The 144179-nt window shown below is 35.8% G+C and overlaps 7 protein-coding genes across 11 annotated transcripts; 3 read left to right on the top strand and 4 right to left on the bottom strand.

Moving 5' to 3' along the window:
* Positions 1 to 34880: 34880 nt before the first annotated feature.
* On the bottom strand, positions 34881 to 36337 carry LOC113392246 (large ribosomal subunit protein eL33). Its single transcript, XM_026628568.2, has 4 exons — positions 36249 to 36337; positions 35801 to 36024; positions 35249 to 35479; positions 34881 to 34945 (listed from the first exon to the last, which is right to left on the bottom strand). Exons 2-4 carry the CDS (start codon positions 36020 to 36022, stop codon positions 34922 to 34924), a joined length of 477 nt encoding a protein of 158 aa, XP_026484353.1. The 5' UTR covers positions 36023 to 36024; positions 36249 to 36337; the 3' UTR covers positions 34881 to 34921.
* Positions 36338 to 36711: 374 nt separating this feature from the next.
* On the top strand, positions 36712 to 41381 carry LOC113392245 (dnaJ homolog subfamily C member 3). Its single transcript, XM_026628566.2, has 11 exons — positions 36712 to 36923; positions 37018 to 37128; positions 37457 to 37551; positions 37705 to 37809; positions 38449 to 38649; positions 38730 to 38855; positions 38938 to 39162; positions 39237 to 39354; positions 39491 to 39623; positions 39711 to 39840; positions 39910 to 41381. Exons 1-11 carry the CDS (start codon positions 36842 to 36844, stop codon positions 40042 to 40044), a joined length of 1461 nt encoding a protein of 486 aa, XP_026484351.1. The 5' UTR covers positions 36712 to 36841; the 3' UTR covers positions 40045 to 41381.
* A 277-nt stretch (positions 41382 to 41658) lies between these two features.
* Positions 41659 to 46094, bottom strand: LOC113392247 (uncharacterized). The gene is made up of 6 exons (XM_064220902.1): positions 45984 to 46094; positions 43708 to 43876; positions 43271 to 43629; positions 42719 to 42893; positions 42326 to 42508; positions 41659 to 42217 (listed from the first exon to the last, which is right to left on the bottom strand). The coding sequence occupies exons 2-6, from the start codon at positions 43874 to 43876 to the stop codon at positions 41871 to 41873; spliced, it is 1233 nt and encodes a 410-aa protein (XP_064076972.1). The 5' UTR covers positions 45984 to 46094; the 3' UTR covers positions 41659 to 41870.
* Positions 46095 to 49423: 3329 nt separating this feature from the next.
* On the bottom strand, positions 49424 to 64991 carry Cad96cb (Cadherin 96Cb). The gene is made up of 14 exons (XM_026628565.2): positions 64690 to 64991; positions 59828 to 59955; positions 54550 to 54603; positions 52669 to 52758; positions 52301 to 52500; positions 52021 to 52218; positions 51404 to 51631; positions 51036 to 51224; positions 50778 to 50969; positions 50554 to 50700; positions 50285 to 50469; positions 50087 to 50207; positions 49861 to 50015; positions 49424 to 49657 (listed from the first exon to the last, which is right to left on the bottom strand). Exons 2-14 carry the CDS (start codon positions 59886 to 59888, stop codon positions 49492 to 49494), a joined length of 1986 nt encoding a protein of 661 aa, XP_026484350.2. The 5' UTR covers positions 59889 to 59955; positions 64690 to 64991; the 3' UTR covers positions 49424 to 49491.
* A 1796-nt stretch (positions 64992 to 66787) lies between these two features.
* LOC113392734 (zinc finger protein 239-like) lies at positions 66788 to 70465 on the top strand. The gene is made up of 6 exons (XM_026629282.2): positions 66788 to 67530; positions 67800 to 67934; positions 68478 to 68722; positions 69105 to 69224; positions 69347 to 69447; positions 69540 to 70465. The coding sequence occupies exons 1-6, from the start codon at positions 66962 to 66964 to the stop codon at positions 70095 to 70097; spliced, it is 1728 nt and encodes a 575-aa protein (XP_026485067.2). The 5' UTR covers positions 66788 to 66961; the 3' UTR covers positions 70098 to 70465.
* A 5106-nt stretch (positions 70466 to 75571) lies between these two features.
* On the top strand, positions 75572 to 76842 carry LOC113392501 (thialysine N-epsilon-acetyltransferase-like). The gene is made up of 4 exons (XM_026628968.2): positions 75572 to 75893; positions 75966 to 76017; positions 76103 to 76320; positions 76533 to 76842. The coding sequence occupies exons 1-4, from the start codon at positions 75810 to 75812 to the stop codon at positions 76707 to 76709; spliced, it is 531 nt and encodes a 176-aa protein (XP_026484753.2). The 5' UTR covers positions 75572 to 75809; the 3' UTR covers positions 76710 to 76842.
* Positions 76843 to 77250: 408 nt separating this feature from the next.
* LOC113392499 (GATA-binding factor A-like) lies at positions 77251 to 127476 on the bottom strand. Of its 5 annotated transcripts, none has more exons than XM_026628961.2 (8): positions 127324 to 127476; positions 88277 to 88512; positions 84194 to 84319; positions 82312 to 82481; positions 80669 to 80802; positions 79651 to 79775; positions 78742 to 79079; positions 77251 to 77850 (listed from the first exon to the last, which is right to left on the bottom strand). In XM_026628961.2, the coding sequence occupies exons 2-8, from the start codon at positions 88431 to 88433 to the stop codon at positions 77758 to 77760; spliced, it is 1143 nt and encodes a 380-aa protein (XP_026484746.1). In that variant the 5' UTR covers positions 88434 to 88512; positions 127324 to 127476; the 3' UTR covers positions 77251 to 77757. The 5 variants fall into 5 exon arrangements, with proteins under 5 accessions (XP_026484746.1, XP_026484748.1, XP_026484747.1 ...); XM_026628963.2 differs by lacking the exon at positions 82312 to 82481 and adding an exon at positions 82175 to 82266; XM_026628962.2 differs by having other exon boundaries at positions 84194 to 84316.
* Between the last annotated feature and the right edge of the window lie 16703 nt (positions 127477 to 144179).

Raw genomic sequence — 144179 nt, 5'->3', positions numbered from 1 at the left:
GAATCAGTGACTCCGTATATACTTCAGATAAATACATGCAAAATGCATTAAAATCAAATGTCAGGTGATTTAAAAATAATATCAATTTTCACCCATCGAGCCTTAAACTAAATATGTATGTAAGCCATTCTTAAAAGATTGTGTGATTTTATAAAAAAAAAGTAAAGTAAAAAAATTTTCAAAACCTCGTATTCGTAAAGTCGGTTACAGATCGTAAACTCGTAACTAAACACAGTGTTACTTATCTGCAGTTCAATCTTCATAAATATACGAGCGTGCAATTTTCTCGTTATAGGAACTATTATGTATTTATTACTCGCGTAGTAAATAATAATTACGATGAACACCTTCAGCGTGTATAATAAACTTTGTTCGAGATTATTTCGATAGTCGCAATCGCTTACGTTATTAAATTATTGGATGTGCGCGATCGCCTTTATTTCACTACGCGAACAAACACAAACAATGCTAACAGCAACGTCCCGTTTATGTCCCTCCTACCACCTCTGGTCATCATCTCGATTCATTCATTAACCGTCTCTCGTAAGCCTTATTATCTATACTAGACTATGTATGTGATACGAAGGTCTGGCCAGTGTTTGTCAATTGTATGCACGATGTAAATATATTTAATTTAATTAGATAATAGATATATTATTATTTGATTCTTTATGGGATTGTATATTGTTTAAACGTGCGAAATTGTAAAGTTGTAGTCTTGGTACCCAGCTAGACACGCTTGCCCAATGTGGGGCCACTGGATGTTTTGTGACAATGTTAATCTTTCATGTTAATAAATGTATATTTATTTTTAAATAATTTTTTTTAATACGAATAATCAGTTGTTGCGAGGAATTCAATTTATTCAATCAGCAGTAGTCCAAAGTTTGGAAGTGGGCGATGTTTGCATTCCTGTGCTTGAATAAGAACGTACAGCGGTGACTTTAAGTACGTTTTCACATTCACAAAAATAAACCGTATTGCTGTTTTTATGCTTGATCTGATTGGAATGGGTCTCCAATGAATGAAATGAATGAATGAAAACTTTCTCAAGAGCAGAAAGGATTAAGACCAATAGGAAATGTATAGGCTGCTAGTAACTACTTACTGTTTACTGCCACTACAAACTATCACCAAAGAATGTGTGTCTTATGCGTTAATCTATTAGCAATTTGTTATGTGTCTGCACACAAAAAATAGATAGATGACAAGGAGCAGCCTATAAGGTGAAATCAAATTATCATTGTATGTAAATTATGTTTTTTTTTTTTATCAAATACTTAACATCTAATTTTCATATTGCAGTCTATATTTTTTTGCACTAATTATTATAGTACTACTCTTAGTGAACGAAGAATTTAAGCAAAGCAAGTACAGAACTTGATATCGTAACATTAAAATGAAAATGAATTTACCAATGTGACAAAAATGAACACACAACTAGAGAAAAAAAATTACAAAAAGAACTCAAGGGTGAAATTGCATGTCCGCGTGCAGTTTCAATACAAAATACTATAAAATAAAATCTGATCTAAAATAATAAATAATAGTATATAAAATATTTAAATACATCTCGTATTAGAGGAAAATTGCATCTACTGTTCTTGTATAATCAAAACATAATATTTCATAGCTGTGGAAAGAACCATTTAAGAGTTTGAGTCCGGCTATATGTTCATTATTCAAGGTCCCTTATCTCAGGAGATAATAACATTTGTTTGGCGCGTGATAGCCGTGATGACTGAATGGTTGGAAGATGTGCATCTTAATTCATTTCATGTGCTTAATTTGTGTTTATAATTCATCATGAAAAAATCATGAGAAAACCTGCATGTGTCAAATATGATTGAAATGCTCCCACATGTGTATCCACCAACCTGCATCGCACCTTCAAAGCTCTTACTCCAAGACCATTGCCGAGCTATGGGACATGTGCAATTTACATTACTTACGTTATCTTTTGACAATTTTGCACGTCATCTCGATATGCGAACACATTCAGCCAAGTGACGACACATGGTTGTTTATGAGTAAAAACAAAACCAGTAATTTGAGGCCAAGCAAGTGGTAGCGACGCCTACCCTTTGTTTCTCACGCATAAATTATGTAAATCATACATTATTCAAGCAATGTTTTTTTTAATAAACTAATTAAAACCAAATGACAGTCGAAACAAAGGACACGACGCGCTTATCATGGGATCGAATCTAAGCCAATAATAACATTAACGGTATTTTTATCCACTAAATAAATAAATAAATAAAATGTACAAATTTATCACACCGTAACGTAAATTACTGCCCAGCTGCGGAATATTTACATGTCAATTTTCTTTTACAATAACCAAGACATACTAGATGGGTTCAATAAACTCAGTATAAAAGTATAAGCGATAGATAAGCCGTATTCACATAAGAACGAGCGCTATCAACTTGGAAAATGAGAGACGACTTTCGAGATTGTCATAAAATGTATTCTGCAAGTCCACGTGAACAAAAACTCTAAATATAAAGCACATTACTGATAGCCAGTTCAACGTCAGTATCGTGGTTGGCTTAATGCTGGAATTACAAATACTTATTGATAGTCAAAGTATGAACTATATGATAGTTTGGATATATACAGATGGATATAAAATATCCAGATTTGTGAATAAATCAGAGGGTATTTCAAAGTTACTGTTTTTAAGTTTATCGTTAGCGATTATAGCAGTAGTGTATGAAACGCCGTTGAAATGTTCGTTAAGTTTTATTTTCGGTATGATGTCATCGATAAACTCACCAATCGTATAGGAACTTGGGAATATTTTATACACAAATGTGTCTTTACGATATATATAAATGTAAGAAACAACTCAAAACTCGTCGAGTAACAGACGTAAATGAACTGTCGGTATGTAGACTAAAATTTAATATGAATTTCATACTAAGAATATTTACCTATAAAAGTACGGGTTCGGGCAAAAAAACACGCACCGTTTTCGAGATAGCTATTAGAATTAATACTTATACAAAAGTCATTAAACCTAAAACTCATCAAACAAGAAAACTGGATAATTCTCCTGTCAACTGCGTTTAATGTTAGCTAATATTTTATCTTGAGACGTATAAATAAACAACATTTACTTACCATTTAATCTCAACTTGACCCGACGCGTCGTCGATTTCAGCGATCGTGAAGCGTGCTAGCTCCACGGCGACCTCGCGCGCACTGAAACCCTGAAGCTTTTAGCTTTTAACTTACAATTTTCAGTCGTTCAGTGGGGAATGTTCAATAACTGATTGAATAGAGCTCTGTTGGTAATCATGATGCGATCACAAGCATCGATGAAAGTATTATGTAATCATGAAAATACTATGCTTTTTTGTGAGCTATTAAATACCTCTTCAAAATGTATAATGGTCACTTTAATAAAACTTTATTTTTTCTTAAATAATAATGTATCTACAAACGTATTGTTCGTGCTTTTTGTGTATCTTTCTTGTGATTAAAATTGAAGTTAATTTTGCCTACAATCTACATGTTTTAATTTCAGCTTCATAATCTAATCTTTGGGATGATTGATGACTTTACAAATTTTAATTGGATATTTCTTCATTGACCTAGAACGTTGTGAAACAGCTTTCTTACTTGGCAGGGTGTTATTGGTTTTTACAGAATTTTGAACACCGCATTCCAGACAAGTTTGGATAGTATCATCGTAAGTGCCAAATATTGGTTGTAACTTATATAATTTTGATAGAAAAAGCAATTGTAAAATCATGAAATCAATTGTAAAAAATGAATCCTAGTTTTCGACTCCGAAAATTTAACACATCCTTCATCGTATTTGTTTTTTAAATTCCGCAGATATAATAAATTAAAATATTATATCGAAAATGCATTAAAAAACAAAACTTAGTAAGTGGTATTTATTTTATTTTATTTGGTTCTTCAACAATGTGTACACTGATTATAATAATATAATATAACAAAGTAAAATTATATTCTAAGTGTCACAATTACTTAAAGAAGAACACAGCATGCACAAACAGAAAACAACATCACACAACATCTTAACCTAATTTGAAAACTATTTAAACAAATGTTAATTAAAAGGAAACAAAAGTAAAAAAAAAAACTATGTAATAGACATCATTTTTGCTGCCCAGTACGATCTTTTTCATGGATGCAATGGACGTAACATTTAGATCGACACTGTTTTGATATTCATCATAAGCATTGTACATTTGTGAAAGTGGGCTATGTAGTTTAAGATTTGTGCGATGCTTTGCTTTATTAAACAAGTGTAAATTATTTGACCTAGGTAATCTGGTGGGAACATTAAAAGTAAGTTTTTGTAATAGGTCCGAATTAATAATAGACCCAGTAACGATTCTACTTAGAAATATTAAGTGAAACAGACTTCTACGTTTCGACAATGGAGAGAGTTTGAAAAATTCAATACGTTCATCGTAAGATTTTAGTACTTTGTTAAGCTTGCAACTAAAAGTTAAATGTCTAATGATTTTTTTCTGGATGGATTCAAGTCTATCGATATGATTCTTGTATTTAGGAGACCAAACTACACTACAGTACTCTAAATTACTTCTCACCAATGCATTGTATATAACAATTTTTGTAACAGCTTGCTTGAAGTTCTTAGATTCTCTTATTAAAAATCCTAGTATTATTGATACCTTGAGGACTAAGATTTCGATATGTTTGTCGAATTTAAGTTTTTGGTCAAAATGTATACCCAAATCCCGAATAATTTCTATCTCTTTAAGTACTTCCCCGTTTATATTATATACTGTCATATAACATAACATAATCAGCCTGTAAATTTCCCACTGCTGGGCTAAGGCCTCCTCTCCCGTTGAGGAGAAGGTATGGAGCATATTCCACCACGCTGCTCCAATGCGGGTTGGTGGAATACACATGTGGCAGAATTTCGTTGAAATTAGACACATGCAGGTTTCCTCACGATGTTTTCCTTCACCGCCGAGCACGAGATGAATTATAAACACAAATTAAGCACATGAAAATTCAGTGGTGCCTGCCTGGGTTTGAACCCGAAATCATCGGTTAAGATGCACGCGTTCTAACCACTGGGCCATCTCGGCTCTCCATACTGTCGGTTTTTTATATTAGTTTTTTGTGAATTTAATATGATTATATTTTGCTACATTTAAAGCCATATTGTTTTTTAGCTTTTAAACCATTAGTTGGTTAGTATTGATTTCCAAGCAGAATATTATAATAACAAATATATTGGTACAGACTTTTTTATTCTGTTATTTGAATAGAAGATAAAAATAATTACTTTGTTTCTTGCTGGTACCTCTCAGTAAAAAAGTGGTTTCAAAGCGTTGGTAACATTATATAATCCTATAACATGACGATTTAAACGTACATAAGAGCCTCCTTGAAAATATTAATTACATTTTGATTTAACTTTGATATCGATTTTATAAAAAATTAAATCCCGTTTATACATTTTATAATTTGAATTTAATGTTGTTTTATGAACTTATTTTCCAATTGTATCTTCCGCGTAGTAGTAAATACCTTTGCACATTTTACAAATCAACAGAAATATTTAATAAAAATACTTACCTTGTCATAAATGTTCTGTATTATTTATATGTAGACTGCACAAATGCAAGCAGTTTCCTTCTCTGACATTTTTTCCATAAATTATTAGAATTAAAGATAAAATAATATGAAAATTTATAACTTTTATCTTAATTTAGAGCAAAGAGCAAGTATAATTCATACGAATTAATAAAAATATAAACTTATTAGATTCGTAACTCGAACAATCTTTACAAACTTTGCATAAACAGTCTATCCTTTGTGAAATATTTCTAAATATTCATATTGTTTTTAAGAATACTTTCTTTGATTTAATTTACATTAAATCATAATATTCCGTATATTATGGAGCTGCAATAGCTCAATGGTTAAAGCACAAACAACAACATATTACGGATACAGGTTCATTTATTTACAATTTATTTCGTACTCTTTTAAGTAAAATATATCAAAAAAATCTACAAGTATCGCTTAGAAATTACAGACTGTTACTCACTAGTTTTTTATTTCGGAATTACTTATTTTACCGACACTTTAAAATTAAGTCATTCTTTGGCGAAAATCAGTTACATTCTATTATTTATTAGGCCACATGGATGCGTTTCGAGTATCTTGAAACATTCTACCAAACCAGGAAATGTACTCGAATTCCGAAATTAAAGGTTAGCTTATTTATTCCTACACCATATACCTGTCTATTTATTTCTTATTTTTACATATATGTCGTAGACAATGGTGAAAACATTTCTCAATCTCACACATTTGCTTGTGAAAATTGATTCTGACTCTATATGATCTTGTCGGTCTTACCCCTGGAGTGCGAATTGGGTGCTGCACATTACCCCCCTAACGCTGCAGATTACTGAGTTGCAAAATTGTTGATAAACAACCAAACTTGAAGATTGGTCTTTAGAAATATCACAATTGTTTAATTATCTAAGTTCCCTTTATCGCAAAAAAATTTGAATTTCGAATTAAGAAATTATCCAGTCCCATAATTTTTAAAAGAAAATTATCAATACTCTAAGAAAACGTAAGTGATTCATATGATTTGTACGACTTTTCTTGACTGTAGCTTTAAAATATTGTTTCTTTGACGAAGGTTCTACAATTACATTAAATATTTGAAACAACAAACACACATGAATTCAAAAGAATTTGTTGGTAAATTTTAAAATAAGTAAAAATACTCCAGAATATACGAAGTGTATATTCTGATCGAGCAATTTTATTTCACAATTTAAATGTAAACGATATGAATCGTCAAATAACGTCGGGATGAAATAATGACGTATTTTTATAATATTTTTTTCATAAAATACAGAGAAAAACTTTCGCTGGAAATTGCTTCTCGCTGTCCTTTTATTTTAAAGAGCTCGCCTTGGAGATTTATTTTTAGCAAAAAATAATAATTATGTTAAACACATGCAAAAAGTAAAGACTTTTCAGAAAGTAGCAAAATAAAGTTAAATTTCTATTTGCAAGCGTGAAGCGAAAAAACTTCATGTAGGGTAAGTCTCAATTCTACGACAAATTTGTGTCATAACGATTATGAAAATGTATATATTTTTGGAAAGGGAATGTGAGTTAGCCGAAAATATACATACTTGGGCTATAATCTTTAATTGCGTGATGAGAATCTATAAATTTTATACTAAAGACCCAACCACTCTTAGTTACATAAAAGGGAGAACTTTATAAAGAAATAGAAAAACACAGTGACATCATGCTATAAAAGGCAGAATCATAAATCTTAGGAGGCTTTCACTCAATAGCGTAATATATTGGATTACAGGGAATACACTAAATTAGGTCGCTGCGAGGTCACCTAGATGTCCCTCGACAGCGGAACGCAACTGTCGCCGTGTTCAAGCATAGTGCTCATTTTTACACAAAGAAATAATATTCACCAGAGTTCGCCCACTACCTCAACCGCCGTCTCTTATTGAGGTAGTAGGTAGTAGGTAACCGTCGTTACTTCTGATTTTCCATATCGCAAGTGCTTTAGCTACTTACACTGGGATCAGAGTAATGTATGTGATGTTGTCCAATATTTATTTATTTATTTATTTTATCTTCTTCTCTTCCCTTATGAAGTATATCCAAAATTTCACTATGTTCGGTTGATATGTTAAGAAGTAATATTTTAATTAGAATATTAAATCTTACGAAATGTTAACACGTTGTATGTTGATAACCATCTATCTTTAAAGTCTGTGTAACTTTTGTGTTACTCGTATTGTCTTTGAGGAAGACAAATTACCCTTTTATGGTGAGTGGTTACCTTTTTCCTGAGACAGCGAGATGCATTAACCATTTCTTACGGCGTCATTGCGTTACCAACCTTGAAATTCAATCACTAGTAATATGGTTTTGTGGTACGAGGAAGTGGGTGGGCTTACTTCACGGGTGGTACCCATCCGGAAGGGTAAACATAAAGTGCAGTGACTTCACGCGAATAAGATGTTTCTAATCAAAGGAATTCGCTCCAGTTAAGTTAAAATAGATTTAGAACATTTTCCACCACTCTACTTTTTATTTATTTTTTGATAATTACACTTACGGCTAAACCTTAATAATGGTCTAGTTTAAATGTTGGATCTTTTACGTGTAAGGAATAAACACTATGGCTCCCGCCCGTTCTTCTTCCTGTTTCTATACGGTATACCGTTTTTAATAATATTATTTAAACATTGTTTTAATTAAAAATGTTATCATTGTCCTTTAAATATTCTCTAATCCCGTGAAATTATTTTATTGTATCTATTCTATCGGCCCAACGGTGTCTCGCGACACTTTTCGTTATACTTTTTATATTTTGTTTTATAATTATTTTTTTTTATTTTAGGAGCCAAGAATGCCCAATGGTTAGAGGATCTGATACTTTAATCCAACATCGTGGCTTCCAATCAGGGCAAGCATTACTGAATTTGCATGTCCTTAATTTATATTAATAACTCGTCTCGTGCTCAGCAGTGAAAGCAAACATCGTGAGAATCTCAAAATCTGGTACGTGTGTATCCCCCGTTCCAAAGCGTGGTGGTATCTCGTTCTCTCTTCGAACAGAGAGCAGATCTTCGTCCTTCCTTTATTTTCATTCATTGCAAAATGTCAAGAACTGATTGAATAAGTTATTCAATTATTACTTTCCTTTGAACTTTGTATGCAACGTGCATAAATAAAATTTGTTTTTCGTTCCATCAGAGTTAGTCTGATATTGAATGTACACGACAAAGTTCCATAAACTACAAATATACAACTGAGAAAATACATTAGTAAAGCACATTTATATTTCAAACTTTGCGACGAAAGACATCGATCAAGCAACGGTTACGCGACATCTTCCTTCGTTCTATAATGCTTGCACTTATCTCAATAAAATCAATCAGTATAACATTGCGAATTGCGATACATTTTCTTGGATATTTAAAAGAGCAAAGCCGTCCTGTCTCTTCGTTATTTGTTTTAATCAGACTTGAATAAAGTTTTGTTACGTAATATATTTATTTATTATTTAACTCGTTTCATAACAACGTTTTAATGATACTTCTTTTGCAATAATTATTTTAGACTTCGTTCATAATTCTTATTGTGTTTTGTTACGCTGTTATTAAAATATATTCCGTAAGCTACAAAAGGTATTATACTGTGTATTCATATCTACATAGTTACATATATAGTATTTAGTATTCCTATGTTGTTATACAGTGTTTGTTATTAGTCGCCTTTGTGATACATCCTATTTTAATACTATAATAAATCCTGACTAATTATTTCGGTTGCCGTGGCTAAATTTAATCAAAACAGAAGTACAACATGTTATTTACGCGTGTTCAAAATGTATAAGTATAATTTAGATTGTAATTTATTTTATCATAAATGTAGGTACGTCGTTTAAAGTTTTGTAATTTAAGTTAATCTTACAAACGAAAATCATGAGTCATGAGTCTACGACGTGTCTACGATAAGGTACTTTTGAACTGAGCGCACGTTGATTTATTCGTTACTAAAAAGTCATTTTCACATTTAATAATAATATGAATATTCGTACTATTTTAAGAATATACAATGAATTTTAAGAATTTTTAAGCAATCGGTCTGATACTATGAAATATTGAATTCTGATTAAATTAGAACTTTTACTTTATAATAGCTTAAAGCTTTACCAAAGATATCGTAACGTTTGCATTGGAGATATACATTTGCAATCGTATTTAATAGTGATATATAATATCCAATATTATGTATTTTATACGGTCAAATATATAGATTCTTTCATTCTCAAATATTTCAAAACGCGTAGGAAAACAGAGTGAGGTACTTATTTAAATAAAATATGAATGTTCTCTTATTATCGTGGTAAGAATGTGAAATTGAGTGACGTATATTCATTTCGATCAATAAATGAAATGCATTCCCTTTACAAGCCCAACTGACCACGGTCGTAATGTTCGTGACGTTTACATTGACGTCAGTACATACAATAAGCGCATATTGACAGGTTTCTGGCAACTAATTGTGACCGATATCTCGGCATACAATATTCTCTTATGTTATATACTTGTATCGATGTTAGCGCAGTGAGTCCGCCCGATTGCACGGCACCGACCAACCAGTGTTTCTACCGCCAAACTGTAGTACTTTTTATTTGTATATCATTTTAAACGGATAATTGGACAGTGTGCTTACAGTTACAAATTAGATAATTAGATTATATTTATTTCATATATTGTCAATAGACAAAGTATTACTAACACTACTCATCAGATCATTTGTTCGTAAAACAACAATTTTATGTTTGTATTTATTATTAATCCACTTAAAGCAAATCGGGAAAGTAAAAAAACTTAAACGATAGGTACCTCGTCGGTAAAAAACTTAAACAATAAACACGCGTCGACTGCTGTGTTACAATGCTCAATCAACACAATAATCAAGGGATTTTAAATCGAATCATTACTTGTGATGAAAAGTGGATACGGTACGATAATCGGAAGCGCTCGTCGCAATGGCTGAACACTGGAGACCCAGCCAAATCATGCCCTAAACGAAAATTGACTCAGAAATAGTTACTTGTGAGTGTTTGCTGGACGAGCGCCGGTGTCGTTCACTACAGCTTTCTAAAATCTGGCCAAACGATTACGGCAGATATCTACCGTCAGCAACTGCAAACCATGAAGGAAAGGAGAACTAGCTGCTAAACAACCGAGACTGGTCAATCGCTCTAGGCCACTGCTGCTTCACGACAACAACAATTGTAATGTCTACGACATTCACCGTACTCCCGGACCTTGCTCCAACAGATCACCATTTTTTCCGGAATTTGCACAACTTCTTACAAGGAAAAAAATTCAACTTCAAACCGCCTTCAAAGAGTTTATTGATTCTCGCCCCCATAGTTTTTTTAGTAAAGGATCAATGAACTCCCTATGAGGTGGCAAAAGTGCTTAGATAATAACGGTGTCTACTTTGATTGATTAAAAATATTTTACAAAAAACAAAATACTTTGTATCCCTCCCGTACAAAAAACGCCAATTTAATATGTACGGACCTAATATTTATAGTTATGTTAGAATATTAAATTTATATTTTATATGCGGTATATTATTTATTCGCAATTCAAAATAATGTACCTCTTCCACATTTTAAAGCGACAATGTTTTATAAAATGGGAATTCCTAAAATTAAAATATAGTGAATGATTGTATCGCCATCTATTGACCGAGTGCTGTGACAACGACAATATGGGCCTTGGACTTAAGTTTGGGGCACTTTTCTACTGATACTGGGTAAGAAACATTTTGAGAAAAATACAATAAGTTGATTTTCACTAAAATGATTACATTGTGTGATCTCATTGTTTTTACTAATAAAATCTATTTACTTCAAGTATTTCACTTAAAATTAAATCAGTAAAAGATATTTTTGTTAAATTACCTTTTTACGTAGTGGTTTAAATGTAGGTTTGGTTGAAACTATGTAACAGGTAATGATCTCGCATGTATTTCGCTTTATTCGCGTTACAACTGATATAATGAAACTCATCAAGTAAATAGCTTGAATATGCAGATTACTTAGGGATTGAAGTACTCCCAGGGCACAGATAAACAATAATAAAATATCTAAGTTCAAAGTCGACTCGGAGGGACACGAGCACCACTTTGTACACCAATGATTAATTCATTATATATTAACTTAAGGAATTAATAATTAAAAGCATGAAATAAATAGATACATTGTTATTATTAATATTTAATTATTAATAATTATAGATAGTATTTTCGGGTCTTAATATCTTCGAAGTATTAAAGTACATGAATAACTTAAAGAAATAATTTTTAAATTAATTTAAAAGATCATTTTTCATAGTTGTATCTTAAATAATTATTTACAATTACTTTACAAAGACCTGTATTTCCATTTGCAATTAATGTTTTAAAAACTATTTTAGCTAATCATTGTAAACTAAAGGGTGGATGGTGGAACAGAACTCTACCACCAAGGAATATATTTACAGAACTGACATAGTTAAAAATCTATTCCATCAGAAACAGTCTAGCCACAACTTTTGAAACTAAAATAAGTCTATAAAACGGAAATCGATATGTTACAATATTTTTGGCATAGTATAACAAAATGCTGGCTTCTTCAATAGAGTCAAAAACAGAAGTTACGGATGTAGATACGTTACTAAAATACTAATAAATAATACCGAATAAATAATGCATCACGATGTTTAATATCGATAAACTTGAATGTAGTATTTATGATAACACACAAGCTTAAAAATGTCAGAAATTGAGCGGCGGTAGGAATAAGCGCTCTTAATAATTGTGACTTGACTTTTGATTTGTTTCATAATCTGAGTATTCATAAGAAGTGTCACGTAATTTTCATAGTAAAAAAACATGTTAAACTTATGTTAGACGATGGATATTTCGGTGTAATTGATACCATTTTTAAGAATAACTCTAGCATTCAGAGCTCCCGTGAAACTGTCTTTTAAAACCCTTTAGACATCAGCTTGGCTTATGCGAGATCAAAAAAGTTGGACAAATAACTATATATTTTCGTGATTACCGGAGTATAATGTCGCATGGTATAGTCTTTAAACTAGAGATTACCATTGAGATGTTTTAGCGGAGTACTCTCAATAACGACACAAAAATTAACTAACACATTTATTTAAGTTTAATAGTCATAAAATGTCGATTCAAAGTACTTATTTGAATGATATACTTCATTCGATTAATTTCATTTTGATAATAGGGTAAGATTTATTTATGTACACTATTTATGTTGTTTTACTACATACATAGGTACCATTAAAATGTATTACAATAATAGTGCTGCGCCACCCACATCCGTGCGACACGCCTCTGATACGACACGTGTGTCGTGACACTAAATGACTGTTGTTTTATAAACTAAGTACATAGGTTTCATGTACATTAACTTGTTCAGAACTTATTTCAATATTCAAATATATTATGAAGGAACAATTTACTCTATAGTATTATTATAAAATATGCATGTGACAATGTTTTTTCCCTTACCTCATCACGACTAAACCACTAAACGTACGGTAAAACTTATAAAGCTATATATATAAATAAATAAATAATAAGTATTGGACAACATCACATACATTACTCTGATCCCATGTAAGTAGCTAAAGCACTTGTGTTATGGAAAATCAGAAGTAACGACGGTATCACATACACCCAGACCCAAGACAACATAGAAAACTAATGAACTTTTTCTACGTCGACTCGGCCGGGAATCGAACCCGGGACATCGGAGTGGCGTTCCCATGAAAACCGGTGTACACACTACTCGATCACGGAGGTCGTCATCGAGTCATATATATATGATAGAAAACCACGATTGTAAATCTAAAATAATACACTATATGGTAACACTAACAAATATTCGGAAGGCGAACTGAGTTTTTTCTTAGGACAAACAATGTTTCTATTCCTAACTGCTTTACTTTATCCATAACATATATTTACTATCAATGTCTGCGCCTCAGAAAACTAGTATGAGTAATAGTTATAACAACCATCCTTCTAACTCACAAATATATCATTTTTAAGATCCATACCGGATTCGAATCCTTCAAAACCAAGAAGATATTTAAACACTATTTTCGTAAATTGTATACTTTTAATATTCAGAAATGTAATAGAACCCCATATTATATTATACTCCAATGTTTCTTATAAATCTCACCCTTGATAATGTATTCATGCTCCTATCTTCGAGAAAAACAAATATGTTAATATTACGAAATATGTTACATTCATAATAGAGTTGTTTTGATTCAATACTTTCTTGACGATTTAATCGAAAGTATGTCGCACACGCTACATCAATTTTATAAGGAATTAGAGACGTGATTTCATAAAACATTTTATATCTTACGCAATGAAAGGAAAATCCGTTCTTAGTATTTATTTCTTATATGTTACGAACAAAGATCTGTGTAGTGAGCTATTGGGTATTTCGATACATTTATTTCATTAAAAATGATAAACAATAATGTCGCAAGCATCAAGGTTATTTGAACAATTTGTCTCTTACTATTGCGAGATGTCGGTGAATTAGGTATATTTTATAAAAATAAAATAAAAAATCAGTTTAGGAAGACTTATCACACAACAATACATACCAAAAGCCATTTTAAACAGCCGGTATTATCTCCATATGGAACAAGTGACTGTTAGTTACGAATAACCTTTGGCTAGTTTTTCTCAACTATTTTCACATGGTTACGACTTCAGCACTCCGGCTGACTCGGCTCAAACGATCTACGAAACGATCAGTTTAATAGGAGTTGTAAAACCGTGGAATTCTTTAGATGTAGTAATGAATTTATCGTTAACAATTTCAGTGTATGGATAACGCCTTCGCTTGCGCAGTGTAATAAAATTACTGCTCCATTCTCTTAGACACTAAAACGGAAATATAATTAAATGGTTTTATACCAGGGCTCCTATCGAATACTAACATTACACGGCACTGCTTCACCCGTAGCAAGAGAAATATAAATATGTATATATGCACTCAGTGCGCGAAAGATTGATGACTATCTGATGGTTAAAAACAATGTATTTTTTTTAATTGAAAGGGTACAGCTGCTCTACTGAAAACCATCACAACTCAACACTCTTTTTGATTGCATCTCTTACCTTAACAAAACGCAAGTTCCTATTAAATTGAAGTCTTTATCTATCTTCTATGTATATATAAAATAACAAGTCCTGACTGACTGATTCATCATCGCCGAGCGTAAACTATTAAAGTTAGGGCCTTGAAATTTGGTGACTGGGATCGTTTTATTGAGTAGACACCCACTAAGAAAGGAATTTTGGAAATTCAACCCCTAAGGGGTTGAAATGGGGGTTGAACGGTTGTATAGAAGTTCGTCATTTTGTAAGTTCGAAAAATGAAACTTCATTTTTGAGATAATGGTGAAATAAGGCTTGAAAAATTTTATGGAAGTCCGTCATTTTTTAAGTTAGAAACATGAAACTTTATTTTTAGGATAATGGTTGAAAATGTGTAGATACGTATTTAAGCGTTTCTGCATATTCTACCTCTGCGGGGTGAAATAAGGGTTGAAAATTTGTATGGAAGTCCGTCATTTTTAAGTGAGAATCATGAATCTTTATTATTGGGCTACTAATTAAAAATGATGAGACATGTATTTAAGCGTTTCTGCATATTCTACCCTTCTATATAGATATTTCTTCTGTAGGTTAGTCTGGAAATCAGTCATTTTTGTAGTTATAAGCATTAATCTTTATTTTTGGGTTACTGATGAGAAATGAGTAGATATGTATTTAAGAGTTTCTGGATATTCTACCCTTAAGGGTTGTTACAGGTGTTGAAATTTTTTGTATAGGTTAGTCTGGAAATCAGTCATTTTTGAAGTTACAAGCATTAAATTTTTTTGTTGAGATACTGATGAGAAATAAGTAGATATGTATTTAAGCGTTTCTGGATATTCTAACCCTAAGGTTTGAAATAGTGGTTGAAATTTCATATATAGATTAGTCTTGAAGCCCGTCATTTTTTATTTTAGAAGATTGGCGCGCCAATAATTTTACTGAGGAATTTAAGACCTCAAAAATTATGCCAGATTAATAGTAAGGGTTCTCTATCGTAATGTCATAGGTTACAGTTATCACTGGATGTACTAAAAGGGAAAAAGTGGATATTCCACGAATATCTTTGATACCATCAGAATACCTAATAATATGAAGTATTTAAGCAAAGAATGGACATTATGGCATAAGACCCTCGAGAACGCCAGATGTTTCACATGTAAATAACAGCCTATAACTTAACTCTCCCTATCAGGACAAAGGTTTGGAGCCTACACCGAATCACGTATCGATAATGCAAAGAACGGCTAATATATCTCTCAGTTGTAATATTTTCGAAGCATAAATAACTAACTTTATCAAATCAAGTAATTGATTCAATCATCTTTATTTAGAGTAGTAATTTAAATATGTTTACCTCACGCTCCCCCCCTTAGCACGTAGGCGCTTACCTAAATATTCTGAAGGGATGAGTTTAGCATTTAACCTCTTAAACACGGTCTGCTTTTACTTTTGAATAGAATGTTATGAACAATCTTGAAACGGAATCCTAAATGTAACAATTTATCAATGTATCCTCAAATAACTCTGCGCCCGCCGATCGACCTGAAAGTGGCTCGTTCGTATGACCCTTTTCGGTATTTTTATATCAATTTCTAACGTAAGGTTTACGCTTAAATGAAGAGGAAAATTGGTATTTTTGTAATTCACATAAACCCACGCGCCACTAACGTTTAAAAATATATACTTAAAAATACAAAAAAATAAACATAAAACAATTCGGCGGAGTTTATCGATTTAATACACACAAGCGATGGTGGCCTAGGAGAGGACCTGGACCTGAGGACCTGTTATTTTACACACAAAAACAGTCGAACTAAGTATGTTTCAGGTTTATTATTTATACAAAAACATGTTGAGTGTGTTTGCATTAAGTAGCGACTGGCTTTCTGAAGAGGCGTTCAAGTTTTGGCTTTAATAAATGCACTAGCCTGCTTGACTGCGTCATACTCGGATAAGAAAATTTCATTCGCAAAACATATCATCATAAGGTTCATAGCTCATTAAACAGGTGAATTGCTAACGTATGCTGCGAAGATTCGCTTCAAATGATGAAAGACCGAACAGGAAGGAATGATCCAGGAAGTTGATAAATTGCTTTGAAGATTACGCCGACATTAGACATTAGCGCAAACACTTCATACAGGTCTATGCACCATTTACGTACAACGACAAAATGGACACGCGTGAACTTTGAAGATGAGCTCTCCAAAAGTTGATTGGTTCTGTGTTTATGTCACGTCTAAGTTTTTTCACATGAACGAAATAAACAAACAAACGATATATGTATTATGCATTAGGTTTAATTTATTTACACAATAAAAAAATATATGGAACTTTTCCATTGATATACACACACTTCAATAATATATACTTGACTATGTAAGAGTAAGTACTTAATTTGTGAACCGGCAGAATGCTTATTGCGAAAAGATGGTAACTTACATTTAAATTTAATCCTTCAACATGACTTGAATATGTTTTTTTTATGATAATGGAGGCGAACGTGCAAATTGGCCACCTGGCAAGTGGTTACCACCGCCCGTAGAGATTGGCCCTGTAAGAAATATTAACCATTCCTTACATTGCCTATGCGCCACCAACCTTGGGAACTAAGATGTTATGTCCCTTATGCTTGTAATTACAGTGGCTCTCCCCTTACCCTTTCAACTCGACCACCAACTGAATATTTTGATATTGATTTAAAAATGTTATTTTTCGTCAAGAAATGAATGATGATATAGACTCCACAAGTAATTGTATGTAACGCATAATTTGATTACCTACTTTACTTTAGCTAATGTATGACGCATTAGAATGGCAGATTTCTATGAAACTATTGCTTGATGTCATGGAATGTGTCCCCTGACAATAATTTAGCAAAAGACTGGTTAAGATTTCACAAGAATCAATCACGGTAAGTACCGCCCACACATCTCGTAAACCACCACCACCACCGCGAAACAGTACATTATAGGACGTATTCTAGCTTTGAAACAAAGTGAGCCAATTTAAAAAGATTCTAAAGGGACGTGACATCTTAGGTGTGAGGCAATACTAGTATTTTTACAGTGCCGACGGCGACGTCCCTGAGCAGTACAACCTGCACATAACTCATTTGAACAACGGGCTTCTGATTTTAAATTGAAAATAAGACCGACATATTTATTATACTATTTATTTGAATTTTCGTTTTTAAAAACATGAAACACAGCTTGTTTATATGAAATGTGTATTGCGTAACACAGTTTGTCGCCTGAGGGGAGGTAGTGCCGCATCGTAACGACCACACACCGTGTGATTGATCATTTACCCGCACGAAGCTATATGAATAAATATAAACAAGCACTTTGTATAATACTAAAACACAAATAATCGTAGAAAATGACATATTTTTTAAAAAGATTTCTGGTCAAGCGCATCTCAATCCAGGGTGCAAAGATGCAAAAAACCCGTACGCGGGGGACCTCGCGGAATTGGGCCATAGAAATTGTATTTGGAGAAACACTGCTTGCACCCGGGTGGTTATTTGCTTAAGACGCAGCTTTCTCTAGACGCTTTGAGAATAAAATTTTACGAAGAAATGAATTGCTCATTTTTTTTATTTTAGTTTTATTCCATTTCTTTATATGTTAATACAAAGCAGAATAGTTTGTTTGGCACAATAAAAAGGGCTCTTGCCATTATAGACGTTCCTGATCTTACTGAGCCCCGTGGAGTTAGTCGTGATGATGGTAAGAGACCTGATGGATTGGCTCCCTGGAAAGAGGAGGTCCTTACGTATGTGAGGGACGCTACATGCGTTGACACGCTGGTCCCGTCTCATATCCGAGAAACAAGCCGGTGTCGCTACGGAAAAATCTGAAGCAAAAAATGATGCAAATATTCGTCTTATGTCAAATTATTTTTTTGTTCCATTTGCTGTTAAAACACTTGGAGTAAACACCCTTGAACTAGTAGTTCAAAAAGCTTCATTAAAATTATAACACCTCGCCTTATTCTCTCCACTGGTGACAGGAGGGCTGGTTCGTTTTTTGCCCAGATGATAGGAATTGCGATTCAACGGGGAAATGCTGCTAGCATTCTTGCCGCCATTAAACGCGGTCAAGATTTATACAGTACCTAGAATTTTTTAATTAATATTTGTATCTATTTAAGGACTTAATGTTAATTTGAAAGAATAAAGTTTGTTTGATAATTTGAAAGGGGTAACATTAAAACCAAATTTAAAAAAAAAATTGTGCCATTTTATTGAGAAAGACATATTAGCTGAAAATCATCAGACAATTAAGCGGATAAAACCACTTATAGTAGTTATTTATTTTTGTTACGTAAAAATATGACGAAGCATATTATACAACATTTTGAAAAGTACATAGATTACTTATTACGTAAAAATATAAACACAAACAAAACAAACTCAAGAAAAACTGAAGATTTATAACATTTTTTGTTTGGAATTAGACATTTAAAACCATTTGAAAGTTATGAACCCATTTTTCCACTTATACTCGTAATTTTATAAATTTGAATAACTATGTGTTTATATGAAAAGAGGGCTCTTTCTTTCTTTCTTTCTTTCCGGAACGTTGGTAGAGTTTAAACCATTGACAAATGGAAAATACTTTATTATAAAGTTTACTTGGGTAAAATACATTTGATTTGAACTAGCTTTCTGTCCCAACATTGCGCGGCTACAATAAGATGTGTGCTATGTGGTTTCTGAAAATTATATAATAAACAGAAATAGTTTTAGTTTTAGACAAATCATACCAGATACCATTGTACGCAGATGTTTTATATAGTATTTGTATTATTATTTTTTTTTAATATTTAAAAACGATTGAACTTCTTACCAGTAAACGATGAAGACCGTTGAAAAGAATCGCTATATTCAATATTAACCTCTGTCAGATAGATGTGAACTTATGTGGTCCTTTATTATATCTTCCTAGTTAGTTTACATATTTTAGTTTGAAATATTAATATGTGTGACATTTTTTTTGTATTACTGAACTGAACTACTACTACTAAACCTAAAAATTGGTTTCAGTATATAGCAAACAACGGATGCCGACGATTTTTTATTGTACATTATAAAAATCAGTCATGGCATAACTCAAAATCAATTAACGTTCTTGAAAAAATATTTTCAGCGCACTGTTCTAGAACTAAATGCAGAACCTTTCAAGTCCCCGAGACATTATCTTCGAGCACGTTATGAACATTATTAACTTGTCGTAAAGTATCGTAAACATTATTATCTTAACAGTCATTCGTTAAATCAATGTAACAACATAATTTTGTTATTCCGAATAAATTATATGGAAAATACCAGAGAATTGTCTGAATACAGTGGAACTCGAAATAATAGCTTCAGCTTTGTGAATAAAACTAAAGGGACTCGTTAATGCAAACCACTCGTGGAGTATTAGACCATCTCGAATTCTTTGCTTAAATCTCTCGCGAAAACGAGCAAAGGTTGTTTTTGTGTGCGTCGTGGATGTGGTTTGTTAACCTTCACATTTATACTAATCAATGCTGTCTGTCAATCTCTACTTCTATATACATGTGAAATCTTTTTTTCTCTGTGCATCAATCACTTGAAAACTACTGAATGTAGCGCTATGAGACTGACCAATTAAAATCAAAATATTCTTTTTTCAATAAGGCTCACAAAAACACTTTTGAATCATCATGTTACAGTATTGAATCAAATTTAAAGCTACCACCGGTTCGAAAAATTGATTCTACCGAGAAAAATGAACAAGAATAGTTTCTTGTAGTAGTTACTCTTTTCCACCATTTTAACTACAGAGTATGTCGGTAAAGAGAAATTATTTTTTTATATATCCTGCCTAGAAGTCAATAAATACTAAGTCCACGCTTTTTTATCTTTAATATGACCTTGTATTGATACATCGTCAATGCACCACCAACCTTGGGAACTAAGATGTCATGTCCCTGGTGCCAGAAGTTAAACGGGCTCATTCATTCTTCAAACCGGAACACAACAATGCTTAACAACGCAAGCTGGTGATAAACAAAAGTAGTTTCAATATCAAATCATACATGACGATAATATTTTATTGTATGTGTGTACATTAAAGTACAGCATTTAAATTAGACAGGAAAGTTTGGTTTTCCATGCAACGTAAATCAAGATACAAGCGTTACACAACACAACCTTGTAGTTCATCATGTCGTTTTTAAATTCGCGTGTATTTTTGTTTTCGTGTGTGAATGAAGATATGAAGCTACTAAATGGTTAGGTTATGAATCGTATCGTGATTAAATCTCGTTCATAGTCAAGAGTTATAAGCCTTTCAATCAATAGTTTCCTGTATAAATGTGTAGTCATGGGAAAAATATTTAGCGTTTTTTAATACTATTATACAAAGATGATACGATTGCTTTGCGTATATTAATGGTTAATAATAGACGGTAGCGCCGAGGCCGAGTTTATTTTCCTTGTCTCTGGTTCCAACCTTTTTATAGACGGGTGATATACATTAGTGCTCCGGAGTCGCTGATGGCAAACCCATCCCGAATAAAACATAGGCTAGACGACTATATATTTGGTGGAAACTATTAATTTCATTATATTATATTTTATCCTGTTAAATTATCAATCGGAATATCCATAAAAAAATACTTTTGTAAGTACTTTTGGATCTCCTCTTGAGTTTATTTTACTGTGCAGATTTCAAAAAAACATCATTTTAAATAAATTTTCATTTAAAGTAAATATAGTTGTAAAGGCAATCGCTATGACATACTAAAACTAAAGATGAAATCGGAATATTAAAATGAATAATACGACCGCGCCCGCGAGATGCATCGCTCGCATGTTCCTACGCATATAGGAATGGCAAGAACAGAAGCAGGGTCCAGACAGTTCGGCCTCGCTGCTATTTTTAGTAACAACATCCTTCATCGAGTAATCAACTGAGAGGAACTAAAATGCTGCACAGAATACACAGTTATAACTCACGAACCAAATTTAAGAAAGAGCGAAATGACATTCTATTAAGGTACCACTTATTCATGAATTATATTACACGTCTACACAACAAATATGTTCCGCTTTTAAATTTTACATATATCTTAAAACATTTCTTATTTTGCAAGGTTTACACATGATTTCGACAGTCACATAAAAGAATACCCAAGAGCTGATACCTAGTTACTGACTACTTCGCAAGCGAATCACGCTTACATATTGTATCTTGGCTACATGGAGAAATCACACTACCACTACAGGGACACACTGCAATACCCATTACAAGGGAACTGATGTTTTATTTAAACTTTTAGCAGACTTTACATTTTTAACAGAATGAATACCGTCTGTTTTTAGTCTAGAAGTAGCAATATAAGTGAATTAAACAAAAATATTTGGGTAGGGGTGGGCAAATGAGCCACCTGATGGTTAATGGTCACCACCGCTCACAGACAAGGCTGTAAAAAAAATAAACTATTCCTTACATCACCAATGCCATCACAATACTGAGTACTGCTGTTGGCAGTACAATATCTAATGAGTAGGTGGTACATACGCAGACGTGCTTGCACAAAGCCACAAAGAAAGTGATTTCTTCATTTTTACAAATATCTTCGCAAACCTTATGTTATATAACGCATTTTCGTAAAACAAAACAACAAACAAGATGTTTACACAACTAAACACTATTTGTTACTTGTCACTGTTTCACGAAACGGAAAGTCAAATTTATTGACCAAAGTTAAGACAGAAGAAAGAAACAACAGCACTGATATAGTTGTGTTGTGTTCCGGTTTGAAGGTTGGGAACGCCCTTGTCCTGTTACCTTAGTTGGTTACCAACTACAGGACGACGAGACGTTAAGGTAGTTAATTATTAATAAAAATTAAGCAGATTGAAACTTCTAAGTTATCGTTAAGATTTATGTGTTCATGCGACTGCGCTTCGCGGCCTCTGTCTTAGGTGTATCTCCTAAATATTCGTAATTGCAAAATAGTTAAACTTTGAATTTTCAAATATTGTTGCACTGAAATATTGTTAACGTTAGTACATTTTAGCGGCATTCCTTATATTGCGTTATAATCGGAGATACGCAAATGTGCCGTGTTTCCTGTGAGCTTACTGCGTATTGCGTTCGAGATTTCTAGAAATAGTTTAAAATTACTGTGTATGTAATTTATTTCTATATACGTGTGTGTACGTACTGTACGTCGATTGAAGAATTCATTTAAATAAACGATATCAGGTTTTTTTAATGTGACTTAAATTAATTGTTGACCTGTAATTTGTTATGTATTGAATATAATTTAATGTTTCCTTTATTATTAAAAAGATTGAAATTAATTTTAATTTAAATAAACGGTACTAGCGGTAAGAAATGTTCTCTGGTCGTTACGCAATACTTGTAACATTAATTTACAATTTTTATCTCTGGCTGTTAGTTTTGTACACCTCAGTGGTAATATTAAACATTAAATAAATGGTGTCTGTATTTCGTTCTATTCATGTACTCGTATGAAAACGAATGGACGTCAATATTATATAACTGTCACGAAATAAGTATCCACGCTAAATTCCTAGCATTACCTGTCCAGTGACTTTCCAAATTGTACATCACGTGTCTGCTGTTGATGACTTCTGGTGATGTCATGTGATTTATAAATATTTTACCTTCAAAATAGGATTATTGGAATGAATGAATCTTTGAATGAATCTCTCGGGTTGATGTAAGGATCCAAATCTGGTAAATAAAGTATATTTATATAATGAAAACGTAAACTTCGACTGGTTTAACGTCCTACGACTGCGAAAAGACCTAATCCTCTTAAGGAGAATGTGTGAAAGCAGTGTTCTGGCTATCTCCTCTCCCACCCTAAAAACGGATTTTTAAGAGACTTAATACTTGACCATCGGCCTTGAGCCTCCCAACGCCTGGGTTTTTTTACACTGCCTGCTGGATTGATGAGACGAGGGTGACGCTTCATTCTTTACGCTGCTTTAGTATATGCTGATAAGGTACTTATGTGACAGATTGTAGTCTGATAGACAGCACATTCTTTTGTTACGAGGTTCACCGCCGCCACGAATTATAAATATAAATTAAGCACTTGAAAACTCAGTTCTTACTTGTATTTCATACCACGATCTTCCTTTAAGATCCACGGGTACTTCCGCGTTCGTACAAACTATATAGTAAGTTTTCTTTGAGTTTTGAGACAATATGGAACGAATTTAATACTTGCATTCTGTCTCGAATTCATACGGGTAAAATTCATAAAATCTTAAGGGTGCGCATTTGCGTCGCGAAAGGGGTAACTATGCTAAATTTTAAGACAATCGGACTTATAAGTTCAAAAATCTTATGATGTGTGTGTTTGTGATACAAGATTTTAACAAATCGAAAGAAAAAAGAACTTTTAAACTCTCAAGACCTCCTGGCATTTCGAAGATAACAGAAGCAACGTCATCGACTCTATATGGTATTAGGAAATAACTATTACACAACAAGAAGGAAATTGTAATGAAGACATAAAAGTCTTCAATTAATCCAAACGAATTACAAACACGATATTTTACGGCTGATATCTTTATAAATGATGCTGCAGCGTTACTAAGTACCGACAGTCACGAAAGTGCAGTTTTACGTAATTAAACTCCTATGGTTGGACCACACCTGCGACATGCCAAGGATTTTTTATTTGCATAGCATTAAATTATAACATTAGCTTATAAACTTGTTCCTCCCGAGATTCCGTGTTGAATATCCAGGTCAGGCCAATCAAAATTTATTGAGTTTTTAGTGAATACATTTTCAGTAGTCACCTAGAGCTTGGGAATTGGCGGTCAAGTCTTAAACCCGCCCCTAGACAAAGGCGCTGTGAGAAATATTAACCATTCCTTACATCGCTTATATGCCACCAACCTTGGGAACTAAGATGTTATGTCCACTGTGCCTGTAGTTACACTAACTCACTCAAACTCAAACCGGAACACGATCGAATCGAAATTTCTTATATTTAACATCATATAAGTCACGGGCAATGAAATTAATTCGGTTAATATTAATAGTAACCTTATGGTTACCTAGCAATTTCGTAAATGTGATAAAAACTGTGAAATTCATCACTTGTACCTATCGTTATTTTTTTTATATAGTAAGACAAGCAGATGAGTGCAGAGAGACAAGATATCTGCTACTGAATTGAGTTGCAAGATATCACCCATACATACTTACATTGTAAGTTAAATAAAAGCTTGTAAAATAATTAAGTATTGATTATATTTATGCTATATTACGAAAAGAATGACACAAATCCTGCCATCAGTTCCTGTACGCGTAATATAATCTAGTCTAGTTTTGTAAAACAAATATTACATAGTCTCGAGGTTTGAAAAAACAATGGACTGCGTATGAAATATATATCTATCAATAATTTAACAGTTTACTACAAAATAATTCACCAATTCCAATGTAGCTTCTCTCCCACCATCTCATTATCTAAATACTAACGTTCCTAGAAATATTTTCGATTCTAATTATAGAGGGAACATTGTATAAACATATTCCGTTGTACATATTACATATTTACATAAACAATTACCAGAACACAATCGTTATGTTAAATAATAAAAGCGCTTTTAATGATTTCCCTTGAGGGTACAAATCGCCAAAAAGGTCGTGTAATTCGTGTATTATGAAATTGAATTTTAAATATTATGCATATTGATGAGTGTATTGTAACTCGAAACCAAAGAGAAAATATATTAAAACACGATATACGTTACTACGTTTTATACTTACTTTATTATATATGTATATACTTTACTAATAAGTACAGTATAATCTAATCCAATCGGTACAGAAAGCATACAGAAAGTACTTATTCACTTTCGTAACTAACGGGGAACACGACGAGAGTTATCAGACGCAGGACCAACGGCTACACCTAGTTTTCTAACATTAAGCCACTGAAGGTTTTGAGAATATATTGCTTGTGATAACGGAGCATAATTCAGTTTTTAACATGTTTTTTAAACAAAGGTGAAATGGTCTCAAAAGCCCGCGATCGCGTTCGGCCAATCTTTCTTTTAATTGCTTTTCAAAAACAGTTTAAATGTTTTTATGACAGAGAAAAATATTAACTGGGATTCTTGAGGTTTTATAAAAGCTGTTTTAGAGAATCGTTAATACACGATTGAAGAATATTTTACGATAAAAAAAAAACCAAACATCATCAGATTTTCCGACTATGACCATGTTTTATGTTTTGGAATAAGAATAATTAAATAAAAAGTAGTTAGTGTGTTAGCGATTAACTTGCTTACTTAAGTAACAAATATTACAAACATGAAACTTACAATAATATGCGCTCAAATTTAGCTATTCCAGAGGTCAGGAGATATGCCAGTCAGTTGTCCACGACGATTTGTCAACGACGGACCTCGCCTTAACATGAAAAAATTTAAATCTTTTTTCTGACAATATCAACATTCCATTTTTTTGTTTATTATGTCAAGTCTAGTAATCATTTGAGAATAAACATTATGCATTCATGTTGAAAGTATTTATTACATAATGTTCTGCGTATTAACGTTTCTGCGATACTCACCCGTGCATCTGACGTGACGTGTACGATACAAATAATAATCGTAATCGCCGGAGCCAAGCAGCGTGTAAACGATAATACCATACATTTAGAGCTAGTAAACTAAATTATGGTAAATTAAAGTAACTGTTTTATTGAGTTACGTAACAAATAATTAATACTTTTTTTATTAAAATTATGTACCTGATTGTGAGTGGCACATTACTGACCATAGGAATTGGCAATGTAAGAAATATTAACCATCCCTGATATAGCTGATAGGACTCCAACCTTGGGAACTAAGATGTTCCATCGCTTGGGTTAGTTGGACTAGAGTGACACTATATACATACATATATAAGGTATTACACTAGCCGTTCAAAATGGCTACTATACTAAGTATTGCCATTTTGTGTTAGAATATGTGATGAGTCAGATTTACCAAGTAAACAGTAAAACCTGCTGCGGGTGGCACGGGGATTTACTGCTGAACATTTTTACATTAGCAGCCTGTAAATTTCCCACTGCTGGGCTAAGGCCTCCTCTCCCTTTGAGGAGAAGGTTTGGAGCATATTCCACCACACGCCACCACGCTGCTCCAAAGCGGATTGGTGGAATATACATGTGTCAGAATTTCATTGAAATTAGATCCTCACGATGTTTTCCTTCACCACCGAGCACGAAATGAATTATAAACACAAATTAAGCACATGAAAATTCAGTGGTGACCTCAATACTGCTGAACAATTTGTGGATATTGCGCTCTAAACTTGACATTAAATGAGCTTAATGACATTATATTAATTGAGGTATCTGGGATACCTGTATAAGTAAATCAGAATTCACCTCGTGACATATTGGTTATAAAGCTAAGCGATCTTACTGCAATGCATCTCACACCACAAGTCAAGTGTCTCGTGCACTCATTCAAATATCTTGTAACATCTCTCAAACGTTATTATATATCGTTCTTCAATATACAAACTCTGATGAGGGCTGAATTATTCTCGGGAGGTTCCTTTACTACCGGCTCAATACCCGTTTTGAATTGATTTTATATATAAGTATAAACCCGCAGATTGCGCTATTAATAATTACAATATATTTTTGTTTGTCTCTTGGCCGTAATACATTCTCGTTTCAAATCACAACAATTCTAAAGACGTTTGTCTTCTAAAACTTATAAGGCAATACAAAACATTTGTAATAAATAAAAAAGTCGAGTTTTGCATATTTTTTAATATCCGTTAAGGTAAAAACCGTTTCTTCTGGAATTTTAATGTTTAAATAGAATTTTACCTAAACTTTTTATATACCTTAGAATAATAAAATAATATTTAGTCTCTCCTTTAAAATGTTATGATTAACAGATTTAATTGCCAGAGTGTCACTGATTTGGACATTATTTTGTTTGTTTTTGTTACATATCGTTAGCGAGTGACAGGTCACTCAGGTCGATGCTGAATATGCTCGTGCCCGTCAGGCGTCACGCGTCGGACAAACGTGACAGACGATGCGAATATTTTAATTTTATAGCAATTATACCCATCGTAGTAACAAGTGGCGTTTTTCATTAAAATAATATTCAACGAGGTAATTAAACTGGCCAGTATAAACCAGTCTTACGTTTCAATTCATTCTAATTTCAAAATAAACATAATTCAAATAGGCTAATGTTAGAATTAACTCTTCCTCAATTGAAATACTTCGGCAACTAATTACATACACAATCAAATACTAAATTTTATCTATAAAACTCGGACATTTTATATTCATGTGTATAATTTTTTTTGTTTAATAATTGTAAATTCCAAACCTTCTCTTCATTAAAAGAGGAGGTATTAGCCTGCTACTAAGACATTTTCAGTGAGTCATACTGATTTTTTATATACTTATGTCTATTTTATTTACTTGAATACTTTTAGAACATCTCACTAAGACATGGGTATACCAACAGCGAAAAACGACATACACCCCGTAAACCGTTTTTCGGAATAATCGTCAAGGAAAATTAAAATGTATGTTAACTTATATCAATATGGAAAATCCTCCTCTTCTAAAAAAATATATGTAAATAAATATTTAAAACAAAACCTTCGGAATTTGTTGTTATTTGATTTTTTCTCTAAGCTCTCTACCTCATTATTTTTATTTACTTTGGAATATTACGCAAAACAACAACAAAAAGGTAACCCTATGCTTATTTTAAATAAATATTGAATATTTTTTAAAGATTTTATTACGTAGTTGATCTGCGCTTATATAGATAACATATCAAAACTTAGCAGGGTCCGTATTCAAATGGCCGATGCAGTAGTTAAACAATAATCATGAATCATATGTGATATACTAATATAAGAAAGATATTAAAATTATACAAATACTTAAATTGATACAAAACAATGCATCGATAAATTCAATAACTCGCATTCGTAAAATCATGCGAAACTACTAAATCATAGACGTCGCGCGTCGGTCGGACTCGTAAGAGCACCGTGATCAGTCTATCGGTGCGTTGCGTAGCGGACGTCATGCATACTTAATAAGTGCTCTGGATGGTTCCGTCGGTGGGAAAGTTTATAAATAGAGCGGAACTGGGCTGCAGAAGTTGTTGTGTAAATAATACTAATTGCCTGAAGGTGAACTAATTACCTGACATGGGCATTTTAAGGACACTACACTGAATGACAAAGTACTCCTAAGGTCTTGCCTTAGTCTATATATTAAAATGCGTTGCTGGCTCTTACATTTGTTTTAAAGCAATTCTCCGTTACAACTCGTGCACCTTATACGTTGATATATTTTTTTTCTCAAATGAAATACCTAATCAACTATATTTTCATGTGATAAATGCGAAAGCAACTCTCTCTTAAACTTAATTCGATGTAAGTTATGTAGCAAGCTTGAACCCCAATAGCATAAGCTACTATTTTATGCCATAACAATGACGGTCAACCTCTAAAACGCGAACGAAGCCACAAGTAACAACTATACGTACTAGTTCAATATAATTTAAAACCTAGAATATAAGTCCTTAGAATGAACCTGAATTCAAATGCTATACAAGCGAATACCGAGCATCTCTTCTCAACCCTCTTTAATTTTTTTGCAAATATTTATTGCTAAACTAAACTAATCCTTCGCGCGTGTCACAATGCCTTCTCAGAGGATTATGAGAGTGACGGAATAGAGTCCATCGCAAAGAGTGCATCTGTGTTGACGCACACATTGGTTCACTATAATATCTCATGATTGGGTTGTCTAACATCGTAAAGCGTTTTTTCATTTCAATGAATTGATAATCATATTAATGTATGGACAGTCAGTCCCGCTTGGAATTTATTAACATATCTCGAGTAGACTTTTTAACCCATCGGTATGCCCTATCACTGGTTCCGGTTAGTACATAGGCACTCATTTATTGCGTGGTGTAACTTCAGTAGAAAAAATAATTAAACATATTTAATAACAGTCTGAAAATAAGTCTAACAGTTACTAGCTATGAGCTGAGATGACAGAGTAGTTAGGACAAACTAACGCAATCTTCGGTATAGAATTACATATTCTTTAGCGAAGATTGCGTTGGGTTAATTGAGTTCGAGCTAGGAACCCGAGCAAGAACCGTGGAATACTTATGTGATTAATTCGTGTTTACGATGCATCTCGTGGTTCCTAGTAAAATGAAACATCTTGAAGAAACATGCGCGGTTCACAATCTGCCACACGTCTACCCACCAACCCCCATTCGAACAGCGAGATGGCTCAGCTCAAACGTGCACCTCACCTCAAGGTTGAGGTTTTGACAGGTTGACTGACAATATTATAAATAATCGTGTGTTAAGGTACACAAATTTCGTAATTCATATAAAACAATAAGATAACCAACATTGTTTTTGTTATAATATGAATAATACTTACCCTGCAAAACACCCCCGGCGAGCTCAGAGAACTGTCCGTGCATAAAAGGTATGAATAAATAGTGATCGATAACCAGTAAATAGATATCGGTGTCACGGTGACTCCCCGTCGTGCCACACTCCCGGTGTTGTGTATAAGCCTGACATCACCCACAGCTACGGAAATTATATAAAATCAAAACAACCCATTTTAACTTATTGAATATGAAATCATATCACTACCAATTACTGAAGGTTAGCGTATAAAGAGTTACAAAAGAAATTAATTTGACTAATAATAAATACATTCAAACATTTATTTTTATATTAAACTATTGTAATAATCTTAATATTACTATCAGTATTTAAAACGGGATATTTACCATGTTTTTTATTTTTATTTGGCGGATCTCGATATTTCGACATTATCTACGAATGTCTTGTTCACGAGACTGACGTTTGCGGGTAGATGTTGATGGCATTAGAAGTGACACTTCTAATGCATAAAAAACATGGTAAATATCCCGTTTTAAATACTGATAGTAATAAAAATAACCATGCTAATTTAAAATCTTAATATTGTATAAATAATATATTATTTAAAATATCAATAGGCAAAAAGCGAGTTATTTTACATAATTACACATATTTTATAACAAGTAATATCAGAGTATAGCGGACGGATTTCTGAACGAATCAGGAACGACTGCCGGCCCGTTACCGTAAACGGCAACGGGACCATGGAGACGGAGAGGCGAGTCGGTACGCGTTCGAAACGGAATGCGTCCGCTCTTGCGCCGATAATTTTTAAATGATCTCAATTGTTTAATAATTTTATTGATTGTTTACAAAAAGTAAAGTGTATTTTCTTAAGACCGATATTATTATTTACACGTCTGCTATAAGAGTATAATTTAAAAACTGCTCCTCGAGTTAGCCTATAAGTGTGTACACAATGTTATTTCATCATAAAATGTCTTTGTAATGTAATCATCAGAAAATGGCTTCCTAATAAAACAAATAAATTTTATTATATTTACTATTTCGAAACCGATAACGGTAATGTCATAATATGACATTACCATTATTATTTATTTCATAATGAAATATATCTTATCGGATTACATGCATATATAATAATATTAACATATTATAATATTGAAAATTATACGATGCGTAAAACAATAGACCGCCAATTGACACATTTAAGGAATGGAATTATTTATAAGTATATAGACATTTTATTGCCAATATCAGTATTGCTCATGTTAAGCGGGCGTATATTCAAATTATTGTACACAAATTCAACAGGTTTTTAATTGAACAAATCAATTTTCCAACCAGTAAGAAAAAGCAAGATGGCGCACCATGCGCCGTCAAGTATTTTATTTTTAAGCTAATTGACAATACAAACGAATGCCGTAGGTGAAGCATCAATGTATCGAACCGTGAACATTAACTAGACGTGACTTAGACAAAATACCACAATCGAAAAAGTACAGTAGACACAATGAGAATACAATTTATAAAATGGTTACCTTGAGAGCACGTTACACTCAACGTGTATGTGGTGCAGATAGGAAGATTCCCCTATTAAACAATTTATAACAATTTTCCTCATATGCAAAACACGTTACCCATGACTTCATAGGTTTGTGACGTTTATTGTTAAAAAAATCAAGCAGATTTTTTTATTTAACCAAATTATTTTCATAGCTTCTAACAAGCGTCGTAGCCATGAGCGATCAAATATTCCATTTATTTTATTTAAAAATCACAACTAAATAAGTAAGTAAAATTGTTGCATACCAAAAACAAAATAACATAGGAACTCACACCCAGAACTCAATAAAGTCAGTAATTACTAAACCTAAATTCATGGCACCCTGATAAATAAAAAACAAATTAACTTGTCAAAAAAATATCTAAGTTTAAGTTACTAATATATATTATGATATTTTTTTTATATTTACGAAATAATAAGTAACTCCTACTAACTTTCGCGTCGCCGTGGTTCTATTATCTTATAAAATTAAAGTCCCTTATTGTAAATTGAGTTTTTAACAAAAATTATAATAATCAATAAAACCTACATAGGTTACCTATCCAAACATACATACAACCATAGTTCAACTGTTCAGCGTAACCTGTAATATATATATATTCATTTTTTGTCTTAAAAAGTACTTAGTTTGGTAAATTATTTACAAAACTTCATAATATGTCAATATTCTAATATTTCTGATTAGCCTAAAGGTTGACTAGTAGAAAATGTGTTCTGGTATTGTGATATAGTTATCCACCATATACGTCGTTGACGATTGAACGTTAAAGATAAACCTCACACCCCTGTGAACTGTAACTGTAACACGGTAACACCGCATTCATAAAAGTTACTACTAATACTCGCTAATTAAAACAAAAAATACTAGTAAAACATTAATTTCACAGATCATAATAATTATAATTTGAAGAAGTAACAAAAAATGTAAAGAACTTAAAAATTAAACGAAATTAAAAAAATATAGGTATATTATTTAAGAATAAACTATCTAGGGTTATTCGTTAGATAATAATTTGATGACGATGTATAAATCTGAGACAATTTAATTTAAAAGATTTATCGGTTCTATGTCGGTCTCTTTTCAGATATATGGTATATATAGTCTATTTAGTAACCGACTTCACTAAGCAACCCCTGGTACAACTAAATTTAATTTAATGAAAAAAACAATATACTTGTAACGCATTTACACATACATGTTCGTGATTCGCCTCGTAAAAAATTAGGATTTCAAAAGTACATTAAATAACCATAAAAAGCCTACGCCTTACTGAGTTGAAAATTAAAATTGTAGTAAATATTAGTGCTATTTTATTTTTTCAGGCGCTACGGATTCTTTACTACAGGCTGATATTATTAAGGAAAGATCATTTTTATTTTGGATCTTCGTAAAAACGATTAGTACCGGGAAATGGAAATTAGTGCAAATATTGATGACAGTATTATGTTGATTTTATTTATTTCTAATATTATGTCAAAATAGTCGTAAGGGAAAACCTATGAATAGGTCCGCAAACTTTTCAAGTATGGTAACGAAACCATGCCAGCTATGCAATAGCCTATTCCAAACGAAGTAGGAATAAACATAAAAAATGCTTAGAATTAGGTACGTATTTTATGCGATTTGCTTATAACTCAGCCATATTGTGCACTACTAAGAGTTTATGATTAATATAATATCTTTATTTATAATACAATACTGTTACACTTAACTACCTATGTATATCATATTTAATTTAATTCCATAATTCCTATAAGTTTCGTCGACCTTCGAAACGCCATTTTTTCGCAAATCCATAGAGAATATCATAGAATAATCAAGATCTCATCTTCATCATCATCTCAACCAATAATGCCATGAAGGACCGAATTATTATTGCTTTGAATCGAAAAAACGGCAACTATTTTATTGTTAAACAAGAGTTTGTTCACGGAAACATATTTTTATACCGTTGTTAATATTATTTATGAAGATCAACTCAGTTTTTCTTTAATTTAATAAGGTAAAAAAACATCAAAGTAATCCAAAACTTTCAGTCAGTCAAGTGTGAAACCTGACCAAAAAGTCTAAATTGCGAATAAAATTCACTTCAACTCAATCTTTATTATTTTTATAAATTTCTATTAAATACATAACTGTAATTCCCCCTTTTGTTAGCTCTTAACAGCGTCGTTTAATTATAATTAATGAAAAACTAAGACTATTCATAAATACCTATAATTTTGTCGATATTTTTTATTCGATTGAATGTGCGTGATAAGTCATGCACTTTTGAGGTGTGAGGTGTACATTATTTACTAACCAGCTGCTAGCAAGGTAATCGGGAACTAAGAAAAATGAAACAAAACACCTGATCTCATATGCGTAATATTATAGACTATAGTATTCAGATTCTGATCTGGATATTAGTGTTATATAAGAAAGCGTGACTAATATTTGTTGACTTCAGGCAGGTTTAATCGTATTGAACTAACCTAACTTTGTATTTTATATTTCAAATGTTGGAAATGAGCAACAACTTATTTTCTTGTCGGTTCTTCAGTAAAATCTAAATTCTGAACCGCAAGTGGTGCGTTAATACAATTCTGTGAAGATTGCCTACTTGAATAAAGTATATTTTGATTTTTAGTGAAACACGCAGATGAGAAATCATCAATCTACAATACATATAACAAAAATAAATTATTGTCATTGGCATGAGATCAACTAATTTGGATTTATACTACTGTGGAGTTTAATAATACTTTATTAAACTCCAGCCTGTTTTTTTTTTAAGTTGTAGTTCTGTGTGATAAATACTTGTACGAAAAAAAAATTAATTGAAACTCCTCTTGAAAAACCTCCAGCCAGCAACTTCTAAGCAATTAAATTTAGACTCAGTAGAACTAATCTAGTACTAATTATGTAGCAGTACATTGTTTTGCAACATAAGGTTTCCATTAGTGAAAGGACATAGAAAAATTTTGCCATTAAATTGAGAAATTCCTTGTAGCTGAACATGTCAAATCTCAAAATATCATTACAATATTTTTATTCAAATTTAAATTAAATGGCTAATTATAAAATAAAAATACATAGCTTTTGGGTTTTGTTTTATTGACTTATATTACAAAGGAGTTCTTAAATCCTCGATGGATACAACATCTGAAACAATAAAGGTGTGTTTAAATACAATAGATTAGTAAATAAATTTGAAAATATAAAGTATAAAAATCAGTATGAAATATTATCCACATAAATTTCAGGTTTCAAATGTCTAGGCATCATTTTCTCACATTAATGAACTTAGAATGTTGTAAAATCTTTCGTTTATGATCATGGCCACTCAAAGTATGGTACATACTGCGAAACTCTTTAATAAAGTGTATTGTTATTATGGTTATAATTTTAATTGTATATTTAAGAAAATATTAACAAACAAGATACACATTTAAAACATCTACTTACCACTCGTATCCTGTGTCCCATAGCCTGAGCGGGGAGATTAGACTTGAACCTAGCTCGCACAATGCCAGAATTACCATGTGGGCGGGTAACCTTGCCCCAGATCGCACGAAGCTTGGTCTTCTTGCCACGGGGACCTCCGGGAATTGGGGTCCTTTTCTTGGCTCTGTACACAAATACGCACTTCTTGCCAGCATAGAAAATCGCATCGTCACGACCACGAGCACCTTCAACCTGTAAATTGTTTTTACTGATTTAGTGACATATTATAACATCTGATTAAATAATATAATGACAAGTTAATATCAGTAAATTTTTCATCCACATGATTGTTCAGGTTTCAAATGTCAAAAGCATCATTTAATTATGTTGTTTCAAACATTATTTTATTGTCATAACATATTATCACTCCATAAGAGCTTTTTCATAACATTATGAACACTCATCTATCATATTCGTTCATATTAGGCTATTATAATACTTCCTCTACGTTAGCAAAGTAAAATATGAAGTACAACAAACATAACCTCAAACAAAATATATGTATTGACCAACCTTCAACAGAGCAGTGTTTTCATGTTGGTTTCGGAGACCACGTCTGTATCCTGTAAAGACTGCCTTGGCGTACAGTCTACCGTGACGGGGCTTTGAAGACACTTTACGCACAGCCTTTGGGGGTTCTGCAGGTGCAGCAGGGGCTGCCTTAGCAACTTTCTCTTTAGGAGCCTTAGTTTTAGGCGCCTTTGCCTTAGGCGCAGTCGACGGCGCGTCAGCCATTCCTTAAAATCACCGATTTAAATTAGAAACTATTCATTTACAGGTTATGTTGACATCTCCGATAGTGAGTAAGACATATAATCTAAATGTATCTTTACGAATATAACCGATCCATCACTTTAATGTAATATAAATTAATAATAAATAAGTTTAGCATATAAATTTACATTTATTTTAAAGGATTAATTTCATTTTATTTAAAAAAACATAAATTTATAAAACTAACCGGACACTATTTTATTAGTCGAAATGAAAGAAAGACTGTGTTGCCATAAAACTCACTGCAAGTTACCAAATTACCACGATTCCCCCATATTCAAATTGAAATATTTTTTTTTATTTTATGTTTTAAGAAATTAGTATTATACATTATTTCATAGGAAAAATAATATTCAATCTTCACACGATAAATTCACTTAAATTTGTTAGAACTGTTAATTTAAAGAACATTATTACTATAATATATTTTAGAAGCATAAAATGGCAATACTTATTTTGGTTTGGTAACGTTTTGTTATTAAAAGTGATTTGAAGTCATTTATATAGAAATGATTTAAAAGGGTACCTAAATACATTTAATTGTGAATCATAATTCTACATATTTGATAAAAAATTATAAACTGACAGATGATGTTTTAATCAAAAGTTGTAATATCTGTGATGTGTGTCTTTCAAAATTATCTGATTTGGTCCAATCAGAACAGACCACGAAAAGAGACGAAGGAGAGATGGATTGTGGCTCTGTCAAATAATTAGTTTATATGGAAACCTTTAGTGCTTTAATTAATAATTAGTTCTGCTATTATAAAAATAATTGTAATGATGGACTATTTATCAAATATTAATTGGAACAAAGTCACGCCATGCCTAGTGTTGTTAGTTTTAGAAGTTTTATTAGATTGTAAGTGGCAGGTTGAGTTTTGTAACTCGTTCGGTATTTCCATTATTTATTTTGTTTCTGAGTGAAGAGTTGTTGTTGAGTGTTTTTTTGATAGTTTCAGAGTGCACGTCACAAGCTGAAGTTAACAAGCACTTGGAGCTGGGCCGCGATTTCCTCGCTCGCGGTCAGCTGTCTGATGCACTTACACATTATCACGCCGCTGTTGGTGAGTTATCAGACCTTATTCAGAATCATATGTACACTCATCTTAGTAACGTCAAATCCTAATTATAAGATAATAGTTATTTATTAATACTTTTCAACACCACAAACCGCATCGCACCAAACTATCGAAATTTTATTTATATCCGTGGAGAACTAAAATATTCTAAATCACTGTCATGATTATTGGCAAACGACGTGCAATATACGAGTTACTGAATATGAAGTACTTGTTATGTGTCAATTTCATCACCACATAATATTTTTATTTTTTTTGTCATGCTTACCCGTTTTAAGAGTTTATTAATAAATATTATAAAATTATTTTGCAGAGGGCGATCCACATAACTACCTCACATATTTTAAACGAGGCACTGTCTATTATGCACTCGGCAAAGCAAAATTTGCCTTACAGGACTTTACAAAAGTAAGTTTTATTGCTACTAATATTTAAAAGTCTACTTGTTATCAATATATATCTACAATTACAGAGGACTTGTGCATCATAAATAAGACTGTTTTGCTCAAATGTTAGCAGGAATACTGTAAACATAATCAGTTTTAATTATTGTTTTTGTAGGTCCTGGAAATTAAAGCTGACTTCACAGCTGCCAGACTCCATAGAGCCAATGTCTACCTCAAGCTAGCACAGTACCGAGAGGCCAAAGAGGACTATTTACAAGTTGTAAGTAAAAAACATTTTTAAGTTTAAAGATATTAATTTTAATATAAAATGATATGTTCCATATTATTTTTATAATGTAATTTATCTTTATTCTGATAATGTGATTTAATTATCAAGTAAAAGTTATAACTCTAAACATAATGTAATATCTAGCTTGTACTTGGAAAGTCATGCAAGTGTGATGAAATAATTTTTGTTATTAACAGAAATTGTATGAATATTTTATTTTCGTGTAGTAGATAAGGCTTAAGTAGTGATAAGTGGCTGCTGTTTTACATTTTATTGCAATAATCAAAATAATATATTATCTGTGAAGTCGGACAACATGTACAATGTGTCATATCTTAATTAGCTCTTTGTTTTTATTAAAATTTGTATGACAAATTAAATGTAGACAAAGTGATCTCAACTTTCTCATCGACAAAGTCCTCTTAAACCTTCAATTTTTAAATTAATTTATTGCCAATTGATGTTTATAAATGCTCAGCAAAACAACCTGCCATCGAATGACAGGCAAATTTCATAACCATCTGTCTGTTCATATACATATGTGTCAGTATTTAAAGTATCTCAGTATAGCCATCCGGCTGGTTTTAATCGATAACTGCAAATATATAAAGGAACCTTCTATATCATCAGACATACAGTGACCCGTACAACGTGGAGGCGGCGGAAGCCCTGCAGCGCGTGGACGAGCTGGCGGACGAGCTGCGGCTGGCGGAGGCGTACTGGCGCGGCCGCGACCACCGCGCCGCCGCCGAGCTGGCCACGCACCTGCTGGACGTGTCGCCCTGGTCCGCGCAGCTGCGGCAGCTGCGCGCCGAGTGCTACATCGCGCTGGTGAGGGCTGCGCCGACTCGGATACGATACCTGTGTCCCGTCTCTCGTGCTTAAGGTTTTACTCGCTTTCTTATTTTCAGAACGATTTATTCTCGGCGGTTTCCGACATACGCTCGGTGAACCGTCTGCAGCAGGACTCGACGGACGGCTACTTCCGTCTCGCCTCGCTGCTCTACCAGCTCGGGCACGTCAGCGACGCTCTCAAGGTGGAGTATACGTTTCCGCGCGTTCGGTGGACGTGATGATAGATTTTCCTCGAAACTCCAGCTAATGAAAATTTTTACACAGGAAATAAGGGAATGTCTGAAGCTGGACCCCGAACACAAGTCGTGCTTCCCGTTCTACAAGAAGCTAAAGAAAGTGGACAAACTGCTGCTCGACTGCGAGGAGAGAAGTCAGTCGCGCGACTTCCTCGGCTGCGTCGACAGCGCCAACAAGGTCCTGCGCATAGAGGACCAGGTCACGCTCGTCGTGTTCGAGGCGAGGCGCTGGCTCTGCAGCTGCTACGCCAAGGTGAGTGGCCGCCCCGCCCCGCCCGGCCCGCCCCGGCCCGGCCCGGCCCGGCTCAGCCAGCGCGCGTGTTGCAGGAGGAGGCGCACTCGGAGGCGCTGTCGGCGTGCGCGAGCGCGCTGGAGCTGCGGCGCGACGCGCGCGTGCTGTGCGACCGCGGGGACGCGCTGCTCGGCCTCGACATGTTCGACGACGGTACGCCCTGCGCTCTCTTTTGTTCTTAAATAGCGATTCGTTTATTGACTATGGGCCTTCACTAGTCAGTGGTGCTGGTGAGACTCGGGGTTATCCTATGAAATGTATTATTTACTATTCCATGTTGATCTTGCAGCTATCCAGTCGTTTAAGGAGGCTCTGGAGCTGGAGGAGGGTCTGCAGCGGGCCAAGGATGGGATCAGTAGAGCTCAGAAACTACAGAAGCAGTCCGAGCAGAGAGATTACTACAAGATTTTAGGTGTCAAGAGGTAAGAAATATAGCTAAATAGTCACCCGGTCGGAAGCTCAATCAACCCATCACAAAAAGTAACTCAGAAAACGATAACATCGATCAGGACGGCGACGAAGCAGGAGATAGTCAAGGCGTACCGCAAGGCGGCTCAGAAGTGGCACCCGGACAACTTCCAGGGCGACGAGAAGAAGCTCGCAGAGAAGAAGTTCATCGACGTGGCCGCAGCCAAGGAGGTACCGTCGCCGCTGGCAGCCGGCAGAGGTGAGTGTGGCGGTGCCGGCGCTAACGGTGCGCGTGCGCAGGTGCTGACGGACGCGGACAAGCGCGCGCAGTTCGACGCGGGCGCCGACCCGCTGGACCCCGAGCGCGCCGCGCCCTCGCCCTTCGCGCACTTCCAGCACGGCTCGCCCTTCCAGTTCAAGTTCCACTTCAACTGACCTCATCCTCCGGCTCGGCCCGCAGCTCCGGATGCGGTAATCTTCCCGACGTTTATTTGAGTACAAAGCCTACTTGCGCGTACTTATTTTTCCTCGCTTCGTAGACGTCTTTCTTTAATTTCTTAGTATGCTAAAAATTTTATTGTCGTCGATTGAAAACATGCATAATAGATGACGGGAGGACAGGTGTACGATGAAATATAAGATATATGCTAGAAATGATTTATTTTTCTCACAGATTTTGCCAGTTACGATCGCTTAAAACTAGTCTTAAGTTATTCAGAGAAACAAAGAATGTCAGATATTATTTATTAGTTTTAAATAGAATATATTAATGACAAAATTCGACTGATAGGAAATAAATCACTTGTCATTCGAATGATGTCTCACAAAAACTCCCACATATGTATGTAATATTAATGTTAACAGAACGTTAGCAATACATATAGATTTATCTCATTCTTACGTTATCGTGTTGTGACTACAGTTATGTTGAGGTGTGTTTCCACTGAAGTAATTTTTACATAAAATTGTTCGTGATTCTTAAAAATGACTCGCACCAGTTTTGGAATCAAACCGAACAAGTGTACGCGTATTCCTTTTACGTTTACCGCCTGAAACGTAAACACGATCCGTGTGCTTAATTCAACTGCAACTTTCCTTATGTGGAGACTCAGCTTTACGTTATAATTCCGTTTATTTTATACATGACCTCATGTTTATTTATTTATTTCAGAATTATCATGTTAATATCTGCTAGTAGCCGTGCCTTTAATATATTATCGAATCATTAAAATTCTCATTATTGTGTGAAATAATTTATTTATTATTATTTAAATTTTATACTAAATGGCGTTTTTAGATGTTATCGTGCATTTTGATAAATAATTGTACAAAATAAGATTATGAAAACATTCAAAACGACCGAATTATTTTCCACCATCGTTTTTGATGAAAAATATACGTCGAAATATGCTCGTTTTGAAGGTCTTCTTGAATTGTGTAAAAGTTACGTCGATACGAACGCACTCGTCCTTCCAAAGCACGAGTCGGTGTCGGGCGTGTCGGGCGCGGGCGGGGCGACACGACGGCGTTTGCAAACGATACGAACTTACGTTTAGATAGTTTCGTACGCGGTTCTCTACTTTAAGGCCACTTCGTATGTATATTGTAAATATTACAGGGCGTTCATTCGGGCCGTTTTCTTTTTATCTTAAAGTAGAGAATTTTGTACAGGATTTCGGTCCGACTGTTTATAAATATTTGTTTTAAATAAGTTATTTTGTTGTGATTTAAACCAACATTGTAAATATTTTAGAATTAAAAGATTTATGATATTTATTGTTTTTTATTACGCTATCGAAACCCAAATACTGTTTTCATGAATAAATATAAAGATACGTGTCTTCTTCTACAAGGTAGGTAAAGAAATCAATCGATATATTTTTTATCTTTAAAGATGGTTTTAAATTCAAAAACATTACGTTTTTGCTAATTTCTGCTTAATTGTTGTCTTAATATTTTGGTTTTATTTTGGGCTCGCTGGATATTTCGTAATTTTTTTTTTATTTGTTTTCCGATGATACCAGTTCTAAGTTCTGGGCACTTTGTATTTCATAACTAGGTATTTGTATTCAATTTAATGTTACATCAAAAATTATAATCGAATCAAATTTAATTACGACTGAGACTAGAACATAGCGTAAGCGGTAAAGCTTCTCACTAACACGCGGAATCCGCAGATCCGAATACTGCGCCGCAAACACAAATAGTCATAAGTGCATTAATTTAGAAGGTAATGTACTAGGTGTTCTTTGAACACTACGTCACGTGCTCGGCGCCGAGGTCGAGTTGGTCGCGGGCGCGGGCGAGGCGGGCGCGGGGGCCGCGGGGGCCGCGGGGGCGGGGCCCGCGTCGCGCGTGCTCGGCGCCGGCGCGTCGGGCAGGCGCTCGCACACGTAGCGCAGCTCGTCGGCGCAGTCGCGGCCGCGGTACACGTGCGCGCGGCGCGCCGCGTCCCACACCAGCGCCAGGCAGCGCCCGGCGCCCGGCACCGACACGCCGGTCTGATCGCCGCCGACGCCGTTGTCGTCTTCGAGCGTCAACGGGCGCGCCGAGTGCGACCAGATCCACAGAAGGCCCGGGTTGAGACCGCCCGTCCAGTAGTCCGAGCCTGGGGCGAGACGCACGATCGATCAAAAACTCATTTCAGAACATGTAGCCCGAGCGTCTGTTTGAATCCCAAAAATCGAAAAGTAGCCACGGGTCGGTCGCCTCGTACCCTTTTGCCCGTCGGCGGAGAGCAGGTGGGCGAGCAGCGCGCGGCGCTGGCCGGCGGCGAGCAGCTCGACGAGCGCGGCGCGCATGGCGCGGCAGTCCTGCGCGGCGCGCTTCCAGTCGCGCGGCGCGCGGCGCACGCTGTAGCACGCGGCGCCCGCGCGCGCGAACGGCGCCGGGCACGGCTCTGCGCCGGACGGACCCGTTACTCATTTATTTAGATTAGATTATAGAGTTACTGTTTGATCTCGGCGACGACGAGCTATTTAAGACATCTTTAAACAGATTATATAAGGTGTGAACTTGTAGCCCAAACGGCAGAGTCTGATGAATGGAGTATTTTTTATACAGTTGAAAAACAGGAAGCGATCTAGTGAACAGTGGTATGAACGCTGACCGTGATCGACGCCGGGCGTCGGCTGGACCAGCAGGTGCTGCAGGCCGTCCTCCACGGCGCGCAGCCTCTTCTCCATGAGGTCGGCGCGGTACACGAGCTTCTCGATGGCGCTGAGCAGGAACAGGTCGGTCTCCGACACGTGCTTGCGCGGCGGCTCGTCCACGCGGTCCAGCGCCTGCGGGCGGCACTTCTCTCAGTATTCTGGCGCGGCACTCGGGGCGCACGTCTAATGCGCTGCCGACCGAGTATCCATAGTTCGCGGCGATTTCGTCCGTCACATCGGACGTTAGTTCAAACTAAAACTATTAAAACCATTGCTCCTAGGCGTTTTACAGAATATTCTGTTTCTTAAATTTGTGTAATCACGCAATGAAACGTGTTACCTACTGCGAGTACTCGTATCTTCTGTACCTACTCGCTATAGGTACATATCATAAAAAGCATAAGCTAAACGCGAGCGCGGTCAGTTCGGTCTGACACGAGCATCGCCATAATCTTACGCTACATACAAAATAAACTGTAACGGATTAAATAACACACTAGTCCACTCACGGGCGGCGCGGGCTTGGCGGGCGGCCGGTTGACGATCTTGCCGGCGCCGGGCGGCGCGTTGGCCCACTCGGCGTAGTGCGGCGCCTTGCCGGGGGGCTTGGGGACTTTGCTGTGGGGCATCGGCCCCTGGTTGGATGCGTGACTGGAGGTCAGAGGGATGTGGCCCTGGGGCGGGGACTGATTCGGCGGCATGTAGCCCTGATTCGAGGAATATTGTCCCTGATTCGGGGGTCCGTGACCATAGTTTGAGGACGTATGCGGGTGGGGTGAGTGGATAGGTGGTGGTGGTGACAGATAAGGTGCGTCGATACGCTCGGTCACGTAATATCCTTTTGAAGATGGGAGCGCCATAATTCGACCTAAAATGTATTTATACACAGTAACACAATTTATCCTTTAAAATATATAATGAAAATATATACTACAAGAAAGCGTACCGTGTCTATCGGAATGCGCGGACGTGACCCAGTCCTCTAGTGCCTGACTCCATGGTCCGAAGCCTATCGCCCCACATGTGTCCGATGCCCCTGCGTCGTGTGACAACGTGGAGTTCTCAGCATTCACCCTGGCCGTCAGCAGTGCTATAGCAATAAGTACACGTTCCATCTGAAATTGATCGAACAACTTATTAATATGCATGTATGTCTGTTTTAAATCGTTTCAATAGCAGAAATCCAAAATGAGCTACCGAAATATTGAAAATCGCTAACCGTTATCCATTGTGACCTACAATGTAATATAATGCATCCGGGCATGTGAAGACATCGAGGTACTAATCATTTCATCACATTTCGCTTTATTTACTATTTTCAAATATAAACTTCGGCATTGCAACTGTAAGAATTATATTATGTATAATAAGATTGTTAATAAATTTAAGAAATTGAGACGAAATGCGTTCGTTGGTGTTTTGTCTATATATATATTTATAGGCGTGTTTATTTTTCTGTGAAACGATTGTTTACAAGAATTTATTTTGCCGAACATCAATAGGAATATATTGATTCATGAATATTCATTAATATGTAATCCGCTCATATCAATAATTTTAAGTAAAAAAAATTGAGTACCGAGAATGAGATCCGTAGCCAACATTTAATGATACTTAGGTATATCGTGACGTTGAGCGATATTATGCGTGTTTAAGTACATAACATTGTAATTATGTTAGCTCCAAATGTGTGTACTAATTATATCTGGTAGTTCCTTGACCATTAGTGGCATAACCCGAACGTACTTGGGCCACTTCTAAAGTCGCTCGACCGTCACTTGTTTCATAATGAGTGAATCATTCCAGGCACGTCGCATCTGACATAATACGGATTTTACTGTTGTGTAAAGTTTTAACCATTGACAATAATAACCACGACTACGTCATAGGCATCGTTAGATATCAACCCATTTTTTATAGAATTGGCGCGCGCGAGGTAATGGGGCAAGTGGGGTAAGTGATAAAACATACACATCTGTTATAAAGTAGATGTTTGTAGAAAGTATGTTTCGTCTTTCGTTTGCCCTTTGCATGATAAAAGTATTTGACACTTTGACGACCGGTGCCTGCCTGTGGCCATTAATTGATATACTTAACATAAATTCTATTCACCCCAGGTTGGAGATAGCCAACCCATCTCAATCTGGGTAAGTTAAATCTAGGTAAGATAAGGTTCGCCACGTATTATAAAGTATGTTTAGTTTGTATTTATAATCAAAAGTAGCAGTCGTTACAGATTTGCGGCAAAAATGGTCATGATCATCAACTTTAGGCCGAGAATTTCTTGACAGACAGTTTTAATTTAAACACCTTTTTCAAGTGACGAATTTAAGTTTTAGTTCAGTATGGTTCAGTTAAACCGTAAAGCTACATTAAAGTTTAGGTAGGTTAATTAAAGTTAATATTGGTAGATTTAAACATTTTTTTAATTAGAGTGTGAGTATGTGCAAATATATGCAATCGGTTTTATTTACTTTTTGCAGCATAGTATTTAATAACATAATAATAATAATTATTATTTGAGTATGTATTACTTATAAACGACATACATTATTTTGTTAAGTCTATGCGGGCCTTCACAGAACTCATTATACTTTCATGCATTTTTGTTATTTTCCTCAAATTTAGATCTATATGAAATATTAAAATTCGAAAATATTAAATGTAGACATAACATTATGTACCCATGCCCATCAAGATCCAAGAAAGATGTGTGTGCGAGCACATGTCGGGGTCGCGAGGGTCAGGGGCTCAGGGCTCGTCATCACCGCGTTTGCGTAAGAGCGGAGAAAGTGGTCGCAGCGCGCCGCGATAATAAACAAGAACACGATTTCTATATCCGCTCACTAACAGGAATTAGGTGGCAGGATTTACTTAAGCATGTAGTCTGGACGTTCAAGTACATAAATAATAATAATAATAACAATTTGATACAGTAAAATTATTGAAGTATGAGAAATAAATATGAGATGTTGTTACCCAGTTAGTGTTTGTTTAATAATACTCTAAAAGTTACTATATGAAAGAAACAACATAATCTATTTGAAATCGCTTGTAATAAAAGTTTACTCTGTTTTTATTTACGCGCGACTAAACGTTTCCTAGAAAAATATATTTTCTAAAACAACAGAAATATTATTTACTATCCGAAACACTAAATATAATTGTCACTTTCTAAAATATAACCAAGTTTTGAAAGATTTTATATTTAAATTTACTCACTCTGCAGCATCAGCGAGAAATTATAACCACATAAAATTATTTCGTAGATCGTATTCACTTTTACCGCGCAGACAAGCACACGTCAAACGTCGCGTGCTCACAGATGCTGACTGGCGGACTGGCGGTGGCGTCTGGTACGACACACGGTCACACGGACACAGCCACACAGAGAAGCTCTTCCCACTCGGAAGTGATATACGTGCAAACCATTTTTGTTACATTACTAAAATTGACTTGTACATACCATAATTAACTATAAACAATTGTGTGTATTTAAATTGTCAAAAAATGACTCCAAAACTTATTTTTGTGTTCCGGTTTTAGGAGAAAAGAACCAGTGTAATTAGGGTATTTTAGCCTATTCCGAAGACAATATATACGACAATTTTCCATCGAAATCTTGGATGATATTTTTTTTAATTGACATATTTCATTTAAATTAGTGCAAAAGTTTTATATGTAAGTGCATTTATAATACATAGAAACACTCATGATATTATTACATGATACTATATATACTTATTCGTACTTTAAAGGATATTTTATTAAAATTTTCAAATTTCAATTGATTAACATATACGAAACAGCTAAAAACCGTAGCGGGTGGTTTGTGGCGCGCCGTGGCCGCTGCACAAGGGAAATAGCATTTTAGTTTCCAAGGTTATTAAAATTTCCCCGGATAGACTCTTTCGAGTTTATTTTCAGATAAAGCGACACGATTTATACATTCAATCAAAGTTCTAATACTGGCGCTAATATGACGGAGAATCCAAAGGCGCCAAATGACATTTTTTTATGACATTTTACTTTAACGCCTATTTAATCATATCTTAATCAATTTCATATGTAACAGGCTCATTCATCTCCTCGCATTGTGGCCGCAATGACACGGCACGAATAATAATATATATCGTATGAAGTGAATGTTGAAGCACACGAGTAACTTTCGCAAGTCGGAGAAAGCGTTGGAATTTAATAAAACCCATTTCAATCAACAGAAGTTTATTAACGATCATTACTCAATTCGTAATTAATATATCAATCGAAATAACATATTATTAAATAATTCAAAAATATACAAGTAACATTTACAAAATCTTTCAAGTATTACACAATTAAATATTTATGAAAAAAATATTGGACCATAAAGATTTAATAGAGGTACTGACGACAAACGTTCAAACTTAAAATACTTGATATAAATTTATTTACAATGATGCTGATTTTGCTGTACGAAATTTTTAAGCTTTTTTCATAATCCTGAAAATATATTTTTGCCAGAACAGCAATAAAAGACAATATTTGTGTAGGATATATCACATCAAAAAATGTAGGCGGCTAGTACAAAAATGTAAACGGGTCACTACAACACAAAAGTCGAATGTATGAATACAATATCAGAAAATGGAATGCGATGACATCAAGCAATAAAAGCGAATACAACATCAGAAGTGAATGAAAATTCTCGGTGGTGTGTTAATTAATAATTTGTTAAAATCGTTACGTCGCACATGACACTGGCGAAATAATCTGTGCTCACTTAACACAAATAGAACACACAAAAAAATAATTAGGATCGCAGCGCTTTTGACGTAATATCGAAAATACTTTGTATCGCTTTTGTTACTTCACTATAACATTCTATTCCATCGGCCTGTTTATTGAACTACGAATAATTAATAAATATGAGTAACATATGGAGACATATGGTCGCTTTTTGCGTAGACCCTTTCTGGGCTCGATATCACACATTACCAATCCGCGCATATTAAAAAAAAAAGGAATACATACATGGCTTATAAATAATACGAGTAGCAGTGTGCATCGCGTACCACACTATCAGCATCATTATTTTAACTCTAAAACTTTGTTTTTAATAAATAAATAAAGCACATATTTAATATAAACGGTATTTGTCCCTTACAATATTATTGAGACAGTTATAATACTCTTGGTCCACTAATTATCATTTCGTTTATTTTACAGCTATTTATCACTCTAGGCTGGTATAAAACTTACCTAAGACATTATAAAAAACATTTTGTATTATTTGTATCTACCTATATGTACATGCATTACTATTATTGCTGCGTCATTAACTAATCTAGATACGGTTAGCAAATTTAGGATTTGTCCAAAGAATATTAAAATGATACAAAGCGCAATATATCGCCAGTCTCTGACGAATAGAGGAAAACAAAATCTGACAAATTATAAAATTTAAGATTGAGATTGATTGAGTCTGAGATTCTTTAAAGGCATTTGACTCTGGCTAACAAGCTACACTATGATAAGCTATCATATTCTATCAAATTTAATAATTCTCCATCTCATATCCATATTATTATTCTGATATTGGCAAGTATAGTTAAAGTGAGATTGATTTTACTAACTTATATTGTTAAATTCTGGATTCGTTGCCGGTGTTCCACAAGGCTCTCTCGTAGATCACTTTATTTTTAATATGTGTATTGTACAAAAGTACCTATAAGCAGAACGCAAAGGAACCAATTTGAACATTAATGACTATATACAAACTAAATCTTTACATTTTATGTACATTGAAACGAAAGTACTATGGTAAGAAAAAGCTTGCTCGGAAGTCGTATACTACTCACTTTTAACACATCTTTTGATGTACATACATTCATCTCTCACATCAAATATGAGAGCAATCAAAGGTTTAATAACGAGGAAGTCACTAACGAGGACGGCAGTGGGGGTTCGCGGATCAGATCAGAAGTAAACGGTGAGATTCATGTGTTCGGCCATCGCGGAGTTCGTCGTCTCCGTCACCTCGCGACGGTCCTCGGCCGCCTGGGAAATACGAGAGGTAACAGGGATACATTTCGTTTTTTTTTTATGTTATAGGGGGCAAACGAGCAGGAGGCTCACCTGATGGAAAGTGATTACCACCGCCCATAGACATCTGTAACACCGGGGGGGTTGCAGGTGCGTTGCCGGCCTTTATGTATGTTACCCGCTTGTTTATATGAAGTCGCTCGGCGGTGCTCACCTGCGCGCCGTCGTCCCAGCTGAGGTGCTTGACGCGCGCGGGGATGGTGGCGCTCGGCCACGCCACGCCCGAGCGCCCCGCGCCGCCCTGCAGGTGGTCGCTGAGCGCGCCGGCGCCCGCCGCGCCGCCCGCCGCGCCCCCCGCCGCCCCGCGCGCCGCCCGCAGCGAGCCGTCTGGAACGACACGCAACCTGAGTCGAGCCCGTGTGCTACGGTAGGCTCCGAGCCAGCCGCGCTCGTGACGGGTGACTCGCTTCCATTTTTAAATTAACTCTACGAGTGTATTGCTGCGGCGTCGAGATGTTTAGTGTGATGAGCTCCTCGGCGCGCTACTGGCGTAGCTTATAAGTGACGCGTCACATGAAATTTATACTGACTGGTAAATTATTTATTCATGTAGTCGGATGTCGGTGACGCATCAGTTTTGCACACTTCTTCGACGTGTAATACGTTGTCTTCGCTCTCACCCGATGATGACATCACGACCCTCGTCTCACTCACCGGCGGGCAGCTCCAGGCTGGTGCTGGAGGCGGCCAGGATGCTGCTGGCGCCGGCCGACACGCTCTGCAGGGATCCGCCGCTGGCCACGCTGAGCGCGGCGGGCTTCTCCGGCGTCGACGATTTCACCGTACTCGTATCCTTAACCTGTCTTCTGCGCCTGTTTTATTTTATTAGTCCTCATAAAAAACCGTCACAGTCACCACGAGAAACGTCACGGCCGATGCACGATTCATTACTATTCGAGTCGTAAATGTACACAACACGGACGATACGCCTATGCCTACTTATGCTTATGCTCATAGAGCGTATAGAATAACAGAGCCGTTGGGATCGGCGGGCCGTGCACGGCGCGGTACGCACTTGAGCCGGCAGAGGTAGGCCAGCAGCGCCAGCAGCAGCAGCGCCAGCAGCGCCAGCGCGCACGCGAAGGCGGCGAACAGCGGGGACGCGTGCGCGCGCCACACGTGCGCGCCCAGCAGCGACTCCGGCACGCGCACCACCACCGGCACCGACGTCTGCGCAGAGCGGCCCGTTAGTGGCTTGTGCGTAGGGTGCGCGCCTGTGCGTGCGTGCGTGCGTGCGTCACCTGTCGCGGCGGCGAGCCCGAGTCCTGCGCCGTGGCGACGACGTGCAGCGTCGTGGAGTTGAGCGTCGCCAGCGCCCCCTCGCGCAAGAACAGGTCGCCCGACGGACTCACCTCCAGCGCCCTGGAACATCATATATAATCGTGTTTTTTATAGGTGAAAAGCGGAAAGAAACACGTTAAAGTATCCTAGAGACTCACTCGGCGCCGGGCCCGGCGAGCGTGAGGCGCACGGCGTCGCCGCGGTCGCCGTCGTGCACGAGCAGGCGGCCCAGCGCGCGCCCCGCGCCGGCGCCGCGCGCCTCGAACTCGTACTGCGCGTGCCGGAAGCGCGGCTCCCACTCGTTCACGTTCTGCACGCTGATCTCCACGGACGCCGTGTCGTTCTGCAACCGAGCACCACGAGCGGTCAGGCGCCTGGCGACCGCACTCGCCGCGCTCCCCGCACTCCCCGCGAGGGGGATACGCACCGTCTCGCCGTCCGTGACCATGACCTGGTAGCGGTACGAGTCCTCGACCTCGTAGTCGAGCGGCTTCCGCAGGAGCACCTCCCCGGCGCCGTTGATCGCGAACTTCTCCAGGAAGCTGCGCTCGGACACGTAGAACTGTAGGGGGACCTAGAACGAGGGCGAAAGTCAGGTCGGGCGCGCCGGCGCTGGCGGGGCCGGTCGGCGCCGGGCGGAGCGGCACTCGCCTGGTCGGCGGCGCGCGTGGACAGCGCGGCGAGCACGGTGCCGGGCGGCGCGTCCTCGGGCACGCTGACGCTGAAGGCGCGGCGCGAGAAGCGCACGCCCCCCGCGCGCCCCGCGCCCGCGCCGCCCGCCGCCTCGGGCCGCAGCGACACCGTGGCCAGCGCGTACCGGTCCGAGTTGTCCACCTGCGTCGCCTGCGGACGTGCGAGCGTTAGAGACGTCTCCCTCGCCGTAGGCGGCGTTGCGCGGGAGCGGCAGACCTTGATGACGACGGTGACGGCGGTGGTGGTCCGCAGCAGGGCGGCGGTGGCGGCCAGCGCTCCGCTGTCGCGGTCCAGCGTGACCAGGTCGGCGCCCTCCCCGCTGACGCTGTAGTAGACGGGCGCGTTGATGCCGGTGTCCTGGTCCGCGGCCGATATCGGCCCGGGGGACGTCTCTAGTATCGTACCCTGGATTGCGGACATGTTATTTCGTTAAACGTTTTCGGTACTCGAGGTACAAGGCCGGTTTTTCGTGACAAAATGATAGTTACCGGTCACGTCGGCTATTTGAGTCGAATTTAAACACGTAACATGACGTCAACTCTTGAACAAAATACTCGGGAAGGTAAAAGCGAGGGGCGAGTCACCTCCTGCGCGTGGCGCGGCACGGCGGCCACGTAGTGCTCGGCGCCGAACTTGGGGTTGTGGTCGTCGGCGTCGAGCAGCTCGACGCTGAGCGTGGTGTCGTTGTGTCGGGGGGGGGAGCCGCCGTCCTGCGCGCGCAGGCGCACCGTGAAGTTGCGCAGCGTCTCGTAGTCCAGCGGCCGCTTCACCACTATCGTGCTGTCCAGCTCGCTGAGGAAGCCGACGTACTCCTGGAAACGTATCCCGTGCTCGAGAGCGATTACCTCTATTCTTTAAAATTACAATGCGAGCTTAGTCCGCCGAGGTGCTGAGACACCCGTCCGAACGAAACAAATGGCAGACTAATATTATTATATATTCAGACTCATCTCTGCGACTGAGTCATTTCTACGTTGAGAGGTCACTAAACGGTCACTGTAATATATATATATATATATATATATATGTATTTAAATTTTTTTAGACATTCGTTATATTTTAGAAAACAATCACGAACCAGTACTGATTACTCTTTATATAAATAAACGACTTGAGTAATAATGACCGCGAGAACGAGTCTCCCTTTGGAATGAACTTCTCGCTTCCGTTACGAGCCCCGATTAGAGCGCAAGGGACTCACGCTGGCCGGGCCGGGCAGCACGGAGTAGCGCACGGCGGCGTGCGGGCCGGGCGCGTCGGGGTCGGCGGCGGGCGCGGCCAGCACGCGCGCGCCCACGGCCGCCGCCTCCGACACGCGCGCGCGGAACGGCGCGCCGCGCCACGCCGGCGCGTTGTCGTTCACGTCCCACACGCGCACCGACACCGGGACCACGAAACTCTGTCGGGGACATTTCCGTATTCGATCGATTAAATCAGTGTAATTAGCACAAAAGGCAATCGCTACGAAGCGCCCGACCGACCGGATCTGCCGTGTGCCGCCTGTCGCAGCGCACGTTGACGTAGACGCTGGACGGTCCGAGCCGCTCCTCGCGGTCCAAGACCCGAAGCAGCGTAAGATTTTTGGTGCCGGGTGCCAGAGCTATAGGCGGGTTCTTCTCCTGTATTCGCAGCGAGATATCCCCGTTTAAATCGTTCGGATCTCCATTTACACTTAGTGTCCCTTGAATTTCACATAAAAAAGTCGTTAATTACGTGATTAGATGTACATAAATAATATTCATTCGCACTACTAATATAATAAACCAATAACTCCACGCGTAAATGGATATTAAAAAGATGAATACATAAACAGGTTTCACAATGACGTTAGTAATGTTTAATGATTCACCTATAACGCTGCCGACGGGTGTATCCTCGCTTATGAAGAAGCTTTCGACTGCTCCACCGTTCATCAGATAGCAACGACTATCTTGGATAGCTGTAAACATTTCATTATATTAAACATATAACAGAATTTATTACAATGCAAGTTCTGCAAGAGTAGTTTTGCCAGACGGACTCTGAATTAGATTAGACCATTTCGCAATACTTTTCTAGACATCCTGGCAAAACTATTCGAGAGGCGATCCATAAATGTAAAGTGAAAATTTATTGTCCCTAACAATAACTAAACTTCATGACAATAAGCAACTAAACTACGATAATTTACAAGTTTGAATTAAAAACAAAAAAGAAATATAAATGTATATTAATAGTGATATGGCCGAGTCACGATACGAATCAAATTAATTGCGATACGAATGGGCCTCGACCGTGCAAATGTAATTGGAGCGAAAGCATGTCATGGTCTGGCGTCTACTTGACTCCCAGGAAGTCTCCCTAGACTTCTTTAGATTTACCAAATATTTCCTTCTAGCTATTAGCCAAAGATTCTTAGACATTGAAATACGTTTAACAACTTTTTTTGCGAAATTTGGAAAAAAAAATCAAGCATAATAAGACTTATGTAAGTTGAAAAACAGTTTATCTTTTGTTTAAACAAACTTATTATCATGGAATATTTAAAAAAGTAAAAATAAGTGTTGAATACCGAATAACAATATAATATTTATAACTGAAAGTCGTACGAATTTTGAAGAATAAGGAATTGAATACTTAACTATGAGAACATTAAAATAATAGAAAGACTAAAACTATAGAGGAATTAACAACGTATTAAGAAGTTGGAATCTTGATCCGCGTTGAATAGAACAATAATAGGTGCTGTCTGTTTATGTAAAGTATATGTTGTGTGATTTTAGATAAACTAACAAAAATACTGATTACATACAACTTAGCGTGATGTTGATTGATAAATCTGAAGACAATTTGAAATATAATTGTAAAATAGAGATAAACATATACAAATATCACTTGAGGACGTTTATAATTAAAGTAACTAAATTTGATAGGCGTTTGGAATAAAAGCGGTTATTGCTATACGTCAGTAAATCGTCATAGACAATGTATAGCCGCGGCACAGTCGGTGACACGTTAAATGCTGCGATTATGCGCGTTGGTTTCCAGAGCATAAAAAATCATAATTGAACAAAAAGTAGGTGCGATTAATTGAAACGTTTGCGACGGAGCGTTAAGTGTAAATTGCGTGATTCTATTATATATCAAAGCGTCACTTTATCTCTATAGTAATTTAATTAAAGTCATATAAATCGCAAGTCGTTGAGCGTTCTTGCATAAGTAAAACGAAACTAATCCGAAACATTAAAAGTAATTTTACTTTACGAATGAAATGGAAATCACACATTTAACGGAGTCGTTAGACCACTGATTGTGGTCAAATAATTGAGATAAGAAAGCGAATTGTACAAGCTGATTGAGTATCATTACGACAATAGAAGTCATTCATATTTTCGTTACTTTCTCGTGACCTATGGCATCTGCAAATAATTTGACTAATGTTTTTGATCTTTCACACGGTCACTGTGATGAAATTGCGCTTAACATTAAGACAATAAGTCTTTCGGAAAAATGTTCTCCTTTATATCAAAGTGTGTTTAAATTCAATAAACTGCATTTATTAAAAATGTACTAATAATTGTGAATAACTTGAATAAGGGTTTATTACAAAAATGCTACATTGTATGCAATGTTCTTTTAACGTCCACTACTGTGATAGTGATGTGATCATGCAATAACAGATACACTCGGTGCTGCAGGCAGTTCATCATCTTGACAGTATGGGTGCTATGATCCTACGACAGTTACTCACCCCGAGAACGTATGGAGAGCGCTATAGCTGCGAGTGCAGGCGGTCGAGTTGGCCCTGTGTATATATCACTGGTTTGTTTATGTCGGGCTACTTCAATTATTGAGCAGGCATGAATCCATGTATATTCGTTTATAACTTAATTCGAAAACTATCAACGGCAGGTGCGTAGACAAGTGGGGCACCGAACGATTGTATCGCAATGAATCCCCCTCGCAACTTCCGACTTATTTAAAATTCAAAATGGCTGTGTCCATTTGAATTTACGGGGCGCAACCGATTGAGGGTTTCATACATATTTTTTAATTTCCTGTGAAAATTATTAAAATGAGATACCGTATCGGTGACCTACTGACAATAATTTGTATAAGTTTAGGTTAGTACTATCGGTTACGTTGTAGTAAGAAATTAATTATGGTAAATGAGACACGATCTGTTGGTAAACTGTGAACTGTAACTTTCGAAGTAGACCCATCAAATTGGATTTGTTTTACTTTTCTACCAATCGTAACATTTAAAAATATTTAAGTGATATAATGGCATAAAAATTAAAAAAAATTAAAAGGTTCATAAAATGTTATATTGCGATTAATAAGTACGAATTTGATGAATTTCGTCCACAGGCATATATTTCTATACATTTGTTTTGTTTTGAACTAATTCTTATACAAATTTTAATTCAGTGTTTGATTTAGATTCAATACTTAATCTTGGAAATATTTGATTTTTTTTATATATAACTACCGATCCGGGAGTTTATTAATAAAGTGAATGATATGATATATTTATATAACTATAACATATACCCTACATCACTCGTTTGCGTGATTCGGTCTGGAGATTACCCCATAAATACGAACAAAAAAATATACTTCTTTATAATATTAGGTCGATTAAAAAAAAGAGAACTTTCAAAATACTATAGGTATATACCATACATATATTTTACAATACATTGAAACGGAAAATACATAACAGCGCTGGAGAAAGTCATTTATATTTCATGGCAATTGAGCAAGAGAGTGATATTTCTCCAATCTCCCCGTTGTCTCGACAAAACCATCTGTCATGACTTCCGATCTAACTAGCAATGGAATAAGAAGGAAGCATCGAGTGCTATAATTTTCACTTCCATTAGACATACGTAATAGTAAGTAGCGGTTATTTAAAAAAAAAACAAATGGCCTCACTGAATATAATTGAAGAAAATCATGTGTTTTTTTTATTATAATTTAAAGTAATATGAGACTAGATAACGAAACATTTGGCAGGAAAGTTATGAATTTTTAGGAAGTTCTATGTAATCACAGTTACGTCAATGTCTGTGTAAGTCGGGGTTGTGTGGCTGCGGTCCGCGGTCAGCGCAGCGGGGTCGAGTCACCGAGCGTGCTTCCGCTCCGACCGCGCCGCCCCAGCGCTGCACTCTGCACTCGCTGGGTCGGTGCCTTCCTTGACATTGTCTCCGTCTCATTATCTACGTTTTTCATTTGCCTCAATAGTTTTATAAGTCTAAGATTCAAAGTGGCAGCTCTGATCAGCTATGATCCCAATCCTAAGCCAAATTACGCTTACGCAGTACGTACGCTTAAATTAACAATAAACAGAAAAATTGGACTTTTGTTTGATTTTGACTTTTCAATAGTTTTTTTTAGAATATAATGTAATACAAAAAAAACCTTTTATAACACCTTCAAATTAATTTAATATGATAACATTAATTGCAAATTGTATGTGTCAACAACTTCGCTCGAAAGTATTCGTCTGCAGCGGCACCGAATTGAGAAAACAGAAGATCATTTAAACAAATCCAATTGAAAGTTTTCGCCACGAATTAGTTACGGAAGTATCTTATTATTTACAGGCAGTTTGATGCAATTATAATTTGAATCTAAATAAAATGGAACCGATTTCCACAGACTTTGCGGCAAAACCAAGCAATTTATGTTAATAATCTCATTATCAACGGTTATGTAACTTAATTTGCATGATCAATATTGTCGATTGGGTTCTTCTTATTTCTTATGGTAACTGCTCTAAATTATATGTAACTACAGCATAAAAGTTTTTGGTACTTATAGGTTTTTATTGACATTGTCTCAAAGTCAGAACTTTAAGAAAATTTGTTTTAAGCAATTTTCGTGACGCTCTAGCGGAGGACGCAGAGCGGAGATTTGCTGTTGTATAACGGGTATGTGATATTTTAATTCAAAAGTTTGTACGTAAGATCTCCAAATGACCTTGAAGTAGGAGATATTCATAATAAAAGGAAACATCACTTATTGTGCAGGTGTACAGTAAGGGCATGCTTGATGGCTCACATCCTAACGAACAATGCGTTTCCGACACGTAATTACTAATGCAATTATCGTTATCCGCAATGATAGAAAAAATATTTAATTTGGCGATATTTTATTCATTTAGGCCTTTGTTATTTAATAGGGTTGTCACTCTGTACCAACCACTTTGTAGAAGCACTTCTGAGTAGGTACCACTCTCTCAACATATATTCTATCGCTAAACAGCAACTACATAAGGGACATAACATCTTAGTTTCTAAACTTTATGGCCCAATGGCGATGTAAGGGGTGGTTAATATTACTTACAGGCGGGCCCGTCTTAATCAAGGGTTCAGGGGATGCAAAGAACATCCCTCGCCCCTTGCCGATATGGACGACTCGATAATCGGCAAGGCGCTCCAGAAGGTTTCTTAATCATATTTGAGGGGATGGTAGATCGACCGATCACAGCTTCCACCTAGGCGTTTGTTTTAAGGCGGGGTTGCTTACGTGGTATATTTGATGGTAAGTATACCATTTGCCAGTCTATTTGCCGGCCTGACTAACTATAACTTGAAGCGGTCAATGTAAAGTATTAGCCAATTTTACATGTGATTATATTATAATGTATAAACCGCGCATCAATTAAGGCTGTATAAGTGCACCCCGTGTGCATTTATGAAATTAAAACCAACTATTTAATGGGCCAAACAATAGAGACTTAGAAGTTTTTGCGTTATATTATGTATAGAAACCAATATAATTACGTCAAAGGAAGTTGCGGCCCTGCAACAATAGCCAGCGGAGCAGATCAGGAACCCGCTACTTACCCGCGCCTGCTTACCGGTGACAATAATTATTGAAATCAATGGACTACCCTCTGCTCTGGCGTAACGTCCTATGCTGCAATAATGCCAACTTTCGTTGATTTGTAATTGACGTCGAACAATACACTGGTCGATACTTAATTTTTATTATTAACTGTACTTTAAGTCTTGTCGAGGTTCTTTTGCCCGTTTATTTCAGGTCTGGGGTGTTTCTTTCCGAACCGGTGGTAGATTTTTGACCATCAATAAGAAAGTATAAAGCTTCTGTTGAATAAAGAAATTTGAATTTGAATTACCGAGTAGCCGCTTTTAAATAGAAGAAAGTGTTGTTGGTCTGATCCAGGTTTATAGCCGAGAGTTCGCAGCCATACAACTTAAAAAGTAGACCATCGAGACAGTTAAAACATAACTAGTAATCGGCGCAATAAAAAGTAAAAGATAATACCGTTACAAAAAAATGTATCATTCATTCTTCATAGAAAAATAACTAATTAATAAAACACAAAATAACCGTCAACGAATATACTCGACTTTCGTTTGATTTCTTTCATAGCTATTGACCAGCTTAGTGTTTAAAATATTAGAAATAATACTGAAAAAAAAATCTCGAGACAAAAATATTTCAATAAGTTTTCTTCAAATATAAAAAAGAAACAGTCATTACAAATATAAAATAACTTATATTTCCTCACATGCAAGTTTTATTAGCATTACCGTTATAACACCAGGAAATGTTAGAGGAGCGCCATTTGTTAAAAGAAAAATACGATTTTTATACATTAAAACAGGTAATATGCAAATAAGTTCTACGGGCGGTTGGTTTCTGGTGCGATGTCCTGCATATTACGTATTGCAGTATAATCCTGTCGTGATAAATCCCCTACATACCTACCGAACTGTGTTATTAAAATCTAACTACATCGCGTTGATTTATTTTCAGACTTCTTACTATTACGTCGGGTAAATTACAGCGAGCACTTTCAACTTTTTCATTATTGAAAACAATATAGTTTCCAAACGTTTGCGAAATTCTCAACGTTGCAATTTTTCGCTTATTATTTCCTCATTACGAAATTATTTACAGCACCTTACAAATACATAAGCAGTAATTTCGTTTTCGAAGCAAACTAAGTAAGCCTTAAGTCAATGTAACCCGATACACGGTACATCGGCATTGAAATGTGTCGAGACTTCGAGAGTCGAGAGTGACCTCGTTGTGTAAACGGAGTGAACGGCCGACGATCACCCCCGGGGTGGCGAGGGTGCCGTGATTCATGCGACCCACGTTTTAATTATATCATCAGATTTTTGTTTATAACCTCTCAGAGGTTTTATCGAAATTATATGAGATTCCTAATCATAATAATATTGAAAAGAGGCACTTTGCGTAAGTTTTTTTACGGATTCAAGTTATAGCTTAATCCAATCCAAAAGCTTAATATAATATTATAATTTTAAGATGCACATATCATATTTTATATATTTTTAGATTAATTACTTAGCTCAATATTTTATGACAAAATATGTCAAGTTTTTTTGAATAATATTTACGTATGCAACTGACATATCGCTCGTTCCAGATGTCTTATGAATACGATTAATCGATTAGTCGTAACAAGTGACCCGACAGAAGTGTTCGTGGCGTGCGGTAGGCGCTGGCGGCTAGAACCAGTAAAATATACTACGACTGTTTAGACACCGGCTCGGCAAAGCAGCAATAAGAACAATGGCCCGCCAACAAATGGCCTATTACAACGTCCGACTGTCCATTAACGGGGCACTTTTATATCGATCTCTCGCGATGTTAACAATGTGTCAAACACCGAAATCATTATTTTATGTAAAGTAACATGTTTTATTGTGCCTTTGTAATTATCTTTAAATGAATGTTATTTGATTAATACTCCATAAATCAATCATGTAGCTTAGTGCACTTCGTTCGCATATCGCGTTAAAAAATTTTTTTCGTAGTCGTTTGTAATTTACTTGTTTTCAATGTCTGTGTTACATCTTAAAGGCTATTTATTTCTAAAGTTATTAATATATACCTGGAGTTAGATGTTTAAATAGCATTTTACCATTAGATAATTCAACTTCTCTATTAATAATAAAAGTAAAATATAACTACAAAAATGATAACATTATACAACAGAATAAAAAGCCATCTGTTGAGTTTACCTTGCGATAGCGCCGGCGTCGCCGTGAGCGCGAGCGCCGCCAGTACCAGCGGCGCGGCCATGCTGCCGCTACCGCGCGCTCCGCATGTCGCCTGCACGTCGCACTGTCGCCTAGGCTTCGCCGAATCTCTGTTAACAAACCAATACACAATATTAGATTAAAACTAAGCTAAACTAATTTTAATCTGCAATACAAATAATTGTAACAGAACAATTTTTATTATAAGTTTTTATACATTTTAAAATTATAAAAAAAGTTTTTTTTTTTTAATAATTTAAACAGCAATAAAAATGTAGGTACGTAATTATATAATTCAATACTATAACTATATAATTACTTATAGTGTTTATGCCTATCGCGAAAGTTGAGAAAGTATTTACGTAAGTTAAGACGTAGAAAAATTTTATAATCAAGTATAGAGTCATAGCGGCTAGGTGTAAATGTATTAAAGGGGTTCAGTAACGTTGTAATTAAATCATTCCATTGATCTGATATGTCTGTCCATGCGCTTGTCTGTTCTGCCAACAACAAGCAAATTGCATCAGATTACGGTCGATGATTTGTGAAGACATCCATAATTTACTAGATTCGAGTCATTTTTATAACACAGCACTAATAATCTTAGCATTTCAAACGCTTTCTTTTTCCAGGCACGTAACTCAAGATTCTCGTTATAAAATCAATGTATTTGACTAAATTTTTTTCAGTTATTTGTATATCTATAGCTCAAAATCTACTGGAACTTCTACACTCACATTTGATTTATTACCGTACAAAATTATAATTGAAATTCGAATTAAATTTTGAATTGCAATATTTTGGCTAAAGATTGAAACCTATCATTGTTGTTGCAACTTTTCATATGCTTTTAATACGTGCATTAATGGTGTACTTGAAATTACTATATTTTGTATTTTATTTAAACTTTCATAGGTATTTATAAAATAATTTTAATATAATTTTGGGAGCTACTTCTACACTTGTTACGTATATTAAGAAGGTCATCCCTATTTCAGCGGCCTTGGCTCATTCGAGCGTCTGCAATCTCATAAAATCTAATCGCCTCCCTGAGCTCATGAGGCTCTTCGTATTTAGAAAGCGGAAAAAAAATCAAAATTACAGCGGCTAATTTCGCTTTCTTTCGAGTCATTTACATGTAACATTGTTTGTGAACATCAGCACAATTCGTCGACGGCTGCCGGCCTTGTCTGTGTTCCGTCTCTACCGCGCTTTGAATAATACCTTTAACTGCAGTTTTGTGCAATATTGTTATGTCGGTATATATTTTTTTGTAATAATTTCATCTTTTATTGTTTGGATTTCTGTCGTATACTCATAAATCCTATCATTTTAGATTGTAGGAGCTTATTACGGGATATTTGTTGTCATCGATATCTAATGAGAGAGAGTATTAAACTCACTTCTATATGCGTATTTGTATTCTTAGGCAAGGTTCTGCAACGGATTTCAAATACCAACAACACGCGGAGGGAACTGCATCCAACCCATTATTATCACCGTGATATCACGACTGCAATGCAATTAATCAGTGCTGATGTTATCCTCAGCTCTAGCCATCTGCTTATTCGTGCACAAGTGAGTTCGCAAATAATTAATATAATCCAATTGGACGATAGACAGACCAAAAATAATTCAGGCGCGGTAACCAAAGACTTTACGTGCTTGTCGAGGCACGGAAATGTAAACAATGCAAACTTAACTCGTCCGCTGTTACTGAAAACCTCTCGACAGGAAAACCCAATAACTTTTTTTTCTGAGTCTGAGCTTATGTCAAAATCAAAATATAATTTATTCAAGTAAGCTTTTACAAGTACTTTTGAATCGTCATTTTACAAAACTATACTAAAAGTAAAGCTACCACCGGTTCGGTATGTAGATTCTACCGAAAATAGCCGGCACTTAACTCAGTTACTACTCTTTTCCAACATTAAAGATACATCATGTTTGTAAAATACAATTATACATACACAACATATCCTGCCTGAAAGTTACCAAGTATTAGCTCCGCATATTTTTATCATTTATATAATCTTGTGTTGAATAATATGCTTTACTTATTGTTTCTTTAACTGACTTGAACTTATGAATCTGCACAAATAACAATATCTGAACCCTTTAACTTTAGCACTGGACCTCCGGGTATGCCTAGTACTAACTACCAATACCACCAGACTAATGTGATAGTTTTGATCAATGGATTCATGAACCACGTCGTGAGTTTACCAGAATAACTCCGTAATTATTACATGTCCAGTGTTATTAAAATATATAATTATATATAAAAACCATCATCACGCATGTAATGCTTTCAAAAGGTGTGGTCACGATTGTGATTTTGCATGGATTGAACTTATTTCTTACATGCAAGAAATTTTCTAAGTATAGATACTTTATAAGGCATTTTCCAAGCAGGTGCTAAATTAACAGTGAAGCGGTTCCGAGCGAGTTGAGGGGGCGGCGGAGCGCGCAACGCGGTCACCGCCTCGTGAACGCTTACCTCAGATGTCGATTTCATCACAAACCTTCATATACACACATATGATTTACTCTCGGATTGTTATCACTTTTTTATATTAACCGCGCAAATTCGAGAAGATCCAGAATCAATATTGATGGTAAATTGATGGTATATAAACAATACGATGATCACCGAATCGTCACTGTTTTGCTAATACAATGTCAGTCCTGAGAACTATCAGACTCTACGTATTTTAAATTTCTTAAACAGTATTGCTATATTTTCACATTGAAAGTAAATTATATCGGTTGCGAAAAGTCACGCAGAAGTTAATTTAAGTAATTTGATGTAAGTTTATGAATGATATCCTTTTGAAGAGTGGTATATTTTTGGAGGTTAGTGTAAGTGCACAACGCATCCGTGACGACCCCAGTAACCCTAGTAAAAGCTGACCACTCAAGCGTGAGTGCGACAGGTTGTGCTTCCTTTAGGTTTAGAGAAAGGGTGCGTCGTGTACATGTTATAAGTTCTCAACGGTTTTGTTTATCAAATATACACACGGAAATTTACTAACCATATGTACAATAACTCTATTAATAAACAAATGATTACGACTTATTTTAGATTTAGATAACTCGATTATACGAACATATCATTTTAATATTATTATATTTGATTGGAAAAGGATTCAGCCATATTATAAAAGGGGTAACTTTTCTTAAACAAATGCCCTCTGTACCTGGATACATGGCGCGTTAGATATTTACTAGGTAAAAATATAGTTAAAATGTGTTTTGAAATATAATAAGTTCAGCGATGTTATAAAACATATTATTCATATCACATTTCGAAGGCACAAAAAATACGCTCTTTTAGTATTACAATTGATATCATCTCGATATAAGATTATATATACCTAATACTAAATATACGAAAATCTTTAGCATCGTTTTTTTTTTATAAAACGACACGCTTAGAAACTTTAAGCATAGTTTAGGTTTTGTATTACTTGCAAAATATATCGGTACTTGAACTCATATTTGTATTTTATTTATTTTTATTGTTTTTTTTTTTCAAGTATAGACATTTATTAAGTTAATAGAAACTGATACTGTAACTATTATACATATTGTAAATAATGTCTGGAACTTAATTCAGCACAAAACAGGTGGTTTTGTACTGAATTAAGTCTTCTTTCAATATTATAATATTCGTTAATATAAACCGATATTTAAGAAATATGGTAATATCAACATGTCTGTATTTGGTAACTAGGTCTGCCCGTTGTCGCGTCACGCACCGTGGCTGAAGCTACACCATGCCTTGTATTAATACTGCGTAAAGGCAGCACACCATGCCATAGCTTAACGTATCAAACGGTTAAAAACTACTTTTATTTCGCAAACGATGATACCAATTCACTCGTGTTCTTTTATACGTTATTCTTATTAATAATAATTAAATGAGTCCTAGTATAATTTTATTGGTTACAGTTACGCGTATCAGTTATAATTAAGAATGCAATGTTAGCGATTAAGGTTAAACTTCCAAATTACTGCTTAAAACATTAATTAATTAAAAAATATCGTTATAGGTCAGGAAAAGCGTAACAATTAAAGAAGAAATTCTAATACGCGCCTGCAGAGGACGGAACAATTATAGTGTTAGTTTTTAGATAAAAAAATACCCGTATGAAGATTGTCAAGAGAAATTTTAAGAATTAACCTTTACGTCCCTGGTGATATTGCAATCAAACTGTCTCAAAAACCTTCTAAATGGAACGCAGCACCACAAAGTAATGCCAAAGTATTAGGATGAAAATAATGACTTCAAAATAACAGGAAAAACAAAACAATAGGATTCCTAAACATATTACAAAATTATTTGAAAACAAATCGAAGCTTCAGGCCACAATAAGTTTTGTTATGTGAATTGCAGCGCAATGTATGAAGACATAATATTGGTGCGAAATAAAACTTTTGCAACGCAGTGTAGTTTACGGGCGCTGTCTGCACTCGACCGTAAACTAAGCAAACATCTCTGTATAAACCAGCACTGCAGTATGAATAATACTGTTACCAGTTACTTACATCTAATGTAAATTCTAATTAATCCACACGAAACTTACGAATTTTTCTATGTTTGGTGTTATTCTTTTATATCTTTATTTTGACACTTAATCTCGACAATGGCTATTATAGTCAAATAAAAAAAAACATCGACTGCACTTAATTAAAAGCACTAATTTTTTTTTTGATTTCAATTAATCGTTGCATAACAAAAAAATATGTGAATGTTACAATATCAATATAATATGTATATTATGTTTAAGTTTATACGTAATATATAATTTATAAACATATTAATTATATTCTGTACTCACAGGTTCGTCAAAATTTATACAAATTTTTAGTTGTTCGATCTCCCTCCAAAATTGATAGCAAATGATTAAATAGTTTAATATTTAACTATAATAAATAATTTTGTACACAAAACAAGACTACCTAAAACCTTTTTTTGTATTATTAAAATCTTGAAATATGTTTTAACACCATTTTATACTATATTTAATCACTTTATCGTTTTTCCGCGTCGCGAAAGATCAAACGTTCCAATTTTCAAATAACCGGACCATGGACGAAAAAAGTATCAACACTAACAGTGCTTACCGTAAACTAAACTGAAAACTAGCCAGTATCTAAAATACAAATTTACAATATTAATATAGTGTTGCCATTGACGATTATATTGTAATCAACTTACTCGAATTCAAAACTATTTCTACCTAGTAAAGTAAAAGTTTATATTGACTAACAACATTTATAACAATGTCAATTTATTTAACAGAAACATCTCAAAAACACCCAATAAACATTTAATTGCATGTTTCCAACTCAGAATGTATTGAGTGTGGCTTTGTATTCGATTCTAAAAAAAAAAAGAGGAGATTCTTATATACCATAATCAATTAATTGAATTTTTAAACATTAATACATTATATTACGAGTGTATGATTATAATATGGGTGTTAAAAAACTCTAGTGTTGTTATTTATTACTTTTTTTTTTTATATTATAGGTGGCAAACGAGCAGGAGGCTCACCTGATGGAAAGTGACTACCACCGCCCATGGACATCTGCAACACCAGGGGGCTTGCAGGTGCGTTGCCGGCCTTTCAGGAAGGAGTACGCTCTTTTCTTGAAGGTTCCTAAGTCGTATCGGTTCGGAAAAACCGCCGGCGAAAGCTGGTTCCACAGAGTGGTTGTGCGAGGCAGAAAATGTCTTAAAGTCACGCTGTTGTGGATTTTCGGACATCTAGTTGGTGTGGGTGATATTTTGAATTTTGACGAGATGTCCGAAGGTGAAATTCAACAGCCGGGATTAATCCGAACAATTCCTCGGAACATTCCCCATGATAAATTCTGTAGAAGATGCAGAGAGATCCAACATCTCTACGCAAAGCCAAAGGATCAAGCAGATCGGAAAGGGCTTGATCGTCGATAATTCGAGCCGCTCTACGTTGGATACGGTCAAATGGAAGGAGTTGGTACTGGGGAGAACCCGCCCAGAGATGAGAGCAGTATTCCATGTGAGACCGAATTTGCGCCTTGTATAGTCTTAGACGATGGGCCGACGTGAAATACTGTCTTGCCTTGCTGAGCACACCGAGCTTTTTTGATGCCAATTTGGCTTTGCCTTCCAATTGATCGCGGAACTGAACGAGACTCGAAACATCGACGCCAAGTATTCCGATACTAACTGTGGCGGCTAACGGAATGTTCTCGAATCGTGGAGATACGACAAATGGTGTTTTTTTAGCAGTTAACGCGCAAACTTGCGTCTTTTTGGGGTTGAAATGGACTAGGTTTAGCTAGGTTTAGTTCGAGACTTTGTTTAACGAAGACTCGATTTCAGACACAAGTTTGTTCCGGTTTTCTTCGACATTTTCCCGAGAAATATAATAATTTGCATGCATTATATGACATAAATTTAATATTGACTGTGTTGTTATTGTTAGTCTAGTGGCTAACTTTATAAAGCTGCAAACGTATTCAAAGCTCGAATTGGGCCAATAAACAATATTAGATATTGTCGTTCTTGTCAATAAATTACGAAATTACTTTATGGTTTATATCACTTATTGGATTTGCCATTCCATCGGATTATGTACATCGGATTTGCTACCGTTGATCATCTTATTACAAAATTAATTGTGATTATTAAGTGTATAATAATTACAATGATATAACAGTAAAACAATCAACCCAAAAAAGTAATAGCTAAACCAAGGTAGTTTAGGTATTTTCCTCTATATTTGTGCAGGCTTTTACGATTGCCGAAACTTTTGAGTGAATGGCTATTGGAGCCTATTGGCTACACATAATATATAAGATATTAATACGTTGTCAAGAGAAGATAAGGGCAGTTGCTGAAGAAACTGTTCGTTATCTGTGCAATGTGCTTTGATATAGCCTGTTTATATGAAAATGTCATGTAATTGTCATGTCACTTAAAGTTTAACAAATCGCTAGTTTTTGTTTTTCTTCCTCTTATTATAGTAATTATTAACAATCCGATTTATTCGTTATGATAATATTTTAGGAGCTATATTGGTGTAATGATTCCACTGAACATATTTAAAAACCGGTTGCAAAATGACTGAAGTCTGCTCAATGAATAGCAACAGAGATGAGAACAAGAGCTTACCGAAGGATAATGGAGTTTTGGGTGTAAAAGAGGAACAAGAAATAACTGTGAAGCAGGAACTAGTCGACTGTTTGGTGTGTCTGAACCGGACGCCAGAGAATTGCGACTTGAGTACCACGAATACTGCTTCGGGAACTACTCTCTATGATTATTTATGTAAATTTACACTTAACGATATCGGGAAATCAACAAACAGTTCCAAGTTCATTTGTAAAACGTGCCTCAATCTAGTTAATATATTAGAACGCGCAGAAATAGAGTATTTGAAGTTAAAAGAGGAGTTTCAATCAATACTCAGCAAGAACCCATTATTTGTAACACAAAATATACAAGTATCTGTGTCACTCGATCCTGTGAAAAATGAAAGTTTGGACATCGACAAAAATTTCGATGACGACTCTGAAGACGAACCTTTATCCCTCACAAAAAAGAAACGTCATAGGAAACTTGACAAAAGAAAAAAGAAAACAATCACAGATAGCAAGCGGAAAGTGCGCAGCAAACTTTGTGATGATAGGTCTGGTGGTATTCATAATATTGAATAAGCATTATTACACTTATCTGATCATAATTATTTATATGCTGCAATATTTTTTCATAATATATATAATATTTTTCTACTGTAATTTTAATTTATGTAAATGTATAATAATTTCCCCCAACCTCATCATATGGCTTACCTTCTGTTTGATGCCTTCTTTAGAATGCTATGTATTTAAATGTATATAACAAAATTAAAATTAGTAGGTTACTTTGTTAAAAATATAAATATACTATGTGTAACAGTTGGCAGTGTACGGAATGCGAAGTGAGTGGGGAGGCGGGAGGCCCAGAGGCCTTGGCCACTCACATGCTGCTCTTACATACTCTACCAGGCTCTATACACATTGAAAAGGTTAAGAAAGAGGAGTCACCAGATAGGTAAACAGTGCTTTGTGTATGATATATCATTCATTCTATTATTGGAGTTAAAATTGATGATATACAACCAGTTATTTGTTTAAAGGTATAAAAAAAGTAAACAAATTTATCATGATGACGTTACTATGTTCTTTGATATTAGATTTCAAGACATTTTGCTTTTTTTTTTGAGTTCAGATGCAGATTAATGTGAAGCACGTCATTGTCCCTTGCATCCTATACTTAGTTTTATCATTAGGCGGGAATCCGCACATATAAAATTTTACTATTTAATTCTAATTAATAGAGTGGATAGCATTGCTGTACGTGAATCCATATATTTGTATGTTCCCGACCAATATATGCGTGGTGTTGGAAGATGGCAACATAGATTATTTTATTACCCACCTATGTGGCATTCTCCCCATGCTAGCAACAGCCCCACTGCTAGGGCTGTTAAACTTTTAAATAACTTTCTACTTTGTTGTCGAGATGTAGACATATTTTGTGATCCCTTTTATACTATATTCAAAGTTTTTTTAAATGACATATTTGTGATTTCAGATCCCAAAGTCCAACTTTCAACAATTTTGATGAAATGTTTAAAGTAGAAGCTGAAGGTTTTGATGATGATGATGAAAGTTCAAACTATGTACCTGACGAGCTGAGCAACGGCAAGCATAGTAAAAGAACCAAATTACTTGGTCGAGGCAAACGAAAAAATGGTAGCAGTTCCACTGTAAAGAAAAAGAAAGATCCAAAGATTATTCATCAATGTGATCAGTGCAATGCTAAATATACATCACTCGGTAAGTTGGCAATTAACTCATATATTATTAATTCACCATTACATAATTTTTGTATGTCTTTTAATTTTTATTGCTGTATAATAGAAGTTACATTTATACTGTCCATCATATAATAACAATAATGCTAATCAATATTTAGCTCTGCACCATAAGTGGTTGATCTATGTAAATAATGACAAATTCTCAGATACTTAGATTTTTGATATTCTTATAAAAGTCCCTTTTCTTATACTTTTCTGATGTTGTTGTTTGGAGTTTCAAATCCGAACAAAATAATTTGAAATATGAAAATTCATGAATGTTTTCTTCATCAATTATGGTCGATTTTCGAAAACTTTACAAACACTAGTTTAAATTGAAGCTTATACATTGTGTGATTCAGTGAGACTGGAGCAACACAAGTTGAAGCACGACGACTCCAAGCCGCCGTACATCTGTGAAGTGTGCGGAGCGCACTACAAGCACAAGCGAGCCTGCGACATACACGTCGCTATGCACAAAGGTATCCCGGCGTGACGAGGTCTGCTCCTCAGTAGATCATTTTAATTATCTGGTACTATTGACGACGAGTGTAGCACTGATTCATTAGACAAAGGATTAAAATCAGTTCGATGTACATTTTAGGTATCAGCGACTGGAAATGTGAAGAGTGCAATAAGCTGTTTCCATCCAAAGGTGCCCTGCAGAGGCACAATAATATCCACACGGGAAAACTCAACTATCAGGTCAGTTCAGCATCGTTCCTCGCCGCTTTCACCCGGTCGGGTTCGAATCGGTACTCTGGTCGATACTGAGCGCGACGTCGTCCTCGTTCCAGTGCGACCTGTGCGGCAAGTCGTTCATCCACACGTCGTCGTTCAAGATGCACAAGCTGTCGCACTCCGGCGTGAAGCCGCACTCGTGCGACGTGTGCGGGCTGGCGCTCATGACGCGCTCGCACCTCAAGCGCCACAAGCGCGTGCACTCGGGCGAGAAGCGCCACGAGTGCGGCGTGTGCGGCAAGCGCTTCTCCGAGCGCTACAACCTGGCGGCGCACGCGCGCGCGCACGCGGGCGAGGGCGCCGCGCTGGCGCTGCAGCCGCGCCGCCGCCTGTTCCGCTGCGCCTTCTGCCCCGAGCGCTTCGAGCGCCGCGTGCAGCTGGAGCGCCACGCCGGCGCCGCGCACGGCCGCGCGCTCGAGCGCCCGCCGCCCACGCCGCGCAACACCATGAGCAAGCTGCTCAAGGCGCAGGCGCAGCGCCGCGAGCCCGACTGCAAGCCCGAGCGCAGCCCGCCCGCCGCGCCCGCCGCGCCCGTCGCGCCCGCCGGCGCCGCCAGCTCGTGGGCCGGCGTCTACGCCGCCGAGTTCGGCCTGCGCGCCGACTACTCGCACTAGCGGGTGCCCGGGAGGGGAGAGCTAAATACTTACTGCCTTACCTCGGTTCGACCACATGTACGTGTATTGAAGTAAACTTTTATTCCCACTGATATGAGATGTTTCCTAGGCTCACTAAATTATACAAGAACATGCTCACCAGATGGTCCCCGATTATAAAACGAATGGCAAAAGTAACGGATGTTAATACTTTTATTTTATATTATTTACATGAAATGTATGCATTTTTGAATAACTTATTCTTGTTTAGAACTAGCCGCGGTTATATTTGTAGACAGTATTAAATCTAATGAAACAAATGAATATGATTGACTGTGAGGTCAAGAATGTCATAAAATTTCAAGAACAATCAAAATATTAAAATCGGAATAAAACATAAGAATTTTAATTTTACAAAAACATACAAATAAAAACGTTAATATATTTATTTATCCAAATAAGCTTCTTGGCTTAATGCAGTTGAGTTTAAACTTCCCACAGTCGTTGGTACCAGTGAACTGAAGGTATTAGGTAGGAACAGTACCATTGACTGGTGTGCAAATTGTATCAGATAATAAATGACAATGTCATGGGGATATTGAATGAATAAAAAGGGTTTAGTTTGTTAATAAGATAAATCTTTTTCATACTTATTTATGTAATAACAAATCTAAACTATGTAATCTATACATAGTCAACTATGTTTTAATGAATTGAAAAAACTCACAGTGCATACACTGTTATGATGCACACTGCACGGTAAAAGACCAATGACTTGTATAATTGTTGTACATTATTATCTCCTATATTGTATTAAATAAAAATAGTACAAGTATGTCGTATTTAAAAATGAAATTACTATTTAATATAAATAAATCATTGTTAACGAAGTAACAAAAAATAAAAAAACAATTTAATATTGTATCATATAATGAAATGTATATTCAAGTTTATAGTTTATGTTTCTTTAGTTGTATTACAATCATTCAATATTTTTGGTGAGGACACATAGTAAGATCTCCTTTAAGAAAAGTTTAATTTGATTTTAAATGTGTTACAAAATGTATTTTAGAAGAGTACATTTGACTATTTGTTATTAAGAAATATTTGTATACTTTTTTATTATGTATAAATATTTTCTGTGCAATATGAAATTGAAAACAGAAAATTCAGTTGAGTAATGATAAAATGTGACTATAGGAGTTAAGGTGAATTATCTTTATTATTTTATATTGCATGAAACTCATATTATGTTATAACAGTCACTTTAAATAAATAAATGTATATAAATAGTAGCGCTAAGACGACAAAATGTAAGATAGGTTATGTTGATTTTATTCATAAGTTTATTATCAAATAAATATAATTCGAATAATATTTTTCTACTGGTATCGTGTACAGTATATTATACGCTAGTGTTTCTTAAGTTAATTATAAAAATACAAACATTGTTAATATTTTACATGATTTGAATTCAAAATTAAGTACATAGCCGAGAGTCTATTGTACTTTATATGTTATTATTCTGTTTATTATAACTAAAAATTAAAAATCTAAACTACGAAAACGTTTGGATGAAAGTTGAAATTAAAGCAACATATTTTTGACTCCGACCAATAGTAAAAGGTAGACAGCGATCAGGGTAAAGGAAGCTGGATTGGAAATAGGAATGCGTTCGCTTTACAGCGCGATACGAGAATCAGGGCACTGATTGATGTCACAACCAACTATGGATTAATTATTGTCTTAAAATTAAGTAAATCGTTAATTTAAAATAAATATATGTGAATTGGTGAATGAATTTACAAATAAGTGCTTGATTTTACACACAATCTTTGTAGATGCTTTACGATAATGAACACAACTTCGAGCACGCTGGTAACCTTTTACTGTTGGTCTAAAATTATAATCAAAATTATTCACATACTATTATCTATTTTATTATTTCTATCTCCTCCTCCTCCGTGTACGGACACGATATGATATTATATCGTGTTCGTACACTTGAGTTCAAGCAGTTACGACACACTCGCATACTCGCTTATATTATTATTATTTAAAACCATCAATCAATTAATGTTGTCGAACGTTAATAGTACACCCTGCTCGTATCTGTACATTATAAGGCGACAATATTTCTCGAACATGTAACATACGTAACTGATATTATATTAAAATATTTCATTAAATTCTGTGTTATTTATTAATAATCCTATAGAACTTTCTTGAGCAGTAAAATGAAAGTTATGAAAATTTTTAGTCAGAGAAAGACTTGGGACACTTCACTAAGCACTTTTGATTAACGAAGCGACACACTAGGAATGAGGAACAGTGGCATGCAGTACCTTTCGTTTTCATACAATTTGGCGCCTAGTGGGGTATTTATTTTTAAAGTGGGTACTTGCTAATGCCGGTCATTTTTTGCAATGCCAAAATTATTAAAATATTTTGTAACTTAATTAAATAACCTATTCCCACTACAAGAAGACTAAAGATAAATTCAAATACCAATACTGATACTTCAGAAGAGAACCCTCTTATTTTTGAATTAGCGCTTGCTTTTACATTACTCTCGTCATGTTCTTACTGTTCAATCTTTACTTATTACTACAATTGACATCGAATTGACGAGGTATCACTGGTCAGGAGTTTAATAAAATCTATGATAGGTTATTTTTTATTTGAATATTCACATATTAGTACAATCTTCTATAAGGTTCACAAATTTAATTCAATCTTATAATTTAAATTATTTGGTTCAAATGATTCCAATTTATTATATAATCCACTTTTGAATTTAACTGATAAGTAATTCAATAAAATCAAAATCAAGACCATTCAAGGGAACCAAATACGGTTCAAATATAATATTTTTTTTCTATTTAAGTAGAAATAAATTATATGAAATTGAAAATGAAATATAGCTGTGAACATTGGCTGGAATGTAAATTTCCCAAATTTGTTAAAAATTATTCCAAGTGTTTTAAACACGTTTGCCAAACGGCTCGAACGTTATATATTTAAAATAAAATTTTAAAATCTAATAATAAGTTGAAATCTACTCGGGACAATATAGTTGAGAGATCTCGAAATTCGAAGAATATTTTTTTTTATATTCTAGTAAATGCCCAGTGTTGCCCTAAGCTTACGTTCCTGAGAATAAGGTAAAATTTTCCTTTGAAAATATAACAATATTTAGCGTACAGAAGTGAAATAGACTAAAAAATTACAAGAATATAAGTTAATTTAAACAATTTACTAACAAACCAAATAGTTCTAACTTCGAATTTATCTTAACATAAATAAATCACCAAATCATACATATTAAAGTAAATTACTTACTCAGTTGAGCTTACAAATCCAAATAAAGCACAAATAACACTTTTAACAAATTACAAGTCGCGCCAATATCGACTTTACTGTCCGCGCCCAAAAAGAAATAAAAATGGAGGTTTAATTCAGTTTCGCGCGCTTTTGTTTTTTTTTTTAATTTTATTTGTTCTAGCCAGTTGTATAGATAAAGGAATTTCCTAAATCTATAATATAATTGTTGTGAAAACTTTATAATCATTAAAATTGTAACGCACAAGCGATTAATGGGATTTTTTAGTTAAAATGATTTACGAAACAGTCGATTTAGTTCCTTTTTTAGCTGTTATTTTTATGAAATGTCTAAAATTTTATACTTTTCCAGATCTATTGAAATTAAGTAAAGTAATTTCATTATTTAAGTCTGGTAATAAAAATGATCAAAACATTTTTTTTATAAGTATTAGGTTAATATATATATATATTTGAAAAAAGAAATTTGGCACCCTGGCACAAATAGTTGTATCACACGGTTCAATTTTATGACCTTTGCTGTTTTTAATTAACGATTTTCCTTGTTTTTTAGAGTTCCGTACCTAAAGGGTATAAACGGGACCCTATTACTAAGACTTTGCTTTCTGTCCGTCCGTCCATCTGTTACTAGGCTGTATCTCAAGAACCGCGATAGCTAGACAGTCGAAATTTTCATAAATTATTTCTGTTTCTGTTGCCGCTATAACAACAAATACTAAAAAAAATTAAAAAAAATATATTTAAGGCCCTCCTTATCCCATACACCAAACGAGGTAGGTACTAGAGATAGTCATAAAATACTCAGTTGTATTTTTACTTTAATAATAGAAAATAAACAATAATAATAATGATACGTATCCCTTCGTGTGCGAGTCCGACTTGCGACTATGTACTGTTTGTAGATGATAAATCGCTTATTTTTAAACATGACGGAAGGAGAAACAACGATGACGTTGTGAACAGTGCTCTGCCACAGGTTCTTGGTTGGTTTGATATAAGTAATCTAGTCCTTAATGCAAAAAAGACTAAATATATATTATGTTCTTTTCGCTGCCAAATGTCAAGTTAAGTTCTTCCGTGGTTCTTTCTAATAATGAAAGGCTTGAGTTTGATGCATCGACTGTCTTTCTAGGTATTACTTTGTATTATTCCAAATTTCAATGTAAGTGATCACGACAGCCAATAGACAATGGTGCTTTAAAATACTAACCATTCCTTACATTGTCAATGCGCCAGCATCTTTGGGAACTACGATTTTATGTTTCTAGTGCCCGTAATTGGCTCACTCACCCTTCAAACCGCAACACAACAATACTGTACTCTAGTACGATTATATAGTATTTTACTTTCGATTATATTCTGAGTAAGTGAGTACTGTTGCTTGGCGTTAGAATATGTGATGAGTTTGTGGTAGGTACCCAGATTTGACAAACCCAGATTGCACATAGCTCTACCACAAAGTAAATTAAATGTTGTTATGATATCAAAATTAATAATGACGCAGATATCGAAATTGTTTAATTTTTTCTGCGGAAAAGAGCTCTTTGAACTATTTATAATATTCGTTTTAGGATATCATTATGACACAATATATTTATTACATGTAATTTTTATACAGAAGAATATACAAAAATATTTCATAGAAGCTAAATTGTATTAATAATTGCTAAAATATTAATGCACGAAATAAAAACAAACTTGTTTTCCTTGTTCAACTCTGCTTTCCGGTTGCATACAGTTCCCTTTGGCTTCAGCCGGCATTACTTTAGGTTAATAATTTTAATGAGTTCGAAACGGCAACGGTAGATCTATTTTGACCAGTGAGTTATTTAGTATTTAAATAACAATATCTCCAATGATGTTATAGGATGTTGCAAATTAATAAAGTGAAATAAATTGTCCTGTAGCTAAGTTAATTAATGTATTTAATTATTTTTTGGTCTTAGAATATATATATATCATTTAATGCGCTGACGCCACAAGCACATTGTATGTGCACCAAAATATTAAAATACATATTTATGAAAAGATCGGTGATGGCAACTCAAAATTGAACGTCAACGTCATTTCAATTTCATATTTACTTTCCTTTGTCAAAATACTGGCCCAAATTTATAATACGGTCTATATAATTATGTCAGATAATTATGTCGTATATTGTTATTGTATTCTGTGATCTGTTTAACTGAATTACCACTTGGGCAATTACCAACAATCAGCTGTTTATCACTTCTACACTTTCGTTATAACTTATAAACTTTTAATCATATTATTAAGATTGATAATCTCAGTATCACGATAGCAATTTATCGAAGTTACAATATTTTAAATCTGTGGATTTTTATATAATTATTAAAAACATATGTTTCCGAAACATTTACTATATTCAAGATGAGTAAGAAATATACTGATACTGAATTAAAAATCCGTCGCGCTGAAAAAAATGATATGTTTGCTGTAGCCGAAATGATTCAAGTGAGGAAGTGAGATTAGATTAATACATTTAATTATATTTTCATCGCTAAATCGACTAAATTATGCTTGCAGGAGCTTGCAGATTTTGAGAAAATGTCGGATGGACCAAAGATATGTGTGAAAGGTTTGTATGTATCGAAACACTTTGGACTATTTTAGTAGTACATTATATGTATACTGTTAATAGTAACAATAAATTAAATATCCAGATTTGCAACGTGACGGATTTGAAACACAGCCACCTGCATTTCGATGTCTTGTAGCAGTATTGTCCAAGGAAGAAACTGACTTTATAGTGGGCTATGCTCTCTATTTCCCGACTTATTCAACATGGGAAGGCCAATCTATGATGTTGGAGGATTTGTACGTCCGGAAGAGAGAGCGCCGTCGTGGGGTTGGGCATAAACTATTCAATGCTGTTGCCAAAGTGAGTTAATTTAATTATATGATGGTTCTTAGGTATACACAAAAGAGTAGAGTAGTAGAGTTGGTACTGTATGAGAAAGTTGTTAATGTTTTGAATTCATGTTATACAATTTTAATGTTTTTGGAAAATGATTAATACCAATGTCCATATAAAAGTGCTATAAGCAAAGTTTGCAATTGTTATTGAAATGTTTGTCATTAAATCTGTTTCAGGAGGCTATAGCTTTAGGCTCTTCCAGGTTAGATTTTCATGTTTTAGAATGGAATGATGCGAGGGCCTTCTATGAAGGTAAGGGTGCAGTTAACTTGACCAACTCGGAGAAGTGGTGTTACTATCGTCTCACAGGAGAACCATTAAAAGTATCTGCAGAATTAGGAGAAATGAAATGAAACCAGATTGTCAGTGCATCAATATATTGGATATAGACATAATTTTACATATTTCCTCAAAATATTCACAACTAATGGGAGATCTTGTTTGAAAAATTTTGAAAATTGTTTAAATAAAGTTTTGCACAATGCACTACTACGTTTTTCATTATCTAAATTATTTATTTACATCTATCAATAAATGCGATTTATTCTTACATCTAATTCATAAGTTTGCTACAGTGAGAGTATGAACGATCATTTGTGGTGAACGTGTGGAAAACATTTACACAGACTATTACTTCATGAACAGTAGTTTAATTGGTTGTAACTTGTAAAGCTTGTTGCATTATATTTACTGTTGGCTAATTCTTATTGTACATAGAAGTATTCTTATCACTAAGATGTTATTATTTTAATAGTCAAGTAAGACTAGTTTGCACTGTCATAAAGATAATGAGGCAAAGGAACTTTTTAGTTCTATTTATTTATTGTTTAAAATATAAATAAACACATATTTTATCTTATATGTTGAAATGGCAAGGTTTAAACAATCTTACTTTACCCTATGCAGCCACGATATAATACACGGCAATGACTACTATTCAGTCGAAAATACTTAACGTAAACATATTTACACACTAAGTACATTAATACCTACGTTTCTCTTATCATCATTGAACTGTTTCTAGTCTAATTTATTTATACAAATAAAATAATTATGACATTGTAGTAAAACTAGACAAACACAATGACTAGTCAGTACCATCGAGTCTAATTGTGCTGACGTCGCTAATTATCTACAACAAAATATGAACGTTATTCCATCGACTGTTCAATAAATTCGCATAGTAAAGTGTTTCATACTTTCGAACTTCCAAAGTAACTTCGTGTAAAGTGTAGTCCTGCTCGTTGTTTTTTTATTTTTTACTTTGTTACCGAACAGGGATCTAAAGTTCTTCGATCGGCAGTTATTCGAAAACGCTACTCGCCACAGCCGGCTAGACACAGCATTCGGTAATACTAATCATCTTCGGGCGTCGTAAGATGTGCGTGTTTCGCTTGTGTGCTACGTTGAGGCCATTAGTTTTGCGTGTGCGGTCACGTTACGTTGATGTAAGAATCCACTGCCTTCCTCTTCTTCGCCATTGCTTAATCCGTACTATAAAAAATAAAAAGTGTTTATAGTAACTGATAAAATGTACGCGTTGTATCTCCTTTTTATACTATAGGTAGAGGGAAAATCAGGGTTCGGGACCACTCTTTGTGTGAATGTGGCCTTGATGAGGGTACCGTTGAACATATTTTCTTTGATTGCACCAGATTCCCTGTTTCACTGTATGATGTTCTTCCTCCTACTTTCCCTCGCCCTTTCAACATGTCCTGTATTCTGTCTTCTTCAGAAATCTCTATTATAACTATTTTATTTAAGTATATTGAAAGATATAACATTAAACTTTAAATAAGTTTAAGTACATATTATTTATATAAGTATATTTATGTAGGTAGTTTTATTATTTTATATCTTAGTTGGTGTTTGTGTTGATATACTGTGATGTCCTATTTGTTTTAGATCGTGATACTGGTCATTTGGCAGAACGAAAAAGTGCTGTTTTAAGCAACCACGTGTATTTTTCAACCCTGACACTGGCAGAATTGTCAACCTATTGACAGAAGCCATAAGCTTAATAAATAATAATAATAATAATAGGTAGAGGGACGGGCAAATGGGCCAATTGATGGTAACTGGTCGCCGTCGTCGAAAGACATTGGCGCCGTAAGAAATTTTAACAATTCCTTACATCGCCAATGCCCCACCAACCTTGGAAAATAAGATGCTATGTCCCTTGTAGCTGTGGTTACAGTGTCTCACTCAATCTACAAACCGATACCCAATTGTATAAAATATTGCTGTTTGGCCGTAGAATATCTGATGAGTGGGTGGTACCTACCCACCTACCCTACGCTTGCACCGAGCTCTGCTACCAAGTAATTTTATAGGGTAATCGCATTCCATGTTTATATTCAGTTAACAACTATAAAGTAAAATTACCTGTAGTGCATGCAAATAATGCTGTTGCGAATGATAAGGTCCATTCGAGCTAGAGTGGGAACCATAGCCTTCATAGCCGGTTGCGGCGTTGGGTTCGCTCTTGATGTTAAAGAGCGAGGGGTTGGACAGGAAGGCCGGTGCGGAGGGGATTCCCAACGGGTACTGCGAGTTCTGTGCATGCCCGTGGGCGTGCGCGTGCGCGTGTGCGTGTGCGTGCGCGTGCGCGTGCGGCGACGGCGCGGGCCCGACTGCCTCGCGCGTGCACTTCGCGGCGCCGGCGTGTCCCGACATTGTTGCGGCGAGTGGCAGCGGAACCTCTGCTATGCTGGGCTTGCTCTCTGTAAAGGTTTTATACAATGTAGTAAATAGTAGAGAGCTACGTACCTTACGCCGAGTCATCCTGTTAATCCAAATTAGGGAAGTAATTGGAAGTATTTAAATGTAGAGTCTTCATTACGGAAATTGTCTATGTGCTATATCCCTAAAGTTGCCTTGTGTTTAATGGCCTTTTATAAATTGTGTCTTATTTATACAGTATATATTATTTTTTCATATTCATGTTTCTACAAAGAATATCAATGATAATTTTTAACCTAATCCAGACAATATCGTTCCGTTAATTCACTCTCTTTATTCAATTTTTATCTTAGTTTTTTGAGCGTTTCATGATAATGGATAACAAGTAGGTAAATTATTAGACAAAACTTACGGAGTACATATATATTTGGGTGATTTATCGTAACATTTGACATGAATTCAACAAAAATATAAATTAAAAAGTAAGGACCAGACGAGATACAGTACCTCTCTGCACAAATACAGCGTACCTACCTATACTGCAGGTATACCTATCGTGAGCAATATATGTTATATTTTGTACTGACTAATAATTTATTTAAATATTCTCACCGTCGATGCCCGGCGAATTCTGACCATCTTTCTTAGCAGTTTCTTGCGGAGGCTTTACACCGTTCGATGACTTCTTCGGCTTTCGTTTTCGCGTTTGTATTCCATCTTTTCGCATCGCCAGGGGTCTGAAGGTTACAATAATAATAAGATGTTATTTTTATATAAAATAGTAGGTACTCCATACCATAATGTCCTATACCTAACCGGGCTCGGATTAACCATGTCGAGGACCCTAGGAAATACACGTCTCGGGGCCATTTGCTCTTTCTAGCTTCCTATAATATAACTTTTCTACTACAAGGCAATTTTATTTATAATTACGTTGTTATTTTACTATAGGTATGACAAAGATAATTGCCATCACTTCATTTAAATAAGAGCAATATATGGTCACGACATTTTTTTAAAGCCTTATTTTTTAATTTGGTCTACTTAGGGGCCCGCATCGGCTAAGTGCTTATTTCTAAATTCGGTTTGTGGATAAGTACCTACAGCTGTAGATGGGTGTGAATTTTTAGGAATAAAGACCTAATAGGGTGCTTACACGGTTATAGTCACTGTACTGACTTTATTATTTTATTTTGGTTTACCAAAATAACTACTACTGCGTCGGTGTCCTGGCTTAATTAAGTTGAACTGTTAGATGTTTTTTACAATTATACGATAGCAAGTGTTTTCATTGGTAAGTAAATGCACTTATCTTAGGTATTTAAATTTCCAATATGATTGCTGAATCGTTACCTACTGGGGTCTTATTTTTTTCTCTTAAGAATGTTTTGTCCATTATGTTTCTAGATAATCAACTACACTGGATCACTCTTTTATAGGATATATCTGTAGGATAAAAAAACTAGGCACAGACAGAGCGACTGGTTGGTTGGTACCTACTGAACTGACGTGCAGAAAGTTATACTATCGATGTTTTACAATACCTATGTAATAATAACAATGGAGCATCGTAGATATACTTAGAAGTTGTTTTAAGTACACAACTAAGTAGGCTATTATTATGTGTTACCTGTTAATGCCGTGCAGCTTGTAATAAAGTCCGCAGGCGTTGCAAACCGGCTCTCCGTCATTGTTGCGCCGCCACAGCGTCGTGTTCCGCGAGCCGCAGTTCGTGCAGCACTGCCCGTGACGTCTCGCTGCCGACTGACATTACATATTCACTATAATTCTTAATCGAATTGTTTCCATAACATCGAAATTATAATACTAATACTAAATGTAAACGATAAATAACAATCAAACTAACATTCAGTACCTATTTGCTGTGGAAATGCAACATTGCCAGTAATTTGTATTTACGGAATCTTCATCTTTAAACATAATTAGCAGGTACTCGGGTACGAAATATTAACACTTACAAAAATATTATACTTACTACAGTTCTTAGTTTAAAAGTTTGATCAGGTACAACTATGTACTTATACACATAACGACTACAGTATTTAACTACTAATATTAAATTTAAGCACCTTAGTAATTCTAAAACTATTTCTACGTACCAACTACACACCTACTCGTAAGTCTAATCTACATGTGGAGTTTAAGGATACAGTAGGTAAGTGATATAATACAGCATTAATTTTTAGGTTTTGATTAAATTTAAGTGTTTGAGTATTAATATTCCCAAACTAATAAATCCCAAACGAATGTTCTTAGTAAATGCAGGCAATTTACTTTAAGAAGAAATGAAAACAAAAGAATAAAAATGTTTTAGCTGCTTCCCGTCACCACGTTAACTACTTATTACAAAACGCGCTGCGGCTGATAGATATAATACACGTATATTGGTAGATAGCTCTACCGCAGTACAAGTGGTATCATTGTCCAATAATAATGGTTGCGCGCGACGCTACCACTGGTGGCGCGGGCGCAGCACAGCGCGGGCGTGGCCGCGCCGCCGTCGTTGATTGGACGATGCTACCTGCTAGCACGGCGTATACATAATGCATGCCCGCATGCTGAGCGCGACTCGTCTCCGAGATAGCTCATCGTTCCTTTTAGCCCCGACTATATAGCGCGCATTGGATTCAAATTGCCTCGACACCGGTCCCTCGGATCTATCGCTCTCGTGGCGAGCCGTGTTCGCGCATTATCGGCTGTGTTATCTCGCAACTCGGCCCCTTCCCGATGTGCTTGGCGATTAACAAATCCTCATTACGCGCCTCGCGCTCGCGTCCGCGTCCGCCTGCGTAACACTGGATGTGAGCGGCTCCTCTGAACTTGGTCGGTCGATTACTCGACGATAAGCTATCTCGGTAAACGAAGAACTTATTCTAATTTCGTATCGGGAACATAGCCAAGAGTAAATAGAGGCGATCGGTATTAGATTCAAATTCAGAGTGCTCGAGTTAGGCGCTCTTCGCCGATCGAAGTGGGGAGCGGTAGCGTGTAGTTCCCTAATCGGAAAGCGAACGCGGCGAGATGGGTATTATAGAGAAAGAAACGCGTGCTGGGTGAAGGCAGGGTTACGTAGCGGGGCGGGGCACATGCACTAGTCTACACGCCACCGACTCACCTTCTTCATGCCCCTGGCCATGCCCTCCACACTCATCCATCTCTGCACGGAGCCGTCCTTATAGAAGCGGGTGAGCAGCTCAGCGTCGGCACCTGTTCGCAACAGAGAAGGTTACTGAGGGTTTCTAGGACACTCACCAGCCGCTTGCTCGGCTTCACGAGCGGGCGGTTGACGCCGTTGATCTTGTGGTACAGGCCGCATGCGTTGCAAAGGTAGTGGCCCGTTGAGTCCCGACGCCAAAGCGGCGTGTTGTTGGCGCCACAGTTCACGCACTCACGGCCCTCCTCGTACGCCTCCAGCACGCCATCTGTGCGCCACCAAACGTCACCACACGTACCATACCCTAAACCTATCTATCATAATGACACTAAACATCGCATAGTTTAGACTAAATAATTTTAACTTTGTTTATTTCGAAGTTGCAGGATCAGCATTCTTGTATGCCGTCACCCGTGCAGTGCAGTGTAGTATCTACAATGTTGATTATCCGTTATCAGTTCTGAGAAGGCCTACAACAATAACAAGCGAAGGTACCTAGCAACGCCGCGACCTGCTGCTATCGATATCCGTTCAATATAATTGCATCTGTTCGCCGACCTAAATCCATTAATTTGTATATTATTGTTATTTATATCTTTGGCATTAATTGTCGGCATAACGGGTGTAATCGGGCGCTCTCGTTATATATTAGCAACATTCGACACATGCTTAAAGCGATAACGAAATTAACATTCGTTATCGTTGGTATCCTCGCCTGGTAACGTTCTGTAATTATCTATATAATAGTTGTACCTATTCCTTATCGTCTCTACGTTATGTAAAACAAAGGCTCTTTGCTCGCGGATCTTAGATTACTCGAATACAACGAATGGTTACGTTACGATTGAGTTAGCATTGATTCGAGACAAAAGGATGCTACATTTGTCGAGAACAATCTGCGGGATAACTCAGCTAACTAATGAAACTGTCGCATTGCGGTCGGGGATTTACGTCGATCAATCGTTATATTGTTTTATATAGATATTGTTGCCACTAGGAAAACGTATTCTTAGATTTAATTTGTAATATTAGGTATATCCTTAAATAGATACTAGAAGATAACAACGGGAAGCACAATTGGGTGCGATGATTCATTTAAATTTATAAACTTATCAGTTGGAATAATAAAAGGGTACACTAGAGATAAAAATCCATACGAGTAGGTATATTTTTATAAAAGCAACATCGTCGAATCGCCCACGTTAGACGGAGACAGATTATAATTGATGTGTATGTAATGTAATGCGAGTTCCAATTAATTATTTGATTAAGCTTTGATAATTAAGTTACCGAGATACCTACACTGACACATTCGCCTCTAATGTCATCGTCTAGAATGTAATGTAATATAGCATTCCATTTGGATAGAACGTCAAAGTAGAAAAATGTTCACATCGTAATGCAATTAATGACATGCTTTAATTCGAACGACATGAATAATATTAGGTATTTGTTTTTATAATCGCAATACGAATATAGAATCCTCGCAAATCTGACGTCAATACAAACCGCGTGAGATAATGGCTGATTCATTGATTCAATTTAACAATAAATAATGTTTGCTGTATGATTCAACAAAACGCTGCAATTTAATTCTGAATCTACAAATTGTTAAGTTTGATTAAGCAAGGATTGTGCCATTATAAGTGCCCTTCCGAAGAAGGTTCGCTCGTTGACCCGTAATTAAGCTTTCATATGGCGCACGACATAGGTTTTATACGATATCTGTTCTTACTCGATATTTTCTTGGGATTCGATATTAAATATGAATATGTATAAGTAACTCTACTAGTAGAGCAAGTTTTAAAACCCGAACAAGCACCATGGAGTTATCGATTGCTTTATTTATGTTTATAATTCGTCTCGTGCTCGGCGGTCGAGATAACATCGTGAAAACACCTGCATGAGTGTGTTCTTGAATAGCAAATCTCAGAACAGACTGTTATGGCTAGGTATTTAATCAGGTCGTGGTAGCCTTACCGTATGCGGGTGGTCTTTGCAGAGCGTCGTAGGGCGCGCACCAGGAACCCATCACCATGTTCTGCCCGTACAGCCCGCCGGCCACTGAGCCGACGCCGCCGACGGCACCGACTCCACTGCCGCCTGCTGTCGATTAGAATATAAATTAAGCAACAAGATAAATGCTGTTAAGACTTTGGGGCTTTGCAATGACATAAAAATATACTGATTAGTGAACTGTAGGTACAGTCGTAGCATAAACACTCTTGTTTAAGTTTTGATAATCTATTATATTAGATAAATATTGATGGAGGGCACTGGAGTAAATATTTATGTCATTTAAAAAAAAAATAATAATAAAAAAAATACACAGGGAACTTTAACATCTAATTATTTATATATAAATTATTTATATTAAATCTAAAATCTACCTACTTATTTAAGATCTTCAATCTAATATCTAAAAAAGTCACTAATATCAATTATATCACTAAAGTACTTTACTCTGCTAAGAGCAACTCACAAGTCACGGTTAGGAAATATTTATGTCATTAAATCAATAATAAGGCCCATTGAATTATCCATAAATTTAATAAGCAACACCAATATCACAATCAAATGCCTAGATAAATATAAGGAATTATCGAACGCTACAATTTGTCAGCAATAATAATGCTGTAGGTAGTGAGAATGAATCAAACCTGCAAGTATCGCAATGTTCTGCAGCCACGTCTGCGAGAGGGGGTTATCCATGGCTAGAGGAGGTGTGTGTTCGTCTGTACGACTCCGCGGTCAGAGGTCAGCGCGCGGACTGACGGGCGGCGCGCGCGCCTCTGACACGCTTATCTGCCTGATTCACGAGCCCTATTGTTACGCTAGTCGCTCCCGTGCAAGTGACGTGCTCATACTCCGATGTTGTGTAGGGTCTTAGTTTCGTATTGGATTACTTTTCGTTTATGTAATCTTACATTACAAAAGATAGATTTAAATGACGACACTGGCGCTGGATTGATTTAAATACGATTTTATTGTGAAAACACAACCGCAACGTACTAAATATTTTCATGAATAATCAGTTTAAATCTAAGCGTAAAAAAACGAGCATACTAGTACCTAGCTTCTTGATTAGGAGTCATATAGAGTTCGAATCAATCCTAAGCCCTAAAAACGATTAAAAGGTTTCTCAAGATACGTTGCTTAATCTTATAATCGCTAATCGCGTGTAACTTAATGTACCTTAAATGTTGTCATCGAAACTGATTTGACAAAAACAAGACTTTATCCTGTGGAAGGGAAAATCATATCGTTCTGGGAATGACCGTCGATGATACCATTGATTCACGGTTCTGTTTGCGGTTGCGCATGCGCAAGTACGTAGATAACAACATCATACGTACATGTCCGAGAAGTTGTTCCACTTTTGTGTGATTAACCAAAGGGTTCGTAAACAACACATCCATTTAAATACACATCTGATTACATTGGATTATTTTTATATATGTGTCGAGCATCATATATGTTTTCATGTGTTTCCGTTGACCAGTCGCTCGATATTAACGATTCTAAAGTAAAGTAAACTTACTTATTGCATTGAAAACCCGTGTCACATAAGCAATTTGCACGTTCTGCAGAAGTAATTTTGTTTATACGCGTGTTTATTAAAAACAAAAATAAATAACAACATTAATTTCATTTTATGAAGACATTAAATATTTTTAAGTTATCTATGTGAATATTAATTTATATAAAGCGTAAAATAAAATACAATCAAGTTATAGTAATAGTTTTTAAATGAAATAATTAGTTTACTCAAACTCGAACTCTAACTCAAATTCCTTTATTCAATATAGAAGCATTAGGTACACTTACTTATTGATAGTCAAATTAAACACTCACGAGACTCAAAAGTTTTATTGAGAGCCGATTTGAATAAAAAATAATTTGAATTTGATTTTTTGGCTATGAACATCAATATGTCTAAAAAATATTAAGATATCAATGATTCGTAACAAGATTTTCTCTTAGGTAATGGATGCACTGATCCAGAGGCAGTATTCGGAAATGAATTCTTACATTTATTGATGCTTAGTGAATATGTTTCCTTGCAAATTCGACACAGAAAGTGACATGACGTACAATTAATTTCGAATGAGTTTTTATAGAATTATAATTAGCGTGAAGAAAAGGCGTAGTGTATCTTTTTTACTTAGATATTTAAGCTTACTACTTAACCTGTATAACGAGCGACTCAATTCCTTTAGACAACATGTTCCCGAATGAAAGTATTATAGTATAAAATTCATATTATGATAAAAAACAATTCGGCCCGTCGTTCTCTCATTGTTGTTTCGTGTGGCGATAAAAAAAACTCCTAAATCATATATTTATATATTTTTTTGACAACATAATGACGAGCGTGTGACTAACAATTATCATCAGTAAATAATAAAATTAAATATATTTTTTACAATAATAATAATTAGATATACTTATTAGTTTATATTGAACTCCATGGTTACGAATATGAAATGACTTATGAAATTATTTGGAAACTCAACTGTTGCAAGGCGGCGGCGGCGGCGGCGTTAACAAATAGTGTTATGTATGTATCAGTTATTATATTTACAATTTGTTTCCATGTATTGTTTACGGTGTACGACGCTTGACTCAAAATTAATATTCATGACATTTTAACTTGCGATTATAATTTATTGGCATATTCAAATTTTAAAGTTTTATCATACAATTAGTTTGCATTAAGTCATTACTACGAGAATTATAACTTAAACTATCCGATTTGCATACCAATAAATCATCATTTTAATAAACTGTAAGTCGTATTTGCGATGAGACTGAAAAACATTGACTTTGTTTTAAACAACATGTTGCAAACAAAAACAAAACCACTTAACTAACAATCAACTGAATTGTTTGTTAAGTCGTTTTTGTTTTGTCGGGATTTATTATTGACTCATAGTTGAATCTAATTATAAACATTGAAGTTTTTTCTATTATATATAAGTCAGTCCGATAAGTTATTTAGTATGTTAAGGTAAAAGTTGCAATTTTTTTTTTAAATATAGCTTATTAGGTCAACGTAACTAGACAGAGGGAAAGGGGGGGTTCTCCAAGGGCTTATTGATCTTATTCGAATATTTAATATTTTTTTCCATTTCGAACTGTCTACAGAAAAGTCCGCGACCGAATATACAACTTACCGATATAAAAATAAATTCTTAAAGAAATTGCCTTTTGCAAATCATCTTTCAGTGTATTTCTTTTTCCAACATTTAGTGTAGTCGAATGGATGGAAAGCGAGTAGGTAGTAGTGTGCAAACTTTAGGAAGAAATTTTCTCCGGAATATAATTGAAGTGCATTGTTATCAACGTAAAAAGTTATCTGAATAGTTATGTTTATATTTTGACACGTAAAAACGTGCCCTGCTGCCTTTAGTAATCAAGTAAATAACCAAGTTATCAATATATAACAATCATCATAATCCATCCGTCTGTACTAACCGTGCTAACACCGTCTTACTACAAGTACCGCGTATCTTCTACTATGTTAATAAAATATTTTTAAAGATAACTAAAAACATCGACCGTTATATAAAAATATGAGATTGTAATATTTTAAAACATTCCGCGTGAGTGAGTGTAGTTTTTATGTCAGCGTGTGTGTATTTATGACAGTGAGTGTTTATGTCAGCAGCATTAGGTACCAATTTATTACCAACTAAAAAAAACCGATTTTAATAACAAACGTCATTTTGTTCAAGTCTTTGTAACTATGTATGTATTACTTTATTATGTGGTACCTACATCATTACGTACATTTAGGTCGTTAATCGATTGTCGCTACAGAAATGTCTCTACAGAAATGTAATCAAACCCAAGAAAAACATACATTGTTTTTCTTACCTTATTAGAATAAAGTTGAAATCATCATCCCCATCATCAACTCACTTAAATAGAACATTATGGACTATATTTAAGTGACCTCCTTCGTGCACTTTTGAAAGATCATTTTCTAAGATTTCATGAGATATATGTAGTCTACCACCGCGCTTGTGATGTATATGTAGATATCAGAATATATGTTACCGTAGGTGTCGTGGTGCGCCGCGTGGTGATGCCAAGTCTGATGAGGCGCGAAGTGCGCGTACTGCTGCAGTCGACCGCCGCCCGCCACGTAGCCCAGGCCGTACCCGTCGGCGCAGTCGCCACCGTACGCGCCACCACCGCCGCTGCCGCCGAACATCTTCTCTTGCTCGTTAGATCCTTGCTCTGACTGCACGCTTCGCTTTCTTCAAGCGATCATTCTATGTCTTGCTTCAAATCTGTCAACAGACATTATATTATGGAAAATTCATATAAGCATTTTAATAATGAAAAACATAAGGACTTTAAATTAGGGACTTAAATAAGTAGGTATATACAAATACAAAATAAATATGGCTAGACACTGTAGAAATCATGACCGCGTTGAATTGTGGCTAAGTAATTTTGGTTATCTGTTAGAAAATCTATCTATCTATCTATCCCTCGTGTCACCGGTGGAGGCGATAAGAAATGTTATCATATTATTAATCGCACGTTGCAACTGCGAGTGGTAAACAGTGTACCATCTATTACTACTTACTCGTGCTACCTTTACACACACGTGTGTTGTGTTTATTTTTGAATATTATAATTAAACACTTTCTGGACTAATTTTCCTATTTTCCATCCAACTATAAGTTAGACTCACAAGATATGGATAATGGTACACTACACTACACGTGAGCGGCTCGTGTACCATTTAACTGTTATTTATTTTTCATGTTCCATTTGGGAGTTATTGTCGATGAGTCCATATTGGCAGTGAAGGCATATCAGTATATTTTTATATAATACTTTGATTTTTAATATACTTTATTTGGATTCAATTCTCAAAGAACCTAATGTAAACGAAAGTTACACGAAAACAAATAGCTAGTTAATTAATAATAGCGGCGAGCTATGTACATTTGTTTCAGTATTTCTCTAATTTTGTCGCAAAAGATAAACTTGACTTTGACATAAAAGATAAATGATATTAAGTTTATTAAATCTAGAGCTATCCAATTACGGCGCTCCAGGAACGAAAGTCTTCGGCTTAAGATAGTTTATTAACATTAGAGCGCAGATACGCTTAAATCATGCTATGTTGATATGCATTGAGTTCCTGAGGTGCTTAGTTAATTAGAACGAACGATGGAGCGATGGCGTACAACATAATATCACACAATGTTGATAGTTGCGTGCGGGAAGATAGAGCACGCGCGCGTTCACACGCTCTCAGACCGTTCTATTGTGACGTCTTGGACGACTGTAAGTCTTATGCGATCGTAATAGTGATCAACTTAGATTCTGCAACCGCAGACTTATATTTGTAAAGAGTCTTGCCACAGTGACTCAGTTTCCCAATATCGCAACATTGAAATCATATCGTTGCGACAAGTGGCATTTTTATAGTTATACAATTGTTTCACTAAAATGTATTTCTACTTATTCTAGGTAATATTGCAGTCGCTTTGATAGCTCGTAGAATGGAAACGCTCGGAGAGTTTCAGGTTTAATACTGTTATTGGGTCAGCGTTGCGATACTCCATAAACAATAGATTCCTATCGATAGTATTCAGGGCCAGCGAAGTGTTAGTATTGATCATCGATACATTTTTTAAATTATGCAACTAAGATTTCTCTGCGGTACAAAATAAAATTATTGTGTAGGTACTTCCTATCGAGCATGGCTATGCGTAGTCTTTTTCCTCGCTTTAAAATCTTATTTTTTGTTTCAAACATCATCCTCATTTGCTTGTTTTTGTATTGAAATGACACAGTATATAAGTTGCATTAGAAAGCTATTTCGTGGTTTTGCTGCTGGCTACATTTATTCCTGAGTAATGCTGATGGGTATGTTCCACACAACGAAGGCAAATGGGCGACCTCAAGGTAAGTGGTCACCTCCGCCCATAGACAGGTTTAGGCACATATGTACTCGATTGTTGAAGACGCTAAACAAAAACTCCCTTCGCCTGCTCTTTTTTTTTTCTATGTTAGAGGTGGCAAACGAGCAGGATGCTCACCTGATGGAAAGTGATTACCACCGCCCATGGACATCTGCAACACCGGGGGGCTTGCAGGTGCATTGCCGGCCTTTCAGGAAGGAGTACGGTCTTTTCTTGAAGGTTCGCAAGTCGTATCGGTTCGGAAAAACCGCCGGCGAAAGCTGGTTCCACAGAGTATTTGTGCGAGGTAGAAAATGTCTTAAAAATCGCGCTGTTGTGGTTTTTCGGACATCTAGGCACTAAGCGCACCACGCTTAAGACACCCACGGCTTTGGATAAGGTGACTTTATTGCTCGTGAAGCTTAAATCTTCTCTATTCAAATAATCGACTATCGTCTAGTCGAGACTGTGCTTTAAACTTTCTTTTTTTTTAATGACGACGGCGGACGAGCATTTGCGCTACCAACTATCGGAACTAAGATGTCCCATATGCAGATATATGGGTAGTGTAATTACAATTACACTGAGTCACTCACCCTCTAAACTGAAACACGACATTACTAAGTATTGCTACTTGGCGGTAGAATATATGATGAGAGGGCGGTACCTACCCAGAATAGGAGAGGACCTCTCAAGAGGCAGGAGGTCTTTGCCATGCAATGGCACATTTACTGAGTAATTGAGTGAGTTTACTTTATTTTTCTTTAATTAGGCGGGCAGGTCTTATCAATTTAATTAAAATCAATATCATATAGTCATGTTTAATATTGATGTGCACGACTATCTTACTTCATCATAATTTCTGAAATATAATTTATGTTAGGTATAATATTTTTGTCAATAACTGTTAGATTTATACGATTCTGGATATTAAAATATTTATATTTAATTACAGGTAATTAGAGAGGATATACCGCTTTTATTCAAATCAAATTTTAATTTTCCTTTTATTTTTGAAACGATTTATTTAAATGATAGCGATATTTTACATAATGTACGTAGAGATGAGCAACTTATTCAAAATCAAAACTACTTTATTCGAGAAGGCTCTTACAAGCAATTCGAATCGTCGCACGATATGGGTGAAATGAACTCTACCTATAGCTGCCAGCTGCCAACTACCAGCTGGAAACGCAATACTAGTGCTCAACTTTCTTTCGCATCTACATAATTCACTTCTTATAGGCAAACATTAATGGCGCTAGCTATAGAGCGGTTAACATAAAACAGTTACAAATGATGAATGCAATCGCTAAAATAACGGTGCGCATGCGCCCCTACGTCGAGACCGCTATCCGTACTCGTATCAGCGAGCGGCCGAGCGGTCCCCGGCGCCGGAGCTATATTTCAGCGCTATCTAATCTCGCGGCAGATGGCGGCACGCGCCTTTTTTCCTACCCCCACCCCGTGATACTAATGACGCTATTACGATCTATGTCTAGATCGAGATAAGATCTGACGTTTTATCACTCAGTCATTATTAGCGGTAATTTGCCATCTTTGAGAGTTATTTTATTGGTCGCAGTTAGACGCGTTCATATTGACTTTTTGTAGGTTTTTTGCTAATTGAGGCTATCAGTTACGATTCTATATCTCAGAGATGCTCACAAACAGTGATACTGTAGACTATTCTATGAGCTACATATTATATATTTTTATTAGTTTGATAATTCTCACAGCGCCAATGTCTATGGGCGTTAATTTTATATAACACAAGTAATATTTTTTGCTTATTAATATAATATTATTTTACAAAAGACCACCTTCTGTAAAATATTTGTAAAAATTCACGAGACGTTTCTTCTAATTGAGGGCACCGTGGACAAAGACGCGGGCAACGGCTAGTGGCGTCGGCGGCCTAAGACTTCGGTTAGATCTTACGCTTATTGTTGTGAAAGCATTATGATTTGGACTAGTTGATATTCACCCATAAACATTTTTATGAGTACATTAAGAAACCATAAAATATATTTCACAAAACATTAAGGAAGTAATGTTAACCAGAGTACATGCGAGCGTCATAAAATTTGCAGCGCTTGATAGTTTAACGACGGTGTCATATGCTAATGGCCTTCGTATGGACGTAATGTCGGTACGCGTATTCCTGCAGCGCTGCGAGCGTGTAAAGGTTAGTTGAGGCAAAAACTGGAGTGCGTGGGTGAAGAGCATGCACCTGTGCGGTTCTGTGTCGGCTGCGTCGCCACTTGACACCACATGCGCAGAGCGGTCCACTGCAGCGACTATTTCAATCCCTAATACAAAGACGTAAGGCGCTGATGATGGGAATACAAGAACTTAACGAGACTTTTTGTGTGGGAACTCGTTGTAGGAACCGTTATTATTGTACCTAAAAATGTTATTTTCTGTTTGAATCGTCCCTACCTACTCACTCTACAGTCTACCTAATGGTTTACTGTACGAGTTTTTTGGTTTCGATTGTACACGTCCGTGGGCTTACAGTAAAAAGTGAATTTCGGGGATTTGTTTATTATTAACAATAAACTTACAAGTACGCGCTAAACGACAGACGATAATGAGTGAAGTTAATCAAATGCTTCTAATAAAAACAATCGGTAACAAAGATCAGCAGCGAGCATGCGCGTAACAAGTGCATTAAGTTGTTCAATATGATATGTTGCAAAATAGATCAGAGATGCGAGTGTGTGAGCCGCATTGATTGATTGTCGAGCGCGATACGCCAGATACCGGATCACGTCACCTCCCGCTAGGGGTGGCGCTGCTGTGTTAGAGCATTCTAGTACGTCGTCCATGATTGTATATTACTTATTGTAGGATTAAAGTGTTCAATATGAAAAGTTTATCAATATTATACAAATCCTTTGTTTCTTTATGGCATAAAGGGGATATTGTCCCAAAAAATCCTTTCTAAACAAACCTTCTAATTCGAAGTTTAAGTATCTACTTAATAGATCCTTTATGAGAGTGAAGATATTTTTAGCGATTAAACAATATGAATAATAAAGTAAACAAGTACTCGAGGCCGCCGTATTGCCACGAAATAAACACAAGGTCGTGTGTAACGCGGCGGAGATGCGCCGCCGCGACGTGTTCCTACACCGCGATATTAATTACCACGCGACAGTCGACAACTCACCTGCATCTACTTTATTAATGTGGCCGATAGCGCGAGTTAGCATTACTTACGTAGACGAACTTAGTCAATTCGAGCACAGCTACATAGATAACTCAGAGCGCTCCAGTAGTTTTTTAAATTAATATTGCTTAGCTTCATACGGGGCGGTGTCTTTACTGTCTACACACAAAGGTTTGTGCTTACTATAAGGTGTCACATTTTATATTTACCTTTGTCTCTAAATAATAATAAGAAATAAAATAAAATGAAGAACTGCGTCGTGATATCGTCATCCCTAGGCAGGCGAGTGGGGCTGAGTGGTGCGCCGGCGCCGCCGCCAGACGACTCAAGTGCTCTAAAAGCGCCTGCCGCCCGCCTTGCCCTAGGTCAGACGTACAGACGTACAGGCGAGCGCGATACAAATAGTACCAGAGCACTTATCGACTCAATTACACCTTGGACACTTGCCTGGTATTTGGTTCTCATCAAAGGGAGTTACGCTGCGAGATCGAGCTCGAGCTAGGCCTAATTATAAGCGTCGGTTATCGCTTGATTACTTACTAACTTATGTAACTGGTTTCATCTCGCAATGATTATTCGTAGAACCGAATTCTCGTTAAAATTGCCCGCCAATCCAATGAGACTAAAAGAAGTTGTACCCCAATACGTTCATTACGAATTCACACCGTAATCGAGTCCGCGGAATTTAATTAATGTTTATTACATGCGTAACGTCTGTGTGAAGTTCACGTCGGTGTTTGTAAAGTTTTATTAAATATAAAATTTAATAATACATATTTTGTTAACTCGTATTGTCTTCAAAACGATTCTAGATCAGCGCGAAGAAGATAATTAATTATATAAATGTACATAACATGTAAATGTACACAGATTGTTCCGTCGCTTTCAGATATCTTTTTATTTATCACGTTTGAACGATGGTGATAATATCTAAACATTTTGCGAACCTTCGAATAAACATTTAGGAATCAACGGATTTTGTTTCGTATCAAATCATTACTGTTATTATTGATAATTTTGTACAAAACAACTTAAGTACTTTTTCTACTTTACACTTTGTATAAAACTACTAAGAAAAAATATGTACTTTATGTTTTAGTTTTACAAAATTCTAAGGATTGTTTAAAATCGTTATCTACGAGTCCCTCCATCGATAAAAATATCATCGACGACGTATATATTAATATAAGATTTTATTACAAAAAAAATGTAAACGAGTAAAAATATCAGACGACAGGGCCGTTATTGAATTTACGATTCGAAGGCGAAGCGGCCGGCGCGGGCGCAGGCGTGCAGCGTAATGTAAGCCGTGAGGCCGATGCATAATAATTTTTGGGAGGCGCACATAAATCGTGCGGGGCCGAGCGAGCGCTAATGCACCGCATAAATCCGCGCACCTAGACGCGCCCGGACGCGGCCGGACGCGGCCGGACGCGGCCGGACGCGGGACCCGCTCTTGCAGATTGTCGACTTACGGAACTTTATGTTTCCATATTAAATGATATTATACACTTGTATACGATATATTGGATGACACAGTACTCGATACAACGAAAGTATAATACGAAACGTAGCGGTAACTGTTATAGGTAGTTTCATTGATATGTAAAACGTATAAAAGACATTACGAACATATTTGCGTCTTATCAAGTTTTTATTAATAGTTCTCATTATAATTAACTGTTTCCATATATTATCACCTATAAAAATGACTCATATGGAGGCGGTAAGCTGTGTTTAGTAAATAATTGTTATTACCTTCATTTTGAGATAAATTCTCATATCTAGTAACAATAACAAAACGTATGCATGGTGCAGTAAATCGTAAACATAATTATGTCAAAATATAATTATAGCTGACAAATAATCTCAGTGACCGTCAAGAATTTTTCAGTAGCAGCTGAAAGTTTTAAAGTAGGCATCACACTCCTGATCTCTGAAAAGCAGGGAGTGTCATTTGCTTTCAAGTCTTCTCTAATTGGTCGGAACATCGGATATATGAGTGAAACGACTGAGACCTGAGTCCCGTTTCGAATTGGTAAGCCTCGCCTGTGTCTGAAATTGGTTCGGAGATCGTGATTATTATGTTTGAGAAACATGTTCAGAAGTGTAGTATTACGAAGTCTCACGAATACATTAATTTATTGCTTACTATTTAATAGAATTTGGTATAGAAGTAGTGGCCTCATTGCAAGATTAAAAGTTTGGTTTTATGCACACGCATCTATTTTATCGTATATTATGCAGCGTATACTTGTAGAACACATAGGTTTGTCATATACCCTCAATACTATAAATATTTTACGTTTTGTTGAATCTGAAGGCGTTTTGTTTGTTCCAGCGGTACCATTCCGTACCATTCTACGATATAACACACAATCTACGCCACACGTTCCGTACGTACTCACTTACCTACGTAATGAATTCATTCTTGTACATACAATAAAGTAAGAGTTAAATAGATGTTAATTAATTTAAATTCTATTGCGTAGGACTATGTTTTTTTGTGTTATTCTCTGATTTATTAATGATTTTCAGCGCTCTAAAGCTTAATTCTTCATTATGAGTGGCTCATCATAGGTAAATTTGGCTCATCATAGGTAACTTATATGTTAAAGCCAAGCAACAATCATTAGTGTTTTTTGTACCTGTTTGAAAGGTGAGCGAGCCAGTGAGACTACTTGTAGTGGTCACAGCTAACTGTACATCCAAACGGCATCACAACTCGGTTGCCTAACTTGGTGGCGATTTAGGGAATGACTTAATTTCTAAGTCTATGTCCAGTGGTGACAACTTAAGGTGAACTTTTGACCGTCCGCCCGCCTATATTATAAAAAAAATATAACCTTATTGATTGTACGGCTGCATTTTTAATTAATGGTTATAGTTTCAGTAATAAAGCAAAGTAAATTTATGAGGAGGGGCTCGGGAATGGCATTACCCGCGGCGCCGGCGCGGATTCCTGTGCCTCGAGGTGTTGCGTGTCTGATTAACTGCCCCAGAAATATGTGTCAGCACCCCGAAGATCACTGATGATATATGGTAACGTGTACTATTTCCAGTTCACTCACAGTTCGCCCTGTCATTCTTCGCATACTCATCTTATTAATGAATCTAATTGCACTAGTGTTAAATTCATGAAAGTATAAAATGTAACTACACTTACAGTAAGAACTAAAATATGAAATGTTAATGTGTAGCGTTATTTGTTTTAAGAGTTTTGTAAACTTTTCCCTGCGTGCAAACGACGCAAGAAAGATCTAAATATATTTTATTAAAGTAGGATCATTCAAACACCTTTGACACGCCGCTTGTTTAAAGATTACCTGTTATTAATGTAACAAATATATATATTATATATACAAAAATATAAGTCATTTCTTGGTTTAAAAGAACAATAAATTGTTAAAATAAACATACTTAAATATGTATATCATAAAACTATACCAAGTCTCTAACTAGATAGTACACTTAAACACCATGTTATCATATTGAATAAGCCACTCCAAATGTATAAAATTGGACTCGCACATGTGTTTTTTTTGCGCGCACATAAATCCCGGCTCGGGCGACGAGCGACGCACTAATAGCGACAAATTTGTATCGACTCCAACACGTGTCGGCGTCAGCAAGCAGACACCGGCTTGTAAATAGCGCTGTGTATTGTGATACGTTTGCGTCACCAATATTTCATAATTATGCCGTGTGTTGGGGTCGGGGGTGACGACTTATACGCGTTTGTGCCCGCATCCCGCGTTTGTACTAAACTATGGCTGTCTTTCTAGCATTCATAGGATCTTTATAGCCATTTATAATATTTACAAATGACGCATTACGATGCTCACTTCCGTGACAAATAAATATTAACAGTAAGAAGTCGAAACCAGACGTTGGTACGGAACCCTCAGAGCCGTTGACTAGCATTTAGGCGGTTTTCATTTTAATAAGCGAGTGGATGATGAAATATTTATGATTAGCTTAACAGTAACAAAATCTTCGTATAACAAGGAATAAGTACTTATTGAGAACGAATAATTTCAGTCCCATACGGGTAAGGATTGTTATAAACAAATCAAGTACATTACACATTATATTTTCGAAATCAAAGGTTAGATAATCTTTGGGCAATTGTCGTTTCGGAACCTCTTCGGCAATTAATTCTTTAACTAACATAAAAAAATATAGCTCGACTCTAATTCGAATGAATTAACCGTAGAGTAATTATTATGAAATTGTTTGTCGCTCAAAGTTGACACAAGAAAGAGGAGTTAAGAATCGGGTAATGTCAAAAACTGTGAAATTCGAATTCCAATAAAAGACAACGATAAATGTTAACATAATATGATGATTTGTTAGTACGTTGTGATTGTTGTTTGTCAATTTGTAGTGCAGCGTCTCTCTAGTTTAGTATAGCGATGTAGGTACAAAAATATTAGTTATTGAATCGGTTTGCTTCAATCACAACATTCTTACAATATTAAAAATATTTTGTATTTATTTAATTATGAACGAATAATGATTAATTGGTTAACGATTTAATAACCTTCTACCTAATCAGTGCCGAATGAATTTCCCCCGCTGCTCCTGATTTCTTGCTCGCAGTGCGCTTTACATCATCATAAACCGTATATTGGTAATCAAATCGTAAAACCGTTGACCAATTACCGAGCAGCCGTAAACTTGTAGGATTGTTATGTTTACGCTTGTTATGTTATATTACTGCAATTTCGTCTACTGGGCCGGTCACCGATCAGCTACCGGCCTGTATAACTTAACTGCCCCATTTGATAGCTTAATATGATCAAAGATTTACGATGTAACTGTATCATTTAAGCTTTCGATTCATCTCCGTAGACATTTATAAGTATTCAAAATGTTATGACAACGAATATTTACATAAAATAGGAGCAATAAATAATAATCAATAGTCGCGTAGGTACTACTACTATGCGAGTTGAGTTGCTTAAGGGATACTGTGTTTGCAATACACTGTAACGCTGGTCAGAAATTATTACAGCGCTTTGTATAGAAATAAGTAATAATCTACATTTACATAACATCATAATTGTCTATCTAACTATAAAATTACAAAACATATAATATTGAGTCACACTTCATCTATTGCGACATTATTGAAACAATGTCTGGAGAAGAATTCAGCGCAGTATTTGTTCGATGATATTTTGAACAGATATAATTATTACTAGCATTGCTGCGCAGCGGCCGCACGTACATTTCGTGCACGTTCCCCGTGAGCGGCCGCGGGCTCCAGGCGGCGTGGGCGGCGCGAGCGGCTTTCATTCGTTTCTACATTACTGACTCCACTTTATGTTCGCTTTATGAAATCGCTCTTTGATTTATGGCCCCATAACATAGCTATGCTTTTGCCATTAACTATCCAAATTATTAATAATTAACAAGTAATCTTTATTAGTCGGATAGATAAAGAAAGTTTGGGCATTTTTGATAAAAATCAAATTAGTATGCAAATGCGCTCGTTCATAAAAGTCAGTGAATAGCGTGGAGTGGTTTCGTCCATTAAAATATAATGGACCGAACAACAATCAGCCCGAATGTAGATCGCTGTTCGCTTATCTCGCGTTCGAGGCGCGTCTGCACATCATAGTTTTATGAATCATGAAATGTTTTATTAGACGAAAGTGGAGCTCGGCTCAACCGCACGTCTATGATTGTATATTACTTAGTGCTGTTGGAAACCCTAATTATTTTAATACCCGCGTTGGCGATTACCAGAAAATGATTATTTTTATGACTTGAGACTTTTCAAGCGTCGGTGGTCGTGGGTTTCGTAAAAAAAAGGTGCCAGCATAATCATTGTACAACATTTTGACTATAGGTCTATGGAGAGTATTTTAATACCAATGTTTTTATTTAGTATCATATATACCTATAATAATTTCAAGTCAACAACAAAGCGCCGGCAACCGCACCTGTGTAATCGTACCAAGTAGCTAACGGACCCCACCCATAGGACTCCGTACTCCTGAAATTAAACAGCAAACTTAACCAAAATAAGGCAAGCGATATAATATGAAATGCCATAAAAGACCAATCTGTATTTTGTAATACCTACACGCTTCGAAACCTAAAACAATGATTACCTATTATTAAAAGTATTGTATAAAATATGTTTTTGTGTTAATTTAATACTTAATTGTTCAAAGTCTTTTTATGGACCAGCTAAGTATTTTGTCAATTCCAAAAGTCCAACGATAGCAATTGAGTGGTACAATCAAGGTTACGAGCAACCGAATTCAATTTAAATTTTGGTGTCTCGTGAACGTGATAGACCTAAGTACCTACCTAACATTCGTAACAAATATTTTAAAATAAAATGTAGATTCTTTTTAAAAAAAATGTTTATTTAATTTACTTATAAACTAAAACTGATGTGATTAAATGGCAGAGGTAAGTGTTTGTTCTACAATTGTATTTGTAAATGTAAGTGTCGTATACGAAATTATTTGCAATTAATTTGAAAATAAATAACGAATAACATGCTATTTTGAAATAAAACAATGTTTTTATCAAATGAAATATAACTGAAACAAATTACAATACACCTGCCGTACTTAACTAAAACAACCCTATTATTTCTTTGAACTCGAAACATAAGGCCATATTTAAAGTTTAAGTATATAAATAGTTGTAAGAGTGGAGGGCGCGCCCCGAGTGCGTAGAGCCTGTAGCCCCGCCTCCCGACCACCCGCCCACGCACACGCCCCGCCCCTACAGCCTTCGAACGATTAATGGCGATACGCGCCCGCTATTGTCATAACTTATTGTACGGGAGGTGAGGGTGACCACGCAACCCCTTGTACTTTTATTCTAATACATTTCAACTCAACTCACTCAGTTGTAGGTTCTGTAATTATAGTCATTCCCTGAAGCCTTCTCGTGCTCGACTGATACTGTATTATTTTGGTTTAACCGTACCTTTGTTAATTATAAATAGCTGGGAGCAATGAAACGCCTCGTAACGCTTTATCTCGCGAGTGACAAGTGTTCGTATTTCATGTCGCTCGTACATAATTAATACTCTCAATAGCCAATCAATAAAAACAGGCGAATGCAACATATTTTTAAGTGTCATCTGGTCAGTCATGTTAGCAAGCTGACGTTTTGCTTCAATTGCACTGGACTGTTTCCAGTCTAGGTCCAAACTTACCATAGGTACTGCGTATCTCTTCCACATGTACCACCCATGTAACATTTTATGACGTATTTCCTCTTACTTTCATGCAATCTGCGATTGATTTCGTGAGACGAAACGAACTGGTATGAAGCCGGGCAATCACGCACTATTTGATTTGACCAATTAGAGCCTGCAGTGCTAGACTTGGCCGTCAAATCAAATCAATTTTATTCAAGTAAACTTCACGACGAAGCGTTTTTTAATCGTCAATATTAAAATACTACCATCGTTTCGGAAAGCAGCCTCCAGCGAGAAGAAACGGCAAGAAACTCGTCACAGGGTACCAACCCATTTTTCGAGATAATATAAAATTCAAGTTGTTTATCACCGAGGTGAATGTTACACATCACGTGCGACTACTGTAAGGCTCGCTCGTTTTTATGTCACTATGTCACTTACTGCAAAAGTCCATTTTTTTTAAAATAATCATTGATACTTAAATGAGAGTTATTTGATTCAGGTTAGAACTGTCATTAATTAAGATATTATGGTGATTATAAAACCATCTATCTACTCCGAGTACTTGAATATGTTGTGTACCATGACCGAAATTGACTGTTGTATCGTTAAATAGTTTGTGGCTCAAATTTATTGCTGCCTAATTAATAGGTTCCAAATTATTCTCATTACCTATTTATCTATTTTAAATATATCTAGATGTTTGAATATTTGTTTTAGTCTACCTGGCCCAAAATTAGCGTCAAAATTAATTAGAGAGTTTTAATGTAATCTAATTAGATTATAAAGTAGACCTAAATTGTTAGGTCTGGTTAAGTTACCGTAAATAATTCTAACAGGTATTCGATATGTATATCTTACTATAATCATATATCGTGAATTCGTTATATCTTAATAAAAACTATACATGTACCAACGTAGACATTTACAAAATGTAGGTACTTATAGTAATATCACGCAAAGTTGATCCAACAAATCTTATTAAAGAATACTTTTTAATAAAACACACGTTTTATTGTCACCCTAGTTGGCGCTGTATTCAAATTGCCGATGCATGTTAATTACAAGTTAGTGTGCGTGTTAATTCGGCGGTGTGTGTTAAATAATAAACCGGTCCGTCGCGACTTGACTCACAGTACCTCGGTACAGTGCAGTGGGCCGGACTCTACCTCTAGACACGTCTACTGACTCTAGGCCTTTGTATGAACTTAGATGAAGGTACGGTAGAACTGCTTTCAACTATGTATTGTATAGAATATGTAATCATATTTTTAGTTTTCTACGTGAAATATAATTTTAAAATAACTTATTGGTAAAGAGGCTTGAGAACTTCGATGATCCTAAAAATCTTTAAATGTTTAAATTTGAGAATGTTAAATCTATATTTGTGTATCTTGTATCTAATGTTAACTTTAAATTTTGTTTCTAAAACATTAGCAATCATATTTATATATTTAAAAGAAAGCAACAATTTCTTAAACGCATGATTTGACGTGAATAATTGAAGAATTATTCTCAACTTATATGTAGTTTACGAGCACTGGAGAGACTGTCCTATGATGTAGACACTGTAACAAGTGTAGCTTAATATCGTTAAAAATAAAAATGTATACAGCGTTCATGTAAAAGGAAAGGCAGATAATGTTACAGTATAATAAAAACACTTTGAGGCTATCTGGTAACGTTGACATGTTGAATTATCTTTTTGTATATCTAGTAGAAACGTTGGCCGCCCCGTGGTGTGCGTATAATTCACTATCGTAGGAAGTTTTGTTAGGTGTTTCTTTTTTCCTACTGTTATGGTTTATGTCATACATTAAACTCATTTATCAACAAATTATTTAAAAGTCTAATATCAAAATTCTCAATCGTATAGCCAGTCACCGGTCGGTGCGGATACAAGCCACTTCTACGGGCCGCTGTTCCGTGCCAGTGCAAGTACGAAAGTTAATGAAGTCTAAGGCAAGAACGCGGTCAATTAAAAGTTTAAGGAATGATTGTTTAGATAAACGAGAAGGCATCGGTAGAGAAGGTTTACGACGCGCCGTACATCGTGTTTCCCGCGGCATGTTTTATGGCGCTTTGCGTATTTAAATTAGTTATTACAGTAAATACAAACTAATCTCAGGTCATTTGATGGCCGTGCTAAATTACTTACTTTTATCTATATGTGTTCACTTTTTATTGTTTTATACAACGTTGATTTTATGGTTTCAGATATGATATCAACAACAAACAAGTTAAGGCTTGAAGTTGATGATTAAAACAGAGTTTAACTGCCATCATATAATACATACAAAGAAAACGACAATACAATTTATCACAAGTATTTCCTCGTCGCTGTAAGGACGTCTATCTAACAGTGCACGAATTAACTATATAAATATATATTCTTTACATATCGAGTTGATATTATGTAGGTATGTATTATTTGAGATTTCAGACGTATGTCCACAGTCTTACACATAGCGACGGCTAGTTATAGGTCAATAGTCAATAAACTGTACTCTAATGTAAAAAGTGCAACCGATGAACTCGTAATTAATAAATATATTCAAAGAGATGCGGCGCATCTGATGTCATTTGAATATATTTAAATACCGTTCTCACATTACGCATAATATACTTAAATACAGACACCATAACGTCGAGCCTCAACGTAGCCAATCACGGGTAGCACACTCGTATAAACACTGTATGTTTTACCAGTAGGTAGCCTCCAGTCCTTATTGACCTACCCACAAAGGTAACAAACATATCGTGACGGTAAACTAACAAAACACAATCATGTGTTTTGTCCTTTAAACATACACATCCAAGTCCAATATATTCCAATATATCCAGTATACTTACTCAGTATACTAATAATTATTTCTACTCTTTTCACAATTTTATGATATACCTTTAGGTATCATTTCCTTGTTAAATAAGTTAATAATTAAATACTAAATTAAATACTAAGAATTCAGGTCAATGTAGCGACAAAGATGTGAATCAGATAAAATTAATAAATTTATTCCGTCTGGACGACTACCGTATGTGCACATGCATACCTAGAAATATTTACAAAATTCGTAGATTACTATTTGGTTTCTGAAATAAATCTTTGAAATATTAATATTAAAAAAGAATTAAAAATGATACCTTTGATATTTAAAATTATTTATAATGTCGGACACTAACGGTGTTTTAACAGAGTATAGTTCTTGTGTTGCTTTTTGTTTATATTTTTATCTTTGTGTGCATCGCGCCGTGACAATTGACGTCTCACTATGAATATAATACCTACTTCTTAATAACTAATTTTGTTTTATTAATAACAATCACTTAAATATTAATAATATAACTTTAATAATATAACATCATTTTAAAAATACACGACCATAACAAACTTACCATACCATATACCATAATAAACATCATTGTGTAGATAAGTATTAAGTGCTGAAAGATATTATTGAAAATAAAAATCAGTAACTGTATTGTACATACAATAGGGGAATATAATAAATAATGTGATCATAGTGTTGTACTAAAACTCAATCTTCTTCTAATAACACGAGTTCAAACGGTTTTCCGATGACTGAAGGAATGTATCGACCAGCGACGGAAGCGTTACGGGCTTCGTCATACAAGTTTTAAAAATAAGCAAATTTTATATCAATAACAAAAAAATATTTACCAATTTTTTTTAGAATAAAGTCTTAAAAATAAACCTCAAATTTCAATGAAAATAAATTTAAACGTGTAAATATGAATACTCCATATTTGTTAAAAGAAGAGTTAATTTTTTTAATATATATTTTGTATTTAAATACATATTTTAATATTATAATTGGAAAATAATTATTCTGCTTTATTTAATAAACCACGCCTGCATCTTTCTATCTCTCATCTGCGCATCTAAAATTTCATATCACACGTAACTTTATTAAGTACTTAGCAGAGGTTATAAGGTTTAAAATTGTTTCTCAAAAACTTTTAATGAATACACGCTCAAAGAAATTGTCGAAGGTTGTCGTTAGCCGCTAGCGGCCAGCGGCCAGCGGTGACTCGGTGAGCAGCGCGGAGTCGATGTCGCGCGACGCGGACACGCTGTCGGACAAGCCGGCACATGTCCGCCGACACATTTGCATTTTATGTGCCCTTTGCGTCTAACTCACTCGTTATATTATTGCGTTATGTGCACGCCGCGGCGTACCACTAGCGGAATTATTATGCATTCATTCCTATAGATTCTCCTACGAGAGATAAAACAAGTCGGCGCGGCTTGTAGCCGTACATACGCACAACTGAGTATATATTTCAGTAAAATGTGACCATAATGGTACATATAACGTTTGCAATTTTGTTCTTCAGTTTTATTTACAATATGGTGGTGTTAATTTAACAAGGTACCTAGATCTGTGTGTGTGGGTTCTGAGCTGCACGAATATACGATGAAGTTAAGTATTTGTCAAACTAAGTACAATATCTATTTAGTGTATTTCATATTATAATGATTATATTTTCGAGTGCGACTAGACAACTGCACCGGAAACATTATCGTTAGAGTCCAGTGCGTCTATTCGTAAACACAGTGATACTCTCATAATTCTATCGGTCGGCACAGAACCAACGACTTTACGTGCTATCTGAGGCATTGAAGACAAAATCGACAAATTCGATCTATTGCAGTTATTTAATAGCGGTTTAGTTCAATTCAATTTTTTTCTATTTAATGCCCTCACATCATATGGAACGAAAAACAAATAAATATTTAAAAAAATACCTATATTGAAAATCTTCTTTATTCGGTGATAACTATGTTTATAGATATACCTATGTCTAACACAGACATTACAAAAAATATCAAAGATTATACTTAATCGCAGCAATGTGAAAGTCTGATGAATAGTCCACACATTCGCATGCGGGGTACAATGCACGTGCAGTACACTCACTACACAAACGAACTTGCTCAATACGAGGCGAGTCGCGCGTGCTCGCTATCAACCTTTTCATAGTGGTTTCATGACACGCCATACATGCTGGGGCGTTATTGTTTTACATACAAAGAGATTTGAATTTATTAATTTAGCTCCATGAAGCCATTAAGCGAATCAGTAGAAAAATATAATATGGTATTAGCTACAAATATACTTGTAACTATGTTGTTTGTTAAACTAGGACGTAACTCAGCCGGGACACGCGAGACACGCGAGCTGTCCGACTAGCAGTTCGAGTGTACAGGCAAAGGTTTCCTTGCTAGCCGTGGCCCACGGTCTAACGGTGAATACGTTCGATGGAATTGTGAACACCTTGATCCACCCCGTAATAGATATGTACACCAAACTCACATGGATGAATTTCATTGTAAGTATTCACATATGTAGTTATCATTATTAGCGAATATACTTTTTCTCTCTCTGAAAACGAAAAATTTACCAAAAATATATATTTCAAGAATTTTTTTAGACTTATCATAAATGTTTATGCCGTAGCTTATTATTTAGTGTATATGAATAAGAAGGATTCATAACAATCGACTCATAAAAAACCGCCACTACAAACGAGGGTCGTCAACGCCATCTAGTGACGAACCGAATGACTGATACAAAATATACGTAATAACAAGTTTTTACGGTAATTATAACGTTTGACCTGTCTTAACGCAATGCTTTAAAATTGAAATGTAACTGAATTAAGCGATCGTTTGATACCGTGCCGTAATATTTCCGAAAGTGCCCGCTCACTTTACGTTTGCATTATTAAAATACTTCAGAAATATAATATGAATATTATGCATTTAAAATGCAATGTTTAGCGCGCGTGTGCCTTGAGCGAACGAGTTTCCGTTCATTAGTGTAATGCAATATTGAGCTAATTTGCCTATATATTATATTGTGTAATTTACTGCCGAGCGGATATGTCTCTCTTATAACAATAATTAGCAGCAGTTGCGATACCTGTGTAGATATATGACATACGATTAATCATCTAAAAGTAAACAGGAAAACAAAGTTTCAACAAAAAACCTCGACCATTTGCAATCATCAAATATTAGTATGACAGAGGATTGCAATGATTTCATTACTTAATGTAATGAAATCATTACATTAACAGCCTGTAAATTTTCCACTGCTGGGCTAAGGCCTCCTCTCCCTTTGAGGAGAAGGTTTGGAGCATATTCCACCACGCTGCTCCAATGGGGTCATGAATGTTTGGCAATTGCTTAAGATTTAATGTCCTGTAAGCGGTCGACCAAAACACGTTAAGTAGGTCATGTTAATATGTAACTTATAAAATTATTCGTTACAGATAATTTATTTTTCTGTTTGGTTAAGTTATTTTAAAAATTATATTTCGAAGGCAGACGAGCAATTTTGCTTCTTGATGTTGGTCACACTGCTCATAGAGCTTGAAAAGTAGGTAAGTAGTATGTGATCTATATCCGCAGCTCTACCATTAAATTTATAAAATGTTAGTATTTGTTTATTTTATTTATTTTTATAAATAAGCAACTGTATTTATAATTAATTGATAGATTCATGCTTAGTAGAGCTTCGTCTTTAAACTAAGTGCTACCAACGAGCAGAATGTACTTTGTCGTTAGTAGATACATATTATAGGTAAATATTAAAAATCTTTTTTTTCCGATTAGCAAGTATTTACCTAGATATATGAAACTGTCTCAAAATTTATAATAAGTAGCTGAATGTGTAGTTAGGGATCAATACTTTTACTGGTTTAGAAAAAACAAAAAACAGTCATATGAACAAAAGATTACTCGGGTGAAAGCGAGTAGTGACTCAAATTTAACAATGATGGTGTTGCCATCGGGCGGTCTATTAGCTTATCTGCTTCACCACAATAGACATAAAGTAATCACAAGTAAACATATCTATGAGCGGCTATTTGAATATACGATCAGATATCGAGACATTTGAGAAAATAACAAAGGCAACTTTACTTTCTTGTCTCCGTTACTTTTAAATAGAGAAAAATGTATTCGTTTTAAAATTATGATCCTTATTAAAGGGAAATATATATTTTCCCCATACATTTAAATGAATCTAATTGCCCAACCTGAGCTAGGTATATGACATTTCGGTTAAAACGGCTGCTGTTGTATTACAATGCGTTACGTATATTTACTTGTCTTGCTGCGCTCAAACGATTTAACATTTTGAAGATCGAGAGAATTCAACCTTTCGTAAAATTAATTCCTATTATATTACATTACAAAACAAAGTTATCTCCAACTTTTAATTATATTATAGCTTATGTTCTGTCGATCCTTGGTGTACGAATATTCGTTGGGCATTAACGTTAGTTACTTAAAATTTTCGGTTTTTTTTTAAATAATAATTTGTACAAAGGTGTGATGATTAAGGTCGACGCACACTTCCTATACGTACCTACTTAGTACATACTACATACATCATCATGTCGAAAATATGCCTCATTAATTGTATCTAGATCAACATTCGATACAAACGTTAAGAATCAAAGATTTCATAAATTTTCAGAAAACACTTCTCGAACAATGAATGTCACTTTCATCGCCACCTTTCCTAGACTCGTACCACTAGCTTCCCTAATGTATGTCTACAATGTTTAAATCGCCTTCACGAGCCCATCAGCGCACATGGACTTGCTTCAGCACACCAGAGGTATTATAGTAACGAGGTTCTGATATTGGCCGGGACACTTTCCCATGCATCTCTTCTTATCGGCGCCTGCATTAGTGCTCCGTCCGACGACACCCCCCCCCCTCCCCGCCTACCCTCGGTCTCCCTGGCGCAGGCGCGGGCGAGTGGCGCCGCCGCTCTTAGCCTCGACAAGGTCCGAGTTTTTTTGTCAGCCCTCGATGTGTAGAAGGTAATTAATTAGGGCGGGCTCTTTGGGAACTGATACCAGATTGATTCGCGATCTTCCTTGATGGTGTCATAGGTGTGTTAATGATCGCTTGAACGCGGGATCGTTAAGTTACGACGCGCAGGCATTAATATGATGTAGCTAATTCATTTGTGGCTCCTTAACTGGTTTCTGCATATACTAATGCAAGAATTTTATTAAAATATTGATCACGCTCGAAGTCTTAGACATCAACTAAGCTTTAAATCGAACTAGCATTTGTTTTCAACAAATGAGCAAATACATATAAATAAGTGGCGACCAAAACTAGCATAGAAAAAATGTACCGCACTCTCTTTTGTAATTTGCTGTAAAAAATCCGCTTTGTTAAAATTCGTTCGTAAACAAGTACACGAAATGTCATCTCTATTGTCACGTCGAGCGCGTCACGTCGAGTGCGTCACGTCGGGGGGTCACCTTTAGCTCGTCTCGGCGATTAGGACTCGCTACAAATGACTCCCTGAGATGCTGCGATAACGGAATGAGCGAGGAGGCAATTACTGTCCTGGGCTAATCTATCGAGCTCGTCGCGCCTCGCATCTGTGAATTGATCATTTAAATATCATATCTGCAGGTTAACTTGTGAAATCAAATACCGTCTCTCTCTTACGCGCGTATAAGGCTGCACGTGCGAGCGAGACGGAGAAGTCGTGTTGTTTGGCTATTAATAACAGAAAAACAAGGCAAACGGATTGGATTAACACATTAACAGGTCTGCCGTCGCTGGTATAAAAGCATTCCCGGTGAGTGTCGGGGCCGAGGACGAAAAAATTTGGTGACAAGGCTCTTAGGGACGGATCGGCGCGGGTGCAATTAGTCGGAGTTGTAGCGGAGCCGGCGCGGCACTGCGAGCACTCACCACTCACCGGTCGCGTTCATTATGCATTACGTCACGTTATCGCTGCCATAGACGACGATCTTATGTTACTAGTTTTATTGTCGTTACAACTGAACTCAGCGATCTGTATCTATTTACGCAGTTTAATTTGTACGTACAAATTACTAATACTAACACAAACTTACTAGTTAATGGCTTTGAATTCTGCGGTATTTCTTATCTGTCTACACTAGTTTTATCATCGAGACTTCTTTGGATATTCAACAAACATAGTCTCATAGTCTACGTACACTCAGCCTTTACCATAAGTTATATTTAATTCTGCCTTGGTTATACCGACGACGCTAACGGACACAGAATGCTATGAACTGCTTAGTTTTGTTACTATAAGAAGCACATACACCACATTTGGAAGTGAACGGCAACTATTTATTTATTTTAGTAAATTTTAATGATATCTTAAAGAGCTACAAAACCGCTTACATTTTTATTACCTCGAAATGAAATAGAATTTAAACTTATGTTAATTCGATTTAACGGAATCAAATCTTTCCGTCAAAAGAGATTTTATTCGAATTTAATGGGCTCTACACGTCTGTTTGTACATATATGTATGTTGTTAGTTCATATTCCATACGTAGTGTGGCGAGAGCAGAGTAACTATATCGAGGACAAATGTAATTAGTCGGGACATTATCGAGACGTAATAATAATGATCCGGCGACAGCGCGTCACGATTAACATACTTTCTCAACTAAAATGTCAATAAGTAGGTAGGATTGAAATTCATCGGTGCTTTGTGTAGGGTAACGAGGGGCCGGTGAGGGGGGTGAGCGCGCGGGGAGAGGCTGGGAGGGAACGAGGCCGCGGAACACGGAAAGGCTTTCGAGGCGGCGCTTCAGAGGCTACGAGCCGCGTGTTAGTCCCGGGGCACAACGAGCCACCGCAGCCAGTGCAAGTACCGACACCGAGTCGACCTAAACAACATGAACACCCGCATACCGCCAACAATATCACGAGAACTGACTTCTAGTTGCTCAATTTACAATTTAATTTATATAACATTGCTATTATTCCTATAACACTAAAGTATAAACTGACCAGCGGCCACATATATACTTTTAGTTATTAGTGTTACATGTAAAGAAATACAATGATATGAAGCAGATTACAGCGCCGAGTCCAGTGTGACCCGTTCCTGTCCCGATAGCGCCGGCGCCCGCGCTCCCTCGCCAGTCGCCACATTACGCGCGACGTCCGCTAATGCGGGCGCTGTGGTGTCGTTTCGACTCATAAATACGATCACCAAGATTTTTCTAATTAAAGGGAGACTGTAAGTGACGAATCGAAGTCATTTGTGATATTTTTTTCATAATAAAATTATTTGATTCAATACAACATTTCTGTGTAATAATAGCAAGTAATTCACGCTGACACGCAACAAATGTATCTCTAATTTAATTTACGTGACGTGCATTTAATGAATTCTTGTGTCGCTACGTTAATGTAATCAAAATCTACTGCGCAAGATCATCGAATTCTAATTATATGACATTTTATCACACGTATCCTCTATCGTATCCCGATGCAACATAAGTATCGCTCTCGGTGTAGAGTAAAACAAATCCGAGGTCAATGGACGACTCCTCCATCAGGCCGACTCATTGTCACCGTACTAATAACCCTAACAACGCCGCTCACCTTAATCGATGTCCCCGACGTGTTCGCGCGGTGGCGGCTCGCTTTATGGCAGCGCGGCACCACAGCTATATTGTATTCCGATGTACCGACCACTTCTCTTTTTGTGATCATGAATCATCGGACGAAATTGATTATATAAAGTAGATTCTGACTGCACTGTGGCGCTTTGTTTTCTGTCTTCTTTTTCATGAATACTCCCTACGCCTAGTAATGAACGATTGTTTGCAGATTCTTATAATACACGCTTGGGTATCTAATTGTTAATAAACGCGTTATCGAGCTCAGTCGATTGCAAGAGCAAAAGTAGTAATGATCTAGAAATACAAATATTTTCATACATAATATGCTTCGGAGCACATATTTTATTCATTTTTATTTTAATGAAAGAATTAAATTAATAATCTAATTAGAGGCGCAGACGGATCTTTTGAAACATAACTGTATCGAAATTAAATAAAATATTAATACGATCAAACATTATCAGGTATTGGGAGAGGTTTCGGTATAAAAAAATATTAATAAGAAAAACACCTTCAATGTGGTTAACATTGAAGTTTCTTTTCAATGTACTGATTGAATATGAATACCTCGCCTATATATTACAAAGATGTGAAATTGTTAGAACTTAGCCACTGACCGGCATGACAAGGGTTATCATAACTAAGTATAACACATATACCTACTAAGCTCAAGCACTATTGTTTCTGAGTTTTTTTTGGTTGTATTTACTCAAATCTTTGCTATTCAATTCTAAACTAGTGTAGATGTTTGACAATCAATAAACAAATGTAATGCTTCTATATTCAATACAAATTTTGACGGTGACTTTGAATGGACATTTAATTTAAGCGGCTGACACAAACTTTTCTGTCAACCTGTTTATCTAATAATTAGCTTTTCCTACCTATAGATACAGCTGTTAAAACATTATATCTACTTACATAATAGTCTTTGGATATAGAAATTGTAGTTTTGAAGTTATTAAAGATATATTGCAAAGATATAAAAAAAAACCTATTCGAGTTGCTTAAGTTGCTTTCGCAAAGCTTTAAATTTAATTCGATACTGTAACATGACGATTCAAAAAAGTTTTATGATCTTATTTGATTAAGAATATTTTGAATTTGAACCAAGTAACCAAGTGCATTTGGACTCGTATGACCGTATGTACTGATTGTTGTAAATATTTGCATATGTCACTATAAACCTCGTTAAAAATACATTTCTTGTTAAAACCTGTATCGCGCTTCGCGAAGTCGCGACGGGAAGCTAATAGTACGTAATTACATTCGTACTCAATTTAATTTGAGGCCACTGGTTTCGGCGGAAGAAATAATTACTTATTAAAAAGAGACGTGTCACGTGGCGCTTGTTAAGAATTAAGGTGAGCCGCTCTGTGCGTGACCTAGTTCGTCAGCACGTCGGATGGACCCGCAGGATCTCGACCCTGGGAGTAGGTACACTTTTATATTTTCGAGACACGCTGGAGTCATGACTAGGTATAAAATATTAATTTGCTCTGTCGAGCACTGACAGACTGGTATTGTTTATTATGTATACGAATACGTTATTTCCTAAGATTCCAAAACTATTAATTGAATCGTAGAAAAATATATAAGTGAGTTTTCGGTGTACTTAGTGCAACACAATAATCCCTTAAATTCAAAATTTCTTCAAATTACTCTGAGTGCGTCTCTACTTTACGGAATGAATGTCTCCTCCAAACAGGCTTCTATTTTCTATGGTTTAAGCTCAGTGTATCAGTTTGCTTGATATTGCTTTTTAATTCAGAAGTGTAATATCGCGGACGACTTCCACCGTTTATAAGTTTTGATTATTTTTGTTAATGTTAAGCAGGAGCGGCGAAATTCAAACGTTTTTATTAATGTACGCTATTAAAAAGTGATTAAAATGATTTGAATGTGGTCATATTTATCACTATGAATATCTTGCAGCACTAGAAGTTGTTTGTGAGAATTTAATTACTCTACGAATTATACAGTTTCAGAACTAAGTTGAATTTTGTCATAACGGTATATTCGAATTGACGGACTGACTGATTCTCTACTCTTCAGGAACCGAAATTTGTTTTGCAAAAACATAAGTGTAGGTATATAATAGTTTTCATAATATTATATTAAAGTGAAAATATCTTTATACAGGTAAGTTGATATACAGAAACATTACATTCAGATTAAATTATTATTTTTTAAATTTAGTAAACAAGTGTAATTATTTATAATTAAAATAAAACTACATAAATAAAAGCCAAGAACGGCTTTAAGTCTCTCTTGAGTTTCACTTATGTTCATAACGCTGCTAGAATAATAGTGTCAGCCGCGGACACCATCTCAAGGCTTAGCTATACACGAGTATCTTAATATTGAAACTGCAATCGATGCGGTAAGGCACTAAGCTACGTAGGAGTTAGGTCACCGCTTACAGCTCATGCATAAGCTGTTAGCTAGTGAGCCCACACGCAGGCTGGAACCTACAAGGCAATCGATTGATGGCTGTTCTAACCGCTTCGTGGTGCTGTCTCGGGTCACATTCGCAGCTCGACTCGACACCCGCCTACGACGCGTTATCCTCGTCGTTTGCCAAGCAAAGCTTACAGAGTTACAGTCTATGTTATACTACAAGTCGCGTTGAAGATTTATTTGTATTATTATTATTTATGTTTTTTTTTGTTTCAGCTAACGTAAACAATATTCAAAGACATTTCAGATTAGAATCTCGTTTCACAAAGATGCTTCAGGTTGATGCAGCAAAATTTCATACGATAAGAGTATCGTTTAAGAACATTAAAGAACTAAACCAATTTACACTCGTTTTCTTCGGTTGAGATCCACGTGTTTTATCTGAACACCCGTAACACAAAATCATATCATAAGTAGGTACGTATATGTCGGAGAAGTGAAACGCAATCAACTTAAAGAATCTTTATTTGTTATATTAACAATTTATTGTCTTTTCATAAAACGTGTCAATGCAATATGGCGTTGCTATAACGATGCCCGTTTCTAACGCGTCCTCTTCGAATGAATCAAACGGATATTCATAACTACAACTTTTTATAATAAATTAATGCAATTACTGCGAATTCATTCTTAAAATATAGTTTAATATTAAAAATGAATATCTATTTGGTTCTTATTATTAAATATAGCTCTTAATTAATTACAATTGAATTTCTTAAAAAAATAATATAATATTTTTATTACATAGTCCGTTATGACACATTACAGGTGGCGCTGCAAGACGAATCCAAATTAAGTTTTACTTATTGAGTAATAGTGTATTAGAAATTTACCTAATAAAATATAGACATTAAAATGATAATTGACAATATATAATTATTATTTTATATTATTCATATTTTAAACCACTGCCGATAAATGGCGACTTGCGCCCATATATACATATTCAAGCATATTCTCAATACTTGACTAATTATTTTCTAAATCATTGATTCCTAGACAGATATTTAAGATTGTACACTATTTTGCGCACTTGAAATATAAATTGCGCGGTAACATTAAAAATAATTTGAACTTTTATTACTCAAGCGCAACTCGTCAGTGAATGGATTTCCTTAATTAATTGACGGACACACATACAGAATTACTGGTAGTTTTGTAATTACATCGCCGCGCAAAAACTAATATTCGTTGTGCAAATCATTACCGCATTAGACTTGAGTCACTTCATATGTATATCCACCGCGGCTAATAAAACGAGAAGGGCGCTTAACGAGAACATCTAAGTGTATAGGTATATTTATTTTATTACTTTTATTTATTTATTAGTTGTAGAGAAATGATTTGGATTTCAACAGACGAGGTCGGAATTTAATTGTTACAGTCAGTTCCGAGCGGTCGCTATGCAGCGAGCGATTTTATCGTTGCACATAAAATGCCTCTATTCATTCGATTGTTTGTGTAAACACAATTATAATCCATATTAAATTCCCAAGGTAATTGTCAACACTTTTTTCTGATTTAATTGAAATCGTTTTTTAATATTTTTAATAAATAAAAAGTTATTATGCGCATATCTTAGAACCTACAATTTTCTAGTATCTTCTAAGGTGTATCCATGTGTATATAGGTCCATGTGAGCCAACAAAACTGCTTTTTGCGTCACACTTGTATACAAAAATCTTCTGCGCGAGTATGTTTGTATGTACCTATCTGCACATATCTATGAATGTTTATGCGTCTCGCATATTTTAGGCACAAATGATAATTCAACATCACAACCGGTGGTACGGTTTGGTTATTCTTCCGGATCATCAATATCAACATTTAGAGTTAGAGCAGTTACAGCCGCAAGAGACATAACCTCTTAGACTGTGGGTAGTTGGTAGCGCCTTGACCATCTTGAATAGCAGTAGAATATTAGATCCACTGCGTACTGTTATGCTTATGTTATGCTCATCGTGTTTAATCTTTTCATACAATAAACTACATAACAGAAAATGGCTGAGAATCCTCTCCGTGCCATCAAACAAGTCTTTCACGGCGTGGCGAGATTAACTCATACTATGAACTTTTTTCTTCGCATATTTTCTACGATTATTTATATTATCCAAACATTTTAATGAAAAGCAAGAATACCTATATAATATAAATATTACAAGTTAATGTCCCGCTTTAAGAGTCACTTGAACCAACTTATTATATTTATTTAATTATTAACTTCTTTACTTTCTTTCCATGAGGTGAAACTTCGCCTTATAACGCGTGATGTTAAAACAGCTAACAGCGAAAAAAGGTAAACTATAAACAGTTTTCTACAAAACTAAAGCAAGGCGTGAAACAAAGTCGTTGGCGCTCATATAGCGCAGGACAGGCGTAATGCTCAGTTATTTGACATGTGTGTGTGTGCTGGGGAGCCATTAAAGTGGTAGGCCGACTCACTCTTCGCCTGTTTATACTTATAAATTTTTATTTATTTGGTTTGAATTACTCTACAATTAATTACAATTAAATATTAGCTAAATTTGAGACATTGTTAAATGGATAAAACCGGGAGTCGCCCTAATGCGAGCGCGCTGCGTCTAAAACTGAATAAAGTGATGCAACAAGTGAGTTTATATTTTTGGCAAATAAGACATGAAGTTGTACTAATAAATAAAGTGTTAATTAATATTTTATTAAAGCGACTAATTATCGTTTAATTTCATATTCGCGCAGGAAACCACTTCAGAAAGGTCATTCACATGGTTTTGCGTCTAATAAATATGTATTTTATAAAATAACTAATTTAAATTAGTTCGCGTCTTCTAATTATTAATATTATCATCAGGAAGAGCTCTTGTTCTAGTATAGGGTACATACAAATATAAAATATGTTTCCAATAGTAATTGCTTATTAATCAATGAAATAAAATTATTACTAAATATCAAAACAAAAGCAATTAATGATAACAAGTACAAATTATATATTTATATATATATTGTATTAAGTACCAGAGAATTTCTTTTAATTGACCGAAATTGTGAAACATGATGCGAGGTGCCATGAAGTTTTAGACGAAAGGCCGCTCATTTTTCCTTTTATTTACGTAAGTATATACAGGGTCATCGGTAATTCGACGTATTCCCGTTAGGAGGTGATAGGGGTGACTATTTGCGATAATTTTAACCCCCATATGCATGATGCAAAAGTGAACTATTTTTGAGTTATCACGTTTTATAGATTTTTTCAAAATAAGTCAAAATTGCAACTTCAAAAATTTATTTTAAAAAAAGTTTCGATTAAAATCTACTTTTTTCTTCTGATTTATAAAAACGATTAAACACTGGATATTTTTCAATATTTAAACAATAATTATCGGTACAAATTTAAAAATGCGAGACGGATAACGATATTATTTCCATACTTTTTTTATTTTTTCCCTCAAATATGCCTGAAAAACAAAAAAAATCATTATGAAACTTGTTCTGCAGATTATTTTAAAAACATAATCGTTTAATTAGCTTTCCGAAAATGTATAAAAACTAGGAATTTATTCCAAAGCAACCGAAATAAAATGATCAAAAAGGACGCTGGTGGAAATTTGTATTCGAACATGACCGAAATCGTACTAAAGGTCGCTCTTTAAAATTCCCACAAAATTGATTTAAAATAATAACCAATGTAAAAAAACTTACTTATTTACTTAATACAAATTTAAAATTAAATTTAGATTCATAAACAGTTCAGTAGCTAAGTTAGTTAATATATAAAATAGTGTAATAAAAGTATCGGACGAGCCTTCGCTCGCAGAAATTATAAAATATTGCCTCTTGTATGTGTAGAAAGATCTTTAGCGTATCGTGTTAAATCAACCTACATATTATTATAGAGTTACCGCGGTTTACACCAGTACTGAGTGTTTGTAACCAATAGCTTCCGAAAGGAAATGATTCATGCAGCAACATGCTCTCCTAGTAGTCGACTGGTTCGCTTATTTTAAGTAAATAATATGGCCGAGGAGAAGTAAATGTCAATACAAGTTTAATTTGCTCCATTTACGTAAAGCTGCGAGTTGAAAGTATTACCATTCAGTGCGGACCGCGCGCGTAATGAATGTTAATAATGAGGTAAGGTGCTCCGCAAATGAGTAAATATTTCATTCGCGCGACTAATTAACCGCCCGGCCATTACGAGTGCGACCGAATATCGAAAGGCGTCGCGTTCCCCCGAACCTTAAAAAGGACATGTAACGTAAAGTGACTTTAATCATAAACCGAGCCGTAACATATAAATTAGACTAAGCTTCTTAAGCGAACGAGAAAGCCTCGGCGGCCGCACGGCGATGGTATCGCCGCTACCTCGGTGTAATACGCCGTCGTGCCTATCAGCGCATTTATCGGCCGGACACGCAAATAATAAAGCCGGTGGCGTCTCGAATGGCAAAAGGGTCCACAGGAATGCCATTAGTGGCGCGGGCGCAGGCGCCGGCACGAGCCACGCTTGCGTAAACGTCACAACAGAGCCGGGTAAAAAGTGACACATTGTCCCCTAACAGAATTATTGAGCTGTCGGTGACGGGCGGGTTGGCTAATTGTTTGCTCGTAAGGGAGCAGTATATACGTGTGGTGTACGAGAGCGAGCGAGATGGCAGACAACCCTAACAGCACCACTATAAATAACCCGGCTCCTAATGTACAGGCGCCACGTTCGCCCTTATACTGCAACTGCACCTACTTAATCTTTGTAATTGTTTTATTTTATATTTTAAATTAATTAATGTATTATTCTTTGTAGTTTATGACTCTCGTATATATTGTAATTATTTTGAAGTTCAATTATTATTTTATTATAAGTGTAAATTTATCATTTGTTTTAGCACTTTTTGTTACAATATAATATAATAACTAAACTTAAAAAGTGGCTTGCTCTCGTATTGTTCTTCCCATTAAGCACTACGACAAAAAAAGAAAACATTAGCTCTTAAAGTTATGGGTAATTTTGTGCAACTAAAGTCTACATATTAAGTTAAATCGAGTAAGTAAATTACGAATAAGTATCGTATTCGACGACAATATTGCAAACTTCGCATCTTGAAAAAGGACGTGTAATATTTTCACGGGCCTCATTATATGTACTTTTTATCACATCGAACAACTGAAAAAAGACGGTCATAACAAAGGCACTTTATGTAGTGACGTCACGAATGCTAATTTTATAGCTTCGAGACTGTCGGGTCGCGGTACACGGGGTCCCAGAGAGCCTAAGTGCGAAATGTCTGGCCCCGGCCCCCGCTTTTTGTGTGCTTTACGAGTCGAGGGCTGGTAAAAAACGAAGCTAATGCGACTCTGATGTATCAATGACGTGGGGGCGGCCCGCCGCGCCGCCTTGACACCAGCGTTACGCAGCACTTGTATTGTTTAGCTCTACTTGTTTATTATTTACTTGGCAGACGCCTTCCCGCACAGCTGCCTAAGTGACCGTCACGTGACGCTGCAATGTAAATGATAGTTATCCCGATTCAGTAGATAGGATCTATTAACGGATAACGAACTCGTATTTATGTTTTTCGCATAAATTGCCCTTTAAAAACCAGATATATTTTTACATATGAGATTCCCTAGCGATTATAAATTAGTGATGAGAGTTCACATATAATTAAGGCTTTAAATTGGGCGCAATCTTATTGATAGATTAGTCTCAACATCAAACGACCGGAAACTGAACCATCGATAACAATCGGAATACATTTGGTTTTTAAAGACCCCACTCGATATCAATCGAATTCGCTAATCGTTTACATAAAACAGTAATCATTTGAGCGATATTAAATATTGACAAATCTTTACATGGCCTTTATAGTATAAAGACATTACCGAAGTATTTAACAATATTCGATGTCGCGATGACTCGTGTCGGGCTTGTGTGGGCAATTTGTCGTAATAATGATGTACAGGAATGTGGTCCAGCTGTTCTAAATGGTAAGAAGTGGTGATTACCGACGGTATAGATCGCTATCGGCGGCGATAACCGCGAGACCAGCGGAACTGAGGGCCGGCGATATATCGACGCCTTAATGTTTTCGCGACGGGACAGTTGTTAAGATCGTAATGATGAAGCGATTATTGAGATTCATAATTTATTGTATTTGATTCGTATAATTGTGGTAATTATGTTTATACTAATGATCCAATATTTACACACGAGAATTGTGTGAAAAAGCTGCGCTTCGGTGGTCTGATTAAAGATTAATATTACGTCACTGCGTTGAGACAACGGCTCGATTAAATATTTTAGTATATATTAATAGTGAATGAACGAGTCCAGAGCATGTATTTGAGCTCGAGCGTGTATTCAATTCAAAACACGGTGCGAACAATCCGTAAAATTATTGTTGAATTACTGTTATGTGCCGTCATATTCCGATGCACTACTCAATCGGCAGCGGTAAATCCATCTTTTTGCTTGTTTGTGCAAGAAGGTTAGTCGATCTACTATGTTATAGTACTTTTGTGTATCGAAGTATCATTATAGTTTTTTTGATTAGAAGGTTCAAACCGGAAGTGGAGTCGTTATTGAGAACCAAATGTATCCGTTGTCCCAGGCCACGTCGAGCGTGGATCAGGTAAGAAGCCGGCGAGGTTTATGGTGGCCGTAAACAGGTCTCGTCGGGCGTTGCGCCTTGTCTCGTACACCGCAAGTGCTACCTACTTGAGAAATTTGACATAATTTTTATTTCCAATTGCCCTCGTAGAACTTATATACCTTAAAACAGTTTTATTACGAACGTATGGAATGGGTTGCAGAGTTTTCGTGGGCGCAGTTCGGCGTGCTGGTTGGACGAGATCCGCAACTAGGATAATTAAACGCACTCTGACGGCTCATTCAAGGTCTCCGAGTTCTGATTTCGATGATTCATCTTCGTCATACATGTCGCATGTATGACGTTCATGCACGGATGAAAGTAGTCGCCGTGTCGACATAGGCACGTCACCAATGAATATAACTAATATTAGAGTAACAGTGAGTTGAGCAAAACTAATAATCATTATTTTAATATATTCAGTTTATCATATAAGTATTACCGTTAGTCACTAAATCTCACGACTGTCCGCACGCGTGACATTGTTATTCATATTATTAAGGATACACTAGATTATAAGACAATGCGAGTGAGGTTGGCTTTATAAAACATTATATTGACAATTGAATAATAATACTCTGTTCACGTTCACTTCCTTCATCGCAGAGCACGAGAAGAATAATTCTAAACTCTGTCGCTATCTGGACTAGTAATTGACATATAGATAGAAATGTAAGTGACCGGGGCGCGGGCCGCGCCGGCGGGCGCTCCGCTGTGACCTTTGAGCGTGATTTATTATTTATCTTCTTAGCTATTGGTTGATTTAATGACATACTTTTAATTTCGTGCATTCTTCGGACGTCGAGAAAATGTATCGATTTTCGTCCAGACCCTTAAATAATACTAATAAAACCCATCAGACTTTGTCCGAGTGATCGATTGAATAGACGGTACAGAAGTTGACGTGCTGCAGCGCCATCTATGGACGAGTTACAACAAAGTGGATAGCATAAATAAAATTAATAAAATTAAAATTCTCACCGCTTGGCGTTTTGAGAGTAATGTGCGCGATGTACAGACATACACGTGTGTTTTGGCCAACCATGTACACAATGATTATTCTCATCGTATGCGCAGACGCAGCTTCGTTACACTTTTACTATTTGTATATGTATATATTTACATATCATAAATTTACATTAGACGATTAACATATTATATAAGTAACATTCGAATAATCGAATACCAGATATAACATGTATTTTTAAAAAGGGAGCCGCTTTGTTTGTTACGAACTAACTTTGTCTGTCAGCTGGGAGACATAGATGATCGTGTGTATTTGCGAATGTAACCAGTGAATAGTTCATCACGATTTAATTATTTAAACAAAAACAAGTATTCAAGTAAAGTTCAGCAGTGATGGGCAGTTGCGCGGCGCTAGCACGAAGCTATGAATTATTTAAGTTGTTATGCTTCTTGGTGACGGCTGGGGTTGTTCTCACATCGGTTGTTATCACTCTTAAACATTACTTTTGAATAAAGAGCAAAAAGTTATATTTGTAACAAATACGAATACCCAATAGCACGTATTTTTTCGAACCACGTAGACAATCATGTAAAAATATTCTTCGGGAGATTTTTGCCAATTCTTGTAAACAAAAGATGTGTTACTGAGTGAGGGGTACGCTATGCTCGGAATGCGATCGGAGACGACAGCGCCCGCTCCGGCGCCGGCGCAGGTACGGAGCTCCCCGCCGCACTCCATCACCCTGATACTGTCACTCATTACTCACTTTATTACACTTACAGGAGTGTAAGATGCCGTTCGACTATTGTTCTTAGGGAAAAAAGTCATTTTTTAAAAATGTCATACAGTCTCTAAGTTTGAATCAGTCGAAGCTCGCGAGAGCGTCCACATGCAAAAGCGAGTGTTTAGGTACTGCGATATAATTACAGTAGGCGATGGTGAAACAGATTGAACAGTGAAGTCGTAGTAACGTTGAGACGGACTACGTTCAAGCACAGGTGATTAAACGATCCACTTATTTTTGAGTACATTTATCGGTCTGTTGATTAAGTAGCTAGGGACGTAGATTGTTATCGATAAGTTATCGATGAAACGACGGCCAAAGATAAAATCTGATTTAGTAAATATGTTGATTAGTAATATATACATAAGTAATTACATTTTGGCGGGAATAGATTTTTAAATATTCAACAGAGACGTGTCGGAGCATCGGGTGTTATGTTCGTTATAATATTATGAGTTTCGTAAACGTTCCGTTATGAGCGGAATTAATTAAGGATTATAATTTATTGGTGAGATAAGATATACGACTTGATGACCTCGAGATGAAAAGTCAAGGAAACAGCATCACAACACGTCGGGACCGAAGCGAGACTTGCGACGAACAGTTTTCACCATATCTTATGTTATATGAACTAGTACACTATATCAAGATGTTGGTAGTAATGTAGGCCACGAACGCCGATGCTGCTAATGTAACTTCAAATGAGCCAGCTAGAGAGGAACGAGTGATTTAAATATTTTTATATTTTCTGAACCGAGGTCCCCCTTTAAAGTTCTTACAAATAACTTCTTCATTAAAAAATATTTCAGATTCAATAAAACAGATTTAATATTATCGCTTATTCGTTACTTTAAACTTAATTTGATTTTAGGCGTTCCCCGACTTCCATCGTTTCCAGGCGACGCTCCGCGTGGCTACGTCACTAGTGAGGAACATAACTAGTCTCATCTATCGCTCGACTCTGCAATCTCAATCAATATCGTCTATCTATACTCATTATCATCAAAATCTGTTAACTTGAATATAAAAAGCGCCATTAAATTTGCGTTAATAATTCTTGTTATAAATAGTATAATTTTCGAATAGTCGATTTCCATAAATAAGTCGACGTGACCGCTTCGATGCGAATGTCGCGTCGCCGGCGGACAGTTGTTTTCGGACAGTCCGCAGTCGGCTTCGCGTCGAGTCGTCATCGAGTCGTCGGGTTACGAAATGTCTCAGGAATTTACATAAAGATGCGACCAGCGAACTGCGGCCGTTTGATCGGACAGATATTGTTATATAGGACGTGTGCTTTACGGAGTAGACACCTCGAACACACGTTACAAGGCAATAATAATAATTATTAATTATTATTGTAATAAGTCACCGCGATCTCGGACGTTTGGTATTGATGATGGAAATAGAAAACACTGACTACCCTGGGTGAGTAGGACCGAGGATTTTATCGATATCGGTAAAATCACACGCGACATGGTATTATTAATTTCCAAAAAACATGGCAGGTATATTCTGTATCGCTGATAATGTTTCTTCACCGTTGGAACGGTTTCATTCTTTTGTATATTTTGTACTTGCACAGGAAAGAGCGAAAAAGAAGATATATTGAGTTCAACTATGACTGCAGGACTGCCTGCCTCGTAGCACATATCACCAAGCCTTATATTTATGTAATAAACATAGACATCAGTTTGAACAAAGACAACAAGTTTTATTAATGTATCATTTATACTATAGGCATTATAAATAATACATTTTCTATGAACATAAAAACTAAATAATAACATTTGTTTAAACATCGCATTCCATATTACAGTACCTCGTGTGAAGACCTACACATGCAGACTAACGGATTTTTTGCTCCTAATTAATTCGTCAGAAAATGGATTCTCTTCAAATGTAACTTTCCCTTTCTGCTAACGATCTAGAACTCCCCACGGGCGTCGCGCGTCGGTCTGATGAAAGTAGGTCGGAACCGCTTACAATGGCAATTGACAAGACAAGATGTTCCCCTCACGTAATAATGAGGTGAGAACTTTTAATAAATATTTTTTCATCAAGGCCTAGAGGTCGTAAGATTTTACTGAGCCTTACTCTAACTTAATCCTTATTGACTACATATAAGTTCTATAATCGAATGTACGGATTTCGTAGTTGTTTAACTTTGTAAATTCACTTAAATTTTTTCGTGCAGAGCGGTTCCGCGCGGCCGATCACATTCCCTTGTTTACTCCGTCGGTGGTTTTGTATTAAATGTTTTATTTTATTAGAGCTATAAGTAGCCGTAATGAGTATGATGTGTAGATACACACCTATATTACGAAATGTTTCAACCTTTTTGGTCGAAGTTAGGACGCTCTGTAAAAAGGACCTTTAATAATGCCTTTAAACTAATTACTATATTGTATAATCATACTAATATCGCTCATAGGTTGCGTTTGAGGTTGTTTTTGTTTGTGCATATACACAGACACGTATGTATAAGTACTGTAACTTGTAACTAAGTACACACATATTCATTATTGTCATGCAGGATATATAAATCGAATGTTTGTAACTGCCACAGACACCTTATTTAGCTTATTAGCTCACACTACGAGTCGGTGGCAGGGTTACATTTATTTTTAATGTCTTTACTAACGATTCAGAAGTGCTTTCAAGCCGTACTTGAATATTGACCGATATTTAGATTTGATATAACTCCCAGCCGGAAACTAAATTTAGGGTTATCAGAAGATAAGTAGATATTTGGTCAGTTTGATAATGTATATGTTTGTAGAATAAATATTCCTAATACATAATTATTAATTTGTACAATCGCTTGGCATGAACATAAGATTTACAAGATATAATCTTTATGTTTGTTAGGTATTTACTTGATGAACAAAATTAAATACATTGCTTACGTGCTGACCTTTTCAATGACGGTCATATTATATTAGTTACAGTAAATGTATTCGACCTGCACTGGAAACGGTACCGCTGAGAGCTACGGAGTATAAGACGCAGATCACATAGGTACTGGTTGTTGGTAGGGCTTTAGTAACTGCACAATAGTACAGGCTGAGGCATTATATTTATATTTTTTTACCTACGACTATAGCTAAACATTTTAACTCGTTTAATGCAATAACATAACGCGGGACCGAGTAGAGATGGGGAATATAATACAACGATGTCGTACGTATATGAGTATATAATGTAGTTAATACTAATAAATTAAGATTGTGAGACTAATTTTGATTTTATATTTTACGCACTGAATTTGTTTTTTCTGTTTATTCTTCGTCCTATTTAGGAACAGAGATTTCGGAAATAGTTGAACATGAGACATATTTACAAATATCGTTGTTCATAGTAATCGGTCAGAAGAACTTTACTGAAAGTGTCAAAGAGGTAGTTGGCAGTTTTATACTGAGTAAAAGAGTATCTACATTATATCCGTTATAACGTTAGAGTAATTTAAGTAAAGATTACAAATTATTTTTGTAGAGACACGAATGATGTGCGGAAACTACGTAAATGCGTTTTATATATTTACTTCCCAATAGTAGGTAACTCTTTACCTGAGTATCGTGTCTTTTAGGAATTATCGTGTCTTTAAGGATTAGGGTAGTTGTACCATATCATCAAGAAAGAAACACTTCCGCCGCCTATCGGAAGCCAGAGCAATTGTAATTAGCGTTAAAGTTAGAGCCACACCTCAGCGACCCGGCCAGGCTTTGGTTAGAGAAGATGCTTTGTTCTCGGTTCGATTGGAGGCCGATCCCCTATATGTTTTACTCGTAAGTATAGAAAGTGAAGTTTTCAAAAACGGGCCCGAGGCGGTGCGGAGCCCGCATTGACTGGTTCTGTTATGCCTCGTTTAACTAATGAAGTTGTTTTCTCGCTCCGACGCGTCTCTATACTCGATTTATTCAACAAGCTTTAGTTCTACAAATATTATCAAAGTCGATGCAACAGATGGTTTTAATAGTGTCTTATTTTTACAACACTGAATGATCTTTTAGAATTGAAATCAAATGACCAAATATATCGTTGATGTGAAACAAGACGGTAAGTTAAACGATCCTATCAGATAAGATCTAAACGAGTTCCTTATCCGCTCCATCTACATCACAATTATGGAAAATTGATGCAGAACATGTTCACTGGAAACACAAATGTACGAATGCTCACCGATTCAATGTTGTATAGCGGCTGTCTCATAGTGGACAAATTTGTGTGTGTATAAAATGAAGCATAATCCTCCGCCGGCGCGTATTGTTCATCCGATTAATGATCAGACTTGCCTGAAACTTTTTACGTAGAGCTAGTCAGCAATAATATTAAGTAATAATACTTGTGAGAGCTCTTACCAGACAAAGTGCGCGTCTTTGAAAACGTTAAGTAGAACTTAAATCATTACATCAATTGTCTGAATATAATCTGCATAGATAAATATTTTTCAAAATGTATTGTGGACCTGTTTATAATAAAGAGTTAACTAAGGAATGCAAACATTTCAGCTTCCTATCGCAACGTCTAGGTAGGTGGGTGGTAAAAGAACATCCTTGTGTGTATACGGCTTATAATATAAAGACTATCGAGAGGTTTTTAATGTATAATATCACTTTATACACTATTTTCAAATTTATAAGATAAATAATATTATCTTAAATCCAGATTTTTTTTCAATCAAAATAAAAGTCACATTTAATTTTTGATATATTAAAATCTTTATCTTTATATAATTGTCAACATCAACCGGCCATTCATTCATTCTATCGAATGGATTGTAGTGAATTTAAACAGCGTCGAATCAAAAAAGGCTAATAATAAACCCTACTAAGGTTGTCCGTCCGTACGTGTAATGTTCGATCAGCATAATTGATGCGTAGTTTCCGTCGTGCGACAAGTTCTCCGAAGCTTTCCAACTAACAATTTATATGTTAAGTTATTAACATACGAATGTTAGCTTGTAAGTCTATCTGTTCGGTTTCATGACGACTTGTTTGAGAGCGAACTTCGAAGAACAATGACATTGAATTGTGTTTAACAATAGCAGACGATCATTTTCGAGATTATTTACGTCGACTAAAGATTAATTGTTTATTGACGCCACGACCTACTTGTATTATTGTACATCGTTATAACTCTATGAACTACTTGTTCACAAAGGCCGTCAAACAAGAAGGAGCCTTTTAAATATATGTAAACAATGTGTTTTCATTTATTAATATGTATTTAGATTATGAGCACCACGCTTCTCGCGTCAGCGTTTGCCAGTAGGTACGTATAGTTAAACTAACCTAACCTAACACAAAAAGCCCTATTTTTACTACAAGGCGCTGTAACAGAGCCGTGCACATGTCATCGTTCCAAGATTTAGGTGATTTTATCAGATGTAGTGCCCTTTACGAGCGTTTGTTCCTTTGTAGTAGCGAGAATATATCCCATATTAAAATGTTCGTATTGTCATAGAAACGAACAATGAATATAGAGGAAATATTCATACAGAGGATACTACAAGCTACGGAGAGAATAGAAGCGACTTACAGTAATCCAATGCACTTCGACGATAAAACCTTCGTCGGCGTCTCAGATCAGGAAATGCAACTGTCACTAGTGTTATTTTATATCACCAACACTGCACGTGTCACTGAACCGGGCGGCGGGCACGAGGCGCGTGCGTCTGAACGGAGACGCGGGAGGCTACTGGCGCTGGCGCGGGCGCCGGGGCCGCCGCCATTGGCCGCCGGGGCGGGGCCGTTTTCCCGCTTTTCCATAAATTATCGGGAGGGCGGCGGGCGTTGGAGCGCGCGGCGGGGCGGTGGGCGGAGATTTACGAGCGGGGTCAGTCGGGCCCTAATGGAATTACCGGCGGGTTGCGGCGGGCGGCGGGCGACGGCGGGTTGTTTATGGGTCGCGTCTCTCCGCTCTCTAATTAATTGGTGAGCCTTGCTCTAAATCAATCGGACTTTAATTGCGGCCGGCTAATAGCCGCTACGCCGTAGCTCGTCGTTATCGGCCGGCTCCTGCGCGTAGGCACGTTCACGTGTCACAGATAACGGAACAACGAAATGCATGCCGGTTGTCGAGCCACCGATATCTCCCTCAGTGCGCTCGGTAATTGTGACTTTCCATTCGAATATACCTTTACCTTCTCACTTGTCGCGAGTAATTAATGGCTATTATTGTCGGTCTCTGAGAATAGAGATCGCCTTTTCATAAAGGTGGGTGAGTCTTCATCTACAATAAATAGTAGGCAGCCAGCCAATGCATTGACGTGAAGCAAGTAAACTCATCATAACAGACCTACTAAAGCAAATAATACACAGGTTTTATAAATTACATACCTTTAATACGAGCGCTAGGTAAAGTGTGTCCAGAATAAAATAAAATATTTTAAGCATTCAAATATTAGTATTAAAATATTTTAGTGTTTTGCTCAGTCGTTTCTACGCACTTCCTAGAACACATTATTCCTACTTACCGCCTTGTACTAACTCACCTCTGTACATGGAACTATGACGTCACTTCAAAGAAACCCCTTTGTGTTGAACAAAGCACGAATAGGTATTATCTACAACCCGAACGAACTTATGCATTCCAAGTAACTAATTAATAAGATCAGTAAATCCGTGAGAAAATTTCAAATTACACAAAAAAAATTACGTTTGTACATGACCTGCCTTCATTTTAAATTAATTTATAGTGTTCACTTTAATTAAAAATTAATATGTATTAATATTATAATAATGTGTTTTTATTAATTTATTAAAAACTTGTTGGTGCTGTTGATCTTCGGAAATAACTTAAGCTTATGAAAGATTAGTAGGCGGACACGTCTTAGGTAGGTGACCTGTCTATTTAATGCTATAATCGAAATAAACTTTGAAAATATCAATTGCTTAATTCGACAAGACTATGAGTACGTTACTGAAAAAATATAGAAAAATGTAAGAATATTTTTCTTAATAATAATAAATTCAAATACTTTATTCAAGGCTCTTACAAAATCGTAAGAAGAGAAATTTAAAATATAATTTTAATGAAAAATTTTGCTTTTTAATTATTATTTATTTTATGAAAATTATTGGTTGGTATGGTTGATATTAAAAACAACGAGTAATTTAGCTAGGTATCTGATCGCGAGTAGTCTTACCGTATCTTACAGTATCCATAGACACTGCAAGAGATATAAAGTCCTAACTATCAACGCACCACCAACCGAAGATCGCCTTGTACCCATGACTACACTAGCTCACTCACCCTTCAAACTGGAGCACAGCAGTACAACGTATTGATGTTTCTTCAATTGAATAACTCATGTGTGAGTACTCACTGTGTTGGTTCTGCACAAAGCCCTCCGATGAATATAATGGTTATGTTGTATATTTAATATATTGTTATTTTTAATTTTATAATATACCTAAATATATGTACAAAACTATTGTTTAAATTGAGATTTTATTTAAATATATACAGAATGATATATGCTACAAAACATGATCGCGTGGGACGGTGGCAATTTTGCAAGTAGCATTTTCCTGTCACAATACCGATACTCTGGAAAAAATTAGCCAGCGTGAAATCACATCACGTTATCATATAAATGCATAGAATATTGCCCCAGGTTAATACGACTGCCCTCCGAACTATTTATTATATTAGTTCTAGGATATCATCACGTCATCAAAAAATAACGAAATAGTTATCGGTTGCTTCACAATACATTTAAGGTAATATAAACAGTATAACATTAGTTTATGCGGAAGAATATACAAATTATCATACACAGCTGCTATTCATATTAGAAATAACAATATCCTTGCAACCTACAATTGCGTTTGCATAAAACACAGAGAACTTTTTGGTCAAATTTCAAAATCTTATTAAAACACAAAAAATCAACAAAATACTTTTATTCAAAAAGATTACTCGGATTAGAGCTCAGGTTGCAAGGCAGGACACATCAAGAACTACAATAGTGAATAGATTGACCTGCTCGATTAGAAACCGTGTTGGAGTATGCATGCCTGCCTCGTTGGTCTAGTGGCTTGTTATAAGGCCACTGATTTCGAGGATCTGGGTACAAACCCCAGATAGTACCGATTAACAGCTCGAAGCTTGTAAGTTGACAGTGTGTATGTACTCTCCCGAGCCTCGAATCCCACGTAAAGTCATTGGTCCTGCGCCTGAAATCCGTCCGGCCGTGTCGGATTTGCCGGCACATCGAATTATTATAGTAGGAATAGAAACCTGTGTTTGCTCACACACTTGTGCATTTTAATATGTCCTGCATTTGCTGGTCTCCATTGAGATTGGCCGCCGAGACCGAAATCGATCAACACACCATCATAAGAGTCAACATATTGATGATTCAAAAATATTTTTTTGTAAATTTTACTTAAATAAAATAAATTTGTATTGATTTGATTTCTTGCATTCCACCCCTAGTAGGAGCTGGAAGTGGAAGCAATAATTTGATTTAGATTCAATAAGGCTATTTTTAGAAGTTATCTCCAATAGCAGATCATATAAACGGCAAATTAAAATTTTGATATAATTTTAATCGAAAGATGCTGAAAATCTTTTTATAAAATGAATAGATAAAACAAAAAAAAAAATCAACGATGAAATCTTAGGCACGATCTTTTGGCGCCATTTATATTAGGCGGAACGTCAACTTTTTTGTTACCGATAAGTACAAACGAGTCTGAAGTTTTTCACTTTAAAATAAATCTAGTAGCGTCAACGGGAAGCTTATTTTATTGTAGTAGGTTATATTATCATTATTCATCAGTAATTCGATTATAAGAACGTATTATAAGAACTAAAAATAAATACATAACACTACTACTGAATTTATTAAATGTTGCGTATCTTACGCGTGTTAGCTACAAATGCAGGGTCACAGAATCTGGACATACACTTGGCCATAAAATCGCAACGCATACACTGAAATATTAAAATTAAAGAACGGATACAACGTCTGTCCTAATCCTACAATTAAAGCTCCATTAGACGTTGAACCATTCAACTTTTGTTATAACGAGCAGACTGTGCTGATGACTCACGTGAAATCCTAAAATTCAAAAAGTTTAAAATAACTAACTAATTGTATAATCCCGAGCTAATCTAAACGCTCAGCTGATCTGATAAACTTTTTAAGAAGTGTTTGGTTTTGAACGTGCACGTAATTTCTTCGTACCTGTAATGAGAAGGTCCTGATGCAAAGTGTACATTGGAATTATTATTTGTACCACTTTTAACATTTTTACTTTTAAATATTTTTTTGTTAATTAACGAACACACATGACAGCTAAAATTTTTTTTAAAACTACGACTGTGCGTAACTTTTACTTTTCACACTGGCGCCATTATTTAATTAATATTTTCCGATTGGGTAACTAAAAATTTATAACACAGAGTAAATTAACTTACACTGGGATCAGAGTAATGTATGTGATGTTGTCCAATATTTATTTATTGTTTATTTAATAATTAATGATATTCCATGATTAATATAGTTGGACTACTATTGAATCTAGAGTCTTATAACTCGAGTAAAATATATAATTAGGTAGGAAACGTAAAGCAAGACATAAAAAGTTAATATAAAACAAAATAGATAAAACAAAAGTAAGAGAATACGGACAGGTATGTAAACAAATGAACAAAATAGACTATATACACAATACTAATACTAATAGCTACTCAGGTCATCGTCTCTAGAACGAACTTTAGTTGACTCTAAACAGTAGGTACCTAGTCATGATTGAAAGTGCTCATTAATATTGGATTTACTATGTATATATTATGTTTTGTTCTGTAGTTTGTTAAACAAATATCTGTGAGAGACATCAATTAGCATCACGTAACGAGATAAATGAAGTTGTTTTATTGCTTTACTCAGTTTCTCTGAGTTTTCAAAGTAAAATATCAAAAACTATTTTAAATTTTCAGTTTCTATATTTCGTGTCGAAGATTAAATTGGACTATTTTCATTAAATATTAATATCATAACCATATCTGTTGCATTATATACTCAATTTCGCCTTGAAAATGCCAATACTTCTAGCATTTTTAGTTCAGAAATATAAAAACAAACAAGAAATATTACAAAAATACTTATAAGGGATTTTATACGGCGCGTAAGTTATATTAAATATATTGTATATTTTATAAATTAATTATAGGCACTTTCTATTATTGAAAATTGGAAAAACAAAATGGCAGGGGAACAGCGAACTCCTCAAATAATCTAGTGGGCGGAAGTTCCGTCCGCACTTTTTTTAGATTCGTGCCATTGATTATAATATCTACTGCTAATATGTTTGAAAAACTTTTTATATTCTTTATTTTGCAAAATACATAAGTAGTTATAAGTTCACTTTACGTAGTTGTGACCTCGGTCCGTTACATTTAGAGTTTGACTATGACTTTATGCTCTGTTATTGTTAAATTATACAAAATATTTTATCTATCTGAAATTTTGCAGCAAACTTATCTTTGCTTTGTAATACGTGGAGTTCAGTCAAATACTTAAAATAATCTTAAAAACATTAACCCAAAATCCGATTAGTAATTTCTACTTAAACAACGAATAAACAATAGGGCTCTTGTCATGACATCGCCAACATCTAAAGCCTTATCTCCGCGACGAGTGTCGACGGCGCACAACCACAATGGTCACGCTGGTCAACAATAGCAAGGAACTTGACTCGGGATTACTGCTTTACTGCTATCTGTTACCTCGAACTGTTTCACAATAACAGACTTACGAGTAGAGCTCACTAACCTAACCTTTGTTACCACGAACTTCTGCTTCGTTTTCCCACGCAATTCATTTACTTACTACTTATTACCAGTAAACATGTTTAAGGACAAATGGCCGCCTGATTAAAGTGGTTACCGTCCCTGGACTGAAAATTATTATCCTATTTAAATCGCTAACAATAGGTTTTTATGTCATATTTAACATATAAATGGTTATTATTATTTATTTTGAAAAAAAATATATAGAAAGACATCTCTCTATCTATTGGAACATTTTCTATATCTTTCGCAGACTAAAACGCTACCGATATCAAAGATCACATCAACATAAATGTTCAATATATAATTTAAAATATTTTTTATCGTTACTGCCTTTTTGTTAATGATCATTGATACAAAGATACTGAGACAGTCCCAACCGTGATAAGTCAATACGCGGAGATAAGTTTTATATATGGCGTATGTTATATGCGAATTATTAAAATGCAATTAATTGTAGACTATAACAGTAAAATGGTAGTAGTCTACGACGCTCATACATCGACTCTTTGTCGAATGAAATCAAACCAATATAAGAATTATATTCAAAAGAACTCTTAAATGTATTCTGAAGAAATGAAAAGATACTCTACATAAGAATTTAAATCTACACAATTGTATACAAATACACATCTGTAAATAAAAATTTCATACATTTATCAGATAAGTATATATTCTGTAATTTTTATTTGATTGCGGAATTTGATTATAATCTAATAGATTTCATAAGAGATCGATTGTACGTGTATACCATTAAATAACTACGGTGCTGTATAGCGATGGAAATTCAAACGAAGTCTATTTTACACAACGTTATTTATCAGTCTCAATATTTCCATTATGAGAGCAGTTCCGTGCGGTTTTGTTTTATCGCGCTGCGGGACCATAAACTTTGCAAACTTCACTGCAGATATAGACGGGCCTAGTCTAATACCCAGTAGGTATAGTGTCGCGAATATTGGCTTTTGTTACAAATTTGTAGACATAGCGTTTATGATCTTGTGATGTTCATAAGAAAAAAATTAAACTTAAAATAGTAGAAATCGCGATAGATGGCGTCCTAAATACAAATAATATATTTTGTTAATTATCTTTTTGAATATAACACGGAATCACTACATAGTATAAAACAAACTCGCTTCCCGCTGTCTGTCTGTCCCTGTGTAGGCTTAGATCTTTAAAACTGTGCAACGGATTTTGATCCGTTTTTTTAGTAGATAGAGTGATTGAAGAGGAAGGTTTATGTGTATAACAGATGCACAATATAGTAGAGAAACAATAATAATAATATTACAAGTTTTTAATGTGATGTTTTAAATAAACACATTTTTTACATATAAGCACATTGCTAAGACTGGCTGAACCCTACGAGATAGATGAAAATAATGTACTATAGTATTGCAAACCTTAAGAAGGCCTTCAAAAAAGATGGTATATGTCTGTCTCTTAGAGATAACCCACAATAACTATTTTTCATCCTTTACTTTTTACCAAAACTAATAGCATTAATCCTTATCCAATTAAGTACCTTGAATACATTGTGCATTTAATATATTTCAGTATGGCATTTACAACATGTAATTTAAGTGTATATTTTTGCTTGTATTTTCTATTGATAAAAAAACTGTGTTGTGTATCAAGGCGTTCTGTAGAATATTTAATATCAGTATAGCACCCGTGCGAAGCCGGGGCGGACCGGTAGTTAGGTATATAAAGTAACAAAACGTATGTGTTTGTTTAATACAGTTGAGCTTTAATAATTTCAATGTCATTTGATCGGCTCTCGTATCTTTTATCAATCGCTAGTCTCGCCATTTATTTGTGGTCAGCGTATTGTATAAGCTGCATGCTCGTAACGGTCGGCCGCCTGGCTGCCGCCGACGCTCATTGGAAATTAATTAGATAGAGAATTGATTCCTCGTTACCATTTTTGAGGGAATATCGAAGTGCTTACGTGGTCCATTGGATGGATGCGCTTAATAAAATTTGACTAGACTTAGAATGCGACTCCGTAAAGCCCAAAATAAAAAAATCGGATCAATAATAATTATGTACCGTAATTATTTTATTTAATTGGAAAAAATAACTACTGAGTTTCATGTTGGATGGCAGATTTAAATTTATTTTATCGTGAAATTTCGATTGAAAGATTTTATATAAGCGTATTTAAATAAATTATATTTCTGAATCAACGATTGAGCGTTCTAACTGTATGTACCATAAAGTCTATTGAATTAATATTACTGTTGTTACACGAATAATTTACCCCAGTAGGTACCCACATACTTGTACATCAAGTTGCATGGCCGAGCGGCCGCTCCCCTTCACTTACCACTTCACCCCCGGTAAGTGAAGGGGAGCGGCCGCGCGGCCGCTGTCGTAGAATTATTTTTTAGGGGAGAAATTTTCATTTATATGGATTGAAGTCGATGTAGGTATAATAGCGTGTTAGGTATCTCTCGTGTAGGTCCGAACAGAGTACTTATTTTAATTTCTTATTGATCGATAAATGTTCTTTATTTGAAACAATTATCTCTGAAAGAAAATACGGAGAGTTTCTGCTTGATTCAAAGGGGCCTAGGTAATCTGACATTTTATATGGAATCTGTTCTATCAGATTTTGTCAAATCGCGCGCCAAGAAGCTTTGTTGCACTCTGGACTAATTCACGTCACATCAAATCACTGGAGCTTTGCTAATTAATAAATATATTCATAACATAACATAACATTTATAAATAAGGCATATTACATAAAATAAGATTATACAGACTGAATGTATGAAGAGCATTGTAAGACTTGAATAAAGTATATTTTCGTTTGATTCCGTTGCCTGACGGCGCCCTTAGGCGTGTCAAGCGACACCACTAGCTCTGTCGGTACCTACACGCGGCAAGTTGAATGTCTTCATCCAAACCTTACACGAGTCGCGATTCTGAAGATTTTTATGTCACGTCTTTGTGCACTTGATTGTTGACATGTTTATCACATTCGGCTCTCCAATCTAAATTGGTGCTGCAGGATGTGTATTAAGTATATTATGTATTTTGATATTGAACTTTTTTCAACTGCTATGTAATACGATAGTGTTTACAAAACGAGTACAAAAATACTAAAGTATAATAACAACAGTAACATATTTTTTTATTTACCTATTTATTTTAACCCATTGACAACTTAGCTTGATACTAATATTTACAATAAATACATGTAAGAATTATTATTATACAAGGTATAATATACAGTAGAAAAATTTAACTCTAAGTTATTAAATATATCTCTATATATATATGTATATATATAATGTCTACGCGTATACAAATCCAATAATTTATCGCTTAATTTTACACATTTACATACATGCCTCGTCAGTACACACATAAGGTTTAAAACGCAGGGTCGGTGTATCCAGGAGACGGGGCAGACTTGCTGAGCGATTGGTACGAAATTTAATTTGTTGTTTTTTTACTTAGTAAACCACTATATTTTATTTAATAACATTACACTTAGGTACGTATTTATTCGAGGAACACAAGCGCCTGAACTAAGCCGAGCCGATGACGTGATACAATTTTAAAAGCGCATGCCAAAATATAGTACATCCTCATATTAGAAAAGTAGCCTATTGTCGGTAGTAATGAGTTTATGATTTTATTTTTTCTTTATTTACCGACTTATTTACAATTTGTTCGGTTAGACTACAGCAAATGCGAACTTCTACAAAAAAAAATGTTTGTATGTATAAATATAGGTTACATATATCTCATTAAAAAAATTATAAATGTAGTACCTAAAACTAAAAAGAAGACTAGACACGAGACTATTGTTGTAAGACTTTAATTACATTCTACTTTGTGTATTTATAAAATTATATTATTACATTCTTTAAATATTGGAATTTAAAGTATTTATGTTGTTTGTATGTTTATACTATATACCTATCTATTTAAATTACTTAACAGTTTTAATTTTTTTTATAGTCCTGTGTTAGTACTGAATACCATGAATCTCCGACATAGTAATGTATGTACCGCACAACTAAGCATTCGATTTCAAACAGTCAAAGTATTCGTGTATGCAGTGCCGATACGTAGTAATAGTTAATAACAACGACATTTCCATTCCTTTAATTAAAGGGATTTAATTTTAATTTGTAAGGTCACGAGGATCACGACGTACTCTGATCTGATCTGGTGATTTTAATTCTCTTAATCATAATTAGCTTATGTTGGGAACGGCTGTTTTGCTGCCTCGTGTATATAGGTAATGCAGAGGTTCTTCGTTACTGTTTACTGTAACTTTAATTTTGGTTTTATTCTATTGTTGGGTCGACCACTAGCGAATTGTAAAACAGTGCTCATTAGTAGTTACCTTTACGAAATTCTTGCGAGGTCAGACGAGGGTCATATTGATTCAGTTTGACGGGACTTTGGTAACAAAATATCCATTTTAAAACTATCGATGAAACTAAATAGTGTAGAACTATAAGGGTGTCATTTTCCTGCTAGAAAAAATCCTCTTCAATGATAAGGGAAAGAAACCATCGTTACGAAGACACCTGTCCAACAGCGGTACGGTAAGATTCAAAATAGACACTTTGAGTCTATTTAAACATATAGATAAGGGTAGTATATTGAATCTATTATTTTTACTTACATTTTATTTGTACTAGGTTGTATGTACTCCACAATTGCCCGGAGTAGCCCCGACGGCGCCGCGAGCTATTAGCGGACTACCTGTCACATCGAACTATCTCCGCACGACAGTCGACACACAAGACCGATTACTTATTCGACTACCTAAGCAACAAGTAGTGTTGTTGGATTCTGGTATCTGGTGAACAAATACCTACTTATTTAACATTACGTTGTAGTTCTATTACCGTCATACATCATACATTAAGAGCCTGTAAATTTCCCACTGCTGGGCTAAGGCCTCCTCTCTCTTTGAGGAGTAGGTTTTTGGAGCATATTCCACCACGCTGCTTCAATGCGGGTTGGTGGAATACACAAGGGACAGAATTTCGTTGAAATTAGACACATGCAGGTTTCCTCACGATGTTTTCCTTCACCGCCGAGCACGAGATGAATTATAAACACAAATTAAGCACATGAAAATTCAGTGGTGCCTGTTGGGTTTGACCCCGAAATCATCGGTTAAGATGCACGCGTTCTAACCACTGGGCCATCTCGGCTCGCACCTATTATCATCAAACTATCATAAAAGGTTTTAACCCAGGTCAAATTAATTTTAGTAGTTAAAAGTTCCAACACAAATGTTTGTACATTTATATTGAGCCGGGGCCTGCTTTTGTTAATGAATAGTCCCTCTCGTTGGCCAACATAAATTGACGGAGAATACGCGTCGTATAAGTTGTAACATGCAGCATTTACCTTTTCCAAAGGCGACGCGACGTGCAGTACAATTACACGATGTAACAAAGTTTTGACACGGTCATTACGTTTAACGGTGCAACGGACACCATAAACTTGTGCATTACTAGTTCCAAATGAAAATAGACTGTGTCTGCTCACCATAAGAATCAAACTAGAATAACGACTGTACTCTTGTTAAGACTTTAAGAAGTGATGTCACTATTTTGTAGATCTTATCTTATCGATCTATTCGATTTATTCGGTTAATATCGGAGGAAGGATCAAAAATATTTAGATATAGTGTTGCTATTAGTAAAGGAGCTTCGGATTAGATTGTCCGTCTTGAGTTTATAAGAGGCACAGATAATAATCTAAATTATAATGTAATCAAGTCATTATAAATTATATTACATGAAAAAATGTTTATCACGTTCAGTGACGTGCAATGCTACACATATTTACATAGTCAATGATATAATTTTGCTACAAATGGTTTATCTTAAAAACTATCTATAATACTTATATTATATTGTATGAATTAAACTTTATCCAACATATTTCACAGAAAAAGTAATAATCCCGTAGAAAGTGAAAACATTGAGTTTTTCTAAGTAAATAAATACAAAAAGCACCCTCTTTGAAGAGTTTGCGCAGAGCCGTTGTAAATACGAACACATGCGAAACTAAACCCTAGCCCGTGTCGAATACCGGTCTCGAGCTGAGGGTCGCCAAGTCGCTGTACTACCCAATCAGAGCCGGGATTTATTATCAAATCATTCAATAAAAACTGCTAAGATTTTTTTTATCGTCATGGATTTTATAAATAAAGGTTTAATATTTTAAATTTTTTAAAATGAATTCTAAGTAGGTTTTACGAGCTGGACTAACCTAGTTGGTTATTTTGTGACCGTGTATCGGTACCTCGTCCAAAATACTTGTAACCTTAAAAATCAAACTACTTAGAAAGACGTTAACATATATGAATATTCTCAGACTCTTATCTTAAATCATAATATATAATATAATGTTAAAAAACATCTGCACACTCTCGTAGAATTTTCATTTCAATTGAGAAGAAAATATGATGAACTCAATGCGGTCTGTGTCAAATATAAAGAGAATCAAGTGACGCAATTACACGCTAATGAGAATAAAAATTGCTTAAAATATAATAATGCTTCGTAGCTCCCACGGTGTAAGTAATAGTTGTTATAAGTATGTAAGTTGTACTTACCACCAAGTGGCTCAAATGTTCGCCTGCCCTTCGACAGTACACAAAAACGGAGCAGATGATTAGCCCAAGTCCGTGAGTTATTAATAAATACAGGAGTTAATCTCACCGCATCGAAATAACAATTATTGACATTTGCTTATCTGCCGAACGTAAGTGCTTACAATGATTGATTATTGAGCATTTGATTCGAGAGTATTAGCTGACTATCCGCCACCAAACGCAAGAATGGTTCATGTATAATGAGTTTGTTGTGATTTTGTTTATACCATAGGAATCTATAAAATATTTAAAAAAAACATTTCACATTGACAGATTAGATTATATATTATTTACATTTCAATCATATTAAAGTAGTCTTTTTGTACTTTCAGATTTATGCAGGGGCATTACATTCTAAATAAACAGTACAATCACGAGTATATCAGCAAAACATAGTTTGTAGAAATTTTTAACGACACGTCTGAATTGTATAAATTGAATTAATCTGTTTGCAAGCTGACCGTTCACAGTACGTACGAGTAAAATTACTGTTTGAATTCTTCGTACTGTTTAATATGGTGAGTGACAATAGTTCTCATCTGTCGCTTTCTGTTTAGTATATGAAAAATACGAGCGAATCGAACACATCCGCTAATGAATTCGGTAATTTCGTCGATTAGCACGCGGATTATTAGAATTATAAACTACTTACAATTGCACTTGACCGCGCCGCCAGCCACGAGATTGAAGTTATTTTTTTGTGCTCGCCTCAATCGCTGTTCCAATTGCTTTCGGATTGCCAATTTTCTGTCCAAAATTGACATAGATGAACTAAATCTCAAAAAGACAACATTAAGCATACTATAATTATGGCTTATGCCAGTCCTAAAATAGTTATCTAGGGTCAGGTTCAAGTTCCACATCAATCGAGGCAGGCGTTTTTATGTGAATCTGTAAACAAACAAACGTACAAAGCTTTCCTCTTTATAATATTAGTATGATTATTATTTAGGACAGTCAATAAAACGTATATAAAAAAGTAATATTCGAGATTAATTTAATTAAGTGCTGTCTCACTTAAAGGTTACTACGGCATGCGAACAAGGGTAAACAAGGGTAGGGTAAGTAAGAGTACATTAGGTATATGGTAACTCACGTTTCAGCCCTCAGCAATGGCAAACACCGCAGAGTTACAAACAACTCTTACATTTAATGAGCACTTTTTCAAAACGTCGGCTTTTACTTGAAGTCGTAGTAATAATATAACATGTTAAAAATTTGCCCTGTTCTAGAGCAATCCCGAACGGGAATGTTGGCGGTCCTTAAAATGCTATGGTAACGACCAATAACGAACAAAAAATGATTTAAGATTATTATTCTCGTGTAATTGGTCTAAATAGAATGTCTTCCATATTTTTTTATTTCATTTCAAATCTCGCTCAATGTCTAATCTAATAATTATCAATATAATATCTGCACTTAAATGACAAATTAAACAAAATTCGGCAATCACAATTTATTACGGTTTCAATAACCTGACTCACGAAATGATTTTAAACATAATTAAAGCATTGCCATTCATACCGGTTACGCTTTATTAAAAACTCGCAAAAGACCACACTGTTTGCCCTGAACTTGAAAATGGAGTTTATTGACTTTACATTGGAAGTAAACAATTAAGTTTTTCCTCATATCCCATCTGACTTCAGTTTCTTTATCGCTGCTTCAACACAATATCCCTTATACAATATTAGTGCGGACAATTGACACGGAACGAACGACAGAAAATGTATGTTGTCAACGTAGTGTGCTATGTTTGAAAATTATATAAGTACTGTTTATACCTTATCATCATACAAGACTTTTCCATGTTCCATTGGACTCAATCTACAATTACAATTAAACAGGCACTGAGCTCGATCGTTGCTAATTAATATAACTAGACACCGGTTTCCGCCCTCGTGCCGGATTTTTGCTATTTATCATCAACAAGTTGAACAAAAAATCAGGTCTATTTCGGAGATTTGATTTGATTAAGTATAATAATAATATAGGCGTGTTTAGTATCGCACAATACAATAGACAAGAATATATATCTATCTATAAATCTCGGTGTTATGTTTGACAGGCACCTTTCATAGGCATCTCAAATAAATGAGGTTAGTAAACTGATTCTTGACTATGCTGACACTTGTTATGTGAACGTAAGTGAAGAGCAGGGTTCATATTTGGATTATGCAAATATGATCATGTTTCTGAATTTCGTAGAAAACTCAAGTGGCTCCCTATGTGCCTTCGCAGGAATACTCACATTTTAACTCGAGAAGAGTTAAAATGTTGCTGCGATATTCCTATGTGAGTATTCCTATATTCAATTCTTTTTAATCCAGCTACTCTCTTCTACCTCAAAGAGCTCAATTTCAGCTATTCAAGCGCCTAAGGGAGACTCATAAGCGCGCACATCGCTCGGATGAAAATTTAATTCTCTCAATTCTTCCCCACACTTTTTCTTACCATTCTAAGTCTTTCACAGTTGAAGCTTCTCGACTTCCGAATACATCACCTTTAACTGTAAGGCGCTCTCAAGCATTAGCTATTTTTAAAGCTATGATTAAAGACTTTTATTTGTCGCTTTAATATCCATAAGCAATGTTGTCGTGTTTTGTCTTTATTTATTTATTTTTAGTTTATTAAATTTTTGTATTCAATTCTATCGGTATGTATATATTAATTTATATTTATAGTTGTATGTGTATTATTTGTATTATTATATTTTATATGCAATATATGATTTAACAAAATTATGGTACCCCTTACCAAATTTGTTTTTTACAACCAGTCCTCTGCCCAAAGGTTGTCTGGAAGAGATCGCTGTTTTAGCGATAAGGCCGCCTGTTGCATTCATGCAACTTTTGTAAATGTTAATCCTTAGGTATAATATAATATTATGTACTGGTACAATAAAGCATAAAAAAATAAAATAAACATATAGTTTGATCCTGAAGGCTCTACAGTATATAATTATAGTTTGGTATTAATTCGGAAAGGGATATTCTTCAATATATAGTGCTGTCGATTACCGTCAGGTGGAACCCAGACGTGCTTGCAGAAATTCGTGTATACGTAGCGCGGTAGAAGCTAAACATTACGCTTACGGGCACTAATTTTATACATAAAATGTATACACTATAAACGAGATGTGATTTGTTGCACACTGTGGCGTTTTATTATTGTATGTATATTCATTAAAATTACATCGTCTATTTTTCTAAATCATTAATCCATCAAGTCCTTTTAACATTCGTACGTTTTCATTACATAGTATAAAACAAAGTCGCTTACCGCTGCCTGTCCCTATGTATGCTTAGGTCTTTAAAATAACACAATCGATTTAGATGCGGTATTTTTTACTACATAGATTGATTCAAGAGGAAGGTTTATATCTATAATACATGCAAAATATAGTAGAGAAACACTGATAATTTTAGAGGTTACATTACAAACGCTGGCTGAACCCAACGAGATGGATCAAAATAATGTACTACAGTATTGTACACCTTAAAAAAGGTCCCCAAAATGTCCGCGATGGTATATGTCTATCTCTTAGGGATAACCCATAATAACCATTTTTTATCCCTTACTTTTTACGAGAAATAATGGTTTATTTACGAAGCGATTTTAAGCAATATGACATTAATACTTATCCAATTAAGTACCTTAAATACATTGTGACTTTAATATAGATCAATATGACATTTTACAGTATGTAATTTAAATAAATATTTTCGAAGATATTACAGATTTAAAGCGCAAGGACATAGCGGTTTGTATTGTCTAATGACTGAAAAACTGTGAACATTGTAAGACATACTGTAGTATATTTAGTATCAGCTTTGAACCCGTGCGAAGCCGGGGCGGGTCGCTAGTATGAAATAAAACGACCGTAATCCGACAGGAGACATACTCGTACGATACTCGAGACCCCGAACATTTGATTGTACTTTATGACTTAGTCGGGTCGGCTTGGTTCTTCAGTATATTTTAAATGAAAATAATACGGACTCGTTATCGGTCAGAGTTGACACTACTATGAATAATGTACCTGTAACGAATGAAACATTCTCAACCGAATTCATTACGTGTTGTAACTGAATACGTCTAAACGAAGCTATTCAGAATTACAGCCTCCCGTTGGCCAATCACAGCCGCAGAAGATTACATTGTTGTCTGTGTTAGAAATAAGTTGCCCGACTTCGTACGGGTACAATAAGGTAGACCGCCGTACACCCCGCACCGCGTATTTTTTCATACGTTTAAATAAACGCGGATCGAAATAGATGCCTTTTATATTTCTAAGCCGGTTCAAATTACAAAGAGCGAATCTGCGTAAAAGTCATAATTTAAAACTAATAATTTATTTATATTTGGATTAAAATGTTGTAAGGATAAAATTAAAATTAAAAATGGTTTCGTAAGTTATTTTTTTTTTATTATATTATTATTTATAATTAAATGAACATATATAATCAAAAAAAAAACCAAATCAAAATATTCTTGATTCAAGTGGGCTCATAAAACCACGCTGTGAAAAGTAGATTTTGTATTTTTATCTTTAATATAATCTTGTGTTGAGTATTATGCCTTATTTATATAATATGTTTTATTGGCACGAGTTTTTAATTTTTTTATTGGGCTAGTTGATAATAACTGGAATATTTTTATAGAAACGGATACCTAGTGCCCTAAGAAGGACGTTTTAACTTTGAGAAGTAGGAAGCTATGTGAGATTAGTTTATACAATGATCGTCACCGTTTCTTTCAAAAATATATATATTACCTATTGTGGATATACAGACACCCCAAAAATAGCTTTATGCTTTACTGTCTTTGTCGTTAAATTTTAAAAACCTACAAATTCGTCATATAAAGTTTTTGTCCATCTGTAATTTTGAAAAAAAAATCACTTGAAAAGCGCCCGACCTTAAAATTACTTTTACTAGTTAGG

This window comes from Vanessa tameamea, chromosome 5 (assembly GCF_037043105.1).
Source record: "Vanessa tameamea isolate UH-Manoa-2023 chromosome 5, ilVanTame1 primary haplotype, whole genome shotgun sequence".
Classification (NCBI taxonomy): domain Eukaryota; kingdom Metazoa; phylum Arthropoda; class Insecta; order Lepidoptera; family Nymphalidae; genus Vanessa; species Vanessa tameamea.
This window is presented reverse-complemented; position numbering and strand designations above follow the sequence as displayed.

What these genes read in the sequence shown, in the direction of transcription:
- LOC113392247 (XM_064220902.1), bottom strand. Translation starts at nt 43,876, where the DNA reads ATGGAACGTGTACTTATTGCTATAGCACTGCTGACGGCCAGGGTGAAT. An exon ending in CCGCCAAGCCCGCGCCGCCC is followed by an intron (nt 42,894 to 43,270) that starts GTGAGTGGACTA and finishes TGCCGCCCGCAG; the next exon opens with GCGCTGGACCGCGTGGACGA. An exon ending in GACGCCCGGCGTCGATCACG is followed by an intron (nt 42,509 to 42,718) that starts GTCAGCGTTCAT and finishes CGTCCGGCGCAG; the next exon opens with AGCCGTGCCCGGCGCCGTTC.
- Cad96cb (XM_026628565.2), bottom strand. Translation starts at nt 59,888, where the DNA reads ATGGCCGCGCCGCTGGTACTGGCGGCGCTCGCGCTCACGGCGACGCCG. An exon ending in GACGCCGGCGCTATCGCAAG is followed by an intron (nt 54,604 to 59,827) that starts GTAAACTCAACA and finishes ATATATACACAG; the next exon opens with GGCCAACTCGACCGCCTGCA. An exon ending in CCGTCACCGTCGTCATCAAG is followed by an intron (nt 50,970 to 51,035) that starts GTCTGCCGCTCC and finishes GCACGTCCGCAG; the next exon opens with GCGACGCAGGTGGACAACTC.
- LOC113392501 (XM_026628968.2), top strand. Translation starts at nt 75,810, where the DNA reads ATGAGTAAGAAATATACTGATACTGAATTAAAAATCCGTCGCGCTGAA. An exon ending in CTGTAGCCGAAATGATTCAA is followed by an intron (nt 75,894 to 75,965) that starts GTGAGGAAGTGA and finishes TTATGCTTGCAG; the next exon opens with GAGCTTGCAGATTTTGAGAA. An exon ending in ACCAAAGATATGTGTGAAAG is followed by an intron (nt 76,018 to 76,102) that starts GTTTGTATGTAT and finishes TTAAATATCCAG; the next exon opens with ATTTGCAACGTGACGGATTT.
- LOC113392734 (XM_026629282.2), top strand. Translation starts at nt 66,962, where the DNA reads ATGACTGAAGTCTGCTCAATGAATAGCAACAGAGATGAGAACAAGAGC. An exon ending in AGCAAACTTTGTGATGATAG is followed by an intron (nt 67,531 to 67,799) that starts GTCTGGTGGTAT and finishes TATGTGTAACAG; the next exon opens with TTGGCAGTGTACGGAATGCG. An exon ending in TGCTAAATATACATCACTCG is followed by an intron (nt 68,723 to 69,104) that starts GTAAGTTGGCAA and finishes TGTGTGATTCAG; the next exon opens with TGAGACTGGAGCAACACAAG.
- LOC113392245 (XM_026628566.2), top strand. Translation starts at nt 36,842, where the DNA reads ATGATGGACTATTTATCAAATATTAATTGGAACAAAGTCACGCCATGC. An exon ending in TTTAGAAGTTTTATTAGATT is followed by an intron (nt 36,924 to 37,017) that starts GTAAGTGGCAGG and finishes TTTTTTTGATAG; the next exon opens with TTTCAGAGTGCACGTCACAA. An exon ending in CCGAGTGCTACATCGCGCTG is followed by an intron (nt 38,650 to 38,729) that starts GTGAGGGCTGCG and finishes TCTTATTTTCAG; the next exon opens with AACGATTTATTCTCGGCGGT.
- LOC113392499 (XM_026628961.2), bottom strand. Translation starts at nt 88,433, where the DNA reads ATGTTCGGCGGCAGCGGCGGTGGTGGCGCGTACGGTGGCGACTGCGCC. An exon ending in AAGCTGCACGGCATTAACAG is followed by an intron (nt 79,776 to 80,668) that starts GTAACACATAAT and finishes TGTAACCTTCAG; the next exon opens with ACCCCTGGCGATGCGAAAAG. An exon ending in GAATTCGCCGGGCATCGACG is followed by an intron (nt 79,080 to 79,650) that starts GTGAGAATATTT and finishes AAACCTTTACAG; the next exon opens with AGAGCAAGCCCAGCATAGCA.
- LOC113392246 (XM_026628568.2), bottom strand. Translation starts at nt 36,022, where the DNA reads ATGGCTGACGCGCCGTCGACTGCGCCTAAGGCAAAGGCGCCTAAAACT. An exon ending in AAAACACTGCTCTGTTGAAG is followed by an intron (nt 35,480 to 35,800) that starts GTTGGTCAATAC and finishes AACAATTTACAG; the next exon opens with GTTGAAGGTGCTCGTGGTCG. An exon ending in TGGGACACAGGATACGAGTG is followed by an intron (nt 34,946 to 35,248) that starts GTAAGTAGATGT and finishes TTATTGTTTCAG; the next exon opens with ATGTTGTATCCATCGAGGAT.